This window comes from Chlorocebus sabaeus, chromosome 13 (genome assembly GCF_047675955.1).
Source record: "Chlorocebus sabaeus isolate Y175 chromosome 13, mChlSab1.0.hap1, whole genome shotgun sequence".
Classification (NCBI taxonomy): domain Eukaryota; kingdom Metazoa; phylum Chordata; class Mammalia; order Primates; family Cercopithecidae; genus Chlorocebus; species Chlorocebus sabaeus.
In genome coordinates, this window is record NC_132916.1 from 98,127,573 (window position 1) to 98,271,751 (window position 144,179).

A 144,179-nucleotide genomic window follows, 5' to 3' on the forward strand; every position below is an offset into this window, starting at 1 on the left:
ACTTAAAGTATAATAAAAAAAGAAAAAAAAAGAATAAAATAAAGCTTGTCTGTTATTTAAAAAAATAATAAATAAAAAAAGATCTAAAAGTGGAACCACCATTTGATCCAGCAATCCCACTACTGGGTGTCTACCCTATGAAAAGAAGTCATTATATGAAAAAGACACATACAAATGCATGTTTACAGCAGCACAACTCGCAACTGCAAAGATATGGAACCAATCTAAGTGCCCATTAACCAACAAATGGATAAAGAAAATGTGGTATATATATACCACGGAATACTACTCAGCCATAAAAGTAATGAAATAATGTCTTTTGCTTAAGAATTTTAAGCAGTGTATTGGATTCCTGACGCTGCTCTACCAAAGTACCACAAGCTGGATGGCTTAGAAAAACACAGTTATTCTTTCACAGTTCTAGAGGCTAGAAGTTCAAAATTAAGGTGTCATCAGGGCCATGCTTCGTCTGTAACTTTGGGTAGAATCTTTTCTTGCCTTTTGCTCATTTCTGGTAGTGGCCAGAAATCCTTGGCACTCCTTGGCTTGCAGCTCATAGGGGCCAAAAGAAAAGTTTCCTTTGTCTTCTGAAGGCTCACCAAACATCAACTGACAAATGGCATATTCATAGGATAAAAACATAATTATTTATTAGTGTGTCTGAGGTGGGTTGGGGGATCACAGAGTGGCAACTTCACAAAACAACGGGGTACAGTTGCTTGTATACACTACATTTTAGGGGAAAGAGAGATGGGAAGTGTGGATGGTTTTAGTGGGGGAGTAAATGATTTTTAGGGGAATTCATTAATATGAATTCATTAATATGAATTCCCCTAAAATGTCTACTTGGAGAGACTATCGGCCAGAGCTAAAAAATGAGAAAGCTTGGGTTTTTTTAATGGCCAGATTAAACATCTTATAATTCTTTAGGGGAAGAATATACAATGGCCTGGAACAAAGTCTGTTGGGTGTGCAGAGCAGACACTAGTTTGTGACAAAAGTCAGCCCAGTTGTGTTGACAGCTTCGGTCTTCCTTTCTGCTATATGCATTCAATTGTTGAAAAACCAGGATAAGGACCAGAGGTTTTCTTCTTTGGTAGATCTGGACTTTAGGCAGATAAGAGAACTTCAGAGAAAACTCCATCCTGTGCTTTGGGAGAGATAGAGGATTGAGAGACAGGAGGGTGGAGGTGGGGAAGGTCATGTAGACCTTGAAGGCTCTTCTTCAGTCCACCATGTCAAAGTACCATATTTTAGGGCCTCAGTTACTGAGCTTTGACAACTTTTATTACTCCTATCTCTGCCTCTCTCCTTCATGACATGATGTTCTCCCTGTGCCTTTCTGCTTCTTCACATAGTGAGTTCTTTCTTTGTCTTCAGGTCATCTCCTTATAAGAATACCAGTCATATCAGATTAATGGATTACTCCATTTCGGTGTGACCTTACCTTAAATAGTTATATTGGTGACAACCTTATTTCCAGAAAAGGTCATATTCTGAGATAATGGGGATTGAAACTTCAGCATGTCTTTTCGAGGGGACGTAATTCCATTCATAACAGGCAGAAAAGAAAAAGTATGTTTTATTACAGAGTCTGGGTCAAAATCTAAATGTAGAATGTGTCAGACCCCTATTGACTTACCATGTTAGAGAGGCCAAAGAAAAGATCTGGAGCCAGTGAACAAGACAAACTGTTTATTGAGTGGACTTACATATAGGGCAGTACCTTGGCAGCAGGCTGGGCAGGAGAAGTGTTACCATTTATAAAAAGCATGCAGTTTTTAATAGCATTTTCATGTAGTACTATCCCCTTAGCAAACTTCACCCAGAAACTTTCACTTAACCCAAAACAAAAGGCCTTGATCCCCTGCATGGCCCACATTATGTGGGATGGGTCAGGGATTCAGATGAGCCACTCTCAGATTTTTAGCTCAGAACTCTGAACACACATTATCTTTAAAACGTAGGGTAATTTTCAGAGTATACTTAAGTTATTGCTGTCAGATGTGTCTGCCATACAGGGTCATTCTCAGGGTATGGTTAAGTTACTGCTATCAGGTGCATTTGCCGTATAGGAAAATAGCTTGTTGTCAGTCTCAGATACTGGTCACTTGGCTTAGCATTTTGATTTGTTTCTGAGCCCTATGAGGATGGGACTTGCAGGTAGGGGCCCTCTCCTCATAGAGCTCAGAAACAAATCAAAAAGGGGAAAGTCACATGAGGATATACATCTGTGAGACATGGGGAAGGGCGTGAGTTTGGGGAGACAAACATGGCTGGACCGAGTGCTGAAGAGGAGAGAGCTGAATGAAGAGAAAACCCTGGAAATCTGCAGACATCCGCCTTGAGTATTCAGCTGAATACTGATCAGCACATATGTGTGAAGAAACTATTGATGACTGGAGAAAAGAATACCTGAAATGATTGCAGACAACAGTGCACTACAAGAAATGTTAAAATTCATCTTTCATGCAGAAGGAAAATGCTAACACCTGGAAATATGAATTTGCAGAAAAAAATAAAGAGCTCTGGAAATGATAACTACCTGTTAAAGATATAACATTTTAAAATTATTGTTCACATCTCTTTGAAAGATTATTGTTTTTTCAAACATAATAACAACGTGTGGTATTTTCTGCTAAAGAAAATATTCATTAAGGATTCTTCGCTTTTCTAGTGGGGAGCCCTGAGAAACTGGAAGAATTATTGGTAATGGAAAGTAGGTAACTTTTACCCTAAAGGGTAAAAGGGTAAAGGGTGTCAGCTGTGAATTCTGGTAGCAGATTGTCTTCATACTAAAGAAGTTATGGGTTGTCACACGTTTGGCTCTTGCAGAATATAATTGCAACATCTGTCAAAGACTTCTGATTCTTTCTCTCTTTTTTTTCTTTCCTTCTTTCTTTCTTTTTTTTTCTTGGAGACAAGGTCTGGCTTTGTCACCCAGGCTGGAATGCAGTGCTGTATTTGGGTAGTGTACATGGCAGCATGAGCATGGCAGTTAATAAGGCTGGACAAGTCAGGAGGAGTCAGAGCACAAGGGCATATGAACACTGGATTCCATTGGCCCACTATTCACTCTTTGGCATAGGCACTGATGTTCCAAGTGGGCTGAAAGTTAAAGAATAAACATATAGCATCTTTCCAGAGCATCAGTTTTGTTCAAAGTATGGTAAGTTGAGATTTAAAAAATAAAAAGCTTAAAAACTTTAATTATAACTGATACGGTTATGTGATGAAGTATGAAATTTATGTTATAATTTGTTCTTTCAATATAAAATGAGATGAATACTACCTGTCCTGCCTGGATTGCAAAGCCATTCTTGAACTGAGAAATTGTAAACAGCAGAACTTTTTAAACTGTGAAAACTCTCCTGAAATGTAAAGAAAGAAAAAAGAATAAGGGAAGCAGCAGTGACACAATCAGAAGAAAATTCTGAAGGATGATGAAACTTTCTCCGTTGCAGGGAAGAAACTCAAGGTTTTTTCTGTAAGACTTATTCATTGTCACATAGTACTTAACTGGATGCTTGTCTTACCCTACGTTTCTGAGGTTCTATAGCACTATCCAGGTTTCCTGGCTACTTTTCAGAGTGTTAAATGTTAATTGTCTCTTGAATATCTTCTTAAATCTTAGAGCGTCCTCTTCAACTATCTCTTCCTCTCCCAGAGAGGTTTCTAATCTCAACTTCGACTCTTTTAGACTCATCTCCTGCCTCTAGCCCATGCTGTTCTCTTTTAAACCAAGATGTGTTTCCCAAATGGGCCAAGATCTCACATAGCTTTATGCTTTTTTTTTTTTTGACAATTTTCATTCCCAAATTACATCATTGGCAAATTCTTATTCAACCCTCAGCTTAAGTATTATTTCTTCAGTGAAGCATTTTCTGTTCCACTTGGTCCTTCAGGCAGAATGAGGAGGATCCTCTTTCTGTTTTGAGATATATGCAGTAGGATATCATGCTCTCAATTTTTAGAACTATACTATTGACTTTCTGGAATAGTTTTGTTAGGATTAGTAAAGGTTCTTATTTGTACTTCTGATAGAATTCTGCTGTAAATTCACTTTTTTTTTTTTTTTAAACTTGGTAGGTATTTTATTACCGATTCAATGTTGGAACTTGTTATTGGTCTGCTTAGGTTTTCACTTTCTTCCTGGCTCAAACTTTGGAGGTTGCGTGTTTCCAAAAATTACCAATTTCCTCTAGATTTTCTAATTTTTGTGCATAGAGGTATTCGTAATAGTCTCTGAGGATATTTTATATTTCTGTGGGATCAGTTGTAATCTTTGTCATCTGATTTGTGCTTATTTGGAACTTCACTCTTTTTCTTGGATAATCTAGTTAGCAGTCTATAAATTTTCTTTATTCTTGCAAAGAACCAGCTTTTGGTCTCATTAACCTTTAGTGTCGATTCTTGCATCTTGGTTTCATTTAGTTTTTCTCTGATTTTAGTTATTAATATCTTTTGTCCTCTCCTAGCTTTTCTTGTTTATATACTAGACATTGCGGATGATGTGTGTAAAACCTTCAAAAATTATTTCTTTTTCTCTAGTATGTTGTTATATTACTCATAGATCATTTAGAGCTTTCGGAGGCTTGCTTTTGGCTTTAAGCGGACTTATTTCAGTCTTGTCAATAGGCCTATGGCAAATTTCTTAGTTCTGGAACACATTTCTTACTCCTAAGCCATGTTTTTGTGGCATTTCAATAAAATATGCGAGCTATTCTAATGCAGATGCTCATCGATTTACAATGCATTTATGTCCTGGTTAACCATCATAACTTGAAAATATCATAAGTTGAAAACGCATTTAGTATACCTAATCTACCAAACATCATTGCTTAGCCTAACCTACCTTAAATGTGCTCCTAAACTTATACTAGCCTACATTTGGGCAAAATAATCTAACAAAAAGCCTATTTTACATTAAAGACATTTTAAAGAATGTTGAATCATGATTCAAAATTTAAAATCTGTTTTTTACTTAATGTATATCACTTTTACAGCATCGTAAAGTAGAAAATCATAAAGCCAACCATTGTAATTCAGGGACTACCTGTATATTGAAATTAGAACTCCAACCTTTTTTTCTTTTGCAACTGGTACTGAAATCTCTGCTGAGTTCTTTCAGCCTTCCAGTTCTTATTTTCTTCCTGGGCTTCTGTAGTTTCCTCCTTCTATGTACAGGTTAAAAACTGGCCAAGAATTGAAGAAAGTGTGTATGTAGATTTTGGGCTTTCTAGTCTGTGGAGCCTCCTTTCTCCAGTTTTTGTTTTGTTTTGTTTTTTTTTTTTTGAGAGGGAATCTCACTCTGTCGCCCAGGCTGCGGTGCAGTGGCGCAATCTCGGCTCACTGCAACCTCCGCCTTCCAGGTTCAAGGGATTCTCCTGCCTCAGCCGCATGAATAGCTGGGATTACAGGTGGGAGCCACTGCGCCCAGCCTCCTTTCTGAGTTTTTTTCCCTTCAATTTCCAGCTACTCTGTTAATATAAATCTAGCTACAACACAGCATGATTCTCTTCATTCGAGTACGGACTCCCCTCAATTTTTCCTGCTGTTTTTTCTTACCTATGCTGTCATCAACAGTTCTTTTTCTATTTTGTCAAGAGTTAATATTTGCTACCACATGTTCTCACTTATAAGTGGGAGCTGAGCTATGGGCACGCAAAAGCGTACAGAGTGGTGTAATGGATGTTGGAGATTCAGAAAGGAGGAAAAGGAGGGAAGGATATAAAATTTTATTTTGGGTACAATGTACATTACTCAGATAATGGATACAGTAAAATGTCAGACTTCACTGCTACACAATTTATCCATGTAACCAAAAGCCACTTGTACCTCCAAAGCTATTGAAATTATATATATAAATATAAATAAATATATAAAAATATATGCAATGTATAAAGTAAATAAATAAAAATTTTGCAAAAAGAGTTAATATTTCATATAGGTAAGTGTGCACATCTAATATATGCTACTTTACCATTCCTGGACTCAATAGTATGTTTTATTTCTTCTTTTTCTTTTTCTGAACACCTTGAGTGACAGAGTTTTTTCTTATTTATTTTTGTTCTTAGGACACTGTCTGACATACCATTGATGCTCCGTATATATATGTTCAATGAATAGCTATGACATTTTTGACCAGGTGCTTTGAAATAGGGAATTCTGAAGGCCAAAATAATCTAAAAAACCTTATGAAAAGGAGAAATTTTCAAAAATTGGAAGGCTTTTAATATTTGCCATATTGTGTTTGAGATAAAACACCTGGATATACATTAGTGCTGACTATGAATTTAATGTGTTAAGGAAATAAATCCATATCTTTAGCAGTACACTTTCATTCTATTTTGTCTCTTAGAAGTCTTGGAATTCTATTTACAGAAAGTCAGAATATCTCCAACAGCTACCAGTAAACAAAATCTGAAGGAGTGTGGCAATGAAGATGTAGTAATAGTTTTATTTTGAAGTAGACAAGACTCCTCTTTCTATTTGTGTGCAAAAGCAGTCAATTCCAAGCATGTTACATTTAAATGATCTTTTTTCCATTGTGCTTTCTTTGTGAATGGCTGCTACATTGTGTTATCTTCAAAACAAACGGCCCAAACTGCAAGGCATAAGCTTTCTTGCCCTGGTCTGCAGCATATGGTATTTTACCTAGTCTTGTTTGGCTGCTTTTTTTTTTCTTCACGTAGTAGCAAGAATGTATTAATAATATAAGTCAGGGTTTGCACATGCAAAGAAAAATATTAATTTTGTGAAAGAAGAATACAAGGGCTTTTGTGGCTCTCATCAATCACTTTTGACTCCTGCTGATACCTGAGACTGAAAAAGACACTGGATAATATATAGGACACCATGTGAGATACATTTTTTGTGTCTCTGTCAAGACAGTGAGCTACAAAATAAATGATATTGGGGCAAGTTTAATGTAGCTCCCAATTAACTGTTTCCAAAGGAAATAATTAAAGGTACAAAAATAGACAAAGCATAAAAAGTCTTCTTTTAGAAAACGTTTGTCAAGACAACATATCTTTCGAATATATTTCTCTGATCAATTGCTGAATAAAGCAACCTGCATTCCAACAAAAATCTAACACAGAATACAGCCACACATAATGTCTGCTGTAAATACTCAATTGTGCCTTCCAATAGAAAGTTTTCAGGGAACTTCACTTCTTGACATCTAAAAGATGGCAGATTACAGCTAAAGGTCACACTCTTCTTTTGAAAAAAGGTCTGCTTGCGTACCATAGTTAAAAGGGATTATCAAAATAAATTTACCTTGCAAGGATATGTAAGAACCCACCTGGATTAAATATTTAAATTAAGATATTAAAATATTTAAATTTGGACCAGGACAGATAAGAAGACACTAATTTTAGTATTATTGACAATTTAGCATTTTTGTTCAATGTACTTTAACATTTGTTGAGTACCAGACTAGCTACCTCAGTGGCCATGAAGATAGGTAAAACACAATTCCTCACTTCCAGCTAATTTCCACAGCAGCTAGAATACAACCGGATTATTTTAAGTATAATAAGAAATATATTTACACAATGCTATGTCTATTTTAAGGAGGAAGAGTGAAAATTAAATTAGGAAATTAGAACCTACTTTATCAAGGATACAGCACTTGGGATAAATCTTGAAGAAATCCTGAATATAGTTCACAGAAAGAGAAGGGGAAGAGCCATGACACTAAAGCAGGATAGAAAAAAATCAATGACACTTTTTTTTTTTTTTTTTGAGACAGAGTCTCCCTCTGTAGCCCAGGCTGGAGTGCGGTGGCGTGATCTCAGCTCACTGCAAGCTCTGCCTCCTGGGTTCGTGCCATTCTCCTGAGTAGCTGGGACTACAGGTGCCCGCCACCACACCTGGCTAATTTTTTGTATTTTTAGTAGAGACGAAGTTTCACCGTGTTAGCCAGGATGGTCTTGATCTCCCGACCTCGTGATCCACCCGCCTTGGCCTCCCAAAGTGCTGGGATTACAGGTGTGTTTCTAAGAAACATCAGGGATGAGGAAGATTCTGGGTAAACCAACCTAACAGGATTCTTGTTGAAAACAGGCCAGAAAGATGAGGTATTACCTGAGGGATGGTAGAGGATGAGAAACTCTGTGAAATATTAAGAGTGGACCATTTTGGCTAAACTGACTTAGTGGACTTCTTACTAAAACTGGATTTTATAAGGAAGGGCACAGATGAGCCTAGAAGGTTTAAGGAACCTGACTAAAATTTGGTCAAACGTAGAATCTTTGTCAATATATTTAGAGAACAGCAAGTCAACTAGTCTTACAAAGAAGCAGGAGACTAGGTTACATGAAGCTTCCATTAACGATTTACTTCTTACTTTCGTGTGTCTCAAAACCACACAATGTCCCCTCCTTCAAACAGATCCACCCATTAACACATGAACTAAAAATACGAAATGATGTAAAGATTTAGTGGGTATCTGGGGCAGAGTCTTCATAGCACACAAGTCAGAAAAGTGATGAAATTCCCCAATAGATATATCTGGGTTTCCCTTCATAGTTCACCTCTATCAGTTGACACAACCTCATTTCTTCTGCTCTCTGCATCACCCACCCCACTCCTTCTGGATCAAGTTTCCTGCAAGCCAGATAGTTCCTACATTACTCTAGGCCCTTTATCATTTGTTTGTCTGCTTCAATTTCCTGAAGCTAAGTTAAACCCTCACTCCCCACTGTGCTCGGGCTGGCATGACCATCACAAACAGGGGGAGCAGAGCACAGTGGCTTTAGTAATGGAGCCAGGGGTGGATCAGCTTTGTTTATTTTATGTGGTGATTTGCTGATTTGAATAATCTGCTCTACAGAAGATCAACCAATTGTTCCTACCCTGCCAATCCTGTGATTGTGGCTTTAGGGCCTGTAGTACTTCAGGAGTTGTATATACCCCTGAAATATGTATCCAAATGTGCCTAATAATTTGATGTGAAATTAGATAAACTATGTAGTGCAATTTTTTTTTATGAGAACAACAGGACATGTTATTTTCAATATCAGGAGATGTATTTATTTTTCGATTTAAGAGTCATTAGGGGCCGGGCGCGGTGGCTCAAACCTGTAATTCTAGCACTTTGGGAGGCCGAGATGGGCGGATCACGAGGTCAGGAGATCGAGACCATCCTGGCTAACACGGTGAAACCCCGTCTCTACTAAAAAATACAAAAAACTAGCCGGGCGAGGTGGCGGGCGCCTGTAGTCCCAGCTACTCCGGAGGCTGAGGCAGGAGAATGGCGTAAACCCGGGAGGCGGAGCTTGCAGTGAGCCTAGATCGCGCCACTGCACTCCAGCCTGGGCGACAGAGCAAGACCTTGTCTCGGGGGAAAAAAAAAAGAGTCATTAGGGATTCTGAGAGTCAATGTTATCATGCCTTTGGCCTTGAACTTCATCAACAAAGACCACAATACGATGAGTTAACATTTGTTTGGAATAGTTATTCGTTACTGGATATCACTTTCTTCCCTTCCAGCAATTTGTTCCAAACTGCAGCATAAAATGTCATATTATTGATGTGGCATTATCAAGTTTCATCATGATTGACCTGATGTCACACTGCTTTGTAACGCAACTGGTTGCTGTCTATCAAAGGCACTTACAGAAACCTACTATAAACATAGAGAACAATTTGTGCCGGCAAAGAACCATCTGGTATAGTCTTTGCTCTAAAGATGAGCCTTGTGGTTATTTAAAAATTATTAAAATTTAAATGTGAATTTTGTTAATATTAAAGCCTTTGCTTGATCCTTGAAATTGTCAACATTTTGATACTTCTCTGAGGTAGGTAAAAAGTTTTAGGACTTTTCTTTATGTATGAGTTTTAATTAACTTTGGTGACCTGCAAGAGAGATCAAAAGTGGGGGCTCACTTATAACCATTCCTTGGAAAAGAAAAGGTATTTTTTGATGAGGATGCTTGTGTGTGTGTGTGTGTGTGTGTGTGTGTGTGTGTGTGTGTGTGTGTGAGAGAGAGAGAGAGAGAGAGAGAGAGAGACAGAGAAGGGTGTTGTGGGGAGAGGAAGAGAGGGAGAAATTGAGAAACAGACACAGAGAGATCTGGCTAAGCTACATAAAAGCGGGGAAACCAGAAAAAGTAAAGGCAGTGCTGCCAGTGAAGTTCCGAGAAGTAAGCTGAGTCTCACAGAGCACCCAGCATTCATCTAGGCTCTGAAGCATGACCTCTGTTCTGGTGCCGCTGCTTTCTGCCTGATGTGTCGTGAAGCTTCTACATGAATTCTCTTCTCTGGGTTAGTAGATGCTGCTATTTCCACTGATAAAACCTTGTTTAAAAATGACCTTCAGCTGTCTCAGGCTTTGAAATCAGTTCTCTGGATTTTTAAAGAGAAAGGAATGAGAGTAATGGGTATAGTTTAAAGAGAATGTGGGAGAAGGTCGAGTGTGGGCTGCAGCTCTCTCACCCTTCCTCTACTAGACAAGAGGGAGTTCTTTGTCAGTAATGGTTTGGCTGCAAGAAAATCTCTGTCTATATCCATGGAAATCACCTGGGAGTTGTGGATCATGCCTGTAATCCCAGTCTGGGAGGCCAAGATCGGAGGATCACTTGAGGCCTAGGGTTTGAGACCAGCCTAGCAATATAGCAAGACCCTGTCTCTCTAAAACTATGTATATTATAGCCATGAAAATACTGTGGATAATTTTCCCTTTATCTTTGTGCTGCTCTTTCTTTTTTTTGAGACAGTGTCTTGCTCTGTCGCCCAGGCTGGAGTACAGTGGTTTGACCTCAGCTCACTGCAGCCTCCACCTCCCAGGCTCAAGCAATTCTCCTGCCTCCGCTAATTGTTGTATTTTTAGTAAAGACGGGGTTTCACTTCTGATGTCAGGTGATCCTCTGGCCTTGGCCTCCCAAAGTGCTGGGATTACAGGCCTGAGCCACCGTGCCCAGACAGCTCCTGGCCGCTGCTCTTCATTTTCTTAAGCATTCCCTTGTTAAAGTCTTTCTGCTTCTCTAGATTTAGGCTCCTTGATATTCCTTTTACCTAACTATGCCTTCCTGTGCTCTAAAGATAGATATCACCAGAATCAGTCTCATGTTCTCTTTGCTTTCTTTGTCTCTCTTTGAAATCTCATCAACTAACTTCAATAATAATTCTTATGTAGATGTCTAAAAGCTTTAGCTCAAGCCTGCAGCATATTCCTTCATGCAGAAATACATGCTCAGTATTTCTAGCTCTCCAGCTTTTATTATGTAGGATAAACTTTGAAGAAAAGGCAGCATGTTAATAGTTATATAATAACCTATAAAAATAATAAATCAGAATGTTAACTGCCTGACAATAGCTAGTTTTAAATCCTTTTCTTTCTTCCTTTTCAGATTACTTATTCTTCAGGACAGATAGGACTTTAATACTTACAACTTTCTCCCAGATCTGCTCTCTTCCAAATCTAACATTGGTGTCTTATTATAAAAGCTAGAAGTGGAAAACGTTAAAGACATTACATGTTCCGTGGCCACTGGCAGAGTTACTTCTGACAATGAATGATTTTAGCACTTATTTCAGCATTTTAAAAGTACATTTAGAAAGTGAGACTCTTCAACTTAATTTTCTAGCTTTTTGTTATACATGCAAGCTTTAGCAAATGCCTTATAATGCCCCTCTAAATGTCTCATCAAAGGTTTATGTGACAAGGTTGATTTTAAAATTATAACACTACACATAACATAGAACAAATGACATCAGAGAGTATCTTGCCAACTCCAGTCATTTTATAAGACAAAAACCACAAAACAAAACTTGGAACACACAGGGGCAAAGAAGTTTGTTCAAGATTACACAGCTGGTAATGATGGTTACAGGATCAGAATGCCAAGAATCTGAGACATATATATCTGCTTGTTTGATTATATTTTTAAAATGTTTTTTAATGTACATGTACTTTAAAAAACGTTTTTGCAAATGTTTTCTCAGTATTTGTGGCTTCTCTCCCTTTACCTGAATCAAATATTCTCAACTACTCTCCAAGAGTTCTTTGAAGAAAAAAGGGTAAGCTAGAAACAAAGAGGGAAAGTTGGGAAGCCTGACAAAATGTATACTCAGTTTGAAGAGTTCCAGAACAGCTACTTCTTTTGAGTGTCATCTCTACCCACTTCTATAAATATGACCACTCTTGAGCCCATTATCTTAATTTTTTCCTATTAAGTTACCTTTAAAAGTATTTATATATAATTTTCGTTTCATTATATTTAATTTTCATCATTTTTTCTCTATATTTACTTCCTGATTATATTTATACTTGCATAATTTGTCACATTTTAACTTGAAAACTGCTACTATTCTCTTTTCACCAGCGTATGATTAAAGTCATTTTGCAACTAATTCAATTAACACACTTAGATATGTGCTGTCTGGATTGCTTCTATATACTTGCATACTTTAAATATGTTTTTTAAATTGCTTGCATTTTTTTCCCTCCGAGTACTTTATTGTTTTAAATCGTTCCAGAAACTTTTCCTATTAAATTTTATATTTTATCTCCTCATACTTTAGTCATGATTAATCACATGTTGCTTTTCATATATTAACTGACCTATTTTCCATTGCAGAACTTATTTTAAAAGATCCTGACACAATTCCATCCATACCTTTTATATCAAAATTGGCCGCACAGATTTTAACAGGCAAAGTGTCCCAGGAAAATCATCCCTTAGGATGTTTTTCTCCTTCTGTCTATATTTTAGCCACTTTTTCTTGTTCGTTTGATTTTTTAATGTGACAGACATTTGTGTCTTTCTCGTGTTTACTCAGTAGAGAAAAGCAGGAAGACTGAAAACAGTCCTCAAAAGTTCCTCTAGTTCAGGCTTCTGTTTTACAGGCCGTTGATATGGTTTTGCTGTGTCCCAACCCAAATCTCATCTTGAATTGTAGCTCCCATAATTACCACCTGTTGTGGAGGGTGCTGGTGGGAAATAATTGAATCATGGGAGTGTTTTCCCCCATACTGCTCTCATGAGTGAATAATTCCCATGAGATCTGATGATTTTATAAGGGGTTTCCCCTTTTGCTTAGCTCTCATTCTGTCTTGCCTGCTGCTATGTAAGACATGCCTTTCGCCTTCCGCCATGATTGTGAGGCCTCCCCAGCCATGTGGAAATGTGAATCCATTAAACTTCTTTTTCTTCATACATCACCCAGTCTTAGTAATGTCCTAATCAGCAGCATGAAAATGGACTAATACAGCAGCACTACTCCTACACTATGGAAATATTTAAAAATCACAACCTCTCTGACCCCTGACCTTAGGAAAGTCAGCCCTCTCAGAAGCTGTGTATACCTGGAAAGCTGCATTCTGACATGGCCCTTTTTCTCTCTGACACCAAGCAATGACTCCCAACTCTTGTTCACAGACCCCAATCTCATCCTCTGATACTGGGCAGGGCCACCCAGGGTAGTGAGAAGGCTCAGTCTAGTTCTCACAATGGATGTTAATGACACTACTGAGTTGGGTAAGCAGACCTCCTTCTCTACATGAAATTCTGGCTCCACTGTTTGTAGGATCTTGAGAAAAGTGTGGAGAAGGAAGACATTTATATTAATAGTATCCCTCTTTTAAAGAGCATCACCAACAGGTGCAAAGGCAACTGTATTTTGTTGTTTTTACTCGTACCTTTAGAAGAGGGTATTTTCATTTTTTCCTTCACCGTGATATCATTGCAGATTGCTGTAGTAAGACTTAGTTCTCCTATATGTTCCACATGCTTCCAATTAGTAGGATACTGAGGGGAACAATAAGTCAGCTTATGTGTATCCAGTAATAATAACTTTCTATTGTCTTAAAAGACTGAGGGTATTCATTATAGTTAATTACTAATTTTACATTCAGACCTATACATTGTGTTTCTCTTGGCTCTGTTCAAAGCACTCTCCTAAATTTTCAAAGTATGCTCAAAATTCTTAACACTTGAGATTGCTGGAGACCCAGTTAATGAATTGTAATTTACATCTTAGTTCTTCCACTCCCTGATGATTCCACCTTGTAAATCCTCACAGCCCAGTTGTGACCTAGCTTGACCACAAAGAAATTCTCTGCTGAAGCTTGCAGTGAAATAATTTGAAATCCTACATCAATTTTCTGTTTGAACATATTCTGCTTTGTTATGTTCTACTTTGTTGTAAGAGATGTGTTTCCTTTATTTCAGTCAGGTTTTATTTAAACCCATTGCTTCAGTGGCAAGTTGATGGACCAACAAACTTCTGGTCGCATAACATTAGGCCAAAAAACAAACAAACAAACAAACAAACAAAAAACCTACTAAAAAAGAAGTTGTTTTTTGTTGGGTAAAAAGGTATCCTAGAAAGGATGCTGGACTAGAAGGAAATTATCTTTCTAGTATCAATTCTCTAGTAGTGCGTTTTTATTTCTTTGTTGTATAGTTCTTTTTCTGTACTGAAGAGAGAAGAAATGAGTCTTCAAGAGAACAAGCAAAAAATAAACTAACATTAGTCAGTGAATCAATTAATTTATTGAATCCCTGCTATGTTCTAGGCTGTGTAGTTTGCTCCCAAATCTACCCTCAGCAGATAAGCAAAATGTAATGGAGGTTTTTAATGATGAGTGAAAAAGAATATGTAAATGGCAAACCATGGGGTTCTGAATTCAATTTATAAGCAGATTAAGTAATAAGGGAAAATTCTAATAAGAATACATAAGATTATATGTTTAAAAGCTGATAATTAAAAAGTTAAGTATTAGTAAGAATGGAGCAAGTTTTATTAAACTTTTTTTGAAAATTGATAGCTTGTTTATAAAGAATTTTTCACTTGATTAACTCTTTAGTATATTTAATGATTTTCATTTGAAAAGTGTCAGATAAAAATAACCTAGTTCTCTCAGTAATACTTGAATTGTTTTACCGTAACACAATATCACCATCTGAGGATGCAGCGCCTCTATGGCCAAATTGGTGGGATTTTTTCTTTTATTGAGGCCGAGTGTCACTCTGTCGCCCAGGCTGGAGTGCAGTGGCGCAATCTATGCTCACTACAACCTCTGTTGCCTGGGTTGAAGTGATTCTCGTGCCTCGGCCTCCTAAGTTGCTGGGACTACAGGCACATGCAACCACGGCCGGCTAATTTTTCTGTATTTTTAGTAGAAATGGGATTTCGCCATGTAGGCCAGGCTGGTCTTGAACTCCTGACCTCAGGTGATCTGCCTTCCTGGGCCTACCAAAGTGCTGAGATTACAGGTGTGAGCCACTGCGCCCAGCCTGGTGGTTATTTTTGACACTGAGAAGTGAATAAATTATTTTCTGAAAGTTATTTGAGTTGATTTCTGCCTGTTAGTAGTTATGCAGATGAATAATTCTGTGTTTCTCCAGTCATGAACCCATGGATTAAAACAACTTGTAAGGCATGATGGAGTATAAGAATGTTATGACTGCAAGTTCAATGCATAAGTTCTTAAGGTTCTTAAGCTAACCTCGAAAACCCCAAAGGTTGAGGAAATCGATGTTACCACTCATGCGATCTCTAGCACACGAGTACCAGAAAGCTTTTACCTAGAGCATGCCTCTGGTTAGGCAAAGCTTGATTTGTTTTCATGGACATTTCTCACATTTATTTGGTTCAGATCAGGATGGTATAACTTGAATAATAATTACAGAGCAAATTTTCTTGCTGTCAAATCATGACAAAGCTCTTAAGTAGACAAACTGATCCCCTGGAAAGTTGAATAGTGGCATAATTTTCCAAACAGTTCTCCAAAAAAAACTGTTTGAGAAACCGCATGGTAAAATACTTTTAATGACTTGACTATTTGGCTACAAGCACCATAATGGAGCTCACAAAGAATCTCAGTGTGATGTTTCATTTTGTTGACTAGAAGTGTTACAAGGGAAATTTGGTTCCAGTGGTTCCCTAGGAAAATTAGTCATTTTTATCAGACATTGACTTCTAAAAATGTAGCAGAGAAAGCAGAGGAATGAACGCACACTAGAAGCAATTTTCAGGTAACAGATAACATCTCTATGGGTAACCTAGAACTAATTTGAGAGGAAAATATTTTCATATTCATATCTTTTAAGTTACTAGAAATGACTGCTAGCGGTAACATGATAGCCCGGTACACTAATGAATCAGACTGTTCTCGGAAAGAGGCCTGTTAAGTGTTTGTGTGAGCTAATTCAAGCAAGGAGAAATACACAAATAAGTCTATCTTATTAGCTAAAATAGACAAATGCCACAAATGTTGGTGTATGAACAATTAATTCTGTGAACCTAGTGCTGGTTTTACTGGTCTCTTAGTAAGCCTTGGTAGGTGATAAAGAGAAGCCGGGAGAGGGAATAAAATGAAACAGAAAGATTTAAATTGTAAGTTTTTCCTAATTTTGACCTAATCAATAATTCTAATAATAAATGACATCAGTATAAATGATTTCAGATGGAAATAAGAATGTTAGGTACTTCATAAAACTTTGATGGCATAGGAATTTTGCTCTGCCAATGGAGGTAATAATTCAATCACCAAATAAAAGGCAGTTCATTTTATATTGAGTAAGCTTTATGTATAGTAAACAAATGTTGTTATCCATGTTGAACAAGAATATTGCTAATTGGTTCTATTATTTACCTTAAAAGGCAAAGCTAGCAACTAAGCCATCCCGCCTCCAGGGAGATTTGCAGGCACCCACTGAATTCATAATTGATCTGATCTTACATAAGGAGCTCCTGTCCACAGGATTTAAACAGTTCTCTGTTCACATGCTTAAGGGTAAACTTAAAAAAGTTAATCAATCCAATGAGAGCAGGAGGGTCATGTTATCATCTGGTTACCAAATTTATGTTTCTCATGCATTTTGAGTGTTATTACATAGCATAGTGAGGCAAGAATAATGTTTGTGTCGGATAACTGGGTTAGACTTACAACTTTGTCCCTTTTTGTGCTTTGGTTTCAATCAGGATGGCTGGCTGAGCACACGTTCTGTATCTCCCACTCACCTCAATAGCTTGAAATTACAAACAACAACAACAACAAACATTTATAAGCATGTGTAAGCATGCTGGAAGACAAAATGTAAGAACACATTTTGACAAAAATAATAATAATAATTGGGACTGGCTAGATGGGTAACAGATTTAAAATTAAGCTCCCTAAAAGACCTATTCGGTGCTGAGAGTGGACTGTGGCTTTGACACCTTCACACTGGACCTTCACTCTCTTGAAAAGAAGAAGACAGCAGAAATGTTTGGTCCAGGCTAAGTAGGAAATAGAACCTGAAATGCAGAACAGCAGCCAAGGCAATTTACAAGCTTCAGTAGGCAAATAGAAAACACGAAAATAGAAAACAAGTTAATTACATATCTTTCCTTCTGCACACCTTACACTTCTGCTGCTATAAAAGAAAAAAAAAATCTAGCGTTTGTAATTTGCATCCACAAGCAGACAAATAGGAAGTATGAGATACAAAGATATGAAGAAAAACAAGAATTACCAGACTTTGAAAAATAAATTTATGTATGAAAGGCAACAAACCCAGCAATAAATCAACAACTTGGCAAGCGAAGTAAAGTAAGCAAAAAGAAAGTTTTAAGGTGAGTGTGATTAATATGCTTCTAAGGATTATATCCCATTCACAAAAGATTAGGAAACAGATGACATAAAAACTGATCTTCAAAATATGAAAATGTAAGGTATAAATGGAATAAAGAATAGGCTAAGCTAAAGAATGAATACATTAGTGAGAAGAGTGAGTGGAAAGATTGTCCTGGCCTAAAATAAAAAAATATTATATTTAAAAAGATATCATTAATATAATAAAAATTTCTGAAATTACTAAAAGAAGTCCCACAAATAAATAATATATGGGTATGTGTTTAATGGGGTATTGGAAGCAAAGGAAAAATAGAAACAATATTCCAGGGCTGAAGTAATTCTAAAATCTTGGATTGAAAGATTCCAAAAGATGAATAAGGTAAATTTAAAAGGATATACATAAGACCAGGTGTGGTGCCTTATACCTTTAAGCCCAGTACTTTGGGAGGCCTGGGCTGATCCCTTGAGGTCAAGAGTTCAAGACCAGCCTGGCCAACATGATGAAACCCCGTCTCTACTAAAAATATAAAACTTAGCTGGGTGTGGTGGTGAACACTTGTAGTCTCAACTACTAGAAAGGCTAAGGTAGGAGAATCACTTGAAACAGAGAGACAGAGGTTGCAGTGAGCCAAGATCACACCACTGTACTCCAGTCTGGGTGACAGAGTGAGACTCTGTCTAGAAAAAAAAAAAAAAGTGACATACATAAACCCATCATGGTGTGTTTCACATTTCAGAGCTCTATGAATATAAAGAAGACAAAACTAAGAAGAGAGAATAAAAGTTAACTGGAAACAAAAAAAGCTAAAACCACATGACTATTTCAGCAACATTAATTAATTATGTTAATTATAATAATTAACATAATACATTAATAAACATTAATGGAAGACATTTAAGTAATAGTTTCAACATTCTGACAGAAAGCAAATTTGAATACATAAACACTTAAGGATATTAATCCTTAAGTAATAACTGAGAACATTTATGACATTTTTGAAGTACTTATGAAGACGTAAGCTTCAGCCAAATGAGAAAAAGGAATCAAAGTAAGGGTGTATATATATCAATTGGTTTTAGTCATTCATAAAAAATAATAATTGTAAATATGCATATTACTTAGGACTCATCACTGGACTAAATATCTATATATAATAAAAAATTTATTTTTATCTTCTATACTACTAAAAGTATATAATATTCTAGCAAATCAAATATTCTAGCATATCAAATGTGATCAGAAAGATATCAAGAAAGAAAACAAAAATAAATTGAAAGTAGAAAACAAAATAAGATAGAAAGAATTATGACAAAACATCAATAGTAAAACTAAATATCAATGTACTTATTTTTCTATTAAATGTCTCAAACTTCAGATTGCTAAACTAAAAAATTCAATCATACACTGCTGACACAGAGAAATTGCAAATTACAGAATAGAAAAAGACTCATTTAGTAAAATGTTTAAAAATTTTAATGCAGTATCCAAAGAGCTAAAAAAGTATTAGTACACCAAATTAGACAAAATAGATTCAACACAAAAAGTATCAAAGAAAAAAAAAGACATTTCATATTAATAAAATTTCACTGCATAAATAAGATGTAATAACCATGAACCTTGATGCAACTAACCACAAAACTTGGAAATATATAGTCTAAAAGTCTTAGGAAGAATTTGATAAAGCCTTAAAATTTTTAATATATTTCTCTTAACACAACTGGCACAATTAAACTGGAATCTCAATTTCCTTAAGGAACAATTCTCTAGCCACAATACAGTGCACTTCTATGTAATGTATATGTCAAGAAAACAGAATGAAAATTTAAAAACATATTTTGAACTATGTGCATGATGGCGTGTGCTTCTAGTCCCAGCTCCTTGGGAGATTGAGGCAGAAGGATTGCTTGAGCCCAGGAATTTGAGGTCCATTATAGATTTGTGTCAGGGGATTGACTTCATTTGTAAGCAAACAATAATGATATTGTATTAACAGTTTTAAGTTTTTATTCTCTCTTCCAAATGTAATGCTCATGTTTTCTGTAGAATGGGAACTCGTGACTCATATTTCTATGGCTTGTGTTTCTGTGGTCCTCATTTTTCTCTGGAACTCAGTTTATCTTTAGTATAAGGAGTTTGGGTTTTATAATACTCATAGTGCCTTATATAGCTAAAATTTTAGAATCATTTGAATATAATAGAAAATATATATTTAATTATAGGGACTTTAAACCTAATTGAGAATACAGGTTTAATGATAGGGACTTAAAACCTAATTTTAGAATACCTATACTATGGAAATATGATTCTACCACATGCGTTATGTTTTTGCCTAAAGCATTTATTAGTTTTCCCTGGTATATGGTGAAAAAATATATATAAATATATCTAAATTATGTGTAGAAATACAGGAATTTCCCAACAATAGTGGGTAAATGTCAGAAAACATTAAAGCTGTCTGTGATACATACCATGGTTAATTTCTTCTGCAGGTGTTTCAGCAAGGACACACAAACTTTGTTCTCTAATTGTGAATCAAGGAAAATAGAAGAGATGGATGAAGCCAACTACTTGTGGTAGTTAAAGCAGGCTGACTCTCTAATGCACTAAAAATAAAGCTTAACACAGTTCTAATTGTATAATTTCCTCAAGGTTTTTTAATGCAAATGCAATTATCCCTATAACTTTAACTATGATAGTGTTTAATAAATAAACCATGTAGTAATGAAAAATATGATGAAATAGATTAAAATTTTATTGATTGGGGGTAAGTCTTAAAATTATTTTCTAAAAGATAATTTAGTGAGTGAACAAAATAAATAGAAGTGGATCTAAAGACGAAGAATTGTGATTCATTCATAAAGAGTTTCACATGTGTAGCTATTGTAAATAATCTCTAGAGGTAAACCAAGGCCACTATAGTGGCTTTTTATTACTTTTTATTCTGTAGCACTATTTGTCTGGATTTTGGATTTGTCAAAACACAACATCATTACCTCTGTTCACCTCCAAATGATATTGGACTTCTGGAGGCAATGCAGCACGATAGCGCTGTTCACGGAGGCTTCTCAAATGCGGAGACCAAGACACATCACTGGGAGCAGCACATGGCATCTTGGTCCTCACTGGGAGTGATACCTGATGTAAATGACGAGTTGATGGGTGTTGACGAGTTGATGGGTGCAGCACACCAACATAGCACAAGTATACATATGTAACAAACCTGCACGTTATGCACATGTACCCTAGAACTTAAAGTATAATAATAATAAAAAGAAAAAAAAAGAAAATATTCAAAAAGCAGGCCCAGGTTCTACATCACTTTAGAGCAGTTTGACCAAAATTTCACTGAAGTTCTAAACCATATATGGGATCATAATTACTGATGGTTTAAACGTGAACCTGACACCTCTGGCTTCATCACTGGCCTCACAATTTCTGGAGGGAAGAGAAAAAACACTGATCTGTAGTATTTCCCAGTTTTTATGCTATAAATACTCCCATTATGGCCAGTTTCAAGCTACCAATATGATACCTCAGAAGGCAGAGATGGGAAGAAATGCACAAAGCTTTGCAAGTTAATATATGCTTGCTCCGTCACACAGTTGCTTTGAGCGTTTTTGTTTGTTTGTTTGTTTGTTTTTAATCCTTTATGTTCTCCTCCTTCATCCTACCAGAACCACTCGTAGTTCTCATTTATAAAGGATAGGTCAGTCCTTTCTGTTTATAGTTTCCCCGCTGCTAGTGTTTCTCCTCTTTTTGCCTCTTACTCTCCTCCTCCCTCCCTCCCTTTTCTCCTCACACTTTTTCTGTGTTTAAAACTTTTGAGTTAGAGTAGATTTAAGTAGCACTACCCATTGTCCCACTCCAGAGAGTATATTCTCACAGACTGTTGTTTAAAAGCAAAATACCTGATTTCCCATACCTCAGGGTAAGCTTATTGCCCATCCTATGCGTACCCCCACAGGTAAACTCCAAGAAAATATATGAATTTGAATAGAACACATTGCAGTCCACACAATGTTTTTTTTTTTTTTTTTTTTTTTTTTTTTTTTTGTTTTGTTTTTTTTTTTTCTTTTTTTTTTTGAGACGGAGTCTCGCTCTGTCGCCCAGGCTGGAGTGCAGTGGCCGGATCTCAGCTCACTGCAAGCTCCGCCTCCCGGGTTCACGCCATTCTCCTGCCTCAGCCTCCCGAGTAGCTGGGACTACAGGCGCCCGCCACCACGCCCGGCTAGTTTTTTGTATTTTTTAGTAGAGACGGGGTTTCACCGGGTTAGCCAGGATGGTCTCGATCTCCTGACCTCGTGATCCGCCCGTCTCGGCCTCCCAAAGTGCTGGGATTACAGGCTTGAGCCACCGTGGCCGGCCCGCAGTCCACACAATGTTTAAATAGATGTCATCATACCCAATTTTTCCCCATACAGGTGTGAGAGAGAGAAGCTGAATTATGAACAGACAGTCATGGAGCAATGCTCAAAGACATTAAATAATTATATTTTGCCATTTTCCCTCTTTAATGCTTTCTCTGCTATATCTATTAATTTTTCAGATCTTGGGGGCAGGGATAAAGTGAGAAAGGAATATCAGTGGGGCAAATCCAGAGTTCATTTCTCTGCTTATTTTATTTTCTTTCTTAATCCAGATACTTAAAGAGCCTTAGCTTATTTAAAAGAGAACAAATACTAATCTTGAATACTTCATCTCCTTGACCTAATGAGTGACAGATTCATAAAGGCACTATCACAATTTGACATTATTATAGCCAATTAAAGTGTACACTCCTGCAAATATTATGGGTTTTTTTTTTGTTTTCTTATATTTACTGGTGCCAGCATTTCTCAATTCATACATGCCAATACAAATCAATTATTCAAAAGGTATGAAAAAGGGTTCATTGTTTCGTGTCTAGTCGCAGAGTTTAAGATTTGATCAATACTGAGCTAGAATTTTAGTGTGTGGTTTTATAACATGACAATACTCATTTTTAAGTTGAAATCTCTTTAGCTTGGCCCTAAGTGTTTTTATGTTTTACATACTTTCTTGAACAGTTTTTCTTCTCACCCTGTACACCGTGGTTTATACCTGCTTTTACCTTCCCAGGCTGACTATTGAATCTCAACCTTACTTTTTGGTGAGGTTCAATAGTGAGAATTTTTTTTTCCTTTTATACCTTCTAACCATTTGAACATCTTTTCTGTCAGTCCTCCTAGTACGGGAGTCTAAGGGCTCAGCTCTTCCCTTGTCCAGTTCTGACACCCAGTATGTAGACATGTGATTTAGATGCAGCAATTGCATGGTTTCAACTAGGACTTTGCAACTTGGTGACTGATGCAAATTTGAAGGGAAATGGTGAAATTAATCACTGTGGCTATATTTTTGAGTGTCCAGTTCTGATGGTAGAATCCTAGCCAAAATGTTCCTGGGACAGTGACTTGATTATTTTTCTGCCCAAATTCTGACCCTGGCTTCCTACTGTTGCCACAGATTTGTAGGTCCTCTGATATTATTCCAAAAAACAATCATGATTTCTCTTGAATGCAGCAAAATACTCTAACAATGCCACAGTTATGTAATTTCCTGCAATAATACTATAAAACTGCATTTATCTTCATCCATGTGTTGTAATTAGTTCATCAACCATTTATATGTTGGTAGAGTGATTTAGTTTTTACTCTGCATTCTACTGCTAAGCTCAATAAGTTCTTTAAGTTAATTCTTTTAAAAATCTCCTAATTATATTCTTTAGAAATTGGCTATTTAATTTTCTAAATTGAAAGCGTGTATTTGTAACAGTAAATTAAAACGAACCTTTCCTGGTTCAGTTTCAACTTAGGCCTAAATTCGTCAAAGCCTATATTCCCAAGTTAGTTTTTCAACATATCATTATAGCAAAGAATTGGTGAGATGACTTTACTGTATGGAATGCAGGAGATTGCTTGCATTAATGACTCTAGTGTTTTCTCCTTTCTGCTTCCATGTACTTTGACATATAGCTTTGTAATTCTTTTCTACTCAGGTTCTGCACTTGGCCAGGTGACTTGTTTTGGTGTGTAAGGTGTTGGAAAACGTGATGCGTGGGCATGCTCTCTTTTCCTCCTCTGCCATTACTCTGAGAACATGGCAAAACTAGCTGGCTAGAGGATGATGCCTGAGTAGCAGTACTAAGATATCTGGTTCACCTCAGCAAAGGCCATTCTAGATTGGCCAACTCACAGCTGAGTGCAGGCAGATAAACAAATCTAGCTAACATACGACTGGATAGTTCAACTAAGTACAAACCAGATTATTGAATTGCAGCATGTTGGACAACGTGTAAATATTGTACAACACTATTGGGATGATAAACAGCTGACATATAAAATATATAGAAGAGATTTGGGGAATATTATTTCTATGAAGAAATCTATGCCGTGTGTCTCAATCTATTCTGTTCAATGCAAGGGTGAAGATGTGCTTTCCCTTCCTCTCAAGCCTACAGAGACAGGCTTGATAGGGATCACGAATTAAATGTGACAGCTATCTCCTTGATTTTATAAACTCAACAGACTGGAGTCTGACTTACACTTGGAAATTTATGAGAGATTTTGTCCACTGTTCTGAGTGATCAGTGCAAAAGGCATGCCAATTGGAAACCAGCTATACTCCCATTGCTAGCAGAGGCAAAGGACGTATGTTTCTCCCATGGACTAGGTGTAAGCCATCTTGGAGATATTTTGTATACTTTCCAACGATCTCTGGAAGAGTGACAAGGCCCATACTGAGAGAACCTAGAGTATATTCCTTAAAACAAGGATACTAATGGGAGTGACAGTCAGAGGAAAACACAGGTCGCAGCATTTCTTTGTCACCACTCCCTTGTCAGGGGTAGCACCACTGAATATCAGTGAGGAATCACTGAGGAATCCTTAAAAACACTCATGAGCAATGAATAAGCAAATAAATAAATATCTCTGGAAACATTTGCCAGACTAAAATGTACAGTGTCTTCAAGCCAGACCGTCTGGCTCCTTTTTCCATTTTTCCTTCCCCAGATTTAACCTGGGAGTGGGAGCTAAATGGGGGAGAAAGGGTAGAAAAATAAGGCAGGGCCATTATATATAAGAAAACACCAAACCCTATCCAGTTGGCAAGCAATTTGCCTACAGATGGCCAGATCTGGAGAAGTGGGGAAGGGTCTTACCTGTGATTGAAGATTGAAGTGTTGATTAATATGTTTGACTAGATATTCTAATTTCTGAAGGAGTGTGGGTAAATTTTACTACTTAAAAGAGCAGAAATATTTGTGTTAGATAGGAAAGATTTTTTTTTATTTATTTTTATCTTTTTTGAGAAAGAGTCTCGCTCTGTTGCCCAGGCTGGAGTGCAGTGGCACAATCTCGGCTCACTGCAAGCTCTGCCTCCCAGGTTCGTGCCATTTTCCTGCCTCAGCCTCCCGAGTAGCTGGGACTACAGGCGCCCGCCACCACGCCCGGCTAATTTTTTGTATTTTTAGTAGAGACAGAGTTTCACCGTGTTAGCCAGGATGGTCTCCATTTCCTGATCTCATGATCCACCTGCCTCAGCCTCCCAAAGTGCTGGGATTACAGGCGTAAGCCACCAAGCCTGGCCGGAAAGATTTTAAAAAATAATGAGATTGCCAGAATTTTCATCATGGAACAGGGAAAAACCTCTCCCATTCTCATATAAATAAATGTTAAAGAGATAATGGAAGATGAAAATAAAAATACTTTCTGATTCTTATGCTCTACAAATACAAATTGTGCTTGCTTAATATTCCAGTTATGCAAATAATAAGGAGATTATCATTTTTCAAGCAATTAATATATAAAATATGTTCGTGATTCTAAAGTCATACTAAACTTTACTTAATTTTAACTTCAAAACGAATGCCAGAATCTTTCAATGCCTTATGTTTTTTGTTATTCATCCTCTCATCACATATTCTTGAATTTCTACTGTATACTTGGCATTTTCCTAAATTATAAGAATATACTTGAGCATAAGACATGTATTCTCTCTGCTGAAATACAAGTAATAGCCTATGGAGTAGATTGGCATTAAATAAAAAATCACAAAGATAATCACACCGTTGACAAGGCAAAAGATGGAAATACTTACTATAGCTGCATGATTATTATGTACCTATAAAAAGGGTCCCTGCCATCATATGGTTTTCTGCTTATGTAGGAGATAAGAAATGTATACAGAGTATTATGTTAATTGTTATTACATTAAAATATTATTATATTAAAAGAAAGTTTTAACTGCTATAAGGTAATCCTACGACAATTCAGAGCAAGAAAAAGAGAATGTTACTGGTTACTCAGGGAAGGCAATGGTCCTACAGGTATTTTAGCTGGACTTTGAAAACACAGTAGGGTTTTGGCTCCTGGAAATAATATGTCAGTCTGGAGAAGTAGTCTAAATAGAAACATGAATGGCATAGGGAAACCTTATAATATGTTAGACAAAAGCCACATACGTTTCCCCCGTCTCCATAAGAAAGACATGGCAGGATCTTGGCTTCTCTCCCTGTTCTGCTCTTTGCCTTGCTTGGTTGGAGTGTAAAAGCGCCCACTAGAGTGATCAGAAGACAGGGTTCCAAGCCTTACTGGTCTAGTGGCTCTCAGCCCTGACCTACCACCACACTAGATAAGGGTAGACTGACTTAAGCACTAGGCTCTAGCTGGTTCTCATGATGCTCTACCGGGGGCCAAGTGCTTCCTTGGGAAGTCAGATGACACATAATAAACATTGACCAAATTGATCCTTACCTTAAAAGAAAGTAAAAGTGGCTGGACGTGGTGGATCACTCCTGTAATCCCAGCACTTTGGGAAGCCAACGCAGAGGATCTGAAAGAAAGAAAGAAAGAAAGAAAGAAAGAAAGAAAGAAAGAAAGAAAGAAAGAAAGAAAGAAAGAAAGAAAGAGAGAGAGAGAGAGAGAGGGAGGGAGGGAGGGAGGGAGGGAGGGAGGGAGGAAGGGAGGGAGGGAGGAAGGAAGGAAGGAAGAAAGGAAGGGAAAAGAAAGAGAGAGAAAGAAAGAAAGAAAGAAAGAAAGAAAGAAAGAAAGAAAGAAAGAAAGAAAGAAAGAAAGAAAGAAAGAAAGAAAAAAAGAAAGAAAGAAAGAAAGAAAGAAAGAAAGAAAGAAAGAAAGAAAGAAAGAAAGAAAGAAAGAAAGAAAGAGAAAGAAAGAAAGAGTACTTTTCCCACTTGAAAGCTCTGCTAAAACATACTGAAGCCCAGAAAATTCACAGAAGCCTATCTAGTTGGGCTAGCTAATGTCTAAAGTGAAAACTAAGTATTGCCTTTACCAGACATTGGCATCATTGGCAGGCAATGTTAGAAGCCTTGACAATTTCAAGTGTGTGAAGAAATAGCCATAAGACCTGAAAGTAGAAACTGTGACTACAGAATTGACATTGAGGTAGGAAAGGGGAGTGATAAGACAGGTATGATGTTTTTGTTGCTTTCAGCAGTATTTGCTTTTTTAAAAAAACCTATGTATGTAAGTTTCTATGATAAAAGCATTATAAAACTTAACAAAATAAGGAAAAAACACATTTTGATAAACAGAACAAAAGGTAGTTTTAATGGACTTCAAACAGGATTTCTTTTCGTGCCACTGACCTCAACTTTATTAATAAACTTAACCTGAAAGGAAAACTGTCAATTCAATATATACAAGTGTTCATGTCCAAAACATTCTGTCTTCAGAAATAAGCATTAAATGCCAGGTGAAACTTGTTCTAGCTTCCCAGCTCCCCAAGAACCCACACTACTACTGGTCAGATGTTGCCCAGGGTAATGTATCAAGAAAAAGAAATCATTCTGACAGATTTGTCTTGTGGCTGCAAAAGGGACTCATTCCTCCAGAGTTTCAAACATATTGAGCTGCTATTATTCAAGCTGTGTAGACCACAGCTGTGAGAAATTACACAAGCTTGACCTCTGTCCTGTCATCGGTTATTACTTGGAAATAGTAAGAATAACCAATTTTTAGGACAGAACATATATGACTGTTCATTGCTATCTGTCTATTTTTGAAAGAAAGAAACAATCTTTGACCTGGAGAATTAACTTGAGACCAGAATCCTGACTCTTAGTTCTTTTGTTTCTCATGAACACCCAGGGAAGTACTTATTGTCTCTATTTTTGAATGCAGACACTGTGTTAAAGTCACACAATACTGGATATCAGTTCGATATTCCTTCAACCTTTTCAACTAAGTCACTTAGATCAAATCACTTTGACCGTCGGGGTCATAGTTTTGAAATGGTGGCTGACATACCTTACCTGGCAGACAGAATACTTCTAAGCATAAAGCCTCAGAAGGTGAAAGGTAAAAACTAGTGGGAAATCTGGGTTTCTTTTTATTCTACTTCATTTGTTTTATTCCATTCTTGTTGGCCTTCTTGACTTTCAAGGTTGGTGGCATCTTACAACCACTGCAACAACACATATCCTTGGAATAAATATTGCGGGACAGAACTTTAAGGTCAAAACACCTTTGAAATTGGATTTCTTTGTTGGATGCCTTTATGTTCAAAACTTTTAGTTCTAAATAAGTCATGCACAGTGGTGGTCTCAAAGAAAAGAGAGAGCAGAAAAACAGAATAGAACCTTCAACAGAGTGAGATAGAAAATATGTGTTATCTTCTTTGTCCACATATTTCAATAGTAGCAACAATACCTTGGGCACCGTGAGAAGAAAAATTATCACACTATGCCTTCACACTATCTGGAATAGTGACTTATTTATTAATTCCTGAAATATTTAAGTAGCCTGAGTGCTAGGCTCGGTGTTATATGCTAGAGATACAAAATGTATAAGATCTGCACCTTGCTCTCTAGGAGCCAATAGCTTACCCAAGAAGTCATTTTGTCCACATGAATCTAGATCAATGTCTTATGTTTACCATTTTCCAGTTCATTCTTGGTTATGTTTATGTTTCCCAGGCAAATAAAGTTGTTCCACGTAGATACGTTGAATACCTACTACTTACTAAGCATTGTGTTAAGCATCAGGGAGACACTGATGAGAAAACTTAATAGGACCCTGTCTTCATATGAATTGCCTAGTCTGCTAATTTTTAAAAAAGCTTTTCAATTCCTTCTTCCACAAAAAGCCATATCTTCATTCAAAACTGTATTGGCCATTACTGTGGTCTCAAGAACAATGTTCTACCTGAACCAGTTCATTTGAATTATACTAGTATTCATGCTAATAAAAGATAGAGTACCTGGGAAAATGCAACGTGTAACCACCACATTACAGAGCCATTCATTTCAATCTCCTTGATTACAAAATATTTTTCAAGCTCTACTAAAATGATCAAAATTAGTTGTTGCATTATACCTTCTGTTAAACAACCATCAGTCAATATGCACTGGAAAATCAGAGAATTAACAGATTCTTTCATTAAAATTTTTACTACACGTCTGCTCTTTGTGGTCAAACACTGTACTGGGCACTCAGGTTCTAAAAAAAACTGAGTTATGTTCCACGCACTCAAGGAATTTATCAGGAGAGACAGAGAAGTAAATGAAGTGTCTGGGTAAAAAAAAAAAAAAAAATTAATAAAATAGAATTTCCCCACAATTCTCTGTGGGCTTCTGTATTTATGCTATTTATGCCTAAGGTCTAACCAGAAGTTGTCTCAGTAATAACAGTCAGTCCAAGTTGACCATATTAAGAGAAGTTCTTATATTTCATGCTACTTCTACCTTGTAAAAGAGAGACTTTTCCCCTGACAGTTTATGCAGATTTTCAACAAAGTAAGTTTTCTGTTAAAAAATGGCTCTGGTTTGTAATAGATAAAAATGTACATGTCTCTGTAAGACATTTTTTCAGCTACTAAAATTAAAAACAACTGCAGCACTATTTCATCACAGTTCTGCTGTGCATTTAATTTCTGCTGCTCCCTGAAAAACAGTGCTATTCAGCCTGTGCTCTTTTAGAAGACTCTAGATATAACACATTCCTTCCTTGTGTGTTGAATGGATGCCACTTCTTATTCTTCAGTGTCTTATTTCTCTCGGGGAAGGACAACTTCATTCGTTGTGTCTTTCATATTCATATGATCCTAAGAGTACACATCTCTACATTTCCCATGTTTGATTCGGTCCTTGCAAATGACATGAAAAGCAGTTTGATGTTTTAGGCAGACAGTGAATCTCAGTGGCATAGGTTTGAGTTAAAATACTCTCCCTCTTCTTTGAGAATCAAGGTTCATTTAGCAATCGCTAAGAATGTGGTGAGGAAAAGATGCTGGGCAGCCCTGCAAGTGACTGGTCCTTTGAATGACTAGAAATGAAAAGTGACAGTTCACTGCTCTTTATAGTCTGAAGCAGCTGGGTCACTAGAGATGCCAAGTCCCCTCTGAGAAAAATTCAAGCTCTTCTCAATTATCACTCTCACTGTTTTTATGCACTGGTATCAAGAATACTTATAGATTAAATAATGCATATGAATATATATTAATATCTCTATATATCTATCTTCATTAATAATCCCTAAAAAGCAAAGTAACTAATAATACCTAATGAATAAAACAATATATTTCTCCAATATATGTGTCTGTAGATCCTTCTAAAGATGGATAACTATATCCATCTTTCTCCCAAATATTTTCAGAAGTTTAATTTAATATGAGATTATTATAGACATGTAATAGTAATAATAATCCCTAATTAAATAAAAACTAAATGTATTACATATTATATGTAATGTATTTTCAGTTTAAAAAACATTTGGTAGGGAATTATTGTAATGTAAACATGAAGTCAATATATTTACTTGCCAGGATATTAAATTTTCAGGTTTTCAATTACTCTCTGGGTTTTTAAATGTTTCTCCATAATTTAAGGTCTGGTTTCTGGGCATTCCATAGTGGAAAGACTAAATATACATTGGCTTGCTCTCTTTGAGGTCACATGACTGTGTAGCCTGGTTGAAAGGATGGAATCACTCACAAGTATTATCAGTACAACATGGCTTACAGGAAAGTGATTTTGCTACTGCTGAAGTGAACAGCACCACATCAACTGCACCACCCCTTGGCTTCCTGGGTCATTAGCCTCTGCTTACAGATTGCTCAACTCCTAGACCACAATCACTCACTAAGGACATGACTGCATTTGGCTATCAGCTCCAGTAATGAAGCTTGAGTTTGATTATTTTACAGGTTCCTGCTTTGGTCCTTGTTCTACCATCTGTCCTTCTATTTATCTGCCTTGGATTTCTGGGCCATAAATTATGACCAGTATTACCCTACATCTTGCAAGCCTGAGCTCTGATCAGTCATCCTCAGCCCAACATCCTTTGCATCCACATTCACTAAAACATGTTCAAGTTCATTGTGATTATCAACTGACCAGTTTTTCCCTTTCTCCTTGCTACTTTCCCCCCTTTCACTTCTCCCTGCTCAGTCCCTACCAGGAAAGACCAGGAAATTTCCCTTGTTAGACTTAGAATAGAGCCTCAGATCAGTTGTCAAAATTTCAGGAGGGCAGAAGTGCCAACTGCAAGGTCTTTTGAAGTCTAGGCTCACAACTCCATCTTCTGCTGAATTCTGTTGCTCAAAACAAGACACAAAGCCAGATCAGATTCCAAGACTGAGAATTTTAAATCCAACCTTTGGTGGAAAGAGTGGCAAAGTCACATTACAGAGATACAGGAATGTGAAGCATTATTATATCTGTCTTTGCAAACAGCCTTCCCTCTGGCCACAAGTTTTCTTATCCTTCTCACACAAATACATTTATCCCTTCTCCCAAGTCTCTTCCCACTAATACCTCAGGCCCAAAATTGAGGGATATGAAAACTAAATGAGGCCTGGATGTGGATTGTCAGGAGCTGAGCTGAGCTAGAGAGAGGTGGGGAGGAATGAGCTGCCACGTTTTGGAGCAGCTGAATAAAGTTAAAAGCCAAAAATGAAGGTAACCATAAAGCCAGAGTCTAAAGTGGAAAGAGTGCCGACTTCCCCTTTTCCATTTTCCCCCATGGAATGGTGCATTGGTCAAGGGTCAGGTGGATCTGCACAAATGTGGGGTTATCTCACTGTTGAGAGCATCCTGAACAGAAGGATTCTGTAGCTTTACGGACTCAGGGGCTGGGAGAAGAAAGTCAGGCTAGGAGTGGAAAAATACTGAGCACTGAGTTGGACTGAGGAAAAATGTCTTCAAAGTTTCCCGTTCCTTCCCCCAACAAAGAGGCCTTGGTAGATGTACTTGAAGACAACCTTGGCTGAAGACCCCAGAAAGATGTGTAGGAATGAAGGTTCCTTGGCTAAGAATGTGAACGTATGTAAAAGCATGACTGAAGAGAGGAGGCTGAGTCCTTGACTGCAACTCTCCTTAGTGATGTAATGCACTAGCTCAGCACTAAGTCTAATGTGGAGAGGGCAAGTTTTTTCCATAAGGCTTATCAGTTAAAACCTTTGTAATTGACCACAGTCAGATCTGAAAAATCACACATAGATTTTAGCCAGAAGCCAAACTCCTCATAGATAAGGCTGTAGCCTCTTCTGTGTGACTGCTTTTAATCCAGAGACAAGGGAAGTAAAACATCAAGTTACACTCTCCCCTTCCCCAACCCACACATATTCAAAAATGATTTCTTATAATCCTTTGCAGACAAATCTCTCTCCCAGTTCCTGGGCTTAAGCAGCCATTGACCTGCTTTCTATTACTGTACTTCTGCCTTTTCCAGATTTTGTGTTAATGTTATCATAGATTATATTATTTTGTTTGTGACTTCTTTCATTTATCATAATACTTTATATATTTATCCATATTTTTGCATGTATCTATAGTTCACTTCTTTCTACTCTTAACATTTCACAGTGTAGATATACCATAATCTACACTGTGGTATTATGTGTTTATTCACTAGCTGTTGTACATTTGGTATTTTAATGTTTGGCTACTATCACTAAAACTCTTATGAACATTTGCATATAGGTATGTATGGACATATATTTTTATTCCTCTTGAGTGCATACCTAGGAGTGAGATTCCTGGTCAACGACAAGTACATGTTTAGCTTCATAAGAAGCTACAAACTTTCCTCCCTCTCCATTTTTCAAGCCCATCAGAAACGTATGAGAGTTGCAGTTGCTCATATAGTTTTCAACACTTTGTATTATTGGTCTTTTAAATTTGAGACACTGTAGTGAATATGTACCGATACGTCACTGTGGTTGTAATTTGTACTTCCCTGATAATGAGTGATGTTGACCATCTGTTTATGGATTTATTATTTGTTTGCACATTTTTTGTAAAATACATTTTAATATATTTTGCCTTTTTAAAAATCTGGGCCATTTTTCTTGAGATTATATTAGTATAAGAGTGTTTTATGTATTCTTCATGCAAGTATTTTGTCAGATAAATGTGTAACAAACATTTTCTCCCAGTTGCTGTCTTATCTATCCATGTTTTTAACCAGGTCTCTAAAAGAACCAAAGTCTTTAACTTTGATGAAGTCCATTTTATCCATTTTTGCTTCATGATTTCCTCTTTCCTATTCAAGAAATCTTGCCCTAAGCAAGTATCACAAACATTTTTCATGTTTTCTTCCAGAAGTTTTATAATTTTAGTCATAACCATCAGGTCCCTAATCCATTTTTATTTAATTTGTGTACATGAGTTAATAGCCAAGGATAAATTTTTCATATATTTAATATACATGTAAAATGTATAACATATATTACACACACACACACACACACACACACACACACACATTCTCTCTCTCTCTCTCTCTCTCATCTCCAGCATTTCCAGAATTCCATTGAGTTACCTTGACATCCCTATGCCAAATCAGGTGACATTATAAGGGTGGGTCTATTCCTTAACTTTCCATTGATCTAAATGATTGTCATTATTCCAATAGTTCTCCATCCTGCTGTGTAGTTGTATACAATGTCTTGAAATCTTGCAATATTGTTATTCTTTTTGAAATTGTTTTATTATTTTAGTTATTTTACCTTTACTCACAATTTCAGAATTAGCTTGCCAATTTCTTCAAAACACCTGCTAGAATATTTACTGATATTGCAATGACTCTATAGCTCAATTTGTGAAAAAAGCCCATTTTAACCATATTAAGTCTACATCAGTTACATTTTCTATCTTCCAAATTACTCCAAGTGACAGTTTTGCTGAAGTTTCTGGCACTACATAAGTCACTCTTTTTTGAGACACATATAGCAGCCTCTTCATTGCATCTCCACCCTCTACTAACAGTTCTTTTGTTAATGCCATCAGTTTTAGATTTTTCCTATGGAAGCACCACACTCTCAGTAACAAGTCACCCTAAAATTTACTGAGTTAATACAGCCAAACATTTGATTTGCTCGCATTTCTTTGGATCATTACTTTGGGCTGGCTCAGCTAGGTGATTCTACTGGTCTCATCTGGAATCACTTAGGCAGTGAATTGTCTAGCCACTCCACTGGGACAGAATGGTCTAAAGTGGTCTTTGTCATATGCCTGGAAATTGTTGCTGGCTGACAGCTAGGCCATTCCTTGTTGTCTTGCTTTCATAATAAGGCTGGAAAACTTCTTTTCATGGTAATAGTAGCACTCCAGGATGAGAACAGAGGCTGCAATGCCTCCTGAGGCCTTGGTTTAGAACTTCCCTAATAGATCTTCTACCATATTCTGTTGGTTAATTCAAACTAAGAGGACTGTCCAGATTCCAGGGGTGAGGAAATGGGCTCTGCCTCTTACTTAGAGGGCCAACAAAGCCACATTTCAAAGAGGGTGCATAAATAGAAAAAAATTATTGCTGTCATCAGTGCCAATAATCTACTAGAGATGTTTCATAAATATTTTTGTTACAAGGAAATTAGACTAACACTAAAGTGTCTATAAATTAACCACTTACCTATTTAGCCAATATAAATATCATTTTACATTTGATTGATAAACCTAATGATGAAACCATTTCGACCATTATATTGACGGTTTCCCTCCACATACTTTTCTTTTCTTTTCTTTTTTCTTCTTTTCTTTTCCTTTCTTTTCTTTTCTTTCTCTCTTTCTTTCTTCTTTCTCTCTTTCTGTCTTTCCTTCTTTCTTTCTTTTTCTTTTTTTTTGTAAGACAGGGTCTCACTCTGTCACCGAGGTTGTAGTGCAGTGATGTAATCTTGGGTCATCCAAACCCCAATCTCCTGGGCTCAAGCTATCCACTCCCCTCAGCCTTCTGAGTAGCTGGAACCACAGGAGCATGCAATCATGCCCAGCTAATTTTTGTATCTTTTGTAGAGACTGTGTTTCCCCATGTTGCCCAGGCTGGTCTCGAACTCCTGGGCTCAAGCAATCCTCCCACCTTGGCTTCCCAAAGTGCTGGGATTATAGGCATGAGCCACCATGCCTGGCCCCATATATTATCATTTTTTTTAAATTTTAAGTTCCCGGATACATGTGCAGAATGTGCAGATTTGTTACATACGTATGCATATGCCATGGTGGTGTGCTGCACCTATTGACCCATCCTGTAAATTCTGTCCCCTCGCCCCCCACCTCTCAACAGATCCTGGTGTGTGGACACCCTCCCTGTGTCCACATGTTCTCATTGTTCAACTCCCACCTATGAATGAGAACATGCAGTGTTTGGTTTTCTGTTCTTGTGTGTGTTTACTGAGCATGATGGCTTCCGGCTTCATTCATGCCCCTGCAAAGGACATGACCTCATTTCTTTTTATGGCTGCATAATATTCCATGGTATATATATGTACCACATTTTCTTTATTCAGTCTATCATGGATGGGCATTTGGGTTAGTTCTATGCCTTTGCTATTGTAAATAGTGCTGCAATAAACATAAGTGTGCATGTGTCTTTATAGTAGAATGGTTTATATTCCTTTGGGTATATACCCAGTAATGGGATAGCTGGGTCAAACCCTTGAGGAATCACCATACTGTCTTCCACAATGGTTGAACTAATTTACATCCCCAAGAACAATGTAAAAGTGTTCCTATTTCTCCACATCTTCTTCTGCATCTATTGTTTCTTGACTTTTTAATAATCATCATTCTGATTGTTATGAGATGGTATCTCATTGTAGTTTTGATTTGCATTTCTCTAATAATCAGTGATGTTGAGCTTATTTTCATATGTTTGTTAGCCGCATACATGTCCTCTTTGGAAAAGTGTCTATTATATCCTTTTCCCACTTTTTGATGGAATTGTTTTTTTTCTTGTAAATTTGTTTAAGTTTCCTGTAAATTCTGGGTATTAGACCTTTGTCAGATGGGTAGATTGCAAAATTTTCTCCTATTCTGTAGGTTACCTGTTCACTCTTATGATAGTTTCTTTTGCTGTCACAAGCTCTTTAGTTTATTTAAACCCCTTTTGTCAATTTTGACTTCTGTTGCAATTGCTTTTGGCATTTTCATCTTTGCTCATGCCTATGTCCTGAAAGGTATGCCTTGGTTTTCTTCTAGGGTTTTTATGGTTTGGGGTTTTACATTTAAGCCTTTAATCTATCTTATGTTTTTTATAAGGTATAAGGAAGAGGTCCAGTTTCAGTTTTCTGCATATGGCTAGCCAGTTTTCCCAGCACCATTTATTGAATCGAAGATCCATTCCCCATTGTTTGTTTTTGTCAGGTTTGTCGAAGATCAAATGGTTGTAGATGTTTGGTGTTATTTCTAGGGTCTTTGTTCTATTCTATTGGTCTATATGTCTGTTTAGGTACCAGTACCATGCTGTTTTGGTTACTGCAGACTTGTAGTATAGTTAGAAGTCAGGTAGCATGATGCCTACAGCTTTGTTCTTTTGCTTAGGATTGTCTTGGCTATATGGGGTCTTCTTTGATTCCATACGAAATTTAAAGTAGTTTTTCTAATTGTGTGAAGAATGTCTATGATAGTTTAATGGGAATAACATTGAGTCTGTAAATTACTTTGGGCAGTATGCCCAGTTTCACAGTATTGATTCTTCCTATCCACAATATTGATTCTTCCTATCCATGAGCATGGAATGTTTTTCCATTTGTTAGTGTCCTCTATTGTTTCCCTGAGCAGTGGTTTGTAGTTCTCCTTGAAGAGGTCCTTCATATCCCTTGTTTAGCTATATTCCTAGGTATTTTATTCTCTTTGTAGCAATTGTGAGTGGGAGTTCACTCATGATTTGACTCTCCACTTGTCTATTGTTGGTGTAAAGGAATGCTTGTGATTTTTGCACATTGATTTTATGTCCTGAGACTTTGCTGAAGTTTCTTGTCAGCTTGGGGAGCTCAGCAACTTAAGTAGTTGGGCTGAGATGATGGGGTTTTCTAAATATGCAATCATGTCATCTGCAAACAGAGGCTATTTGACTTCCTCTCTCCCTATTTAAATACACTTTCTTTCTTTCCCTTGTCCAATTGCCCTGGCCAGAATTTCCAATACTATGTTGAATAGGAGTGGTGAGAGAAGGCACCCTTGTCTTGTGCCAGTTTTCAAAGTGGATGCTTCCATCTTTTGCCCATTCAATATGATATTGGCTGTGGGTTTGTGATAAATAGCTCTTATTATTTTGAGATATGTTCCATCAGCACCTAGTTTATTGAGACTTTTTAACATGAAGGGATGTTGAATTTTATCAAAGGCCTTTTCTGCATCTATTGAGATAATCATTTGGTTTTTGTCTTTGGTTCTGTTTATGTGATGAATTACATTAATTGAGTTGCATATGTTGAACCAGCCTTGAATCCCAGGGATGAAGCTGACTTGATTGTGGTAGATAAGCTTTTTGATGTGCTGGTGAATTTGCTTTCCCAGTATATTGTTGAGGATTTTCACATAGATATTCATTAGGGATATTGGCCTGTTTTCTTTTTTTGTTGTGTCTCTGCCAAGTTTTGGTATGAGGATGATGCTGCCTTCATAAAATGAATTACGGAGGAGTACATCCTTTTAATTGTTTGAAATAGTTTCAGAAGGAATGGTACCAGCTCCTCTTTGTACCTCTTATAGAATTCAGCTGGGAATCAGTCTGGTCCTGTGTGTGTGTGTGTGGTTTTTTTTTTCTTTTGGTTGGTAGGCTATTAATTACTGCCTCAATTTCAGAACTTGTTATTGGTCTATTCAGAAATTCAATTTCTTCCCGGTTTAGTCTTAGAAGGGTGTATGTGTCCAAGAATTTATTTATTTCTTTTAGATTTTCTAGTTTATTTGCATAGAGTTGTTTATAGTATTCTTTGATGGTAGTTTGTATTTCTGTGGGGTCAATGGTGATATCCCCTTTATCATTGTTTATTGTGTCTATTTGATTCTTCTGTCTTTTCTTCCTTATTAGTCTAGCTAGCAGTCTATCTATTTAATTAATTTTTTCAAAATAACAGCTCCTGGATTCATTAATTTTTGGAGAGTTTTTTATGTCTGTATCTTCTTCAGAACTGCTCTGATAATAGTTATTTCTTGTCTTCTGCTAGCTTTTGGATTTATTTGCTCTTGCTTCTTTAGCTCTTTTAATTGTGATGTTACTGTGTCAATTTGAGATCTTTCTAGCTTTCTGATATGGGCATTTAGTGCTATATATTTCCCTCTTAACACTGCTTTAGCTGTGTCCTAGAAATTCTGGTATGTTGCCTCTTTGTTCTCACTGATTTCAAAGAAATTTTTGATTTCTGTCTTAATTTCGTTATTTACCCAGGGCTTATTCAGGAGTAGGTTGTTCAATTTTCATGTAATTGTATGGTTTTGAGTGAGTTTTAATCCTGAGTTCTAATTTGTGCACCAGAGCAACTTGGACATATTCTTAATATCATGTGGTGGTTTAGTTCATGTTTCTCTGAAGGTTTAAGAAATCAGTGGCAGCTGTTTCCCAACATAAAACCCCCTCCCCTGATGTGGCTTCTATACTCGTGACTCCCACATCTTTAGATATAGAAACTGGCTTCCCATTTGAAGGAGATAGATGAGTTGAGTAGACGTATACTCCATATTCAGACTCCTGATTAGTTTACATATTGCTTTTTTTCTGAATTTTTACCTCACATGATCTAATTTCATCGCCCCAAAATTATGGAAATATTTCTAACCCACTGAACACAGCCATATGTGAGCTACTGGCTACTGATTATGAAAGCTAGAATGTGTGTGTGTGTGTGTGTGTGTGTGTGTGTCTCCAGTATCTAGCTGAATACTTGATTCGTGGTAGGTACTCAATAAAAGTCACAGACTTTTCATCAGGGTAAAACCGTCCCATTAAGCTGTTTCTGAGAAGCTTCATGTGACATATAGTCTTGTGCCAGAAGCAGAGAAGTGGTTGCATGTCACAAAGCAATCTTCTAGAACTTTCATGATTTGTTGGTGATCGCTGCCCATTCATGTTACCATTACACTGCTCTAATTACTAAACTTGTCAGCCATTACCTTAACTTGGTGTGGCGAACTGATGACATTAGAGCAGTGATTGTCCCACCCATCCCACAGTACTCATCACTTATCAGTTGTGGCACTATTGCTGACTAAGCACAGGAGCAGCAGTGAAATTATTTTAAAAAACAGTGTTCCAGAAGCCACTACCAATCAATTTGAGTTGAGATGAGATTTGAAACCCATTGTCCTTCTTGACTTCTTTTAGAAGATTATTTTTACCACATCAACTCAAGGTAACACTTGCACTTAATGATATATAATAACTACTTTTTGATGTTTTTAAAAATATGATAAATATGTATCATTGGATATTGTTATATTTCTCTGATAATGCTAAAGTGAATTTTGGGAAACAATAGTTTTTGATTAGTTAAATATATATGTAAGAGATTGAAAGAATTGATATTTTTGTGTACCATTGTGTACACAATATGTACCATTGTGTTTTAAGCAATGTATATCTCTTGATAATTTAAAATGTACACTTTATGTTTTTCATGTTTTAGATTGTAAAGAATTGGAGGCTTTCTTGGTGGCATCTAGAAGATGTACTCAAATCCCCACACTGCTGCAATTTATATGACTAACTGCAAGTTGTCTCCTTAAATTTATTAGCTGAAAGCTGATAGTGATAGCTGTTTTGCCTCTAGTGAGACAACCTTTCAGGACAAAATTCTGGCAGATGTTAACGTATTTAACAGTAGACCTGTTTTGCTGATTCTATTTACCAATTGTGAAGAATATTTGACTTCCTTACTATTGAGTTTCTTCATAGACAACATGTATGTTTTAAAGTGACATTGACTTCCAACAAAACTGTATGGCTATGGCCTTGTTCTTCCTCCAAAGAGGAGATCAGGCAAGTGACCTGAAGCCAGGAAGCAGATTATTATATGTTTCCATTGTGTTACTTATCTTTCTCACTAAAAAAGAACAGAATATTATTTCTCAAAACTCTATGGGTGGCTAATTACATTATAGATTAATCCAATCCTAACATGAATAATTATAAAATAAATTCAACAGACATATAGTTAATAGAAAGATGCTCATCATGCAGGAAACTATGATAAGATTAGCCATAGAAGATTATGAATGGAGCAATAAAGCAATAATTGCAAACTAACACACACACACACACACACACACACACACACCCTGTTTGGTAGTAAAAAAAATAGATATGGTTTTGCTATTAGTTTATTCAGCCACTTGTAATAAGCAACTCTAATATGTAGCCCATCTTATGTAATCACCCAGGATGGCACTATGGAGGTTTTAGCAGTCAACCTCAGCATAAGAACTGAATGATATTTGTAAAACTATGAATGGAGCCCAACATTTCTTTGTGTTGGATGTTAGAAAAAGATACTGGAAGGAACAGCAGCCTTTAGAGGGCAGGAACATCTTATATGGCTTAACAGTAAATACTCTCCTTGACTTTCAAGTTCTCCTTCCCTACAGTAAGAAGTCAGCTAACAGGAAGAAAATTACTTTTAACTCATGAAAACAAGGAGGCGTCACAACATCTGGCTTTGGGTTAATCATAACACCTACCTGGTAAACCCATTCACTATTACAATGGTGTTTTGTTTTGTTTTGTTTTGTTTTTTAATCTGTTTGTTGCTACAGATTGTTGATTCCAGTTTATTCTGTCTTCTTAGTAGGTGATCATTTGGTTGATTTAAAATGAGTTATATAGAACAGACAATATTTGATCATTCTTAACTGTAGTTTGTGGGTTTTAATAACTTGCTATCTATAGTTGTGCTATAGTACAAATTCAAATGTGCTTAATACCATAGCTTGCTTATTTTATAGCAGAGAATCTATTCACTGAAGGTAAGTTTTTACATTTTTCTCAGAAGCTCATGCATATGTCCTGGTAAAATTTTCTTTTTTCTTATTTTTATCTTTTTCTCCACTGAATTAATTGTGTTGCTGTCTCATCATATTAAAAATGTCCTAAGATGAACTTATTTTTCATTTTGAACCAGACTGGTTTCTCACTTTTCCTTCTTTTTCAACAATGGAAGTATTTGTCCATTTATAAAGTTAGAAATTTTGTTCTTTTCCTTCCGCTGGTAGTCATCTATTGAGCCTTCATTTTATTCCTAGTGCCCTTGTCTCAGTCTAAAGTCAGCTCCTTGATCTGGCATGGCACTAGAAAACTCTCTGGCCTGTTGCCTGTCTCTCCCAGCTAGATTCCTAACTGTTGGATGTGAGATCTGGGTTGTATACCTCTGTATCCCAAGGTCAAGAACATGGCATGGCACACAGATATTTATCCTTCAGTAAATATTTGGTGAAAAAAGGAATGAAAATTAGTTATCATTAGTTTGTGCTTAGGTAAAAATTGAATTCTCTTTTTTTGCATTCTACTGCCCAGCAAATATTACTTAAACATTGATTTAATTATCTACTCATTTGAAAAATTAAATCCCTTTTATTATTCTTCTGCTGCACAAAATAAGTATGTATGTTTGTGCGCATCTAGATACACATATACATATATATACATACACCCATACATATGTATGTATATATTATTCTCTTTATGATTTTGTTCTTGTTGCACTTAGTCAACTTAATTTTCCACTGCCCCTTCAATATGAAACTTCCTTTTTTAAAAAAAAACACTGTCTCCCCACTGTCCAGAGAATACATCATGTTCAACTGTGCTGTCACCTGTGTGTGTGCTTTTTTTTTTTCCTGGAGTGGAATACCTTTATTTTTCCCTGCTTATTTAAGTTCTACACAGCCTACCAGACCTAACCTACTTCCACCAACTCGGTAAAGCCTTTTTACACTACTCGATTTCTCTTTCCTTCTGGTCTTCTCTGACTATACACTCAGTGTTGCGTACATCTTGGTACTTAATTATGCATTTCCTATGCATTGCTTACCGTAAAACTGTGTACTCGTCTTAGGTCCCCATTAGATGCAATCTCCTTTAGGCAATACTTTCTACACTAAAACAGGAGTTCCAATTCTTGGCTGAGAAATGCTCACTAAATCACCAACATACAGATATTTAATAAACAAATATTTTCAGTCATTAGTGTTCTCCTAAAATTCAGATCTGTATATTGAAGTACTACTGGATGTTTGTGCACAGGTACTTGATTAACGTGTACACAAAATAATTTATTATATACTATGTCATTTTTTCATTTCTTCAATCTCTTTCTCGTCCTTTAACTCATCAGAATCTTTTAACTATACTGCTGTTCATCCACCAGGTGCTCAACAAGAAATTTCCAGGGATACTTTTGATTTTTCAAATTTCTTTTTCTGTAACCAATTGCATCACAAATTCCATCATTCTGCTTTGTGAATCACTCTTGATTATATTCCTTCTTTCTCATTTACTGTGCTGGTTCAGGTTGTATAATGTGTTTCTCTGGTGTCAATTTTCTTCCTTACTTAGAGTCCAAAATTCGAAGATTACAAAGGGCCCACCCTATATCTTCATACCTTCTCTGTCCTCATCCTTTCAGGTTGAGCTACTTTTGTAGGAATATATATACCTCATTATAAAGTAGGATTCCCATGCCTTTGTTTATGCTTTTCTATCCTCCGGTTACCTCTTTCACCTTTTAAAAACATAATGTATATCTGACTTAAGATTTATCTGAAACAGGCTGGGCATGGTGGCTCACACTTGTAATCCTAGCACTTTGGGAGGACAAGGTGGGCAATCACCTGAGGTCAGGAGTTCAAGACCAGCCTGGCCAACATGGTGAAACCCTGTCTCTACTAAAAATACAAAAAAAAAAAAAAAAAGAAAAAAAGAAAAATAGCCAGGCATGGTGGTGTGCACCTGTAATCCCAGCTACATGGGAGGCTGAGGCAGGACAATTGCTTGAACCCGGGAGGTGGAGGTTGCTGTGAGTCAAGATTGTGCCATTGAACTCCAGCCCGGGCGACAGAGCCAGGCTCCATATGAGAAATACATTTTTTCAAATCCCCTCATACTCCACTCATTGTTCCTTTCTTCTTTTCATGTTTCATATTACATCACTATATTGATATATATCTCTCATCATATTTTATTATAGTCAATTGTTTATATGTCTCTCTGCCCAATTAAACTGAGGAGTCCTCAGGGACTTAATTTTGCTGTTTTTTATGACCTGGTCTACCACAGTGCCACTCTTTTAGAAGACTGTTATTATTTACTTGTCTTCTCAATTCCAGCTCAGTTCTCTTCTTGTAATAGCAATGCATGTTATATAATTAATATTGAGCCACAAATTAGTCACATGTTCAATTTCTATTGAATATATCTAAATTAGAACTTTTTCCTAATTAAAAAAAATCCTATTCTATTGTTTAAAAAAATTATTTGGTGATAATTTTTCAAGTAAGAAAAACCTTATTCAGGATCACTGTGATTGGTATAAGGACGACGACAGTGGGATTTTGTGGTGGGGGTGTGAGATTGGGTTCAACTCTGCATATAGCATCACCAGGTGGTAATTTATAGCAAAGGAGTAGGCTGGGTGTCAGTGGCTATAAAATTACTTAGAGGAAACCTCAAGGGGAAGGGGAATTTTGGCTAAACCAACCTAACAGGATTTCTGCTGAAGACAGGTCAGGATCATCAGACACTGGGGGATAGAGGATGAGGAATGGATAAGATATTGAGGGTGAAGTGTTCTTGCTAAAATGACTTAGCAGTATCCCTGCCAAAACTGGATTTTACAAAGCAATGTACAGAGTAGTGTACATATGGGGTTAGAAGAAGGTTCAGGAACATGACTAAAGTTTGGTCAAGCAAAAGGTCTTTGTCATTTGTCATTACTGGCTTGCATTTCAGGTTGGATAATTCTTTGTTGTAGAAGGCTGGCTTGTGCATTATAAGATGTTTAGCAGCATCCCTAACATGTTCCTACTAGATGGCACTATCAGTACCTCCTTCCTGTAGATGTGACAAACAGAAATGGCTCTTGGTTTTGCCAGATATTCTCTCAGGGGCAGATGTCCTGGTTGAGAACCACTGCTTTGGGAGGATACATTCCAACTCCTCTCCTAGTAGCTCTGTGTAGCTCCAAAGAATAGAAGCATTTGCCCTCCTGGTTGTGTTGGCAAGGTAACTCTTAGTAACAGGGCATACACAAACCTTGACCTTTTGGAGCCTTTTTTTGTATGTGGGCCACTGAGAACTGCCAAACTCTTGGTCCATAAACTTTCTTCAAAATCCTGCACTAAGAGACTTGATCAAACTGTAACACATCTTCTGGCAACCAAAGATTTAATCCCTAGGAAGACCCATCCCTCTTTCAAATTTTTGTCTGGGAAAGCTCAAGACTGTCAAAGCAATTAATGATGTTTTAGCGAACATCTGAGATAGGCTCCTGACCTCCTTTATTTAGAGCATTTTCTAAAAAGTGCTTATGATTGCAAATATGTTTCTGTTCTTTAAGATATATACATATCTCCTACATCTCAGGAGTCCACAAGGACCAGGAAGCCATTCTTAGAAATGTAATCATCAGGAAGGACAGAGCCTCTGTCTCCCAGTCTAGTGGTGGTTGTTAGGGGGCATAGAATCATAACTTAAAATAATTGCCAGGTAAAATATACAGCTGGCCTAATTAGCATTTACATTGACCAACCCTTTATACTTCTTAACTTCCCTGTCACTGCTCAAGCCCCTGTTAATCCCCCTCCTTTCTCCTATTCGCTCATTCTCCCTCTAAAATGCCCAGTCACCTCTGTACAAATTCAAGCTGAGTTTAGTTCACACTGGACTCTCTTCCCAATTGAAATAATATATTACTGATTAAAATCTATCCTTATCACTTTCACTGGTGTCTGGCTTTGTTTATTTTGACATTGCACAGTTAAAGGGAAATTTACATTCCCTTCCACTCCTCCTAGTTTTAACTTCCAGAACAATTGAGAGTGGGTAGGTAAAATCCTGGTATAAAGCATTTGGAAATACATTTGGCTGCTGGTCAAAGCTGCATTCTCAATCCAAATTTATCAAGTCTGTTCTTCATCCGTGTGATCCTTGCGTATACCTCTCATTTGGATTCACATTCAGAAAAGTAGTGATATTAATTATTCCTCAATAGCACCAACAAAGGCTATAAAACCTGCACCAAAGTCTATTTATATAATCAATCACTGGTTATATTCTAACTAAATTTCAGTCTCTTTCTGCCTTGGTGCTAATATTGAATAAACATCAATGTGCTGCGCTTTTCAAGGACATTTGTCCTTTGAAGGAATTACACTGGATTTATAATATTTTGACTGAAAGAGTAACTCTCTTAGGTAAGAAATTTAAGCCATCTTAAAAGCCTAGTGGGAAAGTGGATCTAAGAGGATTGGAGACATTTAAATAGCTGATAATAGACTCCTCAACCCTTCCCACACTGCTGTGTCAACTCCATTGAGTTTGATGTTGTGTCTGGGTAAGTAATGCTGTTTCTGAGGCACTCCTGACTTGCCTTCAGAAGAAAGTAAAATTTTCATCAGGCTAAAACTCTTGCAAAAATATCTGAGTAATAAATACTATTATTTGGAGACACATTCTGATTTTATTTCATTTTGTTTTGTTTTTTCTCTCACAGTGTATAATAAGTATAAATTATATTAAAATATAGTCATCTGAATGTCAGAAAATTCTGTCTCAACCGATGTAATTATGAAAGCTTTGTATATTAATGTAATTGTCTACCAGTTTGAAGGCAGCAAAGATACAGTGAAACAAAACATTGCTTCAAAGGTGCCACCAACTGTTTTGATTGTAAATTACAATTTGGGACCTTTATCATGTATTAAAACAGTCCGTTAAATATTATCGTATTTTCACCCCTCTCAAGTTCTAGGAAACCGATCTCAACTAGTTGTTCTTGATTTCTAGCAAATTCATCTAATGCTATAAAAAGTTCAAATAGTTTATCGTTGCATATACTTTTTATTATGGCTAGTGGCTATGTAACAAATACAGTTATTTTTAGCGATAGCTTCTTTGAACTATTGATATTAAAAGTTACTTGGTAAGGAGGTACTATGATAGATGTAACAAAGAATCTTATCATTTTGCATTGAAAACAAGTATCTGGTAGAATTAGTTTTGTAGGTTCTCTTATGTTTGAGGAAGTAAAAGACATAATTCAGTCTAAAATATTTGTGTAGAAGAGTAAGAAGATGAGTGGGTACTTGGGAAAGATTCTCTCTGTTTTGTGTTTGGTATTGAAGGGAGAAGCATGTGATAGGTGGTACACAGAAGACAAATTTAGCGGTTAGATTTTGAGAGAAGGTACTTTTTAAAAGATTAAACAATAACAACAAAAAGCAGTTAAAAATTGTTGACAACATATTTCTTAGCAGGAAAGAAGAACCCTTAAGAAAGAGAGAGTTTACTTTTTAAAAACATAAAAATAGTATAAAAAGTTATTATCTGGTGATGTTTCAGTAGAGGATTTTTTGGTTGTGGTTTTGTATACAAAGAGCCAGATATAAATTTTGAATTTGGTAGCTATTTTTGTTTTGTATCAGAAAATGAAGATGTAATTTTAGTTATTATTGATTATATATGTATTATGTGTAATATAATATCTATGTATAATTCATAATTATCTCAAAACTGATTTTATAAAATAATTTCAACATCTTCAAAGATTTTAGAGATATCGCCTTTAAGCATTAGAAAAGTCAAAGTAGTGTATTCTAAAAATCATGCATTTTTTTTTCAAATTTTCTGAAGTATGGCAAAAGCCCTAGTAGTCATCAGGCTGTGTGATTTATTGATATATCTTGAAATGTACCAGATGAGAATGTTTAGAAAGAAAGGCAGAACGTCTTTTATAGTACTGTAATTATGCTACTAAGATTTTTGCTAAGTGTAATAGTATAGCTTACAGAAGCATGAGAAAAAGCTCAATTAAATAACTATGACGGCAGTCTAGACTTAGGAAGTCCTTATTTTCAGCGTTTATCATTTAAATTACAAAATCCGGGGAGTTATAACAACTGGGAGGTTTCCATTTTTAAAATAAATGCAAAGAAAGATCAAAATATATCTAGTAGAGTCTCTACCATCTGTCTCACATATTCAAGCTGTAAATAAAAAAGGAAATTTTAAAAAATCATTAGAGTGACATGAAGCACAGTTATTGACTAGAAGACTTCTTCTGACTAGAAGACTTATCATCTTCTTTAGATGGAACGGTTTTGTGTAGCATGTTTTCTACCAAATCCTGGCATGACTTGTAGTTCTTACAGAGAAACAATGGAAGCTATCTGTGGCTTATTTCTGAACATCTAAATTTTCCATTATCTACAATATTCTCGATCCTGTTTACTTTTGATTAAAAAAGAATCTCCTCTCCTCTCTAGCTGACACCTGAGTAAGTTCCTGAGAGTTAGATTGGTTTTCTTTATTCTGGAGAGAACTTTCTGGGGGCTGCCAGGCGTAAGGATTTGGTGTTTTCCATTGCAGTCTGGCAGAGGACCCTTTCCTCGGATGCCTGATAATTGTACCAGCTCTATTTGTATGTAAATATTTTGAATAAATACTGAGATATGTCCAAGGATATATCTGTCATCTGTAAGAAAAAAAAATTTAAATTTGCTTGTCATTGACATGTTTTCTTTTTCTTTGACAGTCTTTGTGTTTAAAGAAGTTAAATCTGCTCTAATCTATGGAGAACTTAACTCCTATTTATTAATTCAGATCACTTCTATTAGAATAGGGGTGGAGTTTTTTGTTTTGTTTTGTTTTGCTTTGTAATTCAGTCACAAATATTGTGGTCATTCCTATCTCATGCAATTTCTTTCATTTAAAACAGTCTCCATTATTTTTGCAGTTACACATTTTTTTCAAAGTGCAGTCTAAACCACACTTCCAGGAGGCCTTCGCTGAATACTTTAGACCCACAGACCATCTTCCCCTCTCAGGCTTTTGGGTGCACACCCTAACATTTGGCTTTGGTTTACCCTTACACATCCTTTTTTAACTTATAACCATAATTTCTCCCGCATAATTCTTGGCATTTATCTTGAAAGCGCCCCAGTACAACCATAAATTGTACAACTGTACAGTTGTACAACTGAACTAACTTTCTTTTTTTAAAAGAAATCAGTGAATTGTTCAACGTTTTCAGCTTTTGTTTCTCTTGTTCTATTCTGTAAAGAAGATTAGAAGCCCGACCATTTTCTAGTTATAGTGGGGATATCAATTTGGAATCTTTACCTTGGAAATCCTGGTGAGCCAGGTCATTCTGCCAGATGCTGTCACAGAAGGCACACTGTGATGATCACTCTTCAATAAACCTGTGATGAAAAGTCTCAAAACATAAGTCAAAAGATAATAAACAATCTCATTAAAACAGAAATAAGGAACAAGGGGAGGCAGAAGGCTCATTTTTAAGGAGGAGGAAGTTGATGTTTTATGTTCTGTGATTAACCACTGGCTGGTGTTTCATACAGAAGGCAGCATTTGGTGTGCCACGGGCACTCATTTTTCTTTGAATCAGCCAGGTGCAAATGTGTACCAGTGTATATAAGAGAAGGGGCTCAGCCCTACATTATTTCCTTGTTGCAGACTCTTCCTTCTAACTTTCTCAGCTGTACCCATTGCTTCAGATAGGATCCAGGTGCAGAGAGGTCCTATTCATTTATACTTTCAGCTCAGACTTCTCTTCTTAGCCTTCATCCATTACACAGGCCCAGCTATGTAATATACTCTCGAATGTCTTAAAGGCATCTCAGTTGTCTTTGTCTTCATGATACCTTGACTCTTGGATTTTTCTTCTGAACTCTTCCAAGGTTCTTATTCTGCTCAGATTTGGGTGACGTTCATTGCAGTAGCTGGTTCACTGCTCTGGACTCTGTCTGTGGTTTCCATGGGCTGCCCTGGTTAGATACTGAAGGCCCTGGGATACTCTGCCTCTCCCAGCTCTGCTTTCACCCTCCTATATGCATCCCAGTGCTGCTGGAACTTCACTCCTGAGACATAATAGGTCAATGGATATCTGTGAATTCTTGTGGCAGTTTTTCTAAGGAGAAAATAAGAATGAGTTTGAGATGCCTTGTGACCATCATGGGACAAGACCAGGCTGGAGTTCCATACTATGTTTTCACATGTGTTTTTTCCAACTGAGAAGATTCGTGTGAACTTAATGTCAAAATACTGAATGTAGAGTGATCTGATGTTTGTTCAAAAACCTCAACAAAAATAACCAAACTAAAGGGACTGTCCATATCAGATAGAATCAAATGGTTTATTAATATTTCGGTGGTTAATAAAGTTGCTGGTGTGCCTTTGTTATGAAATATTTCAAAATATAAATCATGAGCTTAGAGGGAAAGTGGAAACAATAGATTGATGATGCTCGCTGACAGGGAGAAGAAGGGAAATTAACATGACAAAAATGGATGGTACTAACACATGACTAATTAACACATGACCTCTAATTAGCAGAATATTGTGACATTTAAGAGTTTTTGTTTGAATTTTTAAAAATACTCTGGTAATTTGGAGACACGTCTTTGAAGAAAAACACAGTAAAACAAAATATGAGAGACTTTAGCTATATCATTTACTTTGAGGAGCATGGCATGAGTGGCAACTTTAGCATCATGGAGTCTTCCCACCCCCTAAATCTGTCCTCAACTTTTGGGAGGTTTTTAACAAAAAAAATTAAGAGATTGTCTTCAGTTACAAACAGCAGGTGAGGGGAATACAGCTCCAAAGAGGGAAGCAAAATGAGACTAGTGGAAGACCAAATGTGTGTGGTTCATCATTCACTCATGAGGACCCAAAGAAAAATATATCCTGCCACAGCTTTCTGAGGAACTATTGTGTGACTTTGCAAGAGTGGCTCTTACAGAGTGTGTCAGACCTTATGTCAAAATTTTATTTTGAGTTTTTTTCAGTCAACTGTTAATTTTAGAAGCCCTATTGTTTAGGAAATGAGAGGTCTTAGGAATCAATGAAACTAGCCTGTCAGACACTGGTGTAATTAAAGAACTCTTGTGACAGCACTGAGTGCTTGGATTAATAGTCCTGTGCATTTTAACACATGCTGAGTATTGCAAGTAATATGTTTTAGTTTGTTTTAGGAAAGTTTCTTGGCCTGAAGACCATGTAGGTTTCGTCCTGTCCCCATTTTCTCCTATTACTGAGCCTCAGTCTCTGTTTATGATATCAATGGCAGAGCAAACTGTAAATGAGCATCTTCTCCTGGCTGAGTCTGCGTATAATGGTTGCTTGGGAAAGGCAACCTCTGGTGAGATGTAATCTAAGGAAATTCTAAAGACTTCCTCATCTGTTTGGGACCTTCTAAGTCATTGACTGTTTTGTCAGACCACGGTTCTGTGAACACACAGCTAAAAGATGTATTTAAAGAAGTCACTACCCATGTCACTTTTCTAAAACCATTCCTGCCTTCTGCTAAATGCCCTCATATCCACATTTTCAGAGTCTCTCTGTTATCATTGTTTTTCCCTTTTTATCTTCCCTATTTCTTACATCTTCCTTTCTCCATTTAACTTACAGTAGACCCATGACAGCAACAAAAGGTTAGAAATATAAAATATGAATTAAAAGAGTTAGAGATGTTAAAAGCATTATCAAGGACACAGGAATAAGAGAAATGTGCTATTACCTCCATTGCTGTGACCTTGTGTTTGTAGGGCCTCCTCATTTTAAAAAAGCACTTGAATAGATCTCATCATAGTAAACTTGCAGATCAGCTCTAAAAACCTATATCCCACAGAGTATTGCATTTTACTTATGCTGTGTATTTTATTTCTCTCTTGGTAGATTTTTTTAACTTTATTTCTGACATATATGCAGATATGTCACAATATAGCAGATTGCATAACATCTTGCAGGTTTATGTGAATGAATGGGTCATTTTCAAATATTAAAATCTTGTCATTATCTTCTACATAGCATCCCCAGAGCATGTGGTCCAGATCCGGACATATAGTTAACATCCATAAATACACGACAGTTTTCACCTTAACACTAAGCTAAGCTAAGGCTATTTGCATAGGAGTTTCCAGGTCACCTTGATGAGTTCCAAAGCCATTTGTGAGAAACTTATACATTTTTCATTATTTTCAGCCTCTCAGCACCCAACGATATTTGAATCCGTTCATTAAAATTGTCAAAAAGTTTTGGCTGCTTCTCTTGACCTCTCCTGTGCATCCCAAGATGCATTACATATATACTTTTGTTTTGAATAAAGTTATTCAACCACAGGTGTAGTGATCCAGGTCTCCCATAAATGTTTATTCTGAGTAAAATGCTGAAAAAAAATGTCTCCAGGTGCTGAGTTCCTTTGGCCTGATTTATAGAGCCATGCAGACTACATACATTTAGAAGGAGAGTGCTTCAGATATTTCTCATCCGTACACATGAATATCTATTTTTCTTTAATTTATTCAAGCCATAACTTATGTCATTTTTTTCTTTTTTTTCTTTTTCTTTTTTTTTTTTTTTTTTTTTTTGAGACGGAGTCTTGCTCTATCACCCAGGCTGGAGTGCAGTGGCCGGATCTCAGCTCACTGCAAGCTCCGCGTCCTGGGTTCACGCCATTCTCCTGCCTCAGCCTCCCGAGTAGCTGGGACTACAGGCACCTGCCATCTCGCCCGGCTAGTTTTTTGTATTTTTTAGTAGAGACGGAGTTTCGCCGTGTTAGCCAGGATGGTCTCGATCTCCTGACCTCGTGATCCGCCCGTCTCGGCCTCCCAAAGTGCTGGGATTACAGGCTTGAGCCACCGCGCCCGGCATTTTTTTCTTTATTATTATACTTTAAGCTCTGGGATACATGCGCAGAAGGTGCATAGGTATAAATGTGACATGGTGGTTTGCTCCACCCATCAACCCATCATCTACATTAGGTATTTCTCCTAATGCTGTCCCCTCCCTTGCCTCCCACCCCTCGACAGGCCCCAGTGTGTGGTGTTCGGTTTTCTGTTTCAGTGCTAGTTTGCTGAGAATGATGGTTTCCAGCTTCATCCATGACCCTGCAAAGGACATGGGCTCATTCTTTTTATGGCTGCATGGTATTCCATGGTGTATACGTGCCACATTTTCTTTATCCAGTCTGCCATTGATGGGCATTTGGGTTGATTCCAAGTCTTTGCTATTGTGAATAATGCTGCAACAAACATACTTGTATATGTGCCTTTATAGTAGAATGATTTATAATCTTTGGGTATATACCCAGTAATGGGATTGCTGGGTCAAATGGTATTTCTAGTTCTAGGTCCTTGAGGAATCGCCACACTGTCTTCCACAATGGTTAAACTAACTTACATTCCCACCAACAGTGTAAAAGCATTCCTATTTCTCCACATCCTGTCCAGCATCTGTTGTTTCCTGACTTTTTAATGACTGCCATTCTAACTGGGAGATGGTATCTCGTTGTGGTTTTAATTTGCATTTCTCTAGTAAGCAGTGACGATGAGCTTTTTTTCATAGTTTGTTGACTGCTTAAATGTCTTCTTTTGAGAAGTGTCTGTTCATATACTTCACACACTTTTTGGTGGGGTTGTCTTTTTCTTGTAAATTTGTTTAAGTTCCTTTTAGAATCTGGATATTAGCCCTTTTTCAGATGAATATATTGCAAAAAAATTCTCCCATTCTGTAGGTTGCCTGTTCACTCTGATGATAGTTTCTTTTGCCATGCAGAAGTTCCTTAGCTTAATTAGATCCCATTTGTCAACTTCACTTTTTGTTGCAATTGCTTTCGGTGTTTTAGCCATGATGTCTTTGCCCATACCTATGTCCTGAATGGTATTGCCTAGGTTTTCTTCTAGGGTTTTTATGATTTTTAGGTCTTATGTTTAAATCTTTAATCCACCTTAAGTTAATTTTTGTATAAGTTGTAAGGAAGGGATCCATTTTCAGTTTTCTACATATGGCTAGTCAGTTTTCCTAGCACCATTTATTGAATAGGAAATCTTATCTCCACTGCTTGTTCTTGTCAGGTTTGTCAAAGATCAGGTGGTTGTGGGTGTGTGGTGTTATTTCTGAGACCTCTGTTCTGTTCCATTGGTCTATATATCTGTTTTGGTACCAGTACCATGCTGTTTTGGTTACTGTAGGCTTGTAGTATAGTTTGAAGTCAGGTAGCATGATGCCTCCAGGTTTGTTCTTTTTGCTTTGGATTATGTTGTCTATATGGGTTCTTTTTTGGTTCCATATGAAATTTAAAGTAGTTTTTTATAATTATGTGAAGAAAGTCAATGGTAGCTTGATGGAAATAGCATTGAATCTATAAATTACTTGGGCCAGTGTGGCCATTTTCACAATATTGATTCTTCCTATCCATGAGCATAGAACATTTTTCCATTTGTTAGTGTCCTCTATCATTTCCTCGAGCAGTGGTTTGTAGTTCTCCTTGAAGAGGTTTTTCGCATCCCTTGTAAGTTGTATTCCTAGGTATTTTATTCTATGAGTAGCAATTGTGAATGGGAGTTTGCTCATGATTTGGCTTTCTGTCTATTATTGATGTATAGGAATGCTTGTGATTTTTGCACATTGATTTTGTGTCCTGAGACTTCGCTGAAGTTGCTTATCAGCTTAAGGAGATTTTGGGCTAAGACAATGGGGTTTTCTAAATATACAATCATGTCATCTGCAAACAGAGATAATTTGACTTCCTCTCTTCCTATTTGAATACCTTTATTTCTTTCTCTTGCCTGATTGCCCTGGCCAGAACTTCCAATACTATGTTGAATAGGAGTAGTGAGAGAGGGCATCCTTGTCTTGTGACGGTTTATAAAGGGAATGCTTCCAGCTTTTGCCCATTCAGTGTGATAATGGCTGTGGATTTGACATAAATGGCTCTTATTATTTTGAGATATGTTCCATCAGTAGCTAGTTTATTGAGTGTTTTTAACATGAAGGGATGTTGAATTTTATCAATGGTCTTTTCTGCATCTATTGAGATAATCATGTGGTTTTTGTCATTGGTTTTGTTTTTATGATGGATTATATTTATTGATTTGCATATGTTGAACCAGCCTTGCATCCGGGAATGAAGCCAACTTGATCGTGATGGATAAGCTTTTCAATGTGCTGCTGGATTTGGTTTGCCAGTATTTTATTGAGGATTTTCGTATCAATGTTCATACGGGATATTGGCCTGAATTAATTTTTATATGTGTGTCTCTACCAGGTTTTGGTATCAAGATGGCCCCATAAAAGAGGTAGGGAGGAATTCCTCTTTTTCTGTTGTTTTGAATAGTTTCAGAAGCAATGGTACCAAATCCTCTTTGTACCTCTGGTAAAATTCAGCTGTGAATCCATCTGGTCCTGGGCTTTTTTTGGTTGGTAGGTTATTAATTGCTGTGTTAATTTCAGAACTTGTTGTTGGTCTATTCAATACATTGAATTTTTCCTGGTTTAGTCTTGGGAGGGTGTAGGTTTCCAAAAATTTATGCATTTCTTCTAGATTTTCTAGTTTATTTGTGTAGAGATGTTGATAATGTTCTCTGATGATTGTTTGTATTTCTGTGGGATTGGTGGTGATCTCCCCTTTGTCATTTTTTATTGTGTCTATTTGATTCTTCTCTCTTTTCCCTTTTATTAGTCTGGCTAGCAGTCTATCTATTTTGTTAATCTTTTTTAAAAAACCAGCTCCTGGATTCATTGATGTTTCGAAGGGTTTTTCATGTCTCTGTCTCCTTCACTTCTGCTCTGATCTTAGTTATTTCTTGTCTCCTGCTAGCTTTTGAATTTGTTTGTTCTTGCTTCTCTAGTTCTTTTAATCGTGATGTTAGGGTATTGATTTTAGACCTTTCCCACTTTATCCTGTGGGCATAAATTGGTACTGTAAATTTTCCTCTAAACACTGCTTTAACTGTGTCCAAGAGATTCTGGTACATTGTGTCTTTGTTCTCTTTGTTTTCAAAGAACTTATTTATTTCTTCTTCAATTTTGTTATTTACCCAGTAGTCATTCAGGAACAGGTTGTTCAGTTTCCATGTCATTGTGAGGTTTTGAGCGAGTTTCTTAATCCTGAGTTCTAATTTGATTGCATTGTGGTCTGAGAGACTGTTTGTTATGATTTTCATTCTTTTGCATTTGCTAAGGAGTGTTTTACTTCTAATTATGTGGTTGATTTTAGAATAAGTACTATGTGGTGCTGAGAAGAATGTATACTCTGTTGATTTTGGATGGAGAGTTCTGTAGATGTCTATTAGTTCTGCTTGGTTCAGAGCTGATTTCAAGTCCTAAATATCTTCGTGAATTTTCTGTCTTGTTGATCTGTCTAATATTGACAGTGGGATGTTAAAGTTTCCCACTATTATTGTGTGTGAATCTAAGACTCTTTGTAGTCTCTAAGAACTTGCTTTATGAATCTGGGTGCTCCTGTATTGGGTGCATATAAATTTAGGATAGTTAGTTCTTCTTGTTGCATTGATCCCTTTACCATTATGTAATGTCCTTCTTTGTCTTTTTCTATCTCTGTTGATTTAAAGTTTGTTTTATCAGAGACTAGGTTTGCAATCCCTGCTTTTGTTTTTTTTTTTTTTTTTTTTTTTTTTGCTTTCCATTTGCTTGGTAAATCTTCCTCCATCTCTTCATTTTGAACCCATATGTGTCTTTGTGTGTGTGATGGGTCTCCTGAATACAGCACACCAATGGATCTTCATTGTTTATCCAATTTGCCAATCTGTGCCTTTTAATTGGGACATCTAGCCCATTTATTTTTGATGAAAATATTGTTATGTGTGAATTTGATCCTGTCATTATGATGCTAGCTGGTTATTTTGCCCATTAGTTGATGCAGCTTCTTCATAGTGTCGATGGTCTTTATAGTTTGGTTTGTTTATATACTGGCTGGTACCAGTTTTTCCTTTTCATATTTAGTGCTTTCTTCAGGAGCTCTTCTGAGGCAGGTCTGGTGGTGACTAAATCCCTCAACATTTGCTTGTCTGTAAAGGATTTTATTTCTCCTTCACTTATGAAGCTTAGTTTGGCTGGATATGGAATTCTGGGTTGAAAACTCTTTTCTTTAAGAATGTTGAATATTGGTCCCCACTCTCTTCTGGCTTGTAGAGTTTCTGCAGATAGATCCACTGTTAGTCTGGTGGGCTTCCCTTTACGGGTAACCTGACCTTTCTCTCTGGCCGGCTTTAACATTTTTTCCTTTATTTTAACCTTGGTAAATCTGATGATTATGTGACTTAGAGTTGCTCTTCTCTAGGAGTATCTTTGTGGTGTTCTCTGTATTTCCTGAATTTGAATGTTGGCCTGTCTTGTTAGGTTTGGGAAGTTCTCCTGGATAATATCCTGAAATGTGTTTTCCAACTTGGTTCCAGTGTCCCTATCACTTTCAAGTACATCAATCAAACCTGGGTTTGGTCTTCTTACATAGTCTCATATTTCTTGAAGGCTTTGTTTGTTTCTTTTCATTCTTTTTTCTTTTCTCTAATCTTGTCTTCGGGCTTTATTTCATTATGTTGATCTTCCATCTCTGATAGCTCTTCCTCTGCTTGATTGATTCAGCTTTTGATACTTGTGTGTGCTTCATGAAGTTATTGTGTTGAGTTTTTCAGCTCCATCAGGTCATTTATGTTATTCTCTAAACTGGTTATTCTAGTTAGCAATTCCTCTAATTTATTCAAGTTTCTTTGCTTCCTTGCATTGGATTAGAGCATGCTCTTTAGCTTGGAGGAGTTTGTTATTACCCACTTTCTGAAGCCTACTTCTGTTAATTCATCAAACTCATTCTCCATCCAGTTTTCTTCCCTTGCTGGTGAGGGGTTATTCCTGGAATTTTCAGGTTTTTTGTGTTGATTTTTCCTCATCTTCATGGATTTATCTACCTTTGGTCTTTGCTGTTGGTGACCTTTTGATGGAGTTTTTGCATGGTGGTCCTTTTTGTTAATGTTGATGCTGTTGATGCTATTGATGCAGCAAAGGCTACAAAACAGCAAAAATTGCTGCTTGCTCCTTCCTCTGGAAGTTTTGTCCTAGAGAGGCACCTGCCAGATGCCAGTCAGAGCTTTCCTGTATGAGGTGATTGTTGACCTCTGCTGGGAGGTGTTTTCCCATCAGGATGCACAGGGGTCAGGGACCAACTTGAGGAGGCAGTCTGTCCCTTAGCTGACCTCAAGTACTGTGCTGGGAGATCCACTGCTCTCTTCAGAGCTGGTAGGCAGGAACGTTTAAGTCCACTGAAGCTGAACCCACAGCTGCCCCTTCCCCCAGGTGCTCTGTCCAGGGAGATGAAAGTTTTGTCTATAAGCTGCTGACTGGGGCTGCTGCCTTTCTTTCAGAGATGTGCTGCCCAGAAAGGAGGAATCTAGAGAGCCAGTCTGGCTACCACAGCTTTGTGGTGCGGTGGTGGGCTCTGCCCAGTAAAAATTTCCAAACGGCTTTATTTACACTGTAAGGGGAAAACCACCTACTCAAGCCTCAGTAATAGCAGACACCCCTCCCTCGACCAAGCTGCAGTGTTTCAGGTCAACTTCAGACTGCTGCGCTGGCAGCTTTAGCTTGCTGGGCTCCATGGTGGTGGGATCCATGGAGCAAGACCACTTGTCTCCCTAGCTTCAGCCACCTTTCCAGGGGAGTGAATGGTACTCTCTCGCTGGCATTCCAGGTGCCACTGGGGTACGAGAAAAACTCCTGCAGCTAGCTTGGTGTCTGCCCAAACAGCTGCCCAGTTTTGTGCTTGAAACCCAGGGCCCTTGAGGTGTAGGTACCCAAGGGAATAGCCTGATCTGTGGGTTGTGAACAGTGGGAAAAGCATAGTATCTGGGCCAGATAGCACCGTCCCTTTCAACACAGTCCCTCACTGCTTCCCTTGGCTATGAGAAGAGTTCCCTGACCCTTTGCACCTCCCGGGTGAGGAGACACACCACCCTGCTTCTGTTCACCCTCCATGGGCTGCACCCACTGTCTAACCAGTCCCAATGAGATGAGCCAGACACCTCAGTTGGAAATGCAGAAATCACCCACCTTCTGCATTGATCTCGCTGGGAGCTGCAGACCAGAGCTGTTCCTATTCGGCCATCTTGCCTGGGAATCTGTGTCATGTTATTGAAGTAAGTTGTTCTCTGTTTATCCCTCTAGACCAAGTGCCTTGAGGGTTTTGTATGGAGTGCATAGGACAGTTCTTGGGACATATATACCTAGGAAATATTTGTACAAGCTTATTGGAATAAACTGAGGATTGATGGTGCTATTAACAGAGAAAAGCAGGATGCGTTGGTGGGGAGGGTGAGAGTAGGAGGCAAATAATCAGTTCATTGGATTGGGACATGGTAATTCTAAGTCTCATGGGAGAAGGATTGCATAGGCAGTTGTTGATAGGAGACTAGTGCTTGAAACAAGGTCAATGTCAGTGATTTAAAGGTCATCAGCCAGTAACACCATGGAAGTAGATAAAATCATTTATAGAAAGGGGAGGATGTGAACTGAATGCCTCTTTTGGGGAGCTTGCATGAGACCCCAAGCGTGACAGTGAAAACAGTTTCTGGAATCTGCAGTTATCACCGAGAAGTTGTGAAGCTGAGAAGTTGTGGAAGCAAAGCGTGCTTTTCTGGTTACATGCACAGTTTGGGCTGTTTTTCTTGTGAAAGTAATTAATTAGGTCTGTGATAAATATAAGCTCATCTCTTAGTTCAAAACATAGGCACAAGAGCTTAAGGAAACCAGAAAGAATATGATGAGACAGAGGGGCATTATGCTTAGGATAAAAAACTTGGCCAGGAAAATTCTGTGTGCCAGAATTTCAACAATGTATTTGACAAGATCTGTTATGATTACTTAGAAAAAAATTAGAAATCTGGAATCTAATATCACAACTACTTTGATTCTTAGTCGAATTACTGCACCAATAAAGTGTTGTTATATAAAAAAAGAATGGTCTCTAGTAGCCTGACACTGGGCTCATTTTTAGTTGTCCTGTTTAATGATTTCTGACTCAAATGAAGAAATTGAATGCATACAACACACCCATTGGTGACACAAAACTAGGAGCACCCATAAATAATGGATGACAAAATTAAAACTCAAAGTCTCAAAATCTTGGTATGTAGGAAGGAATAGTCACATTAAGAAGAGAACTATGCCTATTTCCTTTCCCCATTAATTACAATATTTTTCTTTTCTTTTTCTTGCTTTTTTTTTTTTTGCCATTTTGTGACATGGTATATAAACAGATTTCTATTCTTGTTTGTTTTATACTTTAACTTCAATGCAAGACTTTGGATCCATATTAAGTTTTAGTTATCCAAGCATTTGTACCAGCCCTGGATGGCATAACCTCAAGCCCCTTGTTGTAGGAGAAAAATAAACTCCTTCTTTAAACTACTGTATTTGAATTTTATGTAACATGTGCTGGCATAAAATGTAATCCCTGATTGATAGATAAGGTCTAGCTGACTTGGTCTTCACAGCAACCCAAAGAGGTAGGTTTTATTGCTAATCTATTTTTAGCTAAGAAAAATAAAGTGTCGAGGCTAAGAAACTTGTTTTAAATCATACAGAAAATAAGTGGGAAAATCGTCATTTGAACTCAGCTCTGCCTGATTCCAAATGTCATACCTGCTCCTCACCTTCGTGGAATAGTGTCTACAAGATGGTAAAAAGTGTGGGTTCTGGAATCAGGACATAGCCAGTTCTGTAACAGACTAGCTGTAAGACCTTAGGAAGGTTCCTTAGTGACTTAACTAACTTACTATCTGACTGATTAATTCTGTTTCCTCTACTCTAAAATTCAGCTACTAAAATGCAGTTACTAGTAATGCCTAACTCACTTATTTATTTAATGGGTGTTTATGGTATATAAGGCACAAAGTGAGGCCAAGGAGAGACAATAGCAAACAAAACATTAAAGCTTTTTTTTTCTGCCTTCATAGAGGTTATTTTCTACTGGAAAGTGATAAGTAACCTATCCAGTCTATGAGATAATGAGAAATATAATGGAGAAAATGATAGCTAGAAAAGGTGTGCGAGTACTAAGCAATGCAAGTGTATTTCCACTTTTAAATACTATAGTCAGGAAACTCCTCATTAAAAAAGAGACATTCGAGCAAAGGTCTGAAGGGATGAGGGAGTGAACCAGGCAGATAGATGACAGAAGAGTTGTCCAAAAAGAGGTCACAGAAAGGGCAAATCCCCTGAGGCATGCCTGGGTTGGCATGTTCCCAGAACAAAGAGGACAATGTGGCTGCAGTGCTCTGTGGGAGGGAGAGAAAAGTAGCCGATGAGGCAAGGAGGTAATTAATGGCCAGACCATGCCAGCCTCAAAAGCCATTTTCTTTTCCATTTTTCTTTTTTGAGTATTTTGGGCAAAAGAGCAACATGATCTCACCTATATATAGAAGGAAAAACAGGCTACCCTGTTGGAACAAACTGTAGTGTGGACAAAGGTACACGGTTAAGAAGCTATTGCAAAAATCTAGATGAGAGATAACAGTTGCATGGACCAGGGTGGTAGCAATAGAGTGATGGAAAATAGTCATGAGGCACCCTCGTCATTGCTACTCAGAGTCAGAACTGCCCAGATAATCCACTCTTGAATTCCTGACCCACAGAAACTATGTGAAGTAGATATTTATCATCGTTTGGAGCCCTAAGTTTTGGAGTGACTTGTTGCACAGCAACAGGAAATGTATATGTGAGGTAGCACTTCAATTTTGATATTTTTACCTGCATAATCATTTCAGCATGATTTTAAAACTTCTGTCTTCAGTTATCTGCAAGATTAGCTCTGTTGTATTTTCATTGTTTCTTTCTTAAATTTTTTGTTAGAGACAGGGTCTTGTCCTGTTACTGTGGCTGGAGTGCAGCCTTGTACTCCTATGCTCAAGTGATCCTCCTACCTTAGCCTCCCAAGTAGTAGTTTTGTCATAAATAAAGTTTCCAATTATTAAAAAAGGTCAGATTTTGCATATATTTTGAAGGTAGTATCAACAGGATACGCGTACACATTGAATAAAGGATATGAGAGAAAGAAAAGAATCAGCATCTCGGCACTTTGGGAGGCTGAGGCAGGCAGTTCACTTGAGCTCAGGTGTTTGAGACCAGCCTGGGAAACAGGGCAAAACCCTGTCTTTACAAAAGTACAAAAAATTAGCAAGGCTTGGTGGTATGTGCCTGTAATCCCAGCTATTTGAGAGGCTAAAGTGTGAAAATCACCAGAGCTCAGGAAATAGAGGCTGCAGTGAGCTGTGATTGCACCACTGCACTCCAGCCTGGCTGAAGGGAGTAAGACCCTGTCTAAAGCAAACCAACACAAACAAAAACAAAAAAACAAGAGTCAACAATAATTTAAAGGTTTCTGAGCTAAGCAATTGAATCAGTTGTCATTAACTGAAATGGGAAGGGCTAATATTTGGCAGGGATTAGGAACTCAATTTTGAATATATTGAGACTGAAATGCTTATTAGGCATTTAAGACAAGACAGCACGTAGGAATGAGATATAAGAGTCTAGAATTCATAGGTGAGGTCTGTACTAGAAGCACAAATTTGGGAGTCCCCAGTGTAAAAATGGTGTTTATAGAAAGAAAAGTAGATGAAATCACCAAGATTGTGGGTATAGAGAGGAAACAGGATACTCTGTGACTGAGTTCAGAGATACTCCAGTATTTAGATGTTGGAAAAATGTGGAAGAGCCAACTAAGGATATTGAGATAGAGGGCAGTCCTCAGGACTAGAGTGGAACCAGAGTGTGAAGCATCCTGGAACTGTAACCGTCATGGTTCACCTTGCCTGCTGCCTACACAGAGCCTATTTAGCAAGACAAAGAAACTGCAATGGAGAAGGTAATTCTCACAGAGCCCGCTATCCAGGAGACCAGAATGTTATTATTACTCAAATCAGTCTCACTGGGGATTAGAGTTTTTAAAGACAACTTGGTGAGTGAGAGGAAGCCAGTGAGCTTGGAGTGATGATTGGTCAGCTCAGAAATGAGATCAAAGGGAGTTGAAGCTGTCTTCTTGCACTGAGTCAGTTCCTGGGTGGGGGCCACAAGATCAGATGAGTGTTTAACAATCTGCGTGGTGCCAGTTGAACTATCAAGTGCAGGGTCTACAAAATATCTCAAGCACTAGTCTTGGGTATTTTAATGGTGATTTTATCCCCAGGAGTAATTTGGGGAGGGTCAGAATTTTGTAGCCTCCAGCTGCATGCCTCTTAAAATATAACTGTTAATTTTGTGGCTAATTTGTTAGTTCTACAAAAGCAATCGAGTCCCCAGGCAAGAAGGGGATTTGTTTTGGGAAAGGGCAGTTAACTATAAACTAAGTTTATCCCAAAGTTAGTTCAGCCTCTGCCCAGGAAAAAACAAGACAGGTTGGAGGTTAGAAGCAAGATGGAGTTGGTTAGGTCAGATCTCTTTCACTGTCTTAGTTATAATTTTGCAATGGTGGTTTAAGAACCAAGTGAACAAAGTGTTTGAAGAAGGAGAGGGAGATCAGCTGTATCCAGTATTGTTGAAACATAAGATGATTATTGAGAATTTAGTAAGGGATTTTGGCAATTAAGAGGTGTTAGTGACTTGATGAGCAGTTCGGGCAGAGTGGTAAAGGTGAAACCGTTTTTAAAATGTGTCAAGAGAGATAGAGAAAGAGACAGAGAGAGAGACCAGATAATGGAATTTAAAAATAGGTAATTTTCTAGAAATTTGATATAAGGATAAACTGAGAAATGAAGTAGTAGCTGGGGAACATGTTGTCCAAAAAGGTATTTTTGTTTGTTTTTAAAATAAAATAAATTATAAGATATTTGTATGTTGCTGAAAATGATTTAGTAGTGATATAGGAGTTAAGAAGAAATCATGTAGGCAAATAGGAAGTGTATGGGAGTCCTTGGTAGGGCTTTTCTTTTTAATGAAAAACAGTCCCAAATCATTTTCTAACAAAGAACAACTGGTAAGGTTGAGCTGCAGACATAGACAAGCAAGCTAGAAGCTTGCACGGGTGAATGTTGGCAGGAACTAGTAGGGACCAGACATGTTCAAGATAACAGCTCAATCATCCCTTCTCTGCCAGCCATGTGTACAGTAAGGGGCAGACAAGATGGCACCAGCCAAGGAGAATTCATTTGCATGATAAGATTAGGGTGGGGCAACCAGCTCTCCCTGCACGCTAGGATCAAACCTGATCAAACCAATCTGTGAACCCTACATAAATCAGACACTGCCTCCTCAAGCTGGACTGTAAAATCCAGTGCATCTGCCATCAGCCGGTCTTTTCCGCTCAGAAGACCCCTATAGAAAGAGAGCTGTTTTTCTTTCTCTTCTCTTCTGCCTATTAAACCTCTGCTCCTAAACTCATGTGTGTCCGTGTCCTAAGTTTTCCTGGCGTGAGATGAGAAACCCCAGGGTAGATAACCCAGACGACATATAGCCGCTTCATATTGGAGACCTCATCTGGGATACCAAGGTACAACATTAATCCAAATGGTGAGTAGAGGAGCAGACTCTAACTCTGTCCTTTCATTTCAAGCCTCTCAGTCTCCATTTTAGAACTAAATCAAACCAAATGCTGGGCTACCTTCAGCCATTTAAAAAGGATTAATGTGGCTGTCAGCCTTACAAGACTTGGAAGACAGGCTTGCTGGGGAGACATGGAGAATCACCCAGCACCCACGGGTTGCTGGGCATATTGGCTATGTTTAAACCAGCTTTTTTTCATGAAGGATTTAGCCAGCTTTCATGAAGGACAACCAATGGGGCAGGAAAAGGTTTTGGAGCAGCTGAGGATTTCTGGCTGGAACCAATCCCTGGTGTTATCCAAAGACTTCTGGACTGACCCCAGTCTCCAACCACCTGATAGGGTGTCAGCAACACAATCTCCAACTTTTCTATCATAATTTCCTCCTTTCCTGTTTGCAATCATCATATCTCCTCTCCTCTCTGTGTATGCAATGTGTGGGAAATTTTACAGTTCAGGGAAGTAATCCTGTCTGGCAAGTAACTGGAGATACGGCCCAAGGGAAGGTGTCTTTGTAATTTTCTAGAAACAGAGGGTCCTCCACAGAGTGAGGGTCACTCTCTGCCCTTGGTCTAGAGAGCACATGGCATTTCCAGTTCTCTCTTGGCCCTTAGTCTGGAGAGCACATGGCATATCAGGTCACTCTGCCCTTGGTCTTGAGAGTACAAGGCATTTCAAGGTCAACAGTGCCGCCTAGTGGAATAGAGATCCTGTCCTTGAGACACATTGTGGGTCCTTGACCGAAACACCCTCGCTTCCCAATTCTTTTCTCTTTTTGCACCTCTCTGCTAGAAACCAGGCTTCCTGCTGCTTCTGTAAACAGGAAAACTCTGCCTTCAACAACTAAGGGTAAAATGTCCTCTGAAGCCAAATTTTAGTCTCAATACTGTTCCATCTGAAGGAAAATGACCATTCATTCGGTCCCTACATTCTTTTAAGGCACTATTCTGCCTCCAATTAAAATGTCACTTAGTTAGTAAGGGGATTTTAAGTTTGGAAGTTAGCTGGAATCATTCTCTAAGGGTAAATGCTTTAGCACAGGCCATAATAGCAGGATATACAGCTCCAACCAGCACACTTCCTCTATTAAAAAGGGAAGTGCGACAGTTGCCCAAATGCAACTGTCACATGGTCTTTTCCGAGATCCAATTTTTTTGGGGGGGGGAGCCAGGCAGGTCACATAAGTCTAGGAAGTCAAAGGGAAATCACAGGCAGAGGATTAGAATTGCATGGGTGAGTGCTACTAATCCCAGTCGCTTAGTTCCTCTGGTTTCATGGCTGGGGTTCACACCTGCAACCATGGGTGGCACATTCAACAAGGTGCCGTGACCCAGGAACCACAGAGGGAAAACAGCAGTGGGGGGTGCCCCACTGTCTCCCAATCCACCCTGAGTCACAACACAAGGAAGGAGACTAAAGAGATGCCTTTTTCTCACTTCTCTTTCTAGATGGTAACAGATGGTCTTTGGCCTGTACTCCTATAGAGTGCATTCTGAAGCACTGGGACTCCTTTAACCCTGAGACTTTGAAGAAAAAGTGGCTCATTTTCTTTTTCACAAGAGCATGGCCTTCTTACCCTCTTGAACCAGCCTGGCCTGCAGAAGAAAGCCTTAATTGTTAATATTATCCAACAATTAGGTCTTTTCTGCAGACAGAAGGGCAAATGGTCAGGGATACCTTATGTACAGTCCTTCTCTGCCCTGTGAGACAATCTGGATCTTTGCAGACAAGGCACAATTGACCCAGCCCCTTTAGCAATCATATCAGGCAGGCCTAAAGGGAATAATCCCCCAAGGCTACAAAAGCAACTTCCAGGCAAACCATCTGAGGCAGCCATTGGCTGTCCCAGCCCTTCAAGTCCATGCCACCAGCTCTTCCACCTCCATCCACCATTGCCAAAATTTCCCACTTCCCCACCTTAGCTCTCACCCCTACAGGAAATGCCCAAGTAGGGGTGATGCCGCTAGGTTCAAGTTCCCTTCTCATTGTAGGAACTTAGGCAAGTAAAGGGGGACTTAGGCCAATTTTCTGATAACCTTGATAGATATATAGAAGCCTTTCAAAATTTAGCTCAGGTATTTGACCTCTCATGAGGGATGTTATGCTGCTCCTAAGCCAAACCCTAACCACAGCTGAGAAGCAGCCAGCAGAGAAATTCAGAGATGATAAGTATGTCTCCTATAGTAGACCTAAAAGGAAAAGAGAAAATAGGGAAGGCAAAGAGATGAAGGAAGCACCATTCCCAATATGAAGGAAAGTAGTTCCTCTTTACAACCCTAGTTGGAACCCCAATAATGCTGCAGATGAATGGAAAAGGAAACATTTTTAATGTGCATATTTGGAGAGCCTATGAAGAATGAAGAAATTCGACCAAACCTCTTAATTACTCTAAACTGTCAATGATAGAACAAAAGCCAGCTGAGAATTCTGCAGCCTTTATGGGAAGACTAAGAGAGGCACTAATAAAGCATGCCTCCCTATCCTGAGTCAGTGGAGGGACAGCTCATCCTAAAGGACAATTTATTACACAGGCAGCTCCCAATATTAGAAGAAAACTACAGAATCAGACTATAGGACCAAATGGCACCTTAGAGAACCTCCTGAAGGAGGCCACCTCAGTCTTTTATAATATATACCAGGAGGAGGACCAGGAGAAAGAGAGGAAGCGAAAGAGAAGGACATAGGCCCTAGTAGCTTCTCTGCAGTCTTGAAAAGTCCAAGATCCCTGAGATGCATTTAGTAGTTGCTATCGGTGCGGCAAATCAGGGCACTTTAAGAAGGGAGTGCCCAGGAAGCAAGAAGAAACCAACACGACCCTGTCCAGCATGTGGCAGGGATCACTGGAAATCGGACCCTGGACATGAAGGTGATTGGGTTCAGAACGAGCCTCACAGATGATATAACAGGACTAGTGGGTTCTGGTGTTCAAAACGCTGGCTCCAGCAGCTCAAACTACCATTACAGCACAGGAGCTCCAGGTGATTTTGGAAATTGAAGGAAGAAAGGTAGATCTTCTGGACCTTGGGGCCAGCCTCTCTCTTCTCCTCTCTAATCCAGGCCTCCCCCTTTCCCATAGCATGACCATGAGGGTCATGTCAGGAAAAAACTCTAATTTGATATTTTCCTCAACCGCTTAGTTGCAGATGGGGAAAGCTACTATTTACATATGCCTTTTTAGTCATGCCAGAAACTTCCACTCCTTTATTAGGTAGAGACAGTTTAGCTCACATGGGGGCCAGCATTCTTATAGCCCCAGGACAATCTCTTTGTCTTCCCCTGGTGGAAGCTAATATCAATCCAGAAGTGTGGGCAACTCAAGGAAGAAAAGGTCGAGCTGTAACCACTAGGCTAGTCCAGATCCATCTTAAGGATTCCACCATTTTTCCTAACCAGAAACAACACCCCCTAAAGCAAGATGCTAGGAAAGGGCTAGAAGCTATTATTAATAACTGAAGATGCAGGGCCTCCTCAAACCCTGTAACAGCCCCTGCAACCTCCAATATTAAGAGTGTAAAACCCAATGGGGAATGGAGACTTTTCAGGACCTCCACCTCATTAATGAGGTCATAATCCCAATCTATCTGGTAGTACCTAATCCCTATACCTTGCTGAACCTATACCTTGCTGACCCAAATACCTGAGGGAACAAAATGGTTTACAGTCCTAGATTTAAAAGATACTTTCTTCTGTATACTGTTATATCCTGACTCTCAATATCTATTTGCCTTTGCCAATCTCTCTGGACAAATCACCCAGTTAACGTGGATGGTGCTGCCTCGGAGATTTTGAGATAACCCTCATTTCTTTGGACAGACATTGTAAAAAGAACTCTCCAAGTTTTCCCATCTTCAGGTGAAGGTTTTGCAACATGTGGATGATATACTGCTCTGTACCCCAACTGAGGCAGCTTCTCAGGAAGGCACTGAAGCTCTTCTTAATTTCTTAGCCAACAGAGGCTATAAACTTTCAAAATCTAAGACCCAGCTTTGCAAAACCTCAGTCAAGTATCTGGATTTAGTGCTGTCTGAAGGGACCAGAGCATTATGGGAAGAAAGGATTAGCCCATTTTCTCCTTCCCGCTCCACAAAAGCCTTAAGCAACTAAGAATTTGGGGGCATTTCAGGATTTTGCAGGCTATGGAAACCTAGGTATAGTGAGATAGCTCATCCTCTGTATCACCTCATAAGAGAAACTCAAGCAGCTAAAACTCATATCCTAGCCTGGGAACCTGAAGCTCAAAAGGCCTTTAAGCAGCTAAAGCAGGCCCTACTTAAGGCAACAGCTCTCAGCCTTCCCATAGGAAGAGCCTTCAATCTGTATGTATCAGAAAGGAAGGGAATGGCCCTGGGAGTTTTAATGCAGGCCCAAGGACCGGCTCAACAGCCAGTGGGTTGAGTAAGGAACTTAATTTGGTGGCTAAACTATGATCAGCATGCCTCTGAGCCATTGCTGCAGTGCCTTAACGGTTCCAGAAGCCTCCAAATTAACCCTGGGAAATGACTTAACTGTTTGTACCCCACATAATGTGGCAGAATTACAGTCCTCTAAGGGAAGCCTTTGGTTAACAGACAGCAGGCTCCTTAAGAGTAGAGTATCAAGCTCTACTCTTAGAGGGTTCCACCATCCAGTTAAAAACTTGTTCTCTCTTAAACTCACCCACTTTTCTCCCTGAGGGAACTGGTGAACCTGAACATGACTGTGAACAAGTTGTGGTACAGACCTAAGCAGCCAGGGAAGATCTCAGGGAACCTTTCTAAAAAATCCAGATTGGACCCTCTTCACAGATGAAAGCTCCTTTGTAGAGCAAGGAGTCTAAAGGCAGGATATGCGGTAGTCACTCTGAATAATTGTATTGAAAGTGCGTCTGTTTCTCCAGGCACAGGCACTCAACTAGCTCAACTGGAAGCTCTTACAAGAGTAGTTGAGTTAAGCAAGGGAAAGGTAGCTAACATTTACAATGATGCCAAGTATACTTTCTTGGTTCTCCATGCTCGTGCTGCCATTTGGAAGGAAAGGCACTTTCCTACCACCAATGGATCTGCTATAAAATACCCTCAGGAATTTAACAGGTTATTACCCTCAGTTTTCCTTCCATGAGAGGTAGCAGTGATGCATTGTAAGGGACATCAGAAGGGAGTAGATTCAGAAATAGCTGAAGGAAGCAAGCTAGCTGATTAGGTGGCCAAGTCAGCAACAAGGAAGCCTCATGATACCAACACATTTGAAGCACCTCTAATTGGGGAAGGCTTCATAAGAGAAATCAAACCTCAGTACTCCCCTGCAGAAATAGAATGGGCCACTTCTCAAGGGTACACTTTTCAGCCCTCAGGATGGCTGTAGTCAGAACATGGCAAGCTTCACTTGCCAGCATCCGCCAGTGGAAAGTCCTTAAATTCTTTCATCAAGCTTTTCACTTGGGAAAGGACAAAACTTATTAATGTGTCCATAGATCGTTTTCAAGAGAGAACTCACTAAAAATAGTAAAATAGGTTGTTAATGCTTGTGAAGTCTGTCTTAAAAATAATCCCCTGAACAGACGGCTTCTTCCTCCTCAAACCCAAAGGATGGGAAGTTATCCAGGGGAGGACTGGCAGATAGACTTTACCCACATGCCAAAGATGAAGGGCATCCAATACCTCCTAGTATGGGTAGATACTTTTATTAACTGGGTAGAAGCATTTCCAAGCCATACAGAAAAGTCCCCTGAGGTAGTAAAGGTGTTAGTTAATGAAATTACTCCCCTCACTTAAGGCAGCTTTCACACAGGGGGCCTCAAGGGCACTAGACATACAATATCATCTCCATTGCACTCAGAGACCCCAGTCCTCAGGAAAGTTAGATAAGACAAATGATACCATCAAAAGACATCTCAGGACATTGTCCCATGAAACTCACCCTTCTTGGGTAACTTTTCTTCCCGTGGCTTTACTATGTATAAGAAAACACCCTTCAAAGTTAGGTCTAAGCCCTGTTGAGATGCTGTACAGATGGCCTTTTCTCACCAACAATTTCTCATTAGACTAAGAGACTTCTGAACTGGTTAAGCATGTAGACTCTCTGACTCGCTTTCAACAGGAATTAACACAACTAGCAGAAGCTCTATCCCAAGAAGTAGGACCACCTTTTATTTCACCCAGGAGGTTTGGTATTGATAAAATCTCTCCCTTCTCTTTCTCCTTCCCTAAGCCCAAGCTGGAAAGGGTCTTATGCCCTTCTCCTTTCAACCCCCTTGGCAGTAAAAGTTACAGGTATCTATTCCTGGATACATTACACTCAAGTCAAAACTTGGAAAGCTGAGAGAGCAACCTCTGGCAGCCCAGAGGAACGTCCTGGATACCAATGTGAAGGAATAGGAGACCTTAAGCTCAAAATCATAACAGATAAGTAAATGAGCAAGGGCCACTTGTCTTACTCAATTCCACCTCTATCATTCTACTTTTTCTACATTTTTATCATCTACTTTTTCTCTCAAGATTTGCCGTCAAATATCGGAGGTTCTTTTTGACTCATAATTGCAGGGTTAATAGTTACCAACAAGAAGGGAACATGAAAGGTTTACTATCACTGAGTCTTCTAGGACTTTTTATTGGGTTTAGTGATACATTACACCCTTTAGCTCCTACTATATCAGCCATGGCTCATTCGTACAATAAGACTAATTGCTGGGTCTGTCCCAAGTGGTTTGCTCAGTTTAATAACACCAAGGAACCTCCTGATGACCCAGAACTTACAGTCTTAGGATTTCCTTTGTTAGACTTACCCTTAATCCCAAAAGATTTATGAGGCATAAATGGGACATGGTATAGGAGCACTTTCACTGAATAACTAACTCCTCTCAGGAAAACACTCCACCCCTAGTGCCAAGGAACACTCTCTCCAAGTATAAGCTTCATATCCTCTGGCTGGGAAAAGTTGACTGGGTAGTGGCAAATGCCTCCCACTGCTTTAAAAGCAGTGGGGAAGAACCATACTTCAGCGATCTCAAATATTGTAACATCACACTTGTAATTGCTGATAGTTCTAAGATTGGAGGAAGAAGGTGCCATAAGGGTGATCTAAAAGGATCAGATACCCTGTGGGGGGCTTTCAGAGTCTAGCCGCTCCATCTGGTTGGAAGTTCCAATGAGAATGGCATGCTCTAAGTAACCACCTCGATTATAATGTAAAGAATAACGCATGGGCCTTTCCAAACATGTCCCCTCATGGAATTCCAGACCCTTGTATGATGTTTGCTAATAGTAATCGCATGCCAATTTTGGGGCAAACTGGAGACTTCTGGACCAACAGCCCTTGCCACAAAGATCATCTGAGACACTGGCCAGGGCATATTATGTTGTTAATTTTTTGAAACTCCGTTTGTCAGGTGGACCCTTCTAATTTTTCATGTAAGATTCCAAATGGCATATTGTGAATAACTGTTCTGAGTATGGATATCCCCATCCTAAAGATGCTCCTATTATACGTAAGGGGGAAAAGCTTCTAAGATATAAGAAAGGTCTGTCTGTGTCCTCACAGGTCGCAACTTAGAACCATCCATTCAGGGACAGGATTATATTTCCATTGTGGCTCTTAGCTACACTTAATCCTCGCTAGGCACTGGAAAGGAACCTATACTACAGTAGCAGTGGTCCCCAACCTATTACTTTTAAATTCCACTGACAAGGATGCATCACCTAGGGACAACCCAAATCTAGGTTCCTTTTTAGAAAATGCACTATCTCAGATACACGAAACAAAGAGATTTATCATTTCCATGCCATCATATGGAGATTTAACCAAAAGAGAAAACTGGGGAGGGCATGCACATGACAATCCCATCTTAGAAAGATCATGGATGGGAAATTCTATAATAAGAGGCCTCTTCAGGTTTGCTGGTATTTCTCTGAAAGGTCAGTACTTAATATATTCATTATGATGTACTGAGGATGGAAGGCAACAGTAGGATCCATAGAAGTACAACAACAATCCATAGACTCTTTAGCCTCAGTAGTAGCACAGAATAGATGAGCCCTGGATATTCTTACAGCCGAGGTAGGGGGTGCCTGCTCAGTCTTAAATGAAACATGCTGCTTCCAGATCAACACCTCCAGTCAAGTAGAAGAAAACCTACAGGTCCTTAAAGATCAAGTTAAAATCGTTAACAGGTTAAGAGAAAATGCAGACTCCAACCCTGGATGGCTACAATTCCTCTTTAATGAATTTCAGTCTTCTTTGTGGAACTGATTAGCTCCATTATTAAGTCCTCTCTTGCTCATATGTTTTATATTAATGTTTGAACCTTGTCTACTCAATATTGTAACTCAAATTGTTTCCTCTCACCTAGAAGCAATGAAACTTAAAATGGCGCTGCAGACTGAACCAGGCATGGACACACCATTTTTCTGAGGACCCTTGAATTGACCCCAAGAGGAGCCCTAGCTGCTGTTCCCTGCATGATGCCCATTTTCAGCAGGAAGTATCCAGAAAGAGTCATTGCCCAACAACCCCTAACAACAGTTACGGTGACCACTTCAGAGGGTGGAATGATATAGGACTTAAGAAGATAGTACGGGTATGAGAGTCCTGGGTAAGTCTTTTCTTTTTAATGAAAAGCAGTCCTAAATCATTTTCTAACAAAGAGCTGACTGTAAAGTCTAGCTACAGACATACACAAGCAAGCTGCAAGCTTGCACGGGTGAGTGTCAGCAGGAACTAAGGACTAGACATGTTCAAGATAGCAGATCCACCATCCCTTATTTGCCAGTCACCTGTACAGCAAGGGGCAGACAAGATGATGGTGGCCAAGGAGAATTCATTTGCATAATAAGATTAGGGTGGGGCAACCAGCTTTCCCTCGTGCTATGTAAACATCACATCAGATCGAACCAATGTGTGAGCTCTACATAAATCAGACAGCAACTCCTCAAGCTGAACTATAAAATCCAGTGCCTCTGTGGCCAGCCAGGCTTTTCCACTTAGAAGACCTCTCTCTCTAGAGAGAGAGCTGTTTTTCTTTCTCTTCTCTTCTGACTATTAAGCCTCCAGTCCTAAACTCCTCCCTGTCCTAAATTTTCCCAGCAAGAGATGACTAACCCCAGGGTATATATACCAGATGATGTAGCCATTTCAGGAGTAGGAGAATAATTTAAGAATTAAGTTTGAGAATTAATTCTGATAATGTGTGTAAAGCACTTAGCACAATACATAGAATACCACATAGAAACTAGGTATTAGTATTTTGTATAATAATCTTTCCCCAAATTATTATAGTATAATTATATTTTATGTCTTTATAGATTCCCTTACTTTTATTTTTACAGACAATTTATTTCTTATTCAACATCTTAAAATTGCTTAACTTAAAATGCTTCATATATTAACTTACTTTGCATTTTTGTCATTTAGATCAATCACTTCTACAATATATAATAATTTCCACCTTCCCAATAATTTCGTAATATGTACTATAGCTGTACATCTTCAGGTGAATTATTTCAGATTGATAAATTTCATCACTTTGATTAGCTGGCAGTCACCTTGACACTATGTCAGCTGCAAGCCTGGGACACTCAAACTGTTATTGAAGTGCTGTATTTGAGCTGGGATGACAAAGGGAGACAAAGAAATATAAGTTACTGGAAACTTGTGCTATTTGTTATCAAATAGATTAGGATTTATACAGAGCAGTTTCATTATGAACTATAAGAAAAATGCATTTAATTTTTTAATACTAAACGTACATCCTTATTAGGAAATTTCACCTGAAAGAGTTTCACAGAATGCATCTTAGAAAACAGAATTCATCATGAATCTTACTTCTATTTGTTAGTTCTGAGAACACAGTACAGTTGAGTACTCCCAAAGTAATGAAAACCAGTGCAGAACTAGTATTTCCAGATTCTGGCCTTATTTTAGCTGTCCATTGCTGTATAACAAATTAACTAAAAACTTAGCAGCTTAAAAGGACAATAACATTTATTGTCCCACACCGTTTCTGTAGGTCAGGAATCCAGAATTGGCTTTGTTGGGTGGTTCTGGTTCAGAATCTCTCATAAAGCTGCAGTCATCTCAAGGCATCAATGAGCCTGGGGGATTTATTTCCAAGCTGTCTTGCATTCCCAGCCAAGTTAGTGCTGGTTGTTGGCCAGCAGTAACTTGGCTGAGGATGTAATTTCCTTGCCATGAGAACTTAGCCACAGAGCTTGTTGAGTGTCCTCACCACATGGCAGTGACTTGCTCCAGATCAGTAATGTAATAGACAGCAAGGCACTGTGTTTCTACAGTCCTGCCTCAGGAATCATACTCTGCTTTTTCCACAATATTCTATTAATTACCTGGACCAGACTAGTCACTGTGAGAGGGAAGCACTAAATACCAGGATGCAAAAATCTTCGAGGCCTGTTTTAAAGGCTGGCTACCACATTACCCTTGAAAGGGCTATAGAGACCATGGGAATCAAATCAGGTGAATGGTTTAGCCCTAGTTGAAGCTCCTATCATGATGTAAATGTTCTCTGCCTCCATTTTTATTACAGTTAATGCCCAGAACTCACACGACCCTAGTTTCTTCAGGTTCTTCTTTTTTTTTTTTTTTAATATATATATATTCCTGGCCAGGAGCAAGTGGCTCATGCCTGTAATCTAGCATTTGAGGAGGCCAAAGCAGGTGGATTATTTGAGATCAGGAGTTTGAGACCAGCCTGACCAACATGGTGAAACCCTGTCTCTACTAAAAATACAAAAATTAGCTGGGTGTGGTGGCGGGCACCTGTAACCCCAGCTACTTGGGGGCTGAGTCAGGAGAATCGCTTGAACCCGGGAGGTGGAGGTTGCCGTGAGACGAGATAGTGCCACTGCCCTCCAGCCTGGGTGACAGAGTGAGACTCCACCTCAAAAAAATAAAATTAAATTAAATTTTTAAAAATCCAATTACTATGCTTATAGATTGTGAAAATGTCAAATGGGTAGATATGTGACTTATTTCTCTTAAAAAAGAAAATATAAATAATGTAGAAAGAAGAAAATACAAATAATGTAGTACAAATGAGTTTCAGTTACTGCTGTACAAATTATTAATTGTGTTGATTTTAGGCAAGGAGTTCTCATCTCTAAAGTGAGCATGATGAGGACAATAATGATAGAAAAAAACATAGTGTTATTATAAAAATTAAATATAAATACATTTGAGAAGTCACTCTAAAACTGTAGTGCATTGTGAATATTGTCAAATCAAAGTGATGTCTGATAAGTGGTGGCTTACATACACCACCTTATCCTGAGTCAAGTTCTAGCTGCATGAATAAAAATGGCAAACAACTACTACTGCTACTATGATAACTAATATCAAATTTGAAGAAAATAAAGAGAGTAAAGCAAAAGAAATCCATTAGACTGTCCTGGGGCAAAGTTCCACAAATCAGTATGGAAGCTGGTGAATAAATGTTGCACCTCCTACCATTAAGGTGAGCAATTCTGGGAGGCCTTTTGTATGCTTCTCAGCAGGTCAATGGAATTGAGACTCTGTTGCCATAGCAGTGACCTCAACCATACATTTTTATATTAGCTTTTTTCCTTTCCTTATGCTTCGTGGCTATGTACAAGCCACCTTTCCCCTAGTAGTTAAAATTAAGATAGCTATGTAGCATAACTGTATTGAGAATAGGAATGCTGCTTGTGGAACACAGATGACAAAATAGCAAGCTAAGTGGTTGAAGAGGCAGGAGTGTGGCAGTGGGAGCAGTCCACCAGGGTATGCAACAATGAGAGAGTACAAAACAATAACAAAACTAACAACATATCAGAATGCTTTCCAAGAATACCATGTACCAGCAGTTTTACGTAATGTCAGTGACAAAATCCTCTTTCCCGCCAGGTTAGGCCGATCTTGCCACCAGTCTTCTCATCCTTGTTCCTCTGGATGGTGAAGTTACTTTTCAAGTCCAATCACAGTCTGTAAGTTTGATATGTCATATTGATAATTTGAGCATTTAAATGTGGATGGGGTGTGGGGTATGTAGCTGTGCCAGGCTCAGTTTTAACATGAGCAGTTTGATTGACTTTTAACAATAAATTGTCTTTTTTTTTATGTTAAGCATGCTCGAGGTACTTTTTGTTGTCCCATACAGAACAGCTTGGAGTGAGAGAGAAACAGGTCCTTGGGTGCCACAAAGTTCCTAAATATTCCTTTAAAGTTTTAGGTACAATGGTGAATAATACCTAAGTCAATGCATTTATATCCAAGAATACAATTGACTTGTTCTAACATATACCACAAAGCTCTAGTCAATAAGATGGAATCGTGGCGCTATTCTTTGGGGATCTAGAGTTTCAGTGTACATTATCAATTTTGTTGTCCAAATAAAATTAGTAATATTATATACGTTCTATTGTCTTCACTTTTCTATTTTACCCTAATTCATTATGTCTTTGAGGGAAATCAATAGCTTATACTTATGTTTTTCATACAGAATCATTTCCTAGATATTTAGTAGTTTTAAATGGACATTGACGTACAGTCTTTTCAATATCCATTATTTGATAAACATGAAAGCAACAAAGGGTTTGCCAATTTATTCCCAAATGTAATTAATCATTGACCTCAACACATTGTCTCCTGGGAAAGTACAATATGACTAATTAGTGCTTTTTCTCCTCTGTGCCAATGAAATAGAAAAAGAATATATATGAACTGATTACATAAAATGTGTTTTCACAACTCTTCTTGTCATGGCAGTCATGACTAAGTTTGATCAATTATTTTCCTATTCCTAAGTTGAAAATCTCATTGTCAAAACATTAAGATGTATTTATTATAACATATATTAAGTTCGCAAAACAATGTGCTGGGTTAGTTCCTAACCAGTAGTGATTTCTTTTTAGATTTAATATGTCCTAGACCTTGTTAGCCTTATAATAATTTACTTATTTTCTTTAAGGTAAATTTTTGCCATTAGTATAACAAATATGAAACCAAATATTTTAATTTGTGGTTATATATGCCATCTCTGAGAATCAGACTTATTAGCCATCTAGATAACCTTTTACTTAGTGAAATCTTTGAAAATGAAGACTATAAAATGCCTTGTAATGAAGGAATAACTTATCAACTGTAATTATTTTAATAGCTATGTGCATTGGGGTTGTCTATGGTGTGAGGAGGCAGCCTTGGGTATAGCTTAGTGAGGTTTATAGAGTGGGACAGAAGAATTATTTTATAACATCATTGGAAACAATTTAGGGGAATAAAATTTGAGAGTATATCAAAATACATATTAAAATGACAACTTGTAACTCCAAAATTAAACTGTTATTGGTATCCGTCATTGAAAAATGCAGAACAAGCTATGAAAACCTGTTGAATGTTTGCACAGAGGCCACATTTGGAGGTAGTACCTCACACTGTGTAAGTAGTTGCACACTCTAGGCCAGAGTGTCTGTTTGGAAAGCAGAGATATAAACTCCTTGACACAGATTAGAATGGAATATTTTGAGGACTCACTATCATGAATTACTATTCAACTGCCTAGTTGTTCCTGGATTCAACGTAGTGTAGGTATCAAAATTCCAAAGTGGGATGGGCGCGGTGGCTCAAGCCTGTAATCCCAGCACTTTGGGAGGCCGAGACGGGTGGATCACCAGGTCAGGAGATCGAGACCATCCTGGCTAACATGGTGAAACCCCGTCTCTACTAAAAATACAAAAAACTAGCCGGGCGAGGTGGCGGGCGCCTGTAGTCCCAGCTACTCCGGAGCCTGAGGCAGGAGAATGGTGTAAACCCGGGAGGCGGAGCTTGCAGTGAGCTGAGATCCGGCCACTGCACTCCAGCCTGGGTGACAGAGCGAGACTCCGTCTCAAAAAAAAAAAAAAAAAAAAAAAAAAAAAATTCCAAAGTGGGAGTTAAGAAGTGAGTGCCTTGAGTTTAACGTAAACACCCATGTGACCATCTGTGGGTTCCTAGATCCTTACTAGTAAATAGATGGCCTATGTGCTGTTACCCTCACTCCTACTGATATGGTTTGGCTCTCTGTCCTCGCCAAAATTTCCTGTTGAATTGTGATCCCCAGTGTTGGAGACAGGGCCTGGTGGGAGGTGTTTTAATCATGGGGGTGGTTTCTAATGGTTTAGCATCATCCCCTACTACTGTCTTGTGATAGAGTTCTCAGGAGATCTGGTTGTTTGGAAGTGTGTAGCACCTCCCCCTTCACTCTCTCTTCCTCCTCCTTCTGCCATGTAAGATGTGCTGGCTTCCTTTTCCCCTCCGGCCGTGATTGTAAGTTTCCTGAGGCCTCCCCAGAAGCAGAAGCCTGTACAGACTGCAGAACTGTGAGTAAATTAAATCTCTTTTTAAATTTTTTATAAATTACCCTGTCTCAGGTATCTCTTTATAGCAGTATGAGAACAGACTAATAAACCTACCAAACATGAGCTTTTCCCATAGTATATCTCTTTACTGATCCTGTATGGGGCTCCAGGATTCTTTCCAACACAGAGAATCAAGAAGCTAATCTCCAGGAACTGGCATAAATCTTACTTATTACGCTCTCAAAAAGGTAATCTTCACTATCTGTTTTATTTCTGATATTTTTAGAGTGTTTAACTATTGTTCCAGGGATGAGTGAGGGGCCTAATTTTTCCCATGAATTAGACAGAATCCCATTGAATAGGCTAGGTGACAATCATCAGCAACCAGAGGTGGTTGATATCATGCTTATGCACCCCTTTAATATCTACTGTTGTGTTTCTCTGCCCTCTAGTTCAAAGTATTTTTCCTCTTTTGTGCACATATATACCAGCAGGAGCTCTAATGCAAATTCTTTTTTAATCTGCCTCCTGTTACACGCTGATTGTAGGCTTATTGGTTTATTTGTATTTTGGTTTCCTTTTAAATTGCATCCTTCAATACAAAACTGTGAGCATAGTGACTCGAGAAACAATATAAATGAATTTTTGAAGCATGGAGTAAAAATCTTCATCAGAACAATGGTGGTGTTTTAGTTATTTATTTGGGATCTCCCAGCATATAAAGATAGCATTTACTCCACTTCTTGAGAACCGAAGGACTGGAAAAGAGGTGACTTCTGTTGAAAATCCTTCTCTCCAATACTTTCTGTATAAGTAAGAGAACTATCATATTTACATACTCTGTTCATTAAAATGTATTGACTTTAAATTTTCAAGGAAATTTGCATTTCTTCTGACTTCCTTTTGGAACCTAAGATCATCCTCTTCCATCTAAATTTAAGAAATATTTATTGAGCACCTAATATGTGTCTTAATTATTCACATCACCCACTCCCACAGTAAGGGATATCATGATGATTGAATCTGTATTTCTGGCTTCCCAAGTCTCACAACTTTAGAAGGAAGTGATACACAGAATCAAGGTATATGAAGAAAAATTCCAAAGTAGGGGCACAAAAACTGCAGAAAGTGAACTGGGGAAGGAGAAATTAATTCAACCTGTGGTATAATACAACTTAGAAACTGTCATGGGAGACATAACACTTACCATAGTCTTAAAAGATGAGGATACTGTTTTATGGCTAAGTTTTAAGAGCTTTTAATGTTCCTTGAAAGTGGAGTGCAGGGCATAAACAAAACCAAAAGAGATGTTTTTCGGAGAATGACATGTGAGTTAATAAAGTTAAATATTGCATTGAACTGGAGAAATGAAAGAAAGGTATGGATTAGGAAGGTTAGGTAAACAGGCTAGGACCAGGCAGTGAAGGAAACTGTCAGTCTGAAGAGGAAGAAGCATTTCTTTTTAATGAGATGGTGAATCCTGGTTTTTCATTTTGTGTTTAAAAAAGATTTAGTTGCTATAAAGATCTAACAAAATTTTTCTTAGGAATAATACTCCAATTCTTACATTTGATCAAACGAAGCTATTCTACATTCATGTTTCTAGCCAAAGTAGGCTTCTTTGAAAGCAATCAGGATTCTTATGGTTTAATAAATGGTTTTAATAACCAACTGCTAATCTGGAGGATAGAAGCTTGAATATTTAAATTGACCACTTGTTTGTGATACACACTATTTTTCTCTCTCTCCCTCATACACACACACAGAAAAACACATATTGGGTAGGCAGGACAATGGCTCCTCAAAATGTCCTCATCTTAATTAATTACCAGGAACTGTGAAGATGTCACCTTACATGGCAAAGGGGACTTTGCAGGTGTGATTAGATTAAGGATCCTGAGGAGATTATCCTGCATTATCCAGGTGGACCCAACATAATGTCAACGGTGCATGGAAAGATGGAAAAGGCAGGGACAAGATCAGAGACAGAGCTTTGAAGTCGTTACACTGCTGTCTCTGAAGATGGAGAAAGGCGTATTCTGCCAAGAAATGCAGGAATCTCTGGAAACCTATTCTTTCCTGGAACCTCAGAAAGTATGCAGCCGGCCAACACCTTGATTTAATTTAATTTAATAATTTTGTGAAGGAATCTGACCTATTTATCTGTTACTCAAAAAAACTTGCTTTTGACTAGACTCAGACAAGTAGAAGCTCACAGAGAGGACAGTCTGTTCCTGGCGGGTTTTTGTTTTGCTTTGGTTTTGTTTTTGTTTTTAGCCTCTTTCATTTACTTGACCAAAAGTTTAGCATATTCTACAACCTCTTCCTTACTTTTCTTAGTAAGCTGTTCCTTCAGAGAAATATGCCAGCATTTATGCTTCAGGACATCTAGTAAAAATCTCGGGTGCTTTGGCTCCAGGTTTCTTACCTTCTTTTTTCTAAGGGCTTTTTAAATTTATTTTTATTTTTACAACATATTGGCAGACATCATCTTTTTCAGACAGACTGAAAAGTTTTCAGACTCTTCTAGCTCTTTTGGGCCTCAGGCAATGAGGCACTGTAGTATCAGTCAGTCCAGGAATATCCTTCCCTCTCTTTCTCTTTTTTTTTTTTTTTATAAAGATGATGTTAAGAATGCTCAGATTGGCATCCATAATGCAACCATACACAGATTTGCATTTTCTTTCTTCAGCTCTCTTTGGTCTAAAACAGGAATACCCCTTAGTCACAGGCAGATATGGCCACAGGTCAGGATACCCGGCTTCATGGGGAAATCTTGTTTGTCGTTCCCACCACCGATTTGGACAACATAACCCTTTCATTCTTTATCCAGCGCATCAGCAGCAACGCCTGTGGCCATATACTTCTAAGAAAACCCATGAAGTTTATGTTCATAGTCAACAAATTTCTGGCAACCAGTGGCTGGGAAGAAGATATTCAGCTTCATCTTGAAGCAGCATCTTGATTTTAGCCCATGTGACCCATTTTGTACTTCTGATCTTCAGAACTATAAAATAATGTATTTATATTGTTTTTTTAAATTTATTTATTATTATTATACTTTAAGTTGTAGAGTACATGTGCATAACGTGCAGGTTTGTTACATATGTATACTTGTGCCATGTTGGTGTGCTGCACCCATCAACTCGTCATTTACATCAGGTATAACTCCCAATGCAATCCCTCCCCCTTCCCCCCTCCCCATGATAGGCCCCAGTGTGTGATGTTTTTAAGCCACTAAATTGTGATAATTTATTCACAACAGTACTGGGAAATTAATACAGGTAACTATTTTACACTCAAGTACTCACATAGGCAAAACTCTGTGTTTTTGTTTTTGTTTTTGTTTTGACAGAGTCTCACTCTGCTGCTCAGGCTGGAGTGCAGTGGTGCGATCTTGGCTCACTACAACCTCCACCTCCCAGATTCAAGTGATTCTCCTGCCTCAGCCTCCTGAGTATCTGGGATTACAGGCTCTTGCCACTATGCAGCTACTTTTTGTATTTTTAGTAGAGAAGGGGTTTCATCATGTTGGCCAGTCTTGTCTTGAACTCCTACCTCAGGTGATCTGCCCATCTCAGCCTCCCAAAGTGCTGAGATTACAGGTAACTTTATTTTTTATTGATCAGTCTAATTTCTGATTCAAAGTTCTTAATCAGTCACATAAAGTAAACATAAGCTAGTCCTTTTTCAGGTAAGTGTAGTGAAATTCTGTAACTTTCCATGCATTTAAATTTGTTCTCCTGCCCACTGCAAGCCACTAGCTCTGATGTTCACCTAAGATGTGAAAGGGTCTTTAAGAAATATCACTAAGCATTGGCAAAGAGTACATGAGTGACCTTGTTTCTACTGGACTGCACAGAGATATAGAACAATCAACTGATGGGATTTTAATTATTTTGGTCTTTAGCTTCTAACCCTGCTACATCTACAGAGGTGTCAGGTCTCCTGCCTGACCTTGGGACATCGTGCCAGGAGATAGCTCAGGTATTCCTTCCTCATTTTGATCTCTAGTCTCCATTGGTTGTGCTGGCCTATGCACAGCCTTTCTTCAGGCCTTCGATCCTTTTTGAAAGGCAAAGAAATGTTTAGTTGTTCTCTTGTTCATTATATTGGCCATGGGAGACCTGGGGCTGTTGGCGAGCATTGACTCTGCCCCTAACATTCCTACTCTATCTCTGTTCTATCACTATTAAGGCTAGAGGAACACCAGCAAGTTTGTTACCCAGTTCAGAGAGGACAGAAGAAGTCCTCCTAAAATAACAAGATGGCAGAGAGAAGAGGTAGGCCAACTTCCTTACTGGACTCCTTACTCCCCAATTCTCTTTTCGCTCCTCAGATCATATGGGCTTTATCAAATGGGCAAGATACAAGGGGAAGTACTAGAGAAGAACCAGGAAACAACTTATTCTCCAAATAGTTCCACTTTTAATTTTTTTCAGTCTTGTTCTTAGACCTTACCTGTTGAGCTGAAAAGCTAAGAATCTGTACCTTGGTCTAACATGATAACTAACTCCAGGACAAATGGAGGTTCCAAGGTTTAAATTATGAAGAGGTGAGTCCAGGGCTAAAATTAATGAAAAGCTCTCTCAGAAAAAAAGAGAGAGAGAGAGAGAACATTTCATATTATTTTTCCACATATAAAGGAAGAAACTGAGGCCCAGGGAGATGAATAAAATGGAGTTTGTAGAGTAGGAGTCAAACTCGTAGCTCTCTGAATTCAATCCCCAAGTTTTTCAGAAGATATGCTGCCTCCTCAGTAAATTATTAAAATCATTATTCAGCCTCAGTTTCTTCATCTCCAAAGGAAAAAGCTTGAACTGATGAATTCTAAGGCCCATTATAGCTCTAAATGTGTCCTTTAGTTTGAAAATATTCAGCACTATCTAGGTGAGAGAAAAGAAATATGTGTGTCCTTACCGTCAGGTGGACTCACAGGCCTTCCCTTAAGAAAGAGTATAAATAGGGATCCTGCACTAGGTTGCAGAGACCTCTGTATTGCTAGTACCAATAGAAATGTTCTGTCTATTAAAAATCAGTGGCAATAAAACAGGACCTACAGATACCAGTAGATATTTAGATTATTTTATGTTCATATGAATGATATTTATTATTTTTATCTCTAAATGTAAACCTTTGTAACTCACATACTCAGTAACTCTTTTAATCAAATTAATACATTAAAAGAGATTCATTCTAATAATTATTATTATTTTTCATGCAACCTAATTATTTGGTTCCATTTTAATATTATAATTTGTATACTTGGCATTATAACTTTCCTAATAGTGGCATTAACTTTGATTTTTCTCAATTGATTATTTCCCAAAGAGCCTGATCTTCAAATTCTTTTCCAGTATCTAATACTGAAGCTCAGGTTGTTTGCTATCCTCTATCTTAACTGCACGATTTACACCTGGCCACATATTGACAGTTTGAGTTAGTTTCAGGCAATGAAATGTGAAAACTCTGATTTACTATGTATGCCTGTCTAGAACAGACCTGCCACTGCTTCAGGAGAAGTCCCACTTCAAATTTTTTTCCCAATTGATTCTGAAACTTGAACTGCAGCAGCATTTATCAAAGAGATTAGAAATGGCTCAGGTGCATTCCCGGGGGTAGAGAATTCCACTGGAACGTGACTGTGCCCTTCATCTAGTATGTGAAATAAGGATAGTCACTATCTATTGGTTCATTCATCTTTTTACCAGGGAAAAACAAAAACAAATAGGTTTCTTTAAAAACTGTGTTCTCCTACTTTTTTCTAAATTTTAGGATTCATATATAGGAAAATTATCTCAATTAGTCAACATTTTATCAATCAGTTAAATTGATAGATATACCTCTTTGAATCTACAAAGTTAAATATTGTACCCAAATACATCAGAGAAGTCTACTTTACAAGTTGAATTCAGAATTAAAGGCATAGAAACATATGTTTAAGTTAAGGAATTAACCGACAATTTCAGTATTTTTCAAGCCAATTTGTTTTAGAAAAAGGAAACCATGAAATTCAAATTTTTGGTGACAGTTTATTTATTTTTCATTTATCTACACTACCTTAGGACAAAACGAAGATAGATATAGTGAAGAAATATGAATTCAAGAGGCAGTGTTCTAATTTTGTAAATGGAGGTCTGTTTTATAAGAAAATTGTATTAGAAAACAGATGCAATAAAGGTAGCAAGAAACAGACAGAAGGTAACAAGTATTTCAGGATAACAATGGATGATGTAGAAGCAGCAAAGAAAACTTGACACTTCAAATTTAGCTGGGGCAACATCAGAAAGCTAAGTATTGAGGAAATCTCTGAAGACTGGTTAAATACTCTGATACATTAACACTAAACCTTATGAAAATGGTTTATGTGAGTCTAGGTAAAGCTATTTCTCTAACATCTTAAGCACCTAATTTCCCTCATCAGCAGGGTTTACACATTAATATTTTCAACATAAAGCTTCCTTGTAGAGAAAAGAAGAAAAATCATATTTACTGATTGCTTCCTATGTGGAACTGTTTGGTGAGGCTGAGTGACTTGCTCATACACCCAGATCTGTCAACACTACCACATCCCAGAGCTTTGAAGTCCACAGTTCCAACTATTTCCAGAAGGGGATTCAAAAACAGATAAAGGCCTTCTGTATTTCCAGGTACCTTATAAAGGAAGCATTCACCAATCTTATTTCTCAGACTAGGGGTCAGCAAACATTTTTTTCCCTAAAATTTCAGATGATAAATATTTTAGGCTTTTCAAGTCTTTGCATTCTCAGTCACACCTACTCAGTTCTGCCACTGTAGCACAAAAGCAGCTATATACAATCTGTAAATGAATGGGCATAGTTGTATTCCAATAAAACTTTTTCACAGAGCCGTCAGTGGGCTAGAATCGACCTATGAGTTACAGTTGGCCAATCCCTGATGTCGGCATTGATAGAATTGACCATGGCTTTTGGGACTTTAATCAATTTTCCCATTGGTGTGTGTGTGTGTGTGTGTGTGTGTGTGTGTGTGTGTGTGTGTGACGGAGTTTCGCTCTTGTTGCCCAGGCTGGAGTGTGGTGGCCCAATTTCAGCTCCCTGCAACCTCTGCCTCCCAGGTTCAAGCAATTCTCATGCCTCAGCCTCCTGAGTAGCTGGGATTACAGACACCCACCACGTCCAGATATATTTTCTTTTTTTCTTTTTTTTTTTTTTTTTTTAGTAGAGATGGGGCTTTGCCATGTTGGCCAGGCTGGTCTTGAACTCCTGACCTCAAGTGATCCGCCGGCCTCGACCTCCCAAAGTGTTGGGATTAGAGGTATGAACCACCCCGCCTGGCCAGCTGGCATACTCCTTCTTAAGCATAAGAGGTAAGGGTCAATAATCATGAATGAATGCTGAAGAAGGAATTAAAAAATGAGAACTATTTAGTTGTGGTATCCTAAGCCTTATAACAAGCTAGCCAGTAGACAACACACAGATTCCTAATTATTACAATATGCTGCTCACATTCTTTTTTCTCCTACTTAAGTAGAGAATCTGGGAAACACGTATTCTTCTGTATAAAGCAGAATATCTGAAAAACTTTAAAAAGTAAAGACCAAAAAACCCCTCCAAAATATGCTTCCTCAAAAGTGAGTAAAGAGTGATTTATTCTGGTTAGACTACTCACCTTAATATAAAAATCCTTCTGATGGACACTTGGGTTGATTCCAAGTCTTTGCTATTGTGAATAGTGCCGCAATAAACATACGTGTACATGTGTCTTTATAGCAGCATGATTTATAATCCTTTGGGTATATACCCAGTAATGGGATGGCTGAGTCATACGGTACTTCTAGTTCTAGATCCTTGAGGAATCGCCATACTGTTTTCCATAATGGTTGAACCAGTTTACAATCCCACCAACAGTGTAAAAGTGTTCCTATTTCTCCACATCCTCTCCAGCACCTGTTGTTTCCGGACTTTGTAATGATTGCCATTCTAGCTGGTGTGAGATCAGTGACAGACCAGATTAAGAAAATGTGGCACATATACACCATGGAATACTATGCAGCCATAAAAAAGGATGAGTTTGTGTCCTTTGTAGGGACATGGATGCAACTGGAAACCATCATTCTCAGCAAACTATTGCAAGAACAGAAAACCAAACACCGCATGTTCTCACTCATAGGTGGGAACTGAACAATGAGATCACTTGGACTCGGGAAGGGGAACATCACACACCAGGGCCTATCATGGGGAGGGGGGAGGGGGGAGGGGGGGAGGGATTGCATTGGGAGTTATACCTGATATAAATGACGAGTTGATGGGTGCTGACGAGTTGATGGGTGCAGCACACCAACATGTCACAAGTATACATATGTAACAACCCTGCATGTTATGCACATGTACCCTATAACTTAAAGTATAATAATAAAAAATTTAAAAAAAAAATCCTTCTGGTCAAAAAGATAGAGTACTTCCTGAGAAAGTTCAGTGATCAGAGACTGCCAAGGCAGCCCCATGCACAGGAGATGCTATCAATCCTGGCTAACTTGGTGGAAGGGAAGATTGAGGAAGTATCTGTGAGGCTAAGTCAAATAAATGGACTTGAATGGATGACAAATCTATTGACGATAGAAGTAGAAAATTTTAACTTCACACATTATTGGAAAATGGCACATAAAATACAGTCTTAATAAAAATCAGTTTCTTATCATTGAGAAGATTAAAAAAATCAGAAAAGATTAAGGCTTATTTCATATTCAGAGAACCAGTGGAGGATAAAAGACAAGAGGAATAACTAGAAAGAATGCCAAGACTCTAGTGGTCTACAGAGCCTGCCAGCAGAGCCTGCATGTAAAGAGATATAAGGGCAAGCCCAATCAGGAAAAGCAAAGGAAAATAACCTTTAGTAAGTGCCTACTAAATGCCAGGCACTTAATAAGTGTTTTAACTGTGTTACCACATTTGATCTCCTCAACAGCTTTTTGAAATAGTATGTATTCACCAATTTACTGAGAATGGAAGGGGATCAGAAATGCTAAGTAAGTGTCCTAGATCACTCTGGTAGAATCAAGGTTTGGATTCAAGTTGTATGTATATGAAGCTTTTTCCAACTGAATATGTTGGGGGAAGAAAAATGTTGTCATCTCATACCATTGTAAAATGTTTGTAAATGTAAAAAATAATATGAGAGCATTTATTTAATAGTTCAGCAATGTGCCACATTTTATATAATAGAAATATTGGTTACTACTAAAAAATTAGCATGCAATATTGAGATACTCTTTTGAATATGAGGTAGATAATTACATCTTCAACTTCGTTAGGAAAAAAATACATCTTTAAGCTTAATAGACAACCCAGTGAGGAATATATGTGTTCACATTTGCAATACAATTATGCAAAAATTTAATATAACCCTACTAAAAACTGTGAGCCAATTTAAAAAAAGACTGACTCTATTAAAACAATTTTAAAGGCATTGTTCAATTTCTGGATAGTTTTGTGCCATATTAGTAGATAACTGAGCAAGAGTTACTCTTAAATACTTAGAGGATGGAATATGGTATTTTTTGTTTCTAAATGTTATGTCTCTGATCTCTGTTTGATGTTATAACTGGTGGATTAAGATGTGACTCTATTACATATATATTTACATTAACATATTTCAGTTCATGGACTCAATTGTTTATAAGGGAAAAAGAAACAATGGAACCCATTTCTTATTTAGTTCAATGTGTTTTTTATAACTTGTCCCATTATAATTCACCATACTTCTAGGAGATGAACAATAGTACAGATTTTCATAGTCAGCTCTCAATTATTCAGGGGGTACATTTTCCAGTCTGTTAGACAAGGAGTAAAAGAACAGAATTAAGTTTTCAGGTTGATTTCTTAGTTGTAGTATGTTATATAAAATGTCCTTCCATGTCCTTGACAAACAAAATCAGTGCTTCAGAGTTGTTATATCAATTTTTAACAATATAACCTTTAGAATAATATAAGAATGTGTCATTTTTTCACTTGCAACATATTATATAATAGAAGAAGATACATCTATCTTGTTGAATTTTTTTATGATCTACCAAAGATAATTCTAATGGTTCATACTAATTGAGAGCTAATCGCATTCCAGAGTGGCTGAGGGAAGTTGCACCCACAGGTTAGTGTAATGAGATTTGCAAAGTTGGTTTAAAAAATCAACACTGGATCTAGGGCCTTCTGACTACTTGTTGGTTTCTCTAAAGTCTTGTTCAGTTATTGACTCAAGAGTTAGACGTTTGTACCCACAGAGCAGTTAAGAGAACAGCTAAATGTATTTCAAAGCAGATAAAGCACACAGCTTCAGTCTTCGGAGTCAGAGAGAGTTGGCATCTCAGCCCTGTTACTTACCAGCTGTGTTACTTTAGTCACATCCTATATCTTATCTCTACAGCGATGATACTAGTTAATTGTGTTGAGTTTCCCTAATGGCATATGGAAAGAGTGTAGTGCCTGGTATAGAGTAGGTTCACAATCAGAGTTAATTTTCTTGTTCTAACTGTCAACCAAGTGGATGAGTGGAAGGTATACAGTTCCCTGGGTGGGTTCCCACATGCAAGGCCTAGAACTGCAGCTTAATAGGAGCCCTGCACATTTGCGGACTCAGTCTGGAGTAGATGTATTAAGCATATTACTTAGTACCCATAGCAGAACCAATGGCCTGAGAGCAAGCATGATAATGAAGTGGACTTCTGTGTTTATGACATGATATCTGCTTCTGCTTACCTGCTAGCTTCATCACTCATGTCTGCCACATTTGCATCTTCACACAATCAGATGAAGCATGGAGTCTATAGGCCTTACAAAGTCAGTCTGGAGTCGTGCATTGTTCTGGAGTCATATGCTCCTCTAACCTTTGTAACATTTCACATGTCTATGGGAAAGCTAGAAGAGCATAACTGACAGTCCACAGAAGTTCTGCCGAGACCTGAGGGGTGAATATAAGGAGTTTGTCAAAGAGAACTACATGATACTATTATGAAGGAAGGGCTGTGACTGCAGTATCTGAACTATCTGGCCACTTGAACAGCCTCCAGAGGAGAAGGTGATGAACTAGCCTGCATGTTTGATCTAATTCTACTCAGGTCAAGTTATTATTTTTAAAAAATCAGATAACTCACCAGCTTCACCAAGCCAGCAGCTTCTAAAGAGTTTCTTTTATCTGAAGAGGTTTGCTAGAAAATATGTGTTGAGGGGTGTGATGAGCAACAAAGCAACATTTTTATATTTGTCATCTAAGGGCCTGTCTGCCATCAACTCTCCTTCTACATGTTGTACCATCTCATTCAGAAATAACCCTTTACTATGACTTATGTGACTATATCTATAACAAGCTAACATTCTTACACAGCAAAGGGCTAGTGAATCCCTTTGACCTTCAAAGTATAACATTTGAGTAAAGTGAGAATAAGTCCACTTCCATATTCCTAGAGTTGATTTGTCTTCAGAATAGAGATTTGACTCAGGAAATGGTAAATGTGGAGGGAACACTTGGTGTATGTGTATGGGGGGATTTGAGGGGTCATTGACTAGGATGCAGCAGCCTACAAAATAACTAGACCCAGGGATCCAGGTCCTGAGGCAAAGCTGAAAGAGAAAGCAGAGAACAAAGAGATAGAAAAGAAGGGAGAGGTGGAAGAAAAGATGGTAAAGAAGTGAACCCTTCTGGCATACCAGAACCAGACCAGTTTCTATGTTGGGTGAAGCCATCTTCTCTGCATAGTCTAGAGCTTCTAGAGCCATGTCATAGCATCAACAGACTTCAGTAGATGGTGTAGGAACTAAGAGCCCAGATCAAGTTAGTGTCGGTTCTGAGCTCTGAGCCAGGTCATTCCATCCCAGTGCCCTAGATTTGAAGTGAGCCAGAGCTGAGCTCTCCTAGGGCACAGGCTTTGCCAAACTTTAGAGCAAAATTTAGAGCAGGGCAGAATCCAAATCAGACACAAGACATTCTGAGAACAACAACAAAAAGCCCACTGAGGTTCAGACAATATTGCAAGAATATGAAAAAATAATACCAATTTTGGGTCTGCAGAGTTTGTATCTTGTTAATATAAAATTTAATCTTTCAGGAGAATAATAAAGATAATGATAAAATGATGATAATTATTATAACAACTGACATTTCTGAGTATACATTCCAGGTAAATACTTTACCTGTGTTAACTCATTTAATCTTAATAACAAGGTCTTGAGGTAGTTTCTAGTTTACTTACACATTTCACAAATACAGATCAGAAAGATTACCTTTGAAAACAATAACAGTTTTTTGCTACAGAACAAAGCTAACACCTAAGCATTCTAATAAGTTCCTAAATTTCTTAAGAAAATTTTGTTCCCAGTTTGTTGGATTCTCGAAAATGACCAGTGACATATTAGCTTCTCCCCAGAATTTCTGTTTCTGCAGAAGGTCCTTCTTAGAGTCATGAGCTTTGGATAAAAGCAGTTCTGAGAAACATTTAGACACTGTCAATCTGTCTGATTAGAATTATTATCATGGAATCCATACAACTCCCAGCATTTCAAATTCTCAAGATTTTCTGTGTTTGAGAATATGTGCATCTTTTAAGACTTTGAAGGACTGTTGGGAAGGCACAATTGGTTTTGAAATGTGAGGACATGAGATTTGAGAGGGGCCAGGCCCTGAATGATATGGTTTGGCTGTGTTCCCACCCAAATCTCATGTTGAATTGTAGCTCCCATAATCCCCGCATGTTGTGAGAGGGACCTGGTGGGAGATAATTGAATCATAGAAGTGGTTTCCCCCATACTGTTCTCATGGTAGTGAATAAGTCTCATAAGATCGGATGGTTTTGTAAGAGGTTTACCGTTTTGCTTGTCTCTCATTCTTTCTTGTCTGCCACCATGTAAAACATGTCTTTTGCCTTCCAACATGATTGTGAGGCCTCCCGAGCCACATGGAACTGTGCATCATTAAACCACTTTCCTTTATAAATTACCCAGTCTCAAGTATGTCTTTATTAGCAGCATGAGAATGGACTAATATATACCACATATTCTTTATCCTTTCATCCACTGATGGACACTTAGGTTGACTCCATATCTTTGTTTCACAATAGTGAATAGTGCTGCAATAAAAATATGAGTGTAGGTATGTGTCTGATATGTTGATTACTTTTCTTCTGGATAGATACCCAGTAGTGGGATTGCTAGATGGAATGGTAGTTCTATTTTTAGTTATTTGAGTAATCTCCATACCATTTTCCACAGAGGTTATACTAATTTACATTCCCATAAACAGTGTACAATTTTTACAGAAGCAAAATGACCTTCAGAAATGTTATTGACTTTTCTGCATCATTAATGAATGTTCCAACTTTACTTATTATGTATACATCAAATTCATGCTGCAGAAACCTACATATCAATAAAGGTATGGATATTATCTCAGTGATTTTCAGACCCTTGGTAAATGGGGAACAGGAGAATCCCCAGGGGTAGAATGTATCTTGGCCTTGAGCTTGTTCTGAACTGAAAGTGTTCCTTTTTTGGTGCATGTTTTCTGTCAAGTGGAATAAAACTGAGATTATATCGGGAGGCTGAGGCGGGTGAATTATAAGGTCAAGACCAGTCTGGCCAACATGGTGAAACTCCATCTCTACTAAAAATACAAAAATTAGCCAGGAGTGATGGCACATGCCTGTAACCCCAGCTACTCAAAAGGCTGAGGCAGGAGAATTGCTCGAACCTGGGAGGCAGAGGTTGCAGTGAGCGGAGGTCATGCCACTGCACTCCAGCCTGGGCAACAGAATGAGATTCTGTCTCAGCAAACAAGCAAACAAACAAAACCTGAGATTATATAAATGAGAGAAAAGGGAATACGATAGTACTTGGGGTTTTCTTTCTCCTTAATTTTATTCCAAATGAGACAGAGCAGAGCAAAAAAACTCAACAAGGTAAAAGCAAAACTATTCTCACAAATCAGTATGGGATTTGTATTCTTTTGGGATGACATCTGAAGTATAAGAAAATAAATGTATATAGGAATATTGAAAAATCTGCAAAAGCCTTAGTAGAAAGAGTAAACATGAAACACAGGCTCCAGTAAAGTAGAAAGTAGCTGAGACATGGTTACTGATTAGGTGTAAAGGTTTCTTGAAAATCTGATTGCTAACCCAAGTATTCACCTCTTATTTACCTTTTCTTAGTAATAGCTCAGCTGAATTCTGAAGGACTATATCCACCCCAGTTTGCACAGTGAATAGTTTTAAAAACCAAAGCCACACAAGATAGAAAGAACCCATGGTGTTTTTGAAAAGTAGGTTAACAATTTTGTTCATAGCTTAGGGAGACAAGATCAATGACAGCTTTTAAATCCAATACTAAAAGATGGAGAGAAAAGCACAATTATTTAAATTATAGACTTAATTTTATGTTGAGGCTGTCAATAAAGAGGCAAGTGCAATGTGTATGAAGATGAGCAAAGCAGTCAGGTAAAAAAATTCTCCAGAAAAATTGAGCAGTTTCATATGGGAAAAATAAGTTTTCCTCAGAAAGCGTGAACATACATATTTCCAAGAATAAGCATAAGGAAAATATTTGCGCATTGCTCTGGGAATATAGTGACTATAAATTTCCATCAGCTTTCGATAAAAAAATGAAATAATCAGCAAACTTTTAAACTTTTACCATGATTTTTTACTCTATAATTAAAACTTAAAGAATTTTCAAATAGGTTTCCCAGGTAGAAAGTAATAAGTACAATCTATAATGACTTCTCTTACAGAAAAAATTGGTACAATGAACAAAGTTAAAACTTTTGATTGAAACAGATTTCATATACTTTTCTCACACAAGTTAGAGAAAAATATCAGGAATTACTTCTATTCTTTGATATTTCTTTTTAACTGATGCTTGATTGTTTTCCTTTAAGAACTAATAATACGTACATGTATGTTTTATTTTGATCAATTGATCTGACCAACATGTCTTTGCTATTTGTACAAAGAGTGCTTTTTTTAAAATAAAACAAGAACTGAATATGTTAAAGTCTCCTAGTGAACACTGTTAAATGCAACAGATATAAACATGAATCTACAGAGCGCTAGTCAAGAGTCTACTAAAAACCCAAAGAGTCGTTTTTTTTTCTTTTTTAAAATGTCAACATGTCTTCATACTTTGAAATGTTTACTAGCAGCTATTTAATATTGTCCACAGAACATATCTTATATATTTAGTCGAAACCAAAAAGACTTAAGAATAAAATGTGTTATTAAAGCAATGATTTTTTGACAATAGGTAACCTATTCAATCCAGATGATTCAATCACCCTGATCATCTGAAATTGAAAATTTTTCTAATACAAAATGATGGTGTGCTTACTGTAGAAGACTAAAATTATTCCAAACTTAAAGGACAGATGTCACACCAATCCAAAGACCATTTTCTGTTGTAGAAATAACAAACTGATAAATTTTGGAAGATGATTTTGACCTTAATATCTTTTTTTTTTTATGAGAGGAAGTATAAAACATTAATGCATGTGTTATTTTTGGCCTATATTTTTAAAACAAGAAAAATGTGATGTATTGATTTAGATGTCTGGATGTGCTAGAAATACTGTCTTGTCTTTTATGCCAAAAATTTAAAAGTTACTTATTCCCCATAAGATTTCAAAAATAAATAATTTTAACTATTTATTCAAAACTACTCTCTCACTTTTTAATACTCAATTCTAGGCAAAGTTTTGAATTGAAATAGGAGGAAGAAGTTGGTGTTCGCATTTTTGTTTTCAATCCTAAAAGGAAAATCCCAGTTGATCTATCAAAGAGCACTTTGGATTGGTGCTCTTGACTAGTATCTAGAGAAAACTAAGATTCTAGTTTGTTGGGGTCCGTGCCGGGGGTGGTGGAGAATGAAAGAACACACAAAAGACAAAGACACACAGAGAACATGGCGGCCGCACTCAGAGCCTCTGCCTCACTTTATTTATACTCCATAAACCCCACGTCAGCAGAAAGAATGCAATGCAAAACAAACTTTCTTTTCCCACATGTAACCTTCTACTCAGTTCCTTGTTTCTATGCTCTTCCTTATCTGCCCGCCTTCTTGGCGCCTACGGGAGTTCATTAAAAGTTCAATTGGAGATACTGTCCTTGAGCCCTATCTATTCTCAGCATACTGTTTTCAAAGGCCCCTGCACTAGTTGATGAATAATGCTGTTGCATTGCATACAGCACCAAAATATCAGCTCATGTTTTCAATTTTCACAAAATTTTTACAGGTAGAAAGTAATAGATGCAATCTATAATGGCATCTCTTAGGAAAAACATTGACAGCATTAACAAAATTATAACATAATTAGAACAGATCTTATGCATTTTTCTCACACAATTTAGAGACAATATCATGAATTCCCTCAGTCTAGGATCAGACCTTTTATATCTTTTGTTTGTGTGGAGGTTCTTAATAAACACTTATTTAATCAAAAACAAAGACGATTTTATTGATGAGATAACCTTATAACTTTCTCCAAAGGGGGAAAAAAAACCCCACACAATGTGTATTATGAGAAAAAAATCACTCAAATACACATTTTTATTGAAAAGAGGAAAATTCTAGGTAACTCTAGTGCACTTATTTTACCACGTAATTAAATTAAGCAGGTAAGTTTCAAAATTATATTTTAAAAAGTTATTGATTTATCTGTCACGGTTAATCAAACATTGTTGAGTAGTTTAGCTCAATAGAAATGCTTTGAAATATATACTTCTGATTTCTAAGCCCTAATGCCTGGCTGCTCCAAAACTATTTGGAGAATTAAGGAAAATGTGTACACAGTTACTTCTTAATCAAGTCTTGGATATCAGTTAGCATTTATGACTAATGTTTAAAATAAGGTAATGGAAGCATTTTATGACTAGGCTATAACCATACTGTACTCACTAAGTGTCAATATTATCTTTCAAGAAAGTTAGGAACAGTGTTTAGCTGCTAACTCAGAGTCTGGAAATGGCAGTGACCTACTAAAGTTAAAGAAGTCTAGAGGTAGGCAGTTCAGATTTAGAATGACAGTTTCACAGACTCTTTCTGTCTTTCTGCTTCAACATCCTGAGCATGAGACCTCCATGCTCAAGTCTTCCTTGATGTGCAAGATGGCTGCAGGAACGCCAACCATTTTAATTGCAAAACAGGATCTGCCCAAGAACTTCTGCTTTTATATTTCTCTATTTCCCTACAAAGAAGATGAATAAATATACTTTTTGAGGTGGGCACATCACCCAAGTTTTATCTTAATAAGGAAAAAGAAAGAATAGATATTATGCAGACAATCAACTGATACTAGCTAATAAATTATGCATACCTAAGATCACATATAAACCAAATATCTTGATTTTTTTCTGGCTTTCATTCCTAGCATTTTACCTGTCCCCTTGAAGAGAATAAATGACATTACTATATTGCAATTAAAGCTGCATATTTTGATCTAAAGTGGAGAATAAAAACAATGATTTTCAAAATAAGACCAAAATAACTTCAATGAGTTATAGAAAAAGATTTTTATAGGAAAATTTTAGACTTATGTGGAAACATTATATTAAAACATTAAAAGTGATCTTTGAAAAGTAAGTAGTGTATGAATTTTATATGTCAGAGGAAATTTGTAATGACTGTTGAGAAATATTTTATAAGTTTAACGAAATTTACATGTTGCTTACTGTACTGAAGCAAGTTATATTAAGTTTTAAAGCACCTTCATAAAGATCTTCAGAGTAGCAATGATGTATTTTATGTTCCTAGCTCTGTTTTGGAATAACTATTGTTGACTCATGGTACAAATAGTTATTGAGTTTCCTACTATGAATCCAGCACACTGCTTGGCCTCAAATCTATTGCATGAAAATGAACTATTATGACCCCATCCTCACAAAGCTATAGAGCATGAGAATTTCTGCTTTATTTTCTTTGTAAATATTAAATGTATCTATTGAATAATACAGTTTTGCTGATGTTTGAACTACATTATTAAATCAGTAAAATTGGCCAGAACATACTGAGAGAGTGACCTGGAGAAAAAATGTTCATGTAAACAATATTTTTCAGGTTCATGACTGAACAAAGTATGAAATATTTGTGTTGAAATATGACATTTAAATATAGATACAATAATGTTATAATTTTAAAATACAGTATTCAGAAAATTGGAATTTCAAATTAAGCTGATATTTCATTTTTCAGAAGTATTAGTTTTTATTGTGAGATAATAGCACAATTTTCTCAAATGTGTAGTCAATATGAACATAAAATTTTGGAGAAATTAGTAGTATGTAAATTATTTCACTCTATCTGGAAACATTTTCTAGGCTGCACATAGGAGATTTGTTCCTGTTACTAAATACAATTTTTTAAAACAAGTATCACAAAGCCATAGATGCACAACATGAATTACTAAAGATTAAAATTTGAGTCAGGTTATAATTCTGCATATTATCTAGCATATTGAATCTGTTTAAACATTATTTTAAGGACTAAAATATATGTTGTCATTTTGGTACATTTTCTAAATTTGAGGATAAGCTCAAACTAATTTTTCTTGTCTATGCCCATTAACTTGCTATAATTTCCGGATATTGAGGAAACTTCCTTGAGACAGTTAAAGAGCTTATAAATCAGATACTTCAGCATAATCTATACATGAGATATCTTTGTTTAAATAGGCCTTCAGTTATGTTTTGGCATGCAGGTCTTATCTAGGATGAATCTTATTTTTAAGAGTTAAAGTACAATCTCAGTAGCTGCTAAGTTTCAACTAATTGGTTTCCCTTGTGAATAATACACATATTACACAATATTAAATTCTGAATTTAGAACTGTGTAGTATCATAATTTTTACATTGCTATAAGGCATCTAATTTATTTCTTCTACAAATAAAAATAGTTTTATTTTTATTTATTGAAATAAAAGCAATCCATACTTAATTTCAAATGAAAATAACAATTCAAAACAGAAGGAGCTACAGTTATCTATAATCCCTCCACCCAAAGAATATCAATGGCAAACATGTTGGCACACATCCTTCCCAACTTTTTAGTTGACTAGAACTCTGGTATTTTTTAATGTACAGATTTTTGTGCATCTAAGACTATCTTCCTGTTTACCTTACACCTGAATAACAAATAGGCTAGATATAGGAATGTGATTTCACAACTTTATTTTGTTGAAACTCAGCAAACATTTCTCCATCATCTGATAATAGAGTACTGATAAAAGATACATTTAACTGACTTCAGTCCCCTTGTTAAAGGCAATCTATTTTATTTTTTTCTGCATCAGTTTTTATAAGATTTTTTTCAAATTATCCTGGAAATAAAACAAACACGATAGGCTATATCATATATATATCTTTTCTTATTAATTGGTCTTGAATTTGTAAGCATTTTCAGTAAGTAAACATATTTTCCTCAACGCAGTATAGCATCTTTATTAATATCATTGGTGATTGTGCGTCTTCTTGTTTCTTGCTCCCTATATCTGTCATGTTTATCTCTTTCGACTTAATCACTTGTTTCTCTTTCCCCACATTCCATGATATTCTTAATACTGTACTTTCTATTACTGATTCAAAATTCTGTATCATTATTACTTTTTCTTATTTCTGGAATGTGCTTGCATATTGATATTTTAATACTTCCTTGAATTGTTTTATCATTCAGAAATTGCTTTAGAACACTGTCCCACATTAAACAATTCCTTCCATTGACCCCTTAGTTTCAAGCCCTCACACAGCTTTTTAAATATATCTAACAATTCTCAAAATTTTTCTCTTTAAAAAATTCCAACTTTGTGCTATTGTATTAGTATTTACAACAACAGTTTTATTTTCCTTATGTTATAGTTTTTAAAATTTTGCCTATAATTTTGATTTTTTTTTTCCATTTACCATATCCAGTCAGATTACCAGAATTAGACTCACAAAATTGATTCACAAATTAAACTTAAATTCTATTGATTAGTATTATTCATTCTGGCTATTGGCAGATAAAAAATGAAATTTTAATCTTTGCCAAATTTCTGAGATGAACATAATATCACTTATACGTTTTAAATATTTATGAATAGACTATGCATTATTAATATTTTAAAAATATTCTGATATCCTCATACAAAATGAACTATGTAAACACAAGCTATAATGAATATGCAGGCAAAGCTGATCATCAGCAGACCTGTCATACAAACTGTTAAACATCTTGAATGTATCATATTTTATCAGGTCTAAGATAAACTTTTCTTCGTTACCTTTGAACATCACTGAAATAGGGCTGCATTCTATAATTATGGATAAAATTTGTGATGTGGCTGTCACTTGCTTCACGTTTCTGTGCATCTTGAGAAAAAGCTGGCAGAATATTGCCTTGAGAAAAAAACACCAGAGTTAATAGTGAAGCACTCTTTTAGAAAACATTATATTAGCTATGTCTTGATGATAGATAATAACGTTGTGTGGAAAAATACAGAAATTAATGACTATGTTGAAAAGTGATTCAGAAGACTGAGATTCTTACTGTAAAGAAATTTTAAAATATCTGAACCAATTAATTTTCTTATTCTGTGTATGCACAAAAATGATACATGATACAAATATACATTTCAATGTCTGAAAACAGTTCTTTCAATGGAATAACATAACAATTCTCAGTGTTGAGAAAAATTGTGACAATGTAGTTGGTGACATTTTACCAGGAGTAAACAAAATAATGATTCATTCTACAATTGATGCCTTTTGAGGTTGAATGAAATATGATATATTAATACTTCCTCATTCATCGGTAATTCTCACCTAAAACCACTCAGTGGGATTCTCTTTCCTACCACAGTCACTTACACCTCATCTAGAGCCTCCTGGGATCTCTCCACATTGCAGCAGTGAGTCTGCAAGACTTGTTCAAAAGGATTTTCTGCTCTGATTCATTGGGGCTGTTTCCTGCATCCGAAGTGAACCTGAGATGTTTAACAGGGAAAATAGTAATATCTAACCTCCATGAGTGTTTGAAAATTAACTAATAGGGATACGGGACCAGAGCATCCGAAAAGGTGTGCTGTGGTAGGGTTCCAGCTGTGTAGGGAAGGGATGTCCCATAAGACAGTGATCCTTCAGCCCTTGGATGGCTGTATAGGACCAGAACTCCTGGAACTCCACTAAGCACTGACTCTAGATCAAATAATAGTAGTACATTGTTCTATCCCAAATACATAAAATGAAATGCGGTTGTTCACGCCTGTAATCCCAGCACTTTGGGAGGCCGAGGTGAGCAGATCATGAGGTCAGGAGACAGAGACCATTCTGGCCAACATGGTGAAATCCCGTCTCTACTAAAAATACAAAAAATTAGCCAGGCGTGGTAGCTCACGCCTGTAGTCAAAGTTACTCAGGAGGCTGAGGCAAGAGAATCGCTTGAACCTGGGAGATGGAGGCTGCAGTGAGCTGAGATCGCACCACTACACTCCAGTCTAGGTGACAGAGCGAGACTCTGTCTCAAAAAACAAAAAAAAAGAAAGTGCCTCCTTAGGGATTCTGTTGCAAATCCTACAGTTATAGCTTGATCTTACTATTCGCTTAATAAAATACCGTTTCAAAAAGGCAACCAAGTTTGCATATGGGATTCAACATACTCAGGAATTCTTAATCCATAAATCCTTACTCAGTGAAACAAATAATTTAACACACACAAAGGAAAACACAGTAACAGTAACAATAAAAACACCATGCAAAAACATTCGGGAGCAAAAAAACCTCTCCATAGGACATAAAGAGACAAAGACATGATGAAAATGTAGTTTAACACAAAGTAGGAGTTTGAGGATAGAACAAAAATTTGGCAGAGGAGCACAGTTTTCCAATAAGAGAAATCACTTTAAACTGGAACTTTTCATTCAGATTGCGAAAAAGGACATATCAGAGGGAATGATCCAATCACATATCCTTTACTGTGTAAGAAATACTGATCAAGAAGAAACACTTAGATATTTCCACAGCCTTTGTGTCAGAAATCATTCTTTATAATTATATGGAAGGAAGGCTGGAGAAGTTTTATAAAGAGGTGATAGAGCTCTATTCTCAAACTTGATGGGGAGAGCAGAGTTAGATTTGGGAATTGGCAAATACATGGAGCAAATAATTATATGCTGTAACTATAAAGTATCCTGGCACTAAAGAATATATAATTTAGCCTTTTTTTGTGAATCTAGTCACCCCTCAGCATTCAAAATTGGTGGAAACTCAAGCCCCTTTTACAAAATGGAATAGTATTTACATATAACCTATGCATATCCTTCAGTACACTTTAAATCATCTCTAGGTTCCTTATAATTCCTAATTATATGTAAGAATGTACATGCTATGTAAATAATTGTCATATTGTATTGTTTTTAAATTTGTATTATTGTTGGTTGTTGTATTCTTATGTTTATTTTTGTTTTCAAATATTTTCAATCCATGATTGGTTATATCCATGGATGAGGAACCCATGGATATGAAGCGCTGACTGTACTACATTTTCCCTAAGCACATGGAGTAATTGCATAAAATAGGAAACATGTGTCCTAGTTCATTGTTTTAGAGTTTGGAAGCAAATTGATTTTTAATTCATGTAAATTAAGATTATCAGAGTAGGCATAATATAACCTAAAGATATCATTGCCTGCTAGATGGCAGGACCATAGAACAGCTGTCATCACAGATGAGACACCAGGCATATAATCACTTTAGCATCTTTGACAATAAAAAAGCCTCACTAAAAAATCTAGTCAAATTTTAAAATTAGAATTTACACAATAGAGTGCAATTAGTATGCAATGACACCAGCAGATTTAAGGAATATTTAAATATTCCATACAATTAAATAACTGAAAAACTGCAGCACCAAACCCCGTATCCAAAATTGAATTTTCAGCTGAACATGGAAATATAATTTTAGAAAATATATGGGACAAGGTTTTTATGGCCATCATGTCTTTCAATCAACTTTCTCCTGCTCATGAGTTCATGTGCTCAAAGTATATTTCATTCTGGGGAAAGGCTGCCATAAAACCATGCTCTGTCCCTCTGAGAGAAACACGACAGTGCCTCATTCATTGAATATGTACTAGGAGTTGAATTAAGGCAGGGTATTCCTATTATCTCTAAATTATTTCTGGCATAGCTGGTAATGTACTTTCGTGCTTCACAAACAATAGCAATGGAAACTTCATTTTGATGTTATGAGGTCTCAAAGCTTGCATAGTTTTTGCCACCAACTCCACATAAATCTTTTAATTTTGTTTTACTTTTTACATATATGTGATGAAATACATATATATTTTCTTTCTAATAGTGCATATTGTACCATATTCCGTGTGAAAAACCTGTATACAATTTAGAGAGTAACTAAAGTATAAATTATTTTAAAAACCTCCTTTTATTTGTATTTATTTTAAAACATTAAATTTATTTCTAAATTATGAATAGGTTCATATAGTTCAAAAATCATAATTATACAAAATGTATTCATTAAAATAATCTAATGGTTGTCCCTGACCCGTAATCCTAAATCCTTTATCCCCTTCATAGGTAAAACCTTTAAAAGTTGAAATAATTTCAGAATTACAGAAGAGTTACAAAAATGCTACACATAATTCCTTTATACTCTTACCTAGTTTCCCCTTACATTAACATCTAACATGGAACATTGATCACAACTAAGAAATTAACATCAGTGAAATATTGTCTTTCACTAATGAACTTTCCTTTGTTTCAGAATTCAATTTAGGATCCCACATTGCATTTATGTGACATGTCTCTTTGGTCTTAAGTACTCTATGACAATTCCTTAGGATCCCTTATCCATGACCCTCATATTTGGAAGAATATTGATTATATGTTTTCTAGAGTGTCCACCAAATGATTTGTGTGATGTTTTCCCATGTCCAGGTAGTGGTTATGGATTATGTGGTAAGAACAGTACAGAAGTGAAGTGCTCTTTGGTAATATCATATAGGGGAAGGAGGCATGTCACATAAGTCATTGCTGGTGAGGCTCACCTTGATCACTTGACTAAGGTTGTATCTGCTAGCCTCTCCATGGTACATTTACTATTTTTCTCTTTGTAGTTCCTAATTATTTTGAGAGAGCCACTTTTAGTCTATGCAAATATCCTGTTTCAGAAAATATCTTTTGGTCCACTAATTTTAACATTCATTGCTAGATCTTACCTGGAGCAGTTATCCCTTTGAGATTCTAGTAATAATATCATATTTCTATAATTCCTTCTATCTTTATTAATTGTATTTTTTTCTGAAGAGTTGGTATTTTCCTCCATTTATTTTATTAATCCATTAATTTATTTATATTAGTATAAGCTCATGAATATTATCTGATTATTTCATTATAATCTAAAAATACCATTATTTATTTTCTTATTCAATTTGTTTCAACTTTGACCATTCATACTGGCTTCTTTGTTTTTAAGAGATGGGGTCTCGCTTTGTTGCCCAAGCAGGTCTTGAACTCCTGGGCTGAAGGGATCTTCCCACTTCAGCTTTCTAAGTATCTGGGACTACAGGTGCACACCATTGTGCCCAGATAGATTGGGTCCTGTGTGTTTTTTATATGCTCCATTCTTTTGTTTCCCCTCTTCTCTCCCTTATTTTTTAAGTGCTTTCTTTTTTCTTCATCACAGATACTTCAGACTTCTCCTAAATTTTTCTTACCCTCACCCTGGAGACAAGTAGACCTCCAAGGAATCCTGTCTTTTTAACTGAAAAATAATATTCATAGATCTAAATCTGGATGCCACTGATATTTGTTACTACTGGGATGCTGCTGCTTTTGGCTTTCTCAGTAGATAGAGATAAAAAATACATATGTATAAAAAGTCATGCTTATACACATCTGTATTTGTTTCTATGTCTACTTATGTAGATAGATGTGTTTTAAAGAAACCACAATGCCATATTGGTAAGTAGAACTCCTATACAACACCATGGTTCATTTCATCCTTCCTTTTTCGTTGTTTGTAACTTCTTCCATTGACAGTGAGAAGCCTGGCTCTCATTATATTGTAATATATTTACTTGCTTGCTCAACCCTAATACACAGAGTAGTTTCAGCTTTCTAGCTCCTTCCCCTGTGAGAAACAAATTTATCAACTAAAGCTTATGTCTGTAGATACTTCTCTTTTGTCCTTAGCCTTGCATTATTAAGCCAAAGCATTTTCTAAAGTTATGGAGATCACCAACTCTCTTTCCATGTTCTTCATTGTGGTTATCTAATTCATCTGTAGTAGAGTTAAATTCATTTGTCACAGTCTGCCTTCTGTCTTTTCCCTCATATTGTTGCAGTCTTTCTGCTCCTTAGCTCAGCTAGGTCCGAGTTCTTGTCACACAACCAGGAAGAATTAGGCACATGGACACTGAAGAGAGAGTGGAGTAGAATTTATTAAGCAAAAAGGGGACACAGAGGGTGGTTCCCCTACTCAAAAGTGGGAAAGTCCCTCGCGTGGCTGGGTCTGGGGCCTTTTATGGACTCAGAATGGGGAGTGCATGCTGATTGGTTTGTAAGTATGCGAGAAAGGTTAAAGCAAAGACACCACTCAAAGGAGGGCATGACAGTGTAGAAAAACCAATTAGGAAAGGGTAGTTATATGTAAAATAGGTGAAGGGTGAAGACCAATCAGAGGAAAGTATGCCAAATGGGAAGACAAGTTCTTAATCCGATCTGAGAATTTAACTTGTAGCTTGGCTTTCAGGCTTTAAACTGTCTTTGGCTTGGAGGTGGGGTTCCACTGAGGACCTTCCCCTATCTCTGTAGGCATTTGGCTGCCTCCTGCCACTCTCATTTCCCCCTCTGCAGAGTACATCTAACTGCCATTACCATAGGGATAAAGACTCATCTTAACTGCTTTCTGCTGACAGAGTGCACTGTTTTGTGACCCACATAATTTAGACCCCATATTTACATTTTGAAGACATTTGTATTTTACCAATTATGTTTCAAACCGTTTTTATTTTTCAAAGATTAAAGTCACATGAACTAAAAGACATTATGGTCTTTATTTTTCCTTCCAAGAACATTTCTTCTAAGTGTTTATTGTCTTTAAACCAACTAATTAAAGCTCTTTTTTAATATAAGCATCACATACATAATATATATACAGACAGAAGAAGATCCAGTGTTTATAAGATTTTTCATTTGCCTATCTCTTAAGTGGATTATTGGCCTCAGGGTGGAGCCCTTCAAGAAGCAGGGCTAGGAAAGCCTGCAGTTTCCAGGGCCTAATCAGCAGTAATAGACGGAAGACAAAAAGAGATTTGAGAGAGATTTATCCACGTTTAATACCTGGGGTTCCATGAGGAAAACAGAGGTTTTATCTTAAGATGGGATCCATAGCACCTTTTCTATTTTTCCCAGGAGTCCCATGATCTCAGAAGTTATCTTAGGGGCTCTCATGTTTGCACCAAGAATGGCAAAACAAAATGGAGAAAAATAATTCAGTTGACTGAGGAAAAAACCTTCTCCAGAAGAACAAGATCCATGAAGAGAAAAATATAAAGACCTTTTAAATATACCTGTAGCTTGGATGTTTACTTTTGATTAGACTGAGCCCTCTTTAAGAAAAATCCTTTTAAGTCCCTTTTTACCCAACTTTAGTCATGACCAGTGGTCAATATTTCTGACTTTCGAACTTTATCAAAAGTAACCTCACAGAGAAAACCAACAAGCCTCAACTAAGATTATGACTTAACTAGGAGTGTATGAGGTATTTTTCAAAGAAGGGGCAAGCAGTTTTTACAAAATCTAGACTCTTTAATGGTAGCTCAGAGAAAGGAAGATTTAAGAAAGGAAAGTAGAGGCTGGGCTCCGTGGTTCACGCCTGTAATCCCAGCACTTTGGGAGGCCAAGGTGGGCGGACCACGAGGTCAAGAGATCTAGACCATCCTGGCCAACATGGTGAAACCCTGTCTCTACTAAAAGTACAAAAAAAAAAAATTAGCCAAGAGTGGTGGAGCATGCCTATAGTCCCAGCCAATCAGGAGGCTGAGGCAGGAGAATCGCTTGAACCTTGGAGGGGGAGGTTTCAGTGAGCCAAGATCGTGCCACTGTACTCCAGCCTTGCAGCAAAGTGAGACTCCATCTCAAAAAAAAAAAAAAAAAAAGGAAGCTAGAAGTTGTTCATGGAGGGGAAGAGCATCAGCAAATGGTAAAAGTTACACAGATATTAACCAGAAAGTACTCATTCCCTAAGCTGGGATTGAACCTGGGGCACCGTTGTAAAATGGCAGAGACCAAAAGAAAGTACTGCCGCATGTTAACAAAGTTAAACTCCCCCAAATTTAAAACAAGATGGAGACTTGCAGCAAAGTTTGTTACTGATCAGTTTGTCAGGCTGGCTTGAACAGCAGGATTATGAGGTCCAGGCCCCGCATTCTATCCTAAGGTATCCCTCTTTATGACAGAACTGTACAGAAAGACACACAAAGCACACCAGATTGGCTATAGCTTAAGACTAGCCTCACAATTTTTTTTCCATTAATCAAAATTTTACAGAGGATATAAACAATGATTTTATCACCCATTGAACTGATTTGCACAGGGAAAGCGAGGCCAGAAGTCTGACTGGTAAAAAGCTTTTACCCTTTTGCTGGCATGTCAGGCTTCTAGGTTCCCTTCCCCCAAGTCAAGCAGTTTAAGGTCTGGGAAAACTAACTTTTCCCAGTTTGGTGGATGCATCCAAGAGGAGTTTCCTATGGTATGGGTGTAGCAGGACGAGCGGCAGACAAAACTCAGACACTTAGTTAAAGAAGGAAGGGGTTTATTCGGCCGGGGGCATCTGCAAGACATCTGTCTCAAGAGCCCAGCTCCCCGAGTGAGCAATTCCTGTCCCTTTTAAGGGCTCACAACTCTAAGGGGGTGCACGTGAGAGGGTCATGATTGATTGAGCAAGCAGGGGGTATGTGACTGGGGGCTGCATGCCCGGTAATTAGATCGGAACAAAGTAAGACAGGGATTTTCACAGTGCATTCCTATACAATGTCTGTAATCTATAGATAACAGAACCAATTAGGTCAGGGGTCGATCTTTACTATCAGGCCCAGGGTGCAGTGCTGGGCTGTCTGCCTGTGGATTTCATTTCTGCCTTTTAGTTTTTACTTCTTCTTTCTTTGGAGGCAGAAATTGGGCATAAGATGATATGAGGGATAGTCTCCTCCCTTATGGGGACACAATTACCCATCTGCAAAGAGAGGACAGAGGAGGAAAAGGAGAAAGTGTTTTTTTTTTCAAAGGAGTGTCAGTGATTCAGGAGGCATTTAAGCGAAGTACAGACTGAAGATGATTGGTTACCCATCTGGAAAGAGGGGAACAAGGCCTCCCTAGGTCCTTTCTCTTCCTGGAGTATCTGAGGGAGAGAAAGAAGAGGTGTCCCCCTTTCTTTCTTCCATCCTTATATCTCAGTGATATAAGAGTCCCGGCGACCTCAGCAGGGTGCTGCCCATGGGTGCCAATGCAGCTTTCACTCATGTTAACAGGGTGGCCTAGGAGGTGGGAATTATCCACATTCACCCACATGCATTCCCCCCTGCTGTAGATAACCACAGAGGTCCCCAGAGCTCATTTATCCCATGGATACTAGCATGACCTCTATCCATGAAACAGGGGCTTGGCTTAATGAACAGTAATTAGTCCTGCTCACCTACACTGTGCCCCTTGACTTCTGTTGTCATCTGCCTCTGGATCCCTCAGATCCAGTTTTCCTTACTAGGGCTTCAACCCGAAGCTTGGAATTGAGTTTGGGGCAAGAAGGTAACTCAGAAGGGTTCATGAGCTCATTAAGTCCCAGGTGACCCTTGCCAGATTGCAGCCAGCAGTCGGCAGGGCTGCTCCTTCACTGCTTCCTTATCATAATTCAAATGCTAATGTAAAGCTGTGGAGGCCCATCCTCCTCAAACAAAAGAGAAAAAAGAGAGTCCCATGAACTGGGGCCCTGGCCCCTAGTAAAACACCGCTCAAAAGAAAAAAATAAAGTCTCACATAGAAAAGCTCCCTGTATTTGCATTTGCAGGGCTGTGTTAACTCTTGACATGGTGGAGAAGGGAAAAAAACCCAAAAAACAAAAAAAACAGCTTAAGTGCAGGGCAGGTAAGGTTCCTGGGGAAGAAACCCACTTGCGCTGTGCAAATTGGTTCCTGCAACAGGAAGAGAAGTTCTTAATTACTGTGTCCTCCTTCTAGTTCAGACTGAGCTGGACTAGGGTAGGAAAGACTCCACGGGTGCGTGGCAGGAGAGGGTGGCTAGCGGGAAACACTGGCCAGCAAGCTGCGTGGGGCCTCTGGGCCCTGAGACAACCCTGGGGCCTGGGCAGTGGCTGTAATACACTCCTGCCCTGCATGGTCATTGGACGTAGTATGTGCACACCGCGGGCATGACCATGCGCCCCAGACGAGAGTGGGGGGTAAGTGGGCAGTCACTACTCACCCATCCATCTGCCTCGTGTGCCTGTGGCCATTAGGGTGGGTGGGGTGGGGGATGGGCCTCTAAGAACAGACAGATACCACATTTTTCTGAATCGCAAATGTGATGGCTGGGCCAAATGCTCATTCTACTGAGTAATATCCCTGCAGTTTGCAGCAACACCCTTAACGTTGTAAAAGAAGAGATAGACGCCATGAAGAAAAAATACCCTAGAAAAGTCTAGGAGTCTTGGTCAATGCCCTAATGGGTGGTCAGGAAGGAAGCCAAGTCTAGGGGCCTTGTGGCAACATGAGAAGTGGGCTGAGCCAGATGCTTTCCGTTGCCCCAGGACCGTATTCTGGTCTCATGCAATGGACAGACCTCCCTGAAGGGAAACAAAGCCAACATCCCTTTTACCTGAAAGAGAGAGAGAGGTGGCAGGGTCGCATCCTGTCTTCTGTATCTGCGCTATTTGTTTTTAATTGGCTCACCCGAGGTTTGGTGTTTCATCTGCCTTCAGAAAAAAGTCTAAGGAGGAGAAGCCTTGAAAATGAAAGTGAAAGAGGGTTTGGGTCCCTATTTACTCACCCTCCAGGTATCCCTGTACAAGCCGCCAAAATGTTGTGGTGTTTCTGCTCCTTAGCTCAGCTAGATCCAAGTTCTTATCTCACAACTAGGAAGAATTAGGCGCCCCGACACTGGGGTGTGAGTGGAGTAGAATTTATTAAGCAAAAGGAAAGCTCTCAGCAAAGAGGGGAAATGGGGGATGGTTCCCCTACCCAAAAGCAGGAAAGTCCCACATGTGGCTGGGTCTGGGACCTTTTATAAACTCAGAATGGGGAGTGCATGCTGATTGGTTTGTGAATATGCAAAAAAGATTAAAGCAAAGATACCACTCAAAGGTGAGCAGAACAGTGTAGAAAACCCAATTGGGAAAGGGTAGGTGTATGTAAAATAGGTGAAGGGTGGGGACCAATCAGAGGAAATTGTGCCAAATGGGAAGACAAGTTCTCAATCTAGTCTGAGAATTTAACTTGCAGCTTGGCTTTCAGGCTTTAAACTGTCTCCAGTTTGGAGGTGGGGTTTCCCTGGAGACCCGTCCCTATCTCCCTAGGCAATTGACTGCCTCATGCTACTCTCAATACCTTGAATGATTACTTTAAATTTATTTATGCATATTTTATATATTAAAATGCATCGCCATAGTACCATAGAAAGCCATTCCATCATACCAGAAGTTCTGTGCAATTCCACAGATGACTTCTCCCCAACCCCAATCGCTGGTAACTACTGACAACTGTTTTGCTCTCTGCAGTCTTGCCTTTTTCAGAGTGTCATATAAATGGAATTGGATCTGCCTTCTTTCACTCAGAAAAATGCATTCAAGTTTGATCCACATTGTTGCATAAATCAATAGTTCATTCTTTCTTATTGCTGAGTAGTATTCCATTGTATGAATGTACTACAGTTTGTTTTTTTATTCATTGGTTGAAAGCCATCTGTGTTGTTTCTAAATTTTGGAAATTGCAAATATAGCTACTATAAGCCATGTGCAGTTTTCTGTGTGAACATAAGTTTCATTTCTCTTGGGTAGATAACTTGGAATAGAATTGCTGGATTGTAGATGTACATTTTACTTTACAATAAACCTGCTAAACTGTTTAGCAAAGTGGCTGTGCCATTTTGCATTTCAACCAACAAGATTTCCAGTTGCTCTGCATATTTGTCAGCATTTAATATTGACAGTGTTTGGGGCAGGCATTATAATGGGTGAATAGTGGTATCTTATAGTGACTTAATTTGCATTTACCTGATGGTTAGTTACACTGACATTGTTTCATATGCTTTTATGTCATCTATTTACCTTTTTTGGTGAAGAATCAATCACTTGAGGTGTGCTTTGTGTCTGGCATATATTCTATATTTGTAAGTGTTCCAACTGCTTTTGAAGAAATATATGTTGTACAGTTGTAGAAATAGAATGTTTTCTATGCCATTTAGTTGACCTTGATTAAGTATATTGTTCAAATTTTTCATGGTCTCATTAAATTTTTGTCTATTTTACTATTTTATTAGCTAATAAGAAAATTATGTTAAAAACTAAATCTGATTATGGCCTTGTCTAGTATTCCTTTTAGTCCCATCAAATTTTGTTTTGTGTAGTTTGAAGCTATGGTCTTAAGATTCTTATGTCTTTCTGTTGAACTTAAATACCTTTATCACTTATTTAACAACGTAAATATTTTCTAGCATTCACTCTGTTCATACTGGACAGCAGCCCTTTGTGCTACTGTGAGCATATATTTTAATTCTGCATATTTTGTAGGACCTGGAAAACATTATTTTTATATATTTTCATAGGCTTACACTCTCCTTTGCTTTTCATCCCTTCTTGAAATCTATGCTTTCATTTAGTACCATTTTCATTTAGCCTAAACAGCTTCCTTTATTATTTCTTATGGTTCTGTTCTGCTATCAACAAATCCCTCACCTGTTGTTTGACTGACAGCATCTGCATTTCACCACCAATTTTCAGGATATTAACTCGAGGTACAGAATTACAGGTTGGCATATTTAAAAAAACTTTTAGCTATGATAAGATGTCATTATATTGCCTCCTTACTTCCATAATTTCTGTCAATAAGTCAACCTCTTGCTTTCTGGTGCTTCCTTTGAAAGTTAGTGTCTCTTTCTTTTTTTTTTTTCTTTTTTTTTTGAGACAGAGTCTCGCTCTGTCGCCCAGGCTGAAGTGCAGTGGCCGGATCTCAGCTCACGAGTAGCTGGGACTACAGGAACCCACCACCACGCCCGGCTAATTTTTTGTATATTTTTTAGTAGAGACAGGGTTTCACCGTGTTCGCCAGGATGGTCTCGATCTCCTGACCTCGTGATCCGCCCATCTCAGCCTCCCAAAGTGCTGGGATTACAGGCTTGAGCCACTGCTCCCGGCCAAAAGTTAGTGTCTCTTTCTCTAGCAGTTTTATGAATTTTTTAATTGGTCATTTTTTTTTATTTTTAATTTTTTACCAGTTTTATCATTATGTTCTTAGTTATGGCTTTCTGAGTGTTTATTTTGGCTAGAGTTTTTGGAGTTTCTTCAGTGTTGTTTGTTTGATGTATTCACTATGTCTGGAAATTTTTGGATATTATTTTTCCAAGTACTTTTCTTTCCCATTCTCTTGCTGTGCATGCATTTTATATTATCTGATTCAGTCTCACTCTTACATTCTGTTTTTTTTCTTTCCACTTTTCTTCTCTCAATGCTTCAGTTTATATTTTTTGAAATTATTTTGTAATTATTTTCATTACTTTGTGAGGTTACTAATCTTGTCTTTTTCTTTGTCTGGTGAGCTAATGCATCCATCCAGTAAGTACTTAATATCAGATACTATATGTTTATTTCAAGAGTGCTTATTTGACTTTGTTTTTAAAGATTTCCATTCACTGTTGAAATGTTCTACCTTTCTATCCATTTAGATTATTTTTCTTTATTTTCCTTAGCATATTAATAATACTTATAGATGCTTCCTGCCTTAGGATGGAGTTACAAACTGGTAAAATATCATAACTTGAAAATACATTTAATACACCTAACCTACCAAACCTTGTAGCTTAGCCTAGCCTACCCACCTTAAACATGCTTGGAACACTTACAGTGTCACATGTTGCTAGCTCAGGAAAAGATCAAAATTCAAAATTCAAAGTACAGTTTCTACTGAATGGATGTTACTTTCACACCATTTAAAGTTGAAAAATCATACGTTGACCCGCCATAAGTCAGGGACTGTCTGTATTTTTTTTTTTTTTTTTGGAGACAGAGTCTCTATCACCCAGGCTGGAGTGCTGTGGCCGGATCTCAGCTCACTGCAAGCTCCGCCTCCCGGGTTCAGGCCATTCTCCTGCCTCAGCCTCCTGAGTAGCTGGGACTACAGGCGCCCACCACCACGCCCGGCTAATTTTTTGTATTTTTAGTAGCGATGGGGTTTCATCGTGTCAGCCAGGATGGTCTCGATCTCCTGACCTCGTGTTCCCCCTTCTCGGCCTCCCAAAGTGCTGGGATTACAGGCATGAGTCACTGCGCCCAGCGGACTGTCTGTATTTTAAAGTCCTTTCATGCCAACTCCAATATCTATATTATGTATGGATTTATTTATATTGTTAGGTTTTTTAAATTATTGATCAATTTTACTGCCACAATGCATATATCATACTTTTTATTGTAATCAGATATTGTATATACAAGGGCTGTAGAGACTTCAAATATTATTTTGCCCAGACAGTATTCAATGTTTCCTCTGTCAGGAAGAATGTATGAAAAGCTGACTATATCAACCAGTCAGAGATTGAGCTGAGTCAAAGTTGATTTGTAATTAGACTCAGTCCATCTGTGATTCATCCTGTTCTTTGGGCCTTGCTTTTGATTGACAGCCTGGAAGGTCTCTGTCTCCTCAATCCTGAAATACTGCAGAAGATTCTTCACTGCTTTCAGAAATTTGAGCTTTACTCTTGTACATTTCCCCCACTGAGGTTGAAAATCTTGCAAATTGCTTGAAAGGAAGACCAGTCATATATTTGACATAGGCTCCTTCTCTCTATGGGGACTTTTTCTTCTAACCACTCCAAGACTGTGAAAGATTTGATTTGACTATTAGAATTTCCTTACCCAATCCCCTAGTCTCCTGTTTAGTTGCAACACAGATCAAATATTCACATATCACACTGGACCCAACAATCATTGAAAGCTCTGCTTGTTTCCCTTTTCCCCAGTACAATCTCTTTGCCTGGACCAAATCCAATCCACAATCTGTTCCCGGAATCAGCAAATACCTTAAGGAAATAAAACAGGTGGTAATCATTTACTCAACTAAAAAATGCATTTCCTTTTGCAGAATTTTATTTATCCAATTATTCTTGCTTACACACTCTTCAAAGTTTTTAAAATATGATTTTTTTACATTTATAGATTTTGCAGTTGTTATTTTGGTAATGTTCACCTTTCACGACATCCTACATTTACTCAGAAACAGAACCCATTTCTCAGAATTTCTTAAAGTGGATCTCATTCAGATTAGTTTCTAAGATATAATTGAAGCTGCAAGATGTAAAGTCAAAAGGTATTAATGGCTATGTTTTAACAACATAAGAAAAGTCCATCCACAGTGAAATAGATGAAAGAAATCTACCTGCAGACAGCAACCAACAGAAAAAGAAGAGAGTTCTACTTGGGTTCCAGAATGCTGGTTTTTCCCAAGGTGCAGCTGCATTGCTACTTTGTCCAAAACTTGGTGGTTCAATTCCTTTTTTGACTCTAGGGAGCCCCAGTCTCCTTGAAATAAATTCCTGTCTTTTGTTTTTAGGTTGATTAAGTCGGTTTTCCATCATTTGTAATAAAAGTCTTAGTTAATATTATCATATTATTAAATAGGTCAACACAAATCGTAACGTTGTTACTGTCATTCTTTTAGGCTTTTCTGCTTAATGTTTACTCTAGATTTCCCGGCTCAATTTGCAATAAAGATGATAAATGTGGCATCTTGCTGCATTCAATATGCTTATCTGACATAGTTTCTCATCCATTTCTTGTATCTTCAGGGGTCTTGGAAAACATATAGCCAAACATATTCGAACTGTATATTTGGCAAGAAGAAATAAGAGCTGAATGAGGCTTAGGAGGAACTCTGCCATAGATAAAGTGCAAAAGTTTTAGAACATTGGCACTTAGATTTTTTGCTTATGTTCTTGGTTTTTGCCTTGTTCTTAGTAACTGAACATGCTACACCAGGGATTTTTGGCAAATATGTTCTTTAAATAACTTTATTCAAATAATTGTATCACGAGAGATAGGTCTCTTTATCTTTGATGAGTTCCTGATACATAGGGGGGAAAAGTCAGTTAAGTTCAACACACTACGAAAAAAGAAAAGCAATTCAATTTGTATAGGTTATTTTTGTAACTGATATTGAAACTAACATGGTTAAATATGGAGAAAAGGGGATCTCGCTGTATTTAATACATTACATTCTTACAATTTTAAAAAAGGTTTAATTCATTATTTATTTCAACGTGTATATTTATGGGCCTGACAGGGCCTGGGGAAACTGTTAATGATAAAGAAAAAGATACTGAGAAGGAAGGGAGAAAAACAAGAATGGAATTTAACATAGCAAAAATTAAAGCACACCCTGAATATAATTATGCCAAAACTAATTTGGGTAACAGCTTAGCTTGATTTCTATTTGGGCTGTGGACATCAAACTATGTAGAATATGATCACCTATCAACAATACTTTTGGAATGATGATTAGCTAGCTACACATAATCACGGTGCCCAGTTTTCCACCTGATTTTTACCACAATCACCCCCAACCTCCAATCCTTACCTTCACCCCCACCTAAAAATTTGAAGGCATCTAAACAAAGATTACTATGGAGACTTACATAGCTATGAGCAATGACGTCATCTCACAGGCAGAAGGAAACGAAGTCACGGTCAGGTAAGTAAAATGGGTGGCTATGCTGAGCGGCATGGCCATCCAGGGTAGAATATTGGTCAATGGTTGTAACTTGAAATTAGAGAAGTGAACTTGAAAATTGATTCTATCACTCACCAGCTGTGTGACATTGGCAAAATTACTTAAATTCTCTGAGCCTCAACTTCTTCTTTTTTCTTTTTTTTTTTTTTTGAGAAGGAGTCTTGCTCTGTCGCCCTGTCGCCCAGGCTGGAGTGCAGTGGCCAGATCTCTGCTCACTGCAAGCTCCGCCTCCCGGGTTCACGCCATTCTCCTGCCTCAGCCTCCCGAGTGGCTGGGACTACAGTCGCCCGCGACCGCGCCCGGCTAGCTTTTTTTTTAGGAGAGTCAGGGTTTCACCGTGTTAGCCAGGATGGTCTCGATCTCCTGACCTTGTGATCTGCCCGTCTCAGCTTCCCAAAATGCTGGGATTACATGCTTGAGCCACCGCGCCCGGCCAGCCTCAACTTCTTTATCCAGAAAATGAGAATGATAATGACAACTAGTGTTGTATAAGAAATAAATGTAAGAATGTATGTGGAATATATAGCATATGGCTTAGTACACTGCGCTCAGTAAAGGATAATGATTCTTATTCATGAATGACAGGTAAAGAAGCAATAAAGCACCAGAGAGTGATGTCATTTTTCCTGTTTGAAAATAAGAATTTTGCTTTTCTTTGGCAAAGTAAGAGTTTTGCCTGTTCTTTATTTCTTTGAAAAGAAAGACTTCGCATTTCTATTGCTTCATCACTTAGACTGAAAGACAACTTCACCATCAAATTCTTTGGTTTGGTTTTTCAAGAGAGACTTCATTTTGAACAGAGCTGCTTAATTACACTGCCAACTTAAAAAAGCAAGTTGTTTCTAAGTTTGGTGGATTTATTGGCATTGTTTTTTCATTCAGATATTTCTCATTGCCAAATCTCACTCTGTCCAAGAAAAAAATAATTCAGCACACCATACTCTATGTAACCTCTACTTACACTACTTCATAGTAGCTGTAAGACAGAATTTTTTTTTTTTAAGACCTATGTCTTCAGCCAGGAAATATGTGATTAGAACTTAATTGGGAGCTGGCTCTACTAGTTGGAACCCGGCTATCTTTGAACCAGCAGTAAATTACTTATTGAAAGTATCTGTTCAAAGTAGCAAAGTGTTTATTCATATGGAGATAGGTATTAAAAAATGTCTAAGTTGTATATATTTGTTCTAAGTTTTGTTTGCATTCTTCATTAAATATAAATATGACTTACATAATGTTTGTATCCATATATAGACACATAGCAGAACTAACCAATTCTTAAGGATTAAGTTACGCCAATCTAACATTTAGGGAATAAAGCACCTGCCTTCATTATTTGGTAAGACCTCAAAATTTCTAATAAAACAGACAATGTAAATACCATGACACAAATATCAGGTGAAAGGCCTAACGTGAGGGCCAATGAATATGGGAAGGGATCTGGGCCTCATATGGTTTGGAAATCCTCAGAATTTGTCCACAAAAATTACATGTATATCTATGTGTGTAAATGGTCATTTATCTGAACATTTTCATAGTTTCATCAAGGAAGGCACAAAGGATGGTAAGAACCAAGGCATTGGGTGGACCTGATACTTTCATTGCCACCAGTCAATCCTTTAAGGAATAGTTACTGGAGGAAGTATAAGATAAACCTAGAAATGGGCTACCAGCACACATTAGGATGGTGCACACATGAGCTGGTGGTCTCCTGCTGCCCGTTTCAGAGGTGGATGTGGCTGGCCATAGATGGAGGAAGCAGAATTTGAAAGAAGCAACATGGCAGACCTCCACACCAGATTTCTCAAGCAGTGGGATGGTGAGTGTGGGGTTGTATTTTCCTGTATCAAAGGAGAAAAGTGACAGGAGCATGAGTGTTCTAACGTTTTTATTTCAGCAAAGCAAAGATAAAATCAGGACTTTCTTTGCTCCTGGGCCTGGACCTCTTTTAAGAGTTACTCTCTGGATGGAAGACTCTAGGGATGCTGAAAGCAAGACTCAGAGGCCCCAGGCAAGAGAGCTGGCTAGGGCTGACTAGGGTTAGCTGACTGCTAGCTTGCATAGAGTTCAATTGCAATAAATTCTGTGAGATGTGTCTTATGGTTGCTGTAGGCAGAGTATGTTTCTCTAGACAGTGTCCAGTCTAGTTAGCGCTGCGCTTTAAACTTCCCAGCCTGCGCCTCGAATTTTGCTGCTGCAGTAGTAGGACCACATCTTTCTAGCATGGGACAAGGCTCCTCCAGGATTCATTTTTCTTTGGTTCCTCCGCGGCAGCTCACCGCTAGGATCTGGCTTTGTGTCGGCTCACAGAATTCATTTCAGTTCCAGAGTTATTCTCCACTTACTTATTCTCCACTTACTCAGCTTCTGCTGAACGTACACGTGCGTGGAATTGATAAGGGGACCACATTAATTCGCAGTTTTAGTGCCCGGTAGTCAAACGGGAGCTTATTTCTACTCAACTAAGTTTTGCTGCGCTTAATCCATCTCCACCATTTCCCTTCCGCTACTGATTCCCTCCCTGCTCCTCCCCTGTCTGCTGAATTTCCCCCAAAACTTGCCGGGAGGTTCCTTCTAGCGCCGCTGGGGACTTCAGAGCTGGCGCTTGGACCTTACCCAGCGGCCCCTATTCCGAAGGAGTGACCCAGGCACAGGCGACTTTACAGGGTCTCTTTCTCTCTTGGGTGTTTCCCACACATGCGCCTCTGTGCAAACACCTGTGTTTTATGTGTTTTAAAGTGAAAAGGGAATACTTGAAATGCGGAAGTCACGTTAAGGAAATTGGGTTCTTCACTGAACTCTGCCAAGATCCGGTCAATACGATGGCGGTGTGTGTTTATGCAGCTCTTTACCCAAGAGGGTAAAATCAAACTCTGCCCACAAGTGGCGGATTCCTCTGGGAGTCTGGGACTCTGCGAAGCAGTGGAGGCATGGCTGGAGAAAGCCACAGGTCCCCAAACCGCTAAAGCCAAAAACCGTGTGGGGAACAAGTTTTGTTTTGTTTTGTTTTGTTTCTCTTCCCATGCTCCTGAGCAGAAATTAAAAGAGGAAAGGTCGCATGGAGCTGGTTACATTCCTGTCGGCCTTCCCCCGCTTCCCATCCGTCTAACAGTTCTCTCTAATCGTTTCCAGTTCTCCTAGGATAACGGGAAAATTGTTTCCTGGCACCCCGCACTCCCACAGGACACACCCGCAGTCGTGCACACTTTTGATCCATCTTGGCCAAGGCCCCCACCTAGCGGTTTAAACTCGCCGGCTTTGCTTCCCTCTCCTATGGTTTCTAAGTGAGCACTGCAGTTTGCAAAAATAATTGTTTATCTAGGTGGATGGGGTGGGAGGATGGGAAGGAGCCCCTAAAATGTGGTGAAAATAAGACTTAAGGTTAGTGGCAAAATGCTAGGTGCTAGGACTGGAGGAGAAAAAGAGAGAAGGCTGTGCTTTTATCCTCAGGATGGCTGCTGCAGCCCAGAACGCATCTAGAGGACGTCCTTGAAGAGCTGCTACCTTAGTTAAAGGAGTACCCTCACTCTCAATGCATGGATGTGTGTGTGTGTGTGTGTGTGTGTGTGTTTCTTCATAACACTTAACACTACAGAAAAGTATAAGTATTAATTATTTACTTGTTCATATAGTTATTGTCTGTCTCTTCTACAATGTAAACTGCTGGAAAAGAGGGTCTGAGTCTACTCCCACTAGCCTCCATACCTCTGGAGCCTACAAAAATACTCAGCATAGAGTAGGCACTCTATTTTTTTGCCTGCCTGCCTGGTTTAGAGAACCGGGAATTAAGGGAACTTGGGTTTCTGCTTTATTGCGTTAGGGAAAAAGCTCTTCTTTCAAAGAATCTTAATTACTCTTCCTCTAAAACTGGGTGGAGGGATCAGATCAGATAACCTTACGTTCTGACACAGAATGATTCTCTTTAAAATATATGTGCGCTTAATCAGATGAGTTCAATTACAATGCAGTTTTTATTAGATACACTCTAGGTGCCAAACATGGATCTAGGCTCTAGGAATTCGTAGTGGGGATCATTTAATCCTTCGAGCTGAAAATACCTTGTCCTTTCCTGGAGCTTTTCTTCACACTTTCTGATTTGCATTTCTACATTTCTACGCTACATTTGTTTCTGTTGAGGTTAGAGGAGAAACTGAGGACAGGGGATCGGTCCCTGGTCATGAGACCTTGGTACTGGTATTGTATGCTGCAGCTTATGGCTGACATCCCCACATACTAGTTGAAGGCAAAGGAGACACACAAGACGGTGCTGTTGATGGTTCCAGTCCTCCCCGCTGCGGTATCCCCCTTTTTTCTTGAATTCTGATGGCCTCCTTTCTAGGTGGGCTGTTGGAAGGAACGTGCTCACTGGCAACTGTTTTCCAGAGGCACTGAAGCACTGAGCAGCTGGAACAGGAGGGTGGAGCAGAAGGTTTAATTTCACGTACAGTTGGCTTCTGTTTGTGATACTTCTACATTTTCTCAGATAGCTTTTTCTTTTTCCCTGTTGACTCACAGTTGAGTGAAAAACACAAATTGCTAAAACTTGATGAAAAAATAGTTTTTATTGTATCAGGAGTTGAGGACGACATGAAGCCAGAGGCTCAAAGTACAAAATGCAAACATTGGGTCCTCTACAGAGATATTACTGATGCCTGCCTCCTAATCTGGGTGTGGCCCTCAGGGCTGGATATGATTTTAGAGCCGAGAGGTCAGAGACCAGGGCTTCTCCGCCTAAAACTGGCCTTCTAGGGTGGGAGTGGTAGGCGGGAGCCTAGGACCAGACTCCTGGACTAAGCCTGGGATCGTGGCTAAGGACATGGGTCTCACTGGAGGTCAGCGCGGCAAGCTCCGATGTCCGCAGAGGCGAGAACAGGACGCTCTCCTCCCCTGGCCAGAAATGTGGCTCCAGGTTGTCAGGGCTGGGAGGGGGGCCCGGGGTGGGAAGCGGGGAGATAGGGCGGTAGGACCCGGCGGGAGCTTCCTTGGCCAGGAAGGGAACGGGGCGGGGGGAAAAGAGGGAGGGAGAGAGAAAAAGAGAAGGTGATCGCGAGCGGGCGTCAGCGCTCGCCGCGCCGCACGAGTTGCACTGCTCTGGCGGACCGGACCTGGACTCTATATAAGGAGCCCATCTGCTCCGGAGCTCGCTCGCTCCTCCCGGGCTGGCGCACGCCGCGTCCCTCCAGCTTCCCCAGACACCTGCCCCTTCCCCGTGTGCCGCGCCAGGTCCTCCAGACCCGCGCACCCAGTGGCATGGCTCCGAGTGGTTCCCGTGGGACCGAGGTGGCGGTGGTGGCCGCGCGGCCCGAGCAGCCGCAACTCCAGCCCCACTGTCCCCCCTTTTATGGCTCCGTCTCCGCGGGGCCGCTCATCCGAGTGGCCAGAGAGTGAAAAGAGAGGGAGGGGAGAGCTCCGGCGCGAGGCGCGGCTCAGCGCTGCTCCTAGACTTCACCGCACCCAGCTCTGGCGGCCGCTGCAGCCTCAAAAAAGTGCCCCAGCTTGGGGCGAGGGGCGGGAATGCAAGATCGGGACCTCTCGCTGGCCTGCAAGCCTTGGTTTCCACACCTAGGAAACTCCTGTGGGCAAAGTCTGCAGATCCAAGAGCGTCCAGGTTAGGAGACGCTCAGCCTCAAGCAACGGGGGTAAGCCAGACCCCATTTGGTCAAAGCCTTCTCCTCGAGCAGTACTTCACCCTCCGGCACTAGACGCCTCCAGGGAGCTGGAGCGGAGCAGGGCTCGGCGGGCCAGTTCTCAGCAAGCCAGGGCTAAGACCCGGTATGGAGAGGAACAACCACAGGCGCGGCGGCTTTGCCAGGCGCTCTGGAAGTGCAGGGGACGCGCCCGCCTGCCTCGGCTGCCGCGCCCATGACCTCTAGTCTCAGCTGTGAACCTGGGCGGAGGAATAATTGAGGAACTCACGGAACTATCAACTGGGGACAAACCTGCGATCGCCACGGTCCTTCCGCCCTCTCCTTCGTCCGCTCCATGCAAAAGAGCTGCGCTCCGGGGCTGGGGCGAGGAGAAAGAACCATGGAGGAGCCGGGTGCTCAGTGCTCTCCACCGCCGCCCGCGGGCTCCGAGACCTGGGCTCCTCAAGCCAACCTCTCCTCTGCTCCCTCCCAAAACTGCAGCACCAAGGGCTATATTTACCAGGACTCCATCGCCCTGCCCTGGAAAGTCCTGCTGGTGATGCTACTGGCGCTCATCACCTTGGCCACCACGCTGTCCAATGCCTTTGTGATTGCCACCGTGTACCGGACCCGGAAGCTGCGCACCCCGGCTAACTACCTGATCGCCTCTCTGGCGGTCACCGACCTGCTCGTGTCCATCCTGGTGATGCCCGTCAGCACCATGTACACTGTCAGCGGCCGCTGGACCCTGGGCCAGGTGGTCTGTGACTTCTGGCTGTCGTCGGACATCACCTGTTGCACTGCCTCCATCCTGCACCTGTGTGTCATCGCCCTGGACCGCTACTGGGCCATCACGGACGCCGTGGAGTACTCAGCCAAAAGGACTCCCAAGAGGGCGGCGGTCATGATCGCGCTGGTGTGGGTCTTCTCCATCTCCATCTCGCTGCCGCCCTTCTTCTGGCGCCAGGCCAAGGCCGAGGAGGAGGTGTCGGACTGCGTGGTGAACACCGACCACATCCTCTACACGGTCTACTCCACGGTGGGTGCGTTCTACTTCCCCACCCTGCTCCTCATCGCCCTCTACGGCCGCATCTACGTGGAAGCCCGCTCCCGGATTTTGAAACAGACGCCCAACAGGACCGGCAAGCGCTTGACCCGAGCCCAGCTGATAACGGACTCCCCCGGGTCCACGTCCTCGGTCACCTCGGTGAACTCGCGGGCTCCCGACGTGCCCAGCGAATCCGGGTCTCCCGTGTACGTGAACCAAGTCAAAGTGCGAGTCTCCGACGCCCTGCTGGAAAGGAAGAAGCTCATGGCCGCTAGGGAGCGCAAAGCCACCAAGACCCTGGGGATCATTCTGGGAGCCTTTATTGTGTGCTGGCTGCCCTTCTTCATCATCTCCCTCGTGCTGCCTATCTGCAAAGACGCCTGCTGGTTCCACCTCGCCATCTTCGACTTCTTCACCTGGCTGGGCTATCTCAACTCCCTCATTAACCCCATCATCTATACCATGTCCAATGAGGACTTTAAACAAGCGTTCCATAAACTGATACGTTTTAAGTGCACGAGTTGACTTGCCAAGTGCAGTGCGGTCGCCTAAGCGACCTTTGGGGACCAAGTTGTGTCTGGTTCCACAGGTAGGTCGAATCTTCTTTCGCGGTTACTGGGTCCCAGCGAGGCTGTCTCTCCTGGGCAAGGGCAATGGATCCTGAGAAGCCAGGATGGTCCTGAGAGAGAGCTCTGAAAGGAGAAGTGTTGAAACTAAACGTAGAGCTTCCCTGCCCAGGAGGAGGCTCACTTCCTCCCCCTCAAGCCTCGGGCTCAGCACTGACCCCTGCGGCAGCCAATCCCAAAGGGGATTGCAACTTTTAAAAATTGATTATGGAAGGGGATCCCTGCCCTGCTTTGGTATCATGGATAATGCCCACTAGACCCAGTGTATTTGTAATTGTTGTCTGAAGCTTGTCTGAGACAGATCTACATACGGCCTGGCAGTACTTGAACTAGACGCTTAATGCCCTGTGTTTTTGGGGAGAACTTTGTGTTACAGCTTAATTTAAGAACAGTTACTTTGGCATCATTCACTCTTCAGTTTTTGTCTATTTAAACTTGGTTGGAGAAACTTGTGGATTTGGTGCTTCAAACCCTATGTGTGGCTTGGATGGCGCAGAGAAACCCTGAAGAGTTAACAGCAAAATTCTGATGCTGAGATCTCTATTTTTATTATACTTGAAACTATATGGGGGTGGGTGGGTGGGAATGGGAGATGAGAGTGTTAAACTGAGAATCAACACCTATGATTGTTTTCTGCAGATTTGTAATTTTGTAATTCTTGTTTAGCGATGGTCAAACCACAGCTCTAACAAACAAACCATTATGTGTGCTAGTGCCAAAGTCTGCAGACTGCTTTTTTTTCTCCTAATTTCATGTACCTGTCACTTTACACATTTAAATCCCCATAAATGAAGGGTATGATGGGTGACTCAGCCCACACTGCTGCTATATTTCTTACTAATGCAATTGGTAAAACCGATTAGTATTGGAGATATATTGTTCCTTAACAAGAAAAGTGTCTTTATTTCTTATCCAATTGAGTGAGATGTGAAGGAGACTGATGACATGGGACTAGTTCTTATACAATTGAGGAATGGGGTGGGGGTAATAGAAGGATGTATATTTTGACTTGTAAAAAAATCTTAAAATGCATGAGACTTTTATCTGATAGTCATTTGCACTCTCCTTCCCATCTGTGATTCCTTGTGTGCTAACATATAAGGAAACCAAGAGAACTATCTCCCTTCTCCAGAAAACCTTTAAAATACAGTAAGGGCTCTAAAAACGATATTGGAAAGAAAATAAACTTGTTTCTTTTTCCATTGTTGCTGTTATTGAAGTTTGGACAGGAGAAAAGATTGCTAGAAAATGACATACAAGAACTTTAGAAAAGCTTAGTGAAGCTAAAATTGAGGCTTTTTTTTTTTTTTTTTTTTTTTTTAACTTGCAGAACCAAACCTCAGACTTACTAAACAATCAGGAAACTGGCAAGATTTTGACCTTTGTATATTCGTTACCAACCTGATATCTCAATGAATGTAATATCTGGAATACTTTAAATTTATCAATCTTTTCAAATTTCAAGAATACTTAGTTATTTCAAATTTCCTCTGAGAACTCCCTAATACAGGATAAAGTCATGCAATAAAATATGAAAAAAATGTATATTTTAATAAGAAGTAGCCCTGAGGGATTATCTGCATGAAACAAATGTATATGCACAGCATTTAACATGCCAAAGAAAATTCACACTCCTTTTCTCAGAAGGCATTCTGCAGCTGATACCTTTTGTCTGCAGAAGCAAGTTGTCTTTGTGAAATGGATTCACTCCTTGCTTGAAGCTCCCCAGTCCTGTTTGTCAGACAATAAATGTATTGAACTGAAGCACACTGCTTGCCTACTGTGCAGACCTTCACCTTGGGTAATCACTCTTGAAATATACTATTCAAAGATTCACACATAAGCTAACTAAAAAGGGGAATTTTGATCAATATTTATACCTGTCACTGGTGTGAGAGAAAATTTTAGGCATTAGATATGCCTGTACTTCTGCTGGATCCCCAAGTTTGTTTGTTTGTTTTTTGTGACATTTCTCCTATGGAGGAATGTGCATAGAGCATGGTGTTTGTTTTTATGTTATTAATCCTGTGGTCTTCTGTTTATACAGCTGTATTTTCTTTGGTCCTAAGAGGCAATTAAGTCAACTTCTAAGAGCCTTAGGGGGAAACATTAATTGAAACAAATAGCCACTTACAAATGATTTCTTTATAGGGTACCTGTATTGATGGTGTCCTCACATTAACAAAACACAATCAGTTTAGTTGGATGGGTTGTTTGCCATTTTGTAGATTAACCACCTAAATTATTGCTTGACTATTTGGCTGTATTGCCTGGATTTGGGGCATATTGTATGAAATAGAAGCTTGCAAACCCTTATAGTTATAAGAGATATAGAATCATCATTCAGCATTGCACATGATTATGCAAAGTGTATTATTCATCCCAGGGGTACGTAGTTAAGACTGTTAAACTCCTTTTCAGTTACTGCTGCCTATAGCATAGTTTATTTCATAAACTAGACACATGGCTTTTTTGCAGAACGTAAAGCGGGAGATGGAAATGTTTAACTTACATAGCAATGAAAATATATTTTCATTGGCTATGGTAACAAACAACATTTTCCATATTGTTTAATTGCACAAATTTTCACAGAAATATATGAATGTATACTCATTCAATAATACCAATATTGTCTTGTGTTTCTAGGAATTTTAGCGTTTCCTTTGAAAAATGGACACTACACCTATGAATGAATGTTTATTGAGTTCAACAAATTTTCTAAAGAACAATATTCTTAATTTTTCGTCTCTATTATCTTAGTTTTGTCTTCTTTAACCAGGAAACCCTGAGAAGATTATAATTCACTGAAGCAGTAAAATATCAGATTATGTGTATTTGATGGAGTTACTGTGACTGAAAATTGCCTTTGATATTCCACCTTTCAGGAAATGTATCATTGGAAATGAAATTTAGGAAAATAAATAAAAGTCCTTTTGTGTTCTAAAAAGTGTCGGGTAGTAGTTCTATTATTATGGAAAAATTGGTTCCTTGGATTCTGGGGTTGTGTTTAGGAGTCTGAGCCTTCACTAGAGAATGATTAATAGTAAATGATACTGTGGCTGACTGATACGTGCTGCCATGACTTGGGGGATTTAGTTTATATCTGAAGGAAGAATTTGAAAGGAAAGAAATGGATTGTGTTTTCGTATTCTGCAAAGAGAGAGGGTTAGATCCACTATCACAAGAGTTTTCCAGATTAGTTTTCAGAGGAGACCTTTAGTCTCTAGGCTAGGCAGTCAGATTCCAAGGGCTGTCTGGTGCTTAAAATACAGAAGGAGGAACTGGGTTAGAAGAAGACTTCAGAGGAGTAGACTGACCTATCTTAAGACCAGTAAAGTAGGCAGAAAGGTAGCTTTTGTAGTCAGTCCTAGGGTTGAATTGCAAATAAAGGATGTTAGAACTATGTGGTTCTTCTCAAATACCATCTACCTACAAGTTGATGTAAAGTCTTAGAACCTATATACGTAAAGCACTTATTGAGATGCGTGACACTTTTTTGACTCTCAGCAGATTGGACTTCCTCTTAGTCATTATTTCCCATTGTCTCCTCTGTGGATGCAGAGTGCCTGTAGCACAGAACAGGGGTGCTTGGGAGAAGTTGGACTGGAGAAGATCAAACTAGCCTGAATGGGAAAAATTTGGCAAAAACTAGAAGTGGCTGAAGTTTACAGCCTTTTACAACTAACCCCCTATGCAGGTGACATACAACCCAAAGAACCAAAGGGAACATGAAGGATGGTTTGCAGTGGCTCTATTGGCCAAGAAGAAATTGCCAAGTATTTACTTATTTCTTACAGCGTCCCTTTATTCACTTTTAAACTCTCTTCCTCTTCCTTGTCTAGAGATTTCTGGCTGTCTTTAGAGAATCCAAAGTCCCTGGCCACATCCACATTTTTAATTTGCAGCACCTCGTTTTTCACTTCTCGGTTTTTTTCTTACCTGTATCAAATCATGATAACCAATAATGATGTCTGTGGTTCTTGTTTTAGCTGTGAAGGGCTGATTAGGTAACTAAGGGTTTTCACATTATATAAAAGGGAATTGTTGAACCAAACGAATGTGTAATTGGTGGGGATAAAAGCTTTCAACTGGGGCGTCTACTCGAGTCCTCTAAAGGAAAGAGGTTGGTAGAGGAAGGGTGGGAGAAGGGAAGCCTGCACTGTTCATCGAAACCCACCCTGGAACAGTCCACCAGGGGGCAGAGTGTCTCTGAGATGTTTAGCAGAAGCAGGCACAGATCATTCAGGATCTCTAAATCCATCTTCCAGGACATTTTGCAACTGATATTAACGCCTGTAGACTCAGTGAAAACAAAGTTCCATGAGCCAAGGGAGAGGAGGTTTATCGCTGATTAGAAATAGCAGATTTTGCAGAGCTGTAAATTCAGGCGGAGGATCCCCAAATCAAACCTAAAGTTTTTCTCCATATGTGCAAACTCAGTTTTTAAAATTCATCTCTACTCCTGATATAATACTAAAATCTTAGCATTTAAAAACATTGTGACCTTTTATTAATGTGGCACTGAGCGAATCAGAGGTTAGGAGACAATATACCTATTTCAAAATAAAGGGAGCTAATCAGTTACTTAAACATGTTTAACCATTATGATTTTTCTCATCGCTGTGTTTTTCTTTTCAAAATTTTTTTTGGTTTGAGGTTGATATATCCATGGTTCAAAGGTAGAACACTTGCTGTTTATGATTGAAAGCGATGTCTTTTTTTTTTTTTTTTTTGCACAGAAGTAAGGTTTATTTATATGTTGGTTTTTCTCAAAAGACAGACCCTGAAGTCTGTGTAATTTTGGCATTTTAAGAACAGGCATATAGAAATGTGAGTACAATCTAATGTTTCACAAAAATAAATTTCAGCATCAGAAAATGGATCACATAAAACGAGAAAACGGGTGAGATTATATCATTGCCATTCTCCTATAACGTAACTGTTACTCTAGCATTTTCATTGTCCCCAGTGGCGAGTTTTCTATGTGCCATTTCGTACATCTGTCAGTTAAATCAGACTTTTAAAGTCAACACTCATATTTTAGGATTATACTAGGATTTTCAGTGCTCCCTGAGAGAGAGCTAGTCCCTGGAATTGAGCCATCTGTCAAAGAGAGTAACTTAACACTATTCCAAGTATGATTTGTAAAAGAAAATGTCCGTTTCTTTTTCACTTATTTGTATGTATCTCAAAAGATCAGAGAAATCCTTTTCAAAACTACTAATGAAAATCCATATGACAAGAATGGTCTTATAATATTTCCTGTACCAAAAGTGAACAGATGGTGATGAGGGGATCCATTTATGGTAAATGCTTTAAAAATCTACACAAGCCTTGCTTAAATGATGTAAGAAGGCATGACTCACATCCTCCCTGACTCTGTGGGAACATTCCACCCATCGGCCTCTGGCTGGTCATCCTATGTAAGGCAAACCAGATTTTGGGATATCTCCTGCTCACAAATATGGTGACCATATGTGGTGATGGGACAGTAGTGATAGAGCAGTCCACAAAGGTTAGGTTCCTTAGCCTGAGAGCTGTGCCCACAGTACTTTTGTAAACACTCCTGCATGTCTCTTCTAAGCCCATTCGCTTAATTCAGTTTGTGACAAAGTCGGTTGACAGGCAGATCCCCCTGTGGTTCATTAGTCGGTTTGCTCATTTATCATTGCAATTGGCTCAGGACAGGGGCTGATCTGATTTTCTGGAGAAACAGTTTCATGGCTCTTCATCTTTCCATCCCAGTCTTGCCTAGCCTTAAGGTTCTTGATGGTCACTCTTTTGCCCTGCCCCTCTAGGCTTTCCCATACAATGCTGCATGTTGGGGTAATCACACAATGGGAAGTTGGGAACTAGCTACTGGCCTAAAAGCCTCCAACATATTGGTGGGTATAAAATGCAAGAGAAAATCTTTGAAGTCAGACAGACCCGATTTTAAATCTAGGTTTTGCTATCGTGAGCAAGTTCCTCTGTGATGTAATAATGCAAACCTTGATGTTTGAAGTTAAGAATTAAATAAGATAATGTAATTGTTTTCAACCTTGGCTTCACATTTGATTCATCAGGGGAGCTTTTAAAAAAAACCTTGCTCAGAACCTGTATGAGATGAATTACATTATATTATTTGCAGTAGGGTCTCATATTCTTATTTTAAAACTTCTCCCTAGGTAAAGCTCTTAGTATAATACTTACCTCGAACAGGATGCATAAGTGTGAAGGGGGACCTTGAATGAATTGGGAAGTCAAAGAGTTTTGGTTTTTTACAATGGGGCTTCTCAGAATTTACAATGGGCAAATGAATCACCTGAGAAGTTTGTTACAATGCAGATTCCAATTCAGTAACTGGTCTGTGATGGGGCCTGAGATTCTGCATTCCTAACAGGCTCCAGCAGATGCTGATGATGCTGGTCAATGGATCACACTTTGATTAATAAGGATCTACAGGAAAATATAGCTTAGTTATGCAGCATTGGTCACTGATTTTATATGTGTGTATATATATATACACATATAAAAAATATAATATATATCTCAACCAAAACAAAAACAACACATAACTTGCAGATGAAAAAATTTTGCTTTTTAATGTACAATAGGTTGTGTTTTCTCAGCTTGTTTACATGGTATTCATATCTCAGTTTCAGCAGCTGTTAAATGTTTCTTCTTAAATGCTTTCTCCCAGATGCTTTAAATCCTCAATCTACCCTGAAACAAACTACTCACTTCTGGATCTGAATCAGCAAAGCATGACCCTCAGATTCAGGCCTCTATTTTTACATAATTTCCAACTAAGGACTTTGCCTTTTGTTAAACAAAGGAAATTCATTTAAAAACGAAAGCAAATGATAAAACAACAAAGAAATAACAATTGCTAACATATGGCAAAAGGCACAGCTTCCTTGGTGCTCTATTTCACTTAATAAGCCCACGAGGTTTCCTTTTGTTAATACATATGCATGCATACTCCCACATACACATTTATATGTTATATAGATATTTATGTTTTGTAAGCAAGCCACAATTTAATCAAAGCTGAAAGAGGTGGGCTTTCATCCATTAATTTTATTATTATTGTCTTTTAGAGACGTAATACCTAGAGCAGTGATCCAGCAAATTTTTGATTTTATAGAAAGCCCCTCCTCATTTTAAATTTCCAAACTATTTTGTATTTTTCACAGAAAGTAATTTAAATTATTTAATGGCAAATGTTTGTCAGCTTCTTGGCATCTACCTATAGAACCAAAAACTGTTGTTTCCTAAGCCTAGGTTGGGAATAAAGAATCAAAGGATCTCACTTCAGAAAAGATCCTTTATTTTATTTTATTTTTTACTTGTGTTTGAAGTTGTGGCCAAGTAGGTCTTTATTCAGCATTACAAAACAACGTTAAAATTCTTTCATCTCTTCCTTGAACAATTATGATGCTTCAAGTTTGATTCCAGAAAACACACATTGCTGGAAATTTGACTGTTTTGTTTCAAAGGAGCAGCGGCTGGGCATGGAACTGGCATGACTGAGCACTTAATGTGTGTCACATACTTAAATATCCACCCACCCCATTTAATCATCATAACACTATCAAGAGGCAGGTATTATATTATCATCCTCACCAATCAAGTAGTATGACAATTTGATCCAGTTTTTCAGGTTACAGAGTTATGACGACAGCCCCATTTGAATAATTTGTATTCAGATTTTAAAAGGAAACTACATTATTATGTCTGTTTTACTCAGTCTTTGAGAATAGTGTTTTTAAAATGCTATTCTGAAGCGTTAACGTAGAATAGAACTTTAGGGATGTATTTCTAAGTACAACATTGTACCTAGGGAACATGGGTTTCCTCTTGGGCGCTCCCAAACATCTCCCCCTCTTTGTCTGACTCCAACCCTAACCAACCAGGGCACATACCATGCCTCCTGACCTCTTCTAGGGAAGTTGGTATATATAAAAATATAAATTTTAACTCCTGGATATGGTACTATTAAATATAGATGCTTTTGCTATGATGAGTAATGTGTGACAGGAGGAGGTGTTTACCATTTATAGAAAGTTACTTAGAGATTTATATCCCATTTTTACATGGAGTCAAATTTCTGGGTGAAAAGTAAACTCAGGCAAATAGCAAGATATTTTCAAATGTTATGGTTGTTTTTGCATTATATAGCTAAATTTCTAAATTAATGCCTTTATCTTTTTTTATACTCGTATTCCTTATTAGCGGAGCCCCTCCCTGCTAAGAGCTTTAAATTGCTTTCGTCTCCCCTCATAATCCACCCTCACACCTCAAAACAACACCATAAACCACAAAACAAATAAATCTCAGGGATAGAAACTTATCAGTATTCACAAAACTACAAAACTGACTTAAAACCCAAATACTTAGACTAGTTGTAAAAGAAATATGTTTTCATTAAGGAGCAAACATTATAATAGAAGTGTGCAAAGTTGTAGACTCTCCTTTGTTTGGGATAAATTTTACTCGAAATAATTTTTGCCCTATGTCTTTGATTATTTTTGCTCATTTTTAGGTGGAAAAAAATACACAGAAATTTTAGTAAATTTGGAATTAGAATTAAAGCCCAGGCTGAACTTGATTGAAATTCCAGATTTGTCACTTGCCCGTTGTGTGAGCTTAACCTCAGTAAGCATTAGTTTCTTTGTCGGCTAATGTGGGGAAAATAGTGCCTTATCCATAAGCTTATTATGAAGATTAAACAAGCTGCTGTGTGGGAGGCTGAGGCAGGAGAATCGCTTGAAACCAGGAGGTGGAGGTTGCAGTGAGCCGAGATGGCTCCACTGCATTCCAGTCTGGGCAACAGAGCGAGACTCCGTCTCAAAACAAAACAAGCTACTGTGTGGCAGTTCTTAGTCTAAATAGTCCCTCAACATTATAGGTGTTTACCAGATACTGACTTCATTCCGTTCAGACAAAATAAGCCAGGTGTCTATCCAAAGATTATGAAATTTGGAGTCAGCAGAGCTGTTTAAAATGTTGGTTTTTCTTCTTACTGGTATGTGATTTCAGAAAAATTATTTAATCTCTGTTAAGTCTCAGTTTTCCCGTCTCTAAAATAAGACTAATGTGATCTATCTTGAAAGAATAAGGGGATTATATTATTATTATATAGTAAGTGTAGACACCTGAGACAGTTCTTGCAGCAAGGCAATTGCTCAGTAGACCTTAGTTTTCTTCTTTTTCAACTTTCTTTCCCATCTTTGGAAGTTAGGGCCTGATATCGTATTCTGTGCTTCAGTATTGGTTAAAATTCCATTTACTATTGAAAGCGAGATCTGTATAACTTTGTGAGATTGGAACGAGTTTTATTGATGCTGTTTGGAAATTGCTTATATGCTGTGATTCAAGAAGTGATAGAAAAATTACCCCGTTTCCTGCCTGATATCTATTAATTAGAGTCATCGTTTTGATTATTTTAAATCACAAGTACATTTTGAAGTTTTAGCACATTATCCATTTACATCTTATTGTGAATTAGTTTGTTCATGCTATAGATTACTTGAGAGTATTAAAATAACGTTTACTCATAGGCTGGGTGTGGTGGCTCATGCCTGTAATCCCAGCACTTTGGGAGGTCGAGGCAGGCAGATCACTTGAGGCCAGGAGTTTGAGACCAACCTGGCCAACATAACGTCTCTACTGAAAATACAAAAATTAGCTGGATATAGCACGCCTGTAATTCCAGCTACTTGGGTGGCTGAGGCATGAGAATTGCTTGAACCCAAGAGGCTGAGGATGCAGTGAGCTGAGATAACACCACTGCACTCCAGCCTGGACAACAGAGTAAGACTGTCTCTAAATAAATAAATAAATAAATAAAAATAACATTTATGCAGAACACTAAAATAATGTGGGGTTTGTATATAAAAAGATAAGGTAGGACTTATTTTGAGCTATAACATATTTCTAGATAGGCAAAAATATGTAGTTTGTCACACAGCCATGTGAGGGACCTGGAGAAAGAATGAAATTTAAGAGGCTATTGAAGACAAAACTTAGCCCCTTTATAGTTTATTTGGTAAATGTATGCTTGTATTTTATACTGTCTGTTTCTGTAAGATTTTTAGTATTTTTTAGATACTATGAGCATTCAAGTCTTCTGGGAGAAAAATTAATTTGGAATGCTAAATATGTCACTACACTCAGCTAGAAAAATGGAAGTCGGCACATATAATCTGTCCTGCTGGGTTTCTCAATGATCACTATGGATTTTACCATGTTAAAGGTGGTTGTCCACTGTGAACTTCTAACGGGGAAGAGTCTGACAGACACATGGCGGTGTGCTTTCCTGACCTTGTGTAGAAGCAGTCTCAGGTACCACAAGTGCATATGGGGTAGATATTTGTCCATAATAACCCAAACACTGTCCAGAGGCAGTGAAATAATTTTAAAGGTCACTTAGTCTGCATTTAATCAAGTCTGTTTTCATTTATGACTGCTCGAGTTACTCAGTGGTATTCATCGAACGCAGATATTTGCTATAGCAACTGCTGCAGACTAACACCATAGGGCAGATAGACTGGGCAGATTATTTTCAGTCCACAAAGGAGATACACCTGCCTTTATGAAATTATGTCTATGACGTATTTGAGATCAAAAGTAGAACAAAAATAAGAGTTTAAACACTGTATTATATAACATTTTAATTTGCTTATTTATTTAATTTAAATCTGACCATTCCTGCAAAGAACAATAATAAATATACTGGGTAAATATAAAACTAAAGTACACCAAGGTGATTATCCATTTCAACTCCCTCTCCCAGCACACACAAAAAACATGTTATTTACTTGTATATAAATAGTGGATGCATCTCTACATTTTTTTGGTTTCTTTGCAAATTCAATTTGGAAGGTGACCAATCATTTCCTGTAGAAAATTACTTGAGCAACTTGATTAGCATACACAGGGGTGTCTCAGTCTCAGCACTATTGACATTTTGGTCAGAGAATTCTTTGTTGTGGAGGCTTGTTCTGTACACGATGTTTAATAGCATTTCTGTTCTCTACTCTCTAGATGTCAGTAGTGACCCCTCTCTCCAGTAGAAAACCAAATGTATTTCATGACAGTGGCATTATCTGTGTCTACGTGCGTTTACATATTTTTCTTGGATAAGAGGATTTTTAATTTGTAGTAAAATACACATAATATCAATTTGATCATTTTAGTAATTTCTAAATGTAATGGACAAACTTTTGGTTAGATTCTTTATGAGGCCTCTTGTCCAAAAAATGTTTAAAAATTGTTGTTAATAGAGAACACCAAAATGTAGGGTAATTGAACAATGTTGTTGAATGCCAAAACCCACTCCTAACCTTGTAAGTCCCAGTTTACTTGCCTCCACCTCTGGAACACCCTTTCTGATTTTCCATATTGAGATATTTGGTTCCTCTTATACACTGCTTTTCCAGTCTATCTCCCATATACTAGGTGAACTGTGATGCTAAAGGCCTACAAATGAGTTTTTAAAAGAGTTCAATAGTATCTTAGCGCAAGATAAAAGAGAACATAGCCTGCAAGTTCTCCCTTTCTAAGTGGTTCTAGTGTTATTTGCCATTGCATTGCAGGGCCTGGCAGAGTGCCTCATACTTTGTAGGAGATCCATAAGTGTTAAGTTAATTAATGTGGGAATGAATGAGTGAACATTTTACCTTGCATAATAATTTTCAATCAAATAGTTTTCAACCATATGGTTTCCTAAAATTCTTTTAGTTACAAGTATATAAGTGAAAACAATGTGTTACCATAAAAGAGAAACTATTTGCTTCTAATCAGGTATTATAAGATGTTGAATTATCAAAAAAGACTAAATGATTTTACTTAGGGAGAAAAGTGCACTAATACATTCTAGGAAGATTTGCAGTAAGTAGCAAGGATCACGATTGAGGATCATGATACTTTAGAGCCAAATACGTCTCAGTTAGCAACAGAAAGCAAAGTTAAAAGGACAGCCTCATTTTCTAAGCTTTCTGTACAATTGCAGTTTTATTGTCATTAAATGTTTTAAATACAAATTTTCATGCGTTGGTCTCTCATGGGATCACATTTTTAGTCATAGAAATGTGGGGTTATTGAACCCTAGCAGTCATAGAAATGCCTTCTGTACTTCTGCAAAGGGTGTCAAGGGAAGATTTTCTAACGGGATGAGACTTTGGTAAACTCATTGAGTATGGAGGGAAACCAAAGCAGTCAGGAGCGATGCTCGGCCGCTCTGGGGTCCAGGCTGGGAGCGCGGGACTCGCCAGAAGGAAGGCATTTTTCTGTTTCTTGGCTGTTCTATGATTCACTCTGAGTGGCACTCAGTGTGGTGAAAAGTATTGTGGGGAAGAGCTGGTGGGGATGCACGCAGGTGGGTAGAGGGTTCATAGGTCCATGGATAGAAACAGTAAAATCCAATAGGCATAAGACCTCACTCTGGCCGAATGGTGGTGGTCTCCGATTCCTGTTCTACTCAATGAAGCCTTTATATACTCAGATTTGAGTGACAAACGTAACTACACTAAACGTCTTCCTTTACTTGTTTGCAAAATAATTCATGTTTGAATTAGAATACAAAAGGATTCTTATTAGGCACATATGTGTCAACAAAGGCCTGACTTCCATGTAAAGTTAAACTACTTTTTTTTCAAATAATTTTGGCATTTATACAACAACAAACAACAAATGCATAAGATTTTGGTAGCCTGAATAATTAATTTAGATTTGCAGTTTACATTGATTGAATTCACTGGATAAGTGCACATGTCTATTCTTCTTTCTGCTCTTGTGAACCCACAGCATTAAGCCGTTGAACAAATGTTAAATGATGGGAAATTTTTGTTATGTAATTCAACAGGCAGCATTAGAGCTGCTTATTAGGTGATTGCAAGATGCAAAGAAAAAGAAAATTATCATTTTCTTGGGCTAACTGGTACACACAATTGGATCAATTAGTTCTGGCTTTTAATTATGCAGAAATATGAAGTACCATGCAAGTACTAAACTGGAGAATTTTTTAAAGGGAAAACAAAAGACAAGGAAAAAAGGAGAAAGATTGTGACGGAAGATTAGGTTTATTGTGACAGGCTTTATTGCTCCAATATCAAGTTATTTTTTTGGGCTGAATGGAGAGAAGTCAAAGCAAGTACAGGAAAGAAAAGGAAAGAACATTAGTTCTTTAGTTCTTTATAGGAAAAACAGTACCACAGGAACAGCAATATTTCTGATCATTTATCATTGACACTCCCAAATGAGTGTTTGAGAATTAAATTATCTTGTCATTTCCCTAAGGATTGAGGTCATGAGTAATGAAAGAAGGAGCCAAACTCACACCCCTTCCCTATAAAATTGACTTCTATCTATGCAAGTGAATTTCGTATCATGACTGGTTCTAATGAAATACTGGATTGCTTCACTACTTCTGAAGCCCCTTGTCATGTTTATTGGTTCTCACTGAAAACGTCAGATGATAATGCTGCCTGGAGTCTCTGGTTTCAAAAACAGTTTTGTATAATATGCATGCCATTTCTATTACATGGCTACCCAAATGAAAAATTTTATTTGATAAACAGTGGATTTATTTTTGTACTAGGGGACATTTTTCTTCTTTTGGATTTATGGATATATAAAAAATCTCAAATCCTTTGTTCCAAATCAAGTGCCAGCATTTACGCAATGCTTAATGCAGCATCAGACCAATATTCTTCTATGCCTTGTCTCCTTGAACCTTCTCAATAACATGTAGATAGTACTTCTATGCTCATTGACAGTCCCATCTCCAACTGGGCCTTCTTGTGCACCCTCTCCCAAGACACATTAAACAAACTAGCCCTTTGAATATTTGTGCCATTTCCCAGCTCCACATACTTGCTACTCCTTCTATTGCTATTGGACCTGGGAACCAGGACTCATCTTCTGAGGTGCAGCTCAAATTACAACTCTTCTTGACTTTCCTAGGCAGGGTTGGCCACTGATTCCCTTTACTCTTACAACACTTTATAACATCTTCTAATTCCACTATACTGTAATTATACTTTTATGTTAATATCTTTAAATGACTTGAGTTCTTTGAAGAATGTGCACTATCATTTATTAATCTCTTCATGGCCTTAGCACAGAGTCTAGGCGCTGACCCATTAAAGATACTCAATACATATTTGCTAAGTTGTTAAATTATTATGGTTAATTTCATAGACTTATTAATGCCTCTGCATTAGCATCTAGCCTTATCACAAGCAATGTCAAGTTACTTGTTTCTTTATTCTTCCTGATGATATGTATGCCTAAGTACTTTATGAAAAAAAAATTTTTGCTTGTGCACATTAGAATTATATCATATACCAAAAAATAAATTAAATATACACGCTTTTAGGTGCACAATTAACTTATACAGTGTCCCATTTCCACCAAGTTCTAATGAATTTTTTCAGATTTATATTCACTCACATCAAAATGTGATATGCTGGGAAAAGCACAGTATTTAGAATTCAAATACATGGAATTGAGTCATAATTGTTTCCACTAATTAGCCTGGTAATATTGGGAAAACTCACTTAACTTTTATCAGCATCTTTTTACTTATAGAATCATTATGAGGTTTAAATAGGAAACTTACTGAGTCACTACTCCTTCCATAATACTGGAAATACAGAATGAATCAAATTTCCCAGTCCTTATCCTCATGAAACTAAAATGAGGGGGAACTCATACAATAACCAAGGAGATATAAATCGTGTGGTGGTGAAAATACCGCGAAGAAAACTGCCAGTGATATGCAGTTGTGGGAGGGAGTGAACCAAACTAGTATGGAGGAAGAGCGTTCAAGGCAGAGGTCAGCTATTATTTTTCTTTCAATAATTACTTCGAACATTCTGAAAAGTGTGACATATCAGCAGTGACAATGGTATCAATGGAAGCAAAGAGGGTATAATGTAAAATTGGTTTTGAGACATCATCTCCTTTCTACAGTGCCTGAAGAGTCTGTCTTCACTGGGTTGCTTTCATTGAAATTAAAGACAATTGACTTTCCCCAATAATGGTAGATTGCTGAATTGCTAACATATCTGTGTGTTCCCTTGTGTATTTTATTTAAAAAAGTATTAATTTAGAGTTTTTAAATTTGCTATCATTTTTCCTTAAAAGTAGTGCCTTTCTCCTATATGTATTGGCTAAACAAATTACTTTTTTGGAAATACCCTAAAAGAAAATGAGAAAAGTAAATTTATAGACAACTAATGTTAAAATGAGCTTCGATATACAAAGTTTAGATGCATGAGAAAAGGCTTTTTAAGTTAGCAAAATATGGCAGTTTTGAATGTGGATAACCTCAGAGTATCTTTAATATTTTATTGGTCTAAGGTACCAACTTTCATTTTGCTCTGTTCTAGCAGATAAACAAAAATGTAGATATTTCCTTCATAGCAGCACTACATATATTGGCATTTATTGATTTCCATTAGTATTTGAGGTGGCTGGCATTTCACTTCTATATGTTGCATTAATAAATTGTGGTTGAATGATGCCTGTGCAATTTAATTGAGGCCCCTCATTTCCTCTTGACTATTTTCAAAAATTCTTCTGAGTTTTGGCATTTGCATTTTCCATATTCTTTGTTTTCTTTTTGAGAAATGTACATACAGCACCACACAATTCTATTTCCCAAGAAACGCTGAAGCACTGAAAGGAATATTCTATTCCAATTTGTGGAAGTTATTTCAAGGATCCCTTTGTTGTTTTCTCTTTCTAAAGTCTAAGAGAACAATGCTTTGCATATGCTTTAAACTTCAAGATTGCAAATCGAAAAGTGTGAAATTCATCTTGGAACCTAGGTAAAATTGGAGTGAACTAATGCAGTCTTCTGTGTCATTTTTCAAGACCAGTGTTTATCAGTGGTCAGTTTTCTCTAAATCCACAAGAATTAAGAGAAATAATACTGATGAATTAAATTTCTTATAAAGTAGAACTAATTAAATTTTCATGTCTACCCTAAATTCAAGGATATGGAATTTTAATTTTTTGGTATTAAGCTGTCTTTTGCATGATTGACAGAGCTAGTGCATAATAACTGTAATTATTTTTATGCCTACAATAAATAATTTTATTTTTTGAGTAAGAAATATATTAATGTGACTCAAATATTTTAAAAAATATCCCTTTCCACATCTGTCTCCCATATGCTGTGGTTCCCCTGACCCACACGTTCAGGTAATTACTCTTATTAGTATCTGTTTGGAGTTCCTTTGTATACACGTAAGCAAAAACAAATATGATATTTTCCCCTCCTTTCCCTTTCCCACAAAGTATTAACATAATACATATACAGTTCTGCACAATGCTTTTTATTAAGTTTTATGTTAAAATAGTTATAAATATAGTGGAAGTAGTTTAAAAACTAAGCACGAGGAGATTTCTTGTACCCTGTATCCAGTTTCCTCAAGGGTAACACGTTGTGTAACCACAGCACAATTTCAAAACTAGAAAATTAACATTGATACATTCTACAAAGTTTATTCAGATTTCACCAGTTTTGCATGTACTTGTGTAAAATTGGTGAAATCTGGCAACCATTAATCTGTCCTCCATTTTAAAACTTTTTTTCCAAAAATGTTTTATGTATGGAATCATATAGTTTGTAACCTTCTAAGATTGCTTTTTCTACTCAGCATAATGCTCTTGAGATTCATCAGGTTGTTACATGTATCAATCAATAATTCTTTTTAATTGCTGCATAGTATTCCACAACATGGATGTATCAGTTTGTTTAATCATTTGCCTGTTAATGGACATTTGGGTCATTTAAATTTTTTGACTATTATAAATAAAGCATCTATGAACATTTGTGTACAGAGTTTTGGGGTAAATACCTAAGAGTACAATTACTAGGTCATATGATATATGCCCTTTTCAATTTATGAAAAATTGCCCAGAGTGGCTGTACCATTTTACATTCCTACCACAGTGTATGACCACAGCATCTGGTGTCACCACTTTTTCTTCTAGTTATTTTAACAGGCATGTAGTAATATTTCATTGTACTTTAAATTTTTCTAATGGCTACTAATGTTAACGTGCTTATTTGCCATTTATATGTTGTCTTTGTTAAAATGTCTGTTCATTTTTTTTTTTTGTCCACCTGATAATTTGTTTTTCTACTACCGAATTTTGAGAAATATATATTTTTATATATATAATAGATATAAGACATTTGTTTGATATATGGCTTGCAAATATTTCATCCTTGTTGGTAGCTGATCTTTTTTTTATTTTATTTTATTTTTTGAGACAGAGTCTCCCTTTGTCACCCAGGCTGGAGTGCAGTGGCCGGATCTCAGCTCACTGCAAGCTCCGCCTCCCGGGTTCACGCCATTCTCCTGCCTCAGCCTCCCGAGTAGCTGGGACTACAGGCGCCCGCCACCTCGCCCGGCTAGTTTTTTGTATTTTTTAGTAGAGATGGGGTTTCACGGTGTTAGCCAGGATGGTCTCCATCTCCTGACTTCGTGATCCACCAGTCTCGGCCTCCCAAAGTGCTGGAATTACAGGCATGAGCTGTAGCTGATCTTTTAAAAATCATTTTTATATGAGCTTTCACAGGATAAAAATTTTCATTTTGATTAGTTCCATTTTATCGATTTTGTCTTTCATAGATTATGGTTTCGGTGTTATGTCTAAAACTCTTCTATTTATAAGTTCTGAAAATTTTCTTCAGATGTTTTATTTGAAAAAATATAGTTTTAAGGTTTATATTTAATTTCATGGCCAAATTTAAGTTAATTTTTGCCTAAGGTGTGAGGTTTAGATCAGGGTTCATTTTTTTGCCTATCAATGTCCAGTTTATCAAACACCATTTGTTGAAAAAGATATTTAACCTTCTTTTATTGAATCACTTGTGTGCCTGTATAAGAAATCAGTTGGTAGCCGGGCATGGTGACTCACACCTGTAATCCCAGCACTTTGGGAGGGCAGAACTCTGTCTCTATTGAAAATACAAAAATTAGCCAGTGTGGTGATGCATGCCTGTAGTTACAGCTACTTGGGAGGCTGAGGCAGGAGAATTGCTTGAACCCAGGAGGCAGAGGTTGCAGTGAGCCAAGATCGCGCCACTGCACTCCAGCCTGGGTGACACAGCAGGAAAAAATGAAAAAGATATCAATTGGCTATACTTCTATGACATGATTTCTGAGCTGTCTATTCTGTTCTATTGAATGCTTGAATATTGTAACTTTATTGTAAGCCTTGATGTTGAGTAGAGTGATTATTTCTACTTTATTACTATTTATCAAATAGTTTTAGCTAGTTTAGGTCCTTTGTCTTTCCATATAATACAAGCTTGAATAAGCTTAAATAAGCTTGTTTATGTCTACAAATTTCTGACAGGAATTGCATTAAATCTATGGATCACATTGGGGAGAGTTGCATCTTTACTAAATTAAATCTTTCAATCCATGAACATAGTATGTTTCATATTTATTTAGATTTTTGTCTATCACCATTATTTTGTAATTTATAGTATATGGACATGTTTTGTTATATCTATAACTATTTTATTTTCTTTGGAGCAATAATTGTACATATTACATAGCTATCAAATAAAAATAGTACATGTTATAGAGAGATTCTTCATTTCTTTGTATAGCTCCATAGTATGGCATTATGGATCAGTGCCACATTTTAATTAAGTAATGACCTACAGATAGATACTTAGACTATTTCCAATTTCTTGCTATGATAATTTTTAAAAAATTATATATAGTATGTGATATGATAATATATGTATATGTTTATGGTACACATATATCTGTGTAATATATCCCCAGAACTGGGATCATGAAATCAAAGGGTATTTGATTTATAATTTGAAACCTGTTTCAATACTGTCCTCCACAGAATTTGTACTACCACCAACAATATATGAGAGCAATGGTAGCCTCACCAGTGCAGTCTGATGTCAGTCTTTCTGATACTCTCATATAGTGTAGTTTTAAATAGCATTTATCTTATTATGAGTCAGTATAAGCAAGTTTTCATTTGTTAAATGGCTATTTGCATTCGCTTGTTTGCTTGCTTTTGGTTGATGTGATGGTTAGTTTTAGGTTATAATTTGACTGGGTTAAGGGATATACAGAAAGCTGGTAAAACATTTTATTTGGGTGTCTCTGTAAGGGTGTTTCTTAAAGAGATTAGTATTTGAACCAGTAGGCTGAGTAAAAATCTGTCCTCATCAGTGAAGATGGGCTTTTGCTTCATTGAAGGCCCAGATAGAAGAAAAAGACAGAGGATGAGTATATTTTCTCTCTCTTCTGGAGCTAGGACATCCATCTTCTCCTGCCCTCAGGCATCAGTACTTTATGTGCTTGGGCCTTTAGACTCCAGTACTTACACTAGTGGCCCGCAGGTTCTCAGGTCTTTGAAATCAAATGGAGAGTTACAGCATCAGCTCCCCTGGTTCTTGGGCTTTCAGGTTCAGACTGTATTACATGCCCAATTTTCCTGATTCTCCAACTTCAAACCACATATCGTGGGACTTCTCTGCCTCAGTAATTGCATGAGCCAATTCCCATAATAAATTTCCTCTTATGTATCTATATTTATCCTATTTTGTTTCTCTGAAGAACCCTGAATAATAAATACAGTTGATGTGAAGGGAGGCTGTTGCCTCATGTCTTTTACTCTTTTTTTTTTTTTTTTAAATTGGGTTATCGAGATTTCTCATGGCAATATAGAAATCTCACTACATGTTAGAGAGTTTAACCCTTTGTCTGTACCAGCAGTTGTCAATATTTTTCTCATGGTGTCATTAGCCTTTTGTGTTTGCTTTTATTGGTTTTGGGCACGCTATAGCAAACAATGTCACAGTGAGTAGTTTTATATTTATAGCATTTCACACGTGTGTGCCATATCTGCAGGATAAATTCTCAGTAGTGGAATTTTTTGCATATATAGAGGTTTGTAACAATATTCTGAAGACATAGCAATCATAAGATGTTGTTTTTCTCTAAGTTATTTTGTAATTTCACCTAGTGTCATTAATAAAAACCAACATGAGACCTGGTATGGTGGCTCATGCCTGTAATCCCAGAACTTTGAGAGGTGGAGGCGGGTGGATCACCTGAGATCAGGAGTTCAAGACCAGCCTGGAGCCTGGCCAACATAGTGAAACTCCGTCTCTACTAAAAAATACAAAAACATTAGCCACACATAGTGGCAAGCACCTGTAATCCTGGCTACTAGGGAGGCTGAGGCAGTAGAATCGCTTGAACCCATGAGGCGGAGGTTGCAGTGAGCCGAGATTGTGCCACTGCACTTCAGCTGGGCGACAAGAGCAAGACTCAGTCTCAAAAAACAAAACAAAACAGAAAAACCAACATGCTTCTTTTTTGAGTGAGCTAAAGTTCATATGAAAAAATAAACAAAATGCAATATTTTGGAAAGGTCTTCAAACTATAAAAAGTATGGGAAAACTAGTCCTACCAGGTCTGAAAACATATTGAAAGTTTTGTATAATTATAATGTGATAATGCTTACAAATGAATAGACCAATAAAAAGGAGGAGAATGTTCACAAATAGCTGCATCCTAAATTAATAAAGAGAAAATGGATTATACTATATTTTAAGACATCTTTTTTTTTTTTACATATAAGCTTAGCAAAAATCCAAGCTATATAGCACATTCTGTAAGACTATGGGAAAAATAATCCCTCATACTTTGCTGGTAGGTGTTTAGGCGACTACGACATTTGTGAAACACCATTGGCAATTATTTTTTTTTGACTTGGAGAGACGTGTTTTTTTTTCTGGTATTTGACAAAGATTGTGCTTTTGGTTTGGTCATTATCTTCATAAATTTACATAATACTTCTCACATTCTACTACACTGAATATTAATTTCTTAATTTGCTACTATGCACAACAATATATCTAGTGTTTCTTCGTCTCTGTCCTCATCCTTTCCTTTGTAACCCAATATCATTCATTATTTGTACTTTTTAAGTATTTACCCTGTTTCAGAGCTTCCCTTTGACCCTCCATATGTGTTCTTCACCCTGTCCTACTCTGAGCTCTGCCCAGGAGGCCAACCTGTGTGGACTGTATCAACTTTTGCCACCCAGTTTCCAGTTAGGTTCAGCATACATCTGAAGGAGGGAGGAGAGTGAAGTCAAGGACTTTCTATGATGTCACCTCAGACTGTTGTACTCTACACTCTTTCAGGATATCCTTTTCTACAACTGTTTCTGATAACAGTTCTCACCTCTATCTATAGGCCATAGGCTTGATAACAACTGCTTTTAGTGTCTTCCCAATGCTTGTACCTTTGAAAATATTCTCTTTAATTAAGCCTCCCTTGAATGATGCTAATTTGACTATGTAGTTCATTTTTTCCTAGGTCTCTAAATAATTCAATTACTATAAATGTATATTTACATTTTCCATACCTTATCCACAATTCTGATATATAAAGATTTCTAAAAGCTGGGTTTTTTTTTTTTTTGTAAATTTGGTACAACTTAGTTGGTAGGCAAAACTTGAGTAGAACTATTTAGAGTCTTTTTTCTATGACTCAGTATAAATATTTATATGGTTCATTACAGAAAAAAATGTAAAGCTGCTTTTAGCTATCTTTCTATTATGGAGAATTTTGAATATACACAAAAATAGAAGAGCCACACGGAGCTATCACCCAGTCCTAACATCTATCAACTCATGACCAATCTGGCCCCATTCATACTATCATTCACTTCTTCTTATGCTCAATCAGGAAACAGAAACCACACATTAACTTGCATAGGAAAATATTAATATGAACAGTTGTTAATTATAACAAGGCATTGTAATAATGAGCCATGAGATAGTAAGAAGTAAGCATTACTTTAAAGAATATAGTTGTAATAGATATAAACACCAGTCTGTACCCATTGGGCTGAGATAGCTACCCAAGGAAGAGAGCCCAGGCTGAGCTCAGGCTGAGATCCAGACTTCTATTGGTGATCATAGGCTCACCGGATGACAGAGAAGTCACTGTGGTGCTAAGCTGGCAGGACTTGCTGGCAATCTGCCGAGTATGGTACCATGGAAAGCCATTCACATGGGGGTGTCCTGCTGGAGTTACATTGTTATGAAACTTCCGTTGAACTGCTACAAAGTTGAAGTTATTATTCCAACTGATACATTGTCCCATCTTACTGTCTAGCATGACTATCTATTCTAATTGTATCTTATACATGTTCTATGCCAGACCTGGAATCATTTATTTCTCCAAAGAACCCTGATTCCTTTTAGTGGGAAATAATATTTGGAGACCCCTATCTATTTGCTACTAGTGTTCTTTATTGTTGAGTTAATCATTGTTTCTAGAGATTTTACTGGACATAAGTAGAGGAAAAATGTTTAAATTGTCATGAGTTCATACTGATATTTTTTAATTCAAATTAGGGCAATAGGGCTGTGTACTCACCTTCTTTCTCTGTTATCTCACGCTGAAAAGCCTAGCTCTCAGGAACACTGGGGTTGATAGAATTTCAAATAATTTCTCGTTTGGTTTATCCCATATTAACAATGCAACAGTCTCAGAATAGCAACTACGATACTGCTAGATGATTAAACAGCTATTTTGTTGTTGTCTTTGTTATAGTTATCCAGCATCTTAAATTCACTTGTATTGGTCCTTATTTATGTGATTGTGCCACCAACTAAATAATGAATATGTTTATTTCACTTATTTTAATTCTAAGATTTATTTTATTTTGAGATAATTTTAGGCTTACAGAAAATTTGCAAATTCAGTTAAGAGAGTTCTGATATATCCTTCCCCTAGCTTATACTTATGTTAAGATGTTATATAACCATAGAAAATGTATCAAAACTAAAATATTACCTTTGGTCAAATACTATTAACTACAGCACAGAACTTGCTTAGATTTTACAAATTTTTGCATTAATGTCCCTTTTCACTTTCAGGATTCTATACAGAACCCTATGTCATATTTGGCTTCCACGTCTCCTTAGTTTCTTCCCATCTGGGACATTTCTTCAGTCTTTCCTTGTCTTTCATGGAAAGACATGTTCAAAGAATATTGACCAGTTAGTTTGTAAAGTGTCTCTCAGTTTGGTTTTGTGTGATGTTTTCTCATGATTAGATTGAGGCTATGCATTTTTGGGAAAGATGCCATGGAGGAGATGTGACCATGTGCCCTTCTCAGTGTTTTATATTAAGGGATATATAATATCAGTTTGTGCTACT

At 38.0% G+C, this 144,179-nt stretch overlaps 1 protein-coding gene and 1 long non-coding RNA gene across 2 annotated transcripts; both read left to right on the forward strand.

The window, feature by feature from the left end:
* The first annotated feature begins 9,969 nt into the window (after nucleotides 1-9,969).
* LOC103239956 (uncharacterized) lies at nucleotides 9,970-84,823 on the forward strand. Its single transcript, XR_012095089.1, has 7 exons — nucleotides 9,970-10,275; nucleotides 71,710-71,949; nucleotides 75,234-75,313; nucleotides 77,596-77,683; nucleotides 81,018-81,267; nucleotides 81,573-81,649; nucleotides 81,860-84,823. It is a non-coding gene; the product is annotated as an uncharacterized lncRNA (long non-coding RNA).
* Nucleotides 84,824-118,053: 33,230 nt separating this feature from the next.
* Nucleotides 118,054-123,898, forward strand: HTR1B (5-hydroxytryptamine receptor 1B). The gene has a single exon (XM_073022641.1). The coding sequence runs from the start codon at nucleotides 119,633-119,635 to the stop codon at nucleotides 120,848-120,850; it is 1,218 nt and encodes a 405-aa protein (XP_072878742.1). The 5' UTR covers nucleotides 118,054-119,632; the 3' UTR covers nucleotides 120,851-123,898.
* Nucleotides 123,899-144,179: the final 20,281 nt, after the last annotated feature.

What these genes read in the sequence shown, in the direction of transcription:
- HTR1B (XM_073022641.1), top strand. Translation starts at nt 119,633, where the DNA reads ATGCAAAAGAGCTGCGCTCCGGGGCTGGGGCGAGGAGAAAGAACCATG.